At 46.1% G+C, this 102,776-nt stretch overlaps 3 protein-coding genes and 1 long non-coding RNA gene across 6 annotated transcripts; 1 reads left to right on the top strand and 3 right to left on the bottom strand.

The window, feature by feature from the left end:
• Positions 1–1,054: 1,054 nt before the first annotated feature.
• Positions 1,055–20,412, bottom strand: MTURN (maturin, neural progenitor differentiation regulator homolog). The gene is made up of 3 exons (XM_084896920.1): positions 20,020–20,412; positions 9,468–9,590; positions 1,055–2,016 (listed from the first exon to the last, which is right to left on the bottom strand). The coding sequence occupies exons 1-3, from the start codon at positions 20,179–20,181 to the stop codon at positions 1,906–1,908; spliced, it is 396 nt and encodes a 131-aa protein (XP_084753046.1). The 5' UTR covers positions 20,182–20,412; the 3' UTR covers positions 1,055–1,905.
• Positions 20,413–39,228: 18,816 nt separating this feature from the next.
• PLEKHA8 (pleckstrin homology domain containing A8) lies at positions 39,229–85,930 on the bottom strand. 3 transcript variants are annotated; one of them, XM_084896871.1, is made up of 15 exons: positions 84,135–84,400; positions 83,974–84,100; positions 67,430–67,546; positions 66,294–66,449; positions 64,224–64,348; positions 62,701–62,859; positions 61,695–61,735; positions 60,098–60,255; positions 57,898–58,054; positions 57,434–57,519; positions 53,749–53,807; positions 53,002–53,132; positions 52,239–52,309; positions 44,442–44,503; positions 39,229–39,700 (listed from the first exon to the last, which is right to left on the bottom strand). In XM_084896871.1, exons 1-15 carry the CDS (start codon positions 84,393–84,395, stop codon positions 39,503–39,505), a joined length of 1,908 nt encoding a protein of 635 aa, XP_084752997.1. In that variant the 5' UTR covers positions 84,396–84,400; the 3' UTR covers positions 39,229–39,502. The 3 variants fall into 3 exon arrangements, with proteins under 3 accessions (XP_084752997.1, XP_084752999.1, XP_084752998.1); XM_084896873.1 differs by lacking the exons at positions 83,974–84,100; positions 84,135–84,400 and adding an exon at positions 85,815–85,930; XM_084896872.1 differs by having other exon boundaries at positions 83,974–84,400.
• A 199-nt stretch (positions 85,931–86,129) lies between these two features.
• Positions 86,130–93,995, top strand: FKBP14 (FKBP prolyl isomerase 14). Its single transcript, XM_084896916.1, has 4 exons — positions 86,130–86,504; positions 88,837–88,988; positions 92,020–92,147; positions 92,613–93,995. Exons 1-4 carry the CDS (start codon positions 86,251–86,253, stop codon positions 92,769–92,771), a joined length of 693 nt encoding a protein of 230 aa, XP_084753042.1. The 5' UTR covers positions 86,130–86,250; the 3' UTR covers positions 92,772–93,995.
• Positions 88,995–101,958, bottom strand: LOC311629092. The gene is made up of 5 exons (XR_014796139.1): positions 101,212–101,958; positions 100,108–100,372; positions 96,762–96,879; positions 95,839–95,921; positions 88,995–91,327 (listed from the first exon to the last, which is right to left on the bottom strand). It is a non-coding gene; the product is annotated as an uncharacterized lncRNA (long non-coding RNA).
• Between the last annotated feature and the right edge of the window lie 818 nt (positions 101,959–102,776).

The following is a 102,776-nucleotide window of genomic DNA, read 5'->3' as shown; positions in this document are numbered from 1 at the left end:
TGACCAGGAGCAGCCGGGCTCCTCCCAGCACCCATGAAACAGAAAATGCCGAGACCTTCGGGTTTACACCCACGTGACTGGAAGACAGACAAGACTCCCAGGAGCTCTGAAGCCTCTGCGGCAGCAATTGCTGCTTTTTTATTTTTATTTTTTTATTTGTTTAAATAAAAACATTCACAACCTAATGGGCACGCATGTTAGAAACATCCCCACCCAGATGCCACGGTTAGCGAAATGCTGTACAAGGGCGTCGGCACCCACATGGTGAGGACCAGAGGGCCCAAGAAAGGGAGTATTTGAAGTAAGTCCATGTTAGCATGACAGAGAATTTCTCCCAGGACTATTTGTTGGCTAAAGGATGACAGTCTTTGTCCAGTCTTTTTAGCTGAGAATTGGGATCATTAAAACGTCCCCTCTGCACCAAGCAAAGCTGCATCACGTTACACATTCACTGCAGCCCTGGCCAGTGTGGCTCGGTTGGCTGAGCATCATCCATTGCACCAAAAGTTTCTGGTTCACTTCCCAGTCAGGGCACCTGCCAGGGGCTGCGGACTAGATCCCCTGTAGGGGGCGTGCAGGAGGCAGCCCACGGATGTTTCTCTCTCACATCGATGCTTTTCTCCATCTCCCTTCTCCTCCCTCTCAAATCAATGAAAACATTTAAAAAATTCACTGGGATTGAATTTTGAAGCACTTGATTACAATTTTTAAGTACATACAGTGGGATCCTTTTCTTGACATTTTTTATTTTTTTTTTAAGGATAAAAGAGCCCTGGCTAGTTTGGCTCAGTGGATAGAGTGTAGGCCTGCAGACTGAAGGGTTCCAGGTTTGATTCCAGTCAAGGGCATGTACCTTAGTTGCAGGCACATCCCCAGTGGGGGGGGGGGGTGCAGGAGGCAGCTGATCGATGATTCTCTCTCATTGATGTTTCTAACTCTCTATCCCTCTCTCACCCTCTCTGTGAAAAAGTCAATAAAATATTTTAAAAAATATATAATAAAAAAATTAAAAAAGCATAAAAGTCAGATTACGAAAAAAGGATTCCATCATATATTTTTTTAAAAAATGTTATCCTGGTTTATTGTCCCATTAGATTGATCTATGGCTTCAAAGTTGACGTGGCCCTTGGATTTTAGATAGTTTCATGATTTAACAAATTGCCATCTCATTATAAAGAGAGAAGGTAAATGTTTCATATGTGGGACGGTTTACAAACAGCCTAAAGAAGTTAGTAACTGATGTCACCCCATTTATATCCACGGTTAAGTCTTGGAATTAGCATGTCTTAGAGTAACTGACCAGGCAAGCATGTTTATACAACCAGGAACCAGTTGCCACGTCCCCAGGTCACTCAGGACTGGTTGCACACTGGGAGGGTCTTTTCACCCAAAGCTGAGTGGCGATCCTTGCCTGCCCCTGTACTTGCACTTGTGCAGTGTAATGACTAGGTATTAAAACTCATGCTTTATAAGCAACAACGTTCACTCACGACACGTAACCAGGTACATACAAAGTGCAGATTGCATTTCTTCTCTGCCATGCTTTTCCCTCCATCAAGTCACCTGTGAGGACTCAAAACACATCCTTCGTGCATTCATAGTTCCCCACACTCGAGCCAGTGCATGCCAATTCTCCAACAGAAACTCAAGAGAACCGTCAGCCACAGAATGGGCTCTACATTAGAAATGGCCAAGGCTACCGAGACGACGCCATAGCAACCCACTGACACAGGAGTCAAATGGAGGCCACTGCTGAGTGCAGCTCATCCCATATGTTCTGTGGTTTGTTAAGAAGGTATTTCGTTTGAATTCGGAAGCTGGGAGCCAGACGTCCTGTTGCTAAGAGCTAGCCCAGGAACAGCTCAGAGCCCGCCTCAGGGGCCACGGGGCTCACTCCTTCCAAGTTTACTGCTGACTGACCCCCATTTGGGGGTGGTCGGCCTCTGGCTCCTCCTCCTCCACGTCGGCGCTGTACTCTTCAAATGCGTCGTCATCGGCGTCCGGGAGGCCCAGTAACTGCAGGGAGAGAAGAGAAGCACCTGTGAGCCAATGGCTCCAGGCAGGACGGCCACCAAAGGCGTCTGCTCCACACCGAGCAGCCCTTACAGGACTCGGCACAGCAGCTATGATTTCCCCTGAGATCTCCCCAACAATTATGTTCATAAACTCATTAGAGGGAAATATCAGTCCTTCAATGGATGGGGGCCCCAAGGGCTCGTTTTTATTGGGGAGCCTGAAGATTCTCTACTTTTAAGCATTAAAACATGACCCCTCCGCCCACCTATGCACAGAGATATGCTACCCACGCACACCCACACATATCTGGGATGTTGGCAGTAGTACCATGCCGTGTGACTGTTCCATCAAGATGTCAAAAATCGGTTCTCCTCTTTTTCTCCCCTAAAAGCACAGCTGCTCTGAAAAGGTTCAACAAAGTGGTTAAAAAAATTATTGGGTGTCCAGAAGATAAAATCTTATGTAGCCACTTAAAATAGTATTCTATATAATAAAAGGCTAATATGCAAATTGACCAAACCACCGAATGACTGGTTGCTATGATGTGCACTGACCACTAGGGGGCAGACACTCAATGCAAGAGCTGTCCCCTGGTGGTCAGTGTGCTCCCACAGGGGGAGCACCACTCAGCCAGAAGCCGGGCTTATGACTGGTGAGCACAGCAGTGGTGGCAGGATCCTCTCCCACCTCTGCAGCAGTACTAAGGACCCCTTGGGGGGATATCTGCCTGCCGGCGAGAAGGCACAGGCTGGGCTGAGGGACCCCCCTCTCCCCAGTGCATAAATGTCATGCACCGGGCCTCTAGTCTATAATAATAAAAGGGTAATATGCTAATTAGACCAGACATCCTTCCGGATGTCATTCCAGACAAAGCCGGGACCTGAGGGAAGCCTGGGTCTTAGGTGCCTGCCGGTGGCCGAAGGGAAGCCAGCCAGAGGAAGGAAGGTCTACTCTTACACTAATTTTTTTTCTACATTTTTTTATTAAATTATTATCTGTGTACATATTTTAACATTGCCACCCCCCCCATACAAACCCTCCCTCCCCAGAGTTTTATGTCCATTGGTTGTACTTATATGCATGTATACAAGTCCTTCGGTTGATCTATTATCTCCCCCAGATCTCCCTGCTGAATCTTACACTAATTTTTTTAATAATCTAGTTTTTAATAATCTAAGGATATAAAAGAATATGCTCACAAATGTAAAAAGAATGTGTGTTTACATTATGATACATATTTCTTTAAGTTTATACACAAATGCATAGAAAAAAAGAGTTCAGTGAAATACATCCAAATCTTAAGAGCATCATTTTTAGACAATGTGATTATGGGTAAAATTCTCCCTTTGTAATCTTTTCATTTTCCCAAATGCTCTCTAATCACCATCAGGGAAAGTCAGAGCCATCCACAGTAAACATGTTCTCAGAGCACTGGCTGGTTTCGGTTGGAAGCTGAGTGCCATGAGCTGGGCTGGACCGATAGGAACAGGAAGCTCTGGGGTTGGCAGGCAGCCGTGACCTTGGGCGCTCCTGAGCCTTGTCCATGATCATGGGCATCCAGCCCTGGCTCTTCCCTGAGATCACAGCATGTACGTGGCCAAAGTACTTCCTCTCACAGTGACCTCATCCTGGGTCAGTCAGTTTGAGGCAACTTCACCAAACGGCCCTCTGATCTCAGCTCTAACTGCACTGAGGCACTAAGATAAGACAGGCCACTCTGTTTGCTGTGCTCTGCCTCCCCAGTGCCCGGCCACGCCACCCCCACCCAACTCCCTTCCTTCTTCCTGCTCCTCCCCAGCTCCCCACGTGAGACAAGGATAAGCAGAGGCCCAATCCTGATGATGCCTGGACCGAAGTCCTCAAGCCACAACCCTGGCTGGTCTCACGGAGCCCTAGGAGCACACTCAGGGCGAGATCGTCTGCCCGCACTCCTGGTCACATGGCGCCTGTGGCCTGCCAGGGCAGCCGCGGCCGACTGCAGACACGAGCTTTCTCCTTAGAGTACAGAGCTGACTCAAGGTGCCACTGCCCACTGGGAGCGGAGGGGCGCATCCAGCTCATCCCCACAGTTTGCGACAACCTCGTGAGCCCCCACCATGGCCTCCCTCCACATCTTAGCGGATGGAATAAAAGACCAACTTTGCCTCTAAAGAGAGAAGAGATGGATGGCACCATGAACGCAGGTGACTCACATTCCGGTGTTCGTTTTTTTTTTTTTTTTTTTTTTTTTTTTTAAACCAAAATAAGTCAAACAGGAAGAGTTAAGAACCATATGAACGAGAATGTGCCTGCGATTCCAAACGCTATCACACAGACACGTGACCGTCTAGCATTCCCACCCCTGCCTCCATCCCCGTGGATGGCGGGTAAGTCTAAATTTAACTTCTGGATCCGAATTGTGAACAGTCAAGATCTACCAGAGACAGGAGTGCAAACAGACTGGAGAGAACCCCGGAGCCCTGGCTCTCACAGCACCCGCACGTTCTCAGGAGGAAAACGAGACCGGCCAAGAAATCCTGTCTGGTGCACTGAAATGACTGCTGGTAGTTGTGACCATTCATTCCTTTTCAATCGCCTGGGAAACACCTGCATGTTCTCTCTGGACAAGTGTTGGCATTTCCAGGGTCTTGCTGTCACCCAAGCTTCCTCTGAACAGCCTATGATCACACAGAACTTCTGGGGCCCATCCACCCAAACAGGACTGTCCGGGCTGGTAGAGACGCCAACCCCTGAATTAAAGTTCCAAAGACCCAAGAGAGCATGGGTGAACTGAAGGACTGAATATAGGTCTTTTGGAAAGAGTGGGAGCCACATTCAATATGGAGATGCGAAAGCATCTGGGGCATTTGCCACCGTTTATTTACTGATCATAATGCTGGTGGTACCAACAGACCCATGACCCGGGCAGCCTGTCTTCTTGATATGAGGAAAAAAGAGGCAGGTGGCAAGATGACTAACAGGCAAGAGCCGTGGTCGGCAAACTGTGGCTTGCGAGCCACATGCGGCTCTTTGGCCCCTTGAGTGTAGCTCTTCCACAAGATACCTCGGCCTGGGCGAGTCTATTTTGAAAAAGTGGCATTAGAAGAAGTTGAAGTTTAAAAAAGTTGGCTCTAAGAAGAAATTTCAATCGTTGTGCTGTTGATATTTGGCTCTGTTGACTAATGAGTTTGCTGACCGCTGGGTAAGAGTAATAGCTCCTCTCTTACTTTTAGGGGCCATTGTACTTTCTGAAACACACGCAACAAGGGTTTGTTTATAATGTGACAAAAAACAAAAGCCATGATCAACTTAAAATGGCCCGTTTGGTTTGATTGCGGCCGGGCAGCAGCCCTCCTCCCCCGCTGAGCACATCCGGATCCTGCCCTTTCTCCAGTCCCACCTCCCCGCCCGGTGCTGCGTTCCTCAGCGAGCCCGCTCTCCCCTGGCGCTCCTAGCCCTTCTAGCTCAGTGTAGACCAAGCATGTCAAACTCGTGGCCCACAGGCCGCATGCCTCGTTTATTTGGCCCGTAATTAGCCTTTGAGCTTGACATGCTTGGTGTAGACCAAACAGTTTTTTTAAAAAACACACCACCATTTCTGATCTTAAATGTTGACATCACAGACAATTTAGAAAATACAGAAAAGAAGAGCATAAATATCACCTGTCACCCTGCGACCCAGAGGCTCTGAGGTCAGGCGCCCCCTGGGGGCCGGAGTGTCCACTCGTCCTCCTTACAGCACTAGGAGGACAAATGCATCTAACACAGAGAGCCGAACGCATTAGCTATCGAATGGTGGTTATTTTCCCCAAACCAATGGTGATAAACTTTGATTATAATACCCCATCAACACCTCTAGGTGCCTCTGTTAAGCATGTGCTGAAAGCACCTGGCAAATTGGTTTTCCTCCTGACCAAGAACCTACAAGTCCTATACATTTCACAAAGTCCTGCTCACTTCTCAACAGTATTTTAGTGCTGTAAATGCTGTCCTATGTACCCCATGAGAAATGCATCATGTAAGCATCACAGCAACCCTAAGATAACTACTGTCATTGTTTCCTAATCTTGCAAATGAAGAAACTGAGAAACAGAAAGGTTAAGTAACTTGGCTAAGGTCACACAGCCCTCAAGTGGCAGAGCTGGGATTTGAATCGCTGCCCCGGAGCCCAGGTTGCTCATCAGTGAAGAATCCTGATTTCACATCACCGGGGAGAGACCACAAACAGCACCCTGAATTCACATTAGTAATGTGCCCCCGGAAACAGCTCCCTAAGAACCCAGCACCGCGGAGAACGCAGAGCAGGGACTGGAACTCTTGGTGTGTTCTGCACAGGGAGCACCCAGCAGAGCGTCTGCACCAACCAAAATAAACGCTCTGTCCTGTGACGTGGCGTTTCTGTGTCTGTCTCTCCTACCACAGCCATCTCCTCGGGGGCAGGAGTGGGGCACTGCGCCGTGCCCTCACTCTCTAAAGCAGGGTGTGGGCAAATGCAGGTGACGGACACCTATGGTTGAAAATGTGATGAAGTAGAGGGAAAAGTAAAATGGCAAAAAAGGATCACTTTTTTTTTTTTTCCTTTCCCCCATCCAACAACGGATTTATTAGGGGGGGAAGATTTCAGTGGAGGGAGGGCAAACGAGAGAAAGGGGAGAAGCACAGCCTGCAGAGTTGGCTTGTGGAGACAGGCAGAGAGCGGCCGTGGCTGCTCAGCCTCCGGGCAGGACGGCTGGGGAAAGCCAGGCGGTGACCCCGCTCCGGGCTGTGCACGCAGGAGCTCACGGCTGCAGCAACTTAATTGACTCTGCCTGACTGATGCCCCAACGGCGGGCAGAAGGCTGTCAACAGATGGATCTTATCTCTCAGAGAGCCTGCACAGGCCGGGGCTGGCGAAGGGCGGGCCAAGGGAAACAAGGACTCGCAGGCAGGGAGGAGGCTGTTCTAAGGGGAACCTGTTCCTCACGGCGCTCCCCCGACTGCCAGCCAAAAGCACCGCATCTCAGGGCGACGATGCGCTGAGGCTCACCTGCCTGACCTCCCTGGAGCACCGGGGCCTGAGCCACCCCAGCAGAACCCTGCACCAGCGACAAGACCCTCCCTGGGTCTTATTTCTAAATGCGACCTCCCTTCGCCAAGACAAACAGCCAGCTCTGGCAGCCAAGGCTCAGTTAGTTGGGCATCGTCCTGTGCACTGAAAGGTTGCCAGTTCGATTCCTGCTCATGGCACATGTCTGGGCTGTGGGCCCGATCCCTGGTGTGGGGGACAAGCAGGAGATAGCTCATGGATGTTTCATTCTCACATTGATGTTTCTCTCTGTCCCTCTAAATAAATAAATAAATAGTTTTACAAATCTATTTGAACCAAATGGGCTTAGAAATTTTTAAAGATAAAAAATGAATTGATTAGAGGAACGATACAAATCAACAAGTGTGGACAAAAGCCACGGAACTTCCAATTCTTGTAGTAACAGTGGGTTAAACGGTTGGGACCAGCTCGCCCTCGGGGAACCAAAGCTGGGTTCACGATGAAAAATGCCTTCCTGGGTACACTGAGGAAGGAATTAGGCCCCAGAGAGGGGCACCTGCTTCTGTCCTGAGGGCGCTGCTGACCGAGAAGCAGCAGGTAGAGACCTGATGCCTGGCTGGCCTATGCTCAGAGCTGGGGGGACCCTCAAAGCCAGGCTCTCCCAAAGGAGCAAACTGGGATGAACCAACCCCACAGTACGCTGGGACCCCATAGGCCTACACCTTGGCTCTGGCCTGAAAGTCTGTCTGAAATTCACGTTGAAATTCTCCTCGCTGAGGTGGTGGTAGGAGGTGGGGCCTTTGGGAGGCGATTGGCTCAGGAAGGTAGATTCCTCATAAATGGGACCACGACCTTATAGAACAGGCCCCAGAGATAGCTCCCTCCCCCCACCAGGCGAGTGGCAGTGAGGACATCCTGTGACCAGGATGCGGGCTCTCACCAGACACCAAGTCTCCTGGCACCTGATGGTGGCCTTTCCAGCCTCCAGACTGAGAGAAGTAAATATCTGTTGTTTCTAAGCCACCCAGTCTGTGGTAGTTGCTTAGCAGCCTGAATGGGGGTGGGGGTGGGGTCTAAGATCGACTAGGAGGAGGCAGCTTGCAGCCTGCCTGGCATCACCTGCAAAGTTCCGAGAACCACAGGCCGGGCATTGCTCAAAGGCGTTCCCAGGCCGACAGGCCTAAGCCCTGGCAGAAGCAAACAACCCCCCTGCCCCCAACTCCCCTTAGGAAGGTACCCTCATTATGGGCCTCGATTTATTCCTATATATAAATTTTCAAATATGTAAATCCAACACACAAAGAAACACAATAGCAGGAGAACAGTCAAAACAAATGGTAACACACAGACTTACAAACCTTGAAATACTGGACTATCAAACACAGTCTCTCATGCAATCACGTCTAGTATGTTCAGAGAAACTACAGACAAGCTTGAAAATTTCAGCAGCAAAGTACTGTTTTTAAAAGTTTTGAAAAAAGAAATGAATGGAAGTTCTAGAGCAATGATCCTGACCATGTAGAGTCCAGTGGGCAAGGGATTGAACTTGGGAGAAGTGTGGGGACACTGGCTCCATCTTCCAATAATGATAAAGGGAAACAGGTCGTTTTCACAACAGGATGAGTATTCACTGTACAGGCTTTGCAACAAGAATGAAGATACTGTTAGCTAGACACAAGCATACAGGCTCCTAAGTCCTAACAGGTGGTGGTGGTTGGGTGGACAAGCTCTCTACAGTGAGTTTATAAAGAGAAAAGAACAGGACCCTTGCCCTGGCTGGTTTGGCTCCATGGATAGAGCGTTGGCCTGCAGACTGAAAGGTCCCTGGGTCATTTCCAGTCAAAGGCACATGCCCGGGTTGCGGGCTCAATCCCCAGTGTGGGGTGTGCAGGAAGCAGCCAATCAATGATTCTTTCATCACTGACATTTCTACTTCGCTCTCTATCTCCCTTCCTCTCTGAGTTCAATCAAAATATATTCAAAATAAATAAATTTTAAAAAGAATAGGACCCACACCCAATTTCATCCTTCTCCAGGCCCACAGGTATGGAGGCACCTCCTTTGGGTAGCCTTCTGGCCGCCCCTGAATATGAGCCTCACCATTATAAGGTGAGGGCACCTGCAGGGCACTTCCCAGCATGTTGGCTGTAAGACTCCTTGGTGAGGACAGGGATATTCAGTTGCCTCACGAAGGCTATTTGCTTCCCACCCTGTCAGCGGTTCTGAACTCCAGTGATGCTAGAAATAACCAGCGTCCCTGCACCGAGCAGCTGTGCCACATCCCACTCCCCCGGCTCCTGCCCTCAGCCCCCTCCACAGCTGCTATCTTTAAGCCACCAAGCAGACGAGAGACAAACAAAATTAGTCATCCCAGATCCTGCCCAATTTCCCCACGAAGGGCAAACCGGGTAGGAAACAAGGGCTTTAGAAGCCGGCGGGCACCTACGGGTCTGAAAGACTTGAAGACTTTTTCCAAGACTTCCGGGAGCGTCTTCTTGCCGCAGGAGGAGATGTAGTCCTGTGCTAGCTGCAGGAAGGGCAGGCAGTCCTCGCTCTCACTCCACACGTGCTGGCGCCCAGGGGCGAGGGAGAGGAGAAAACAGACACAGTCATTACACACAGTGCGAGTCCGGAGAGCCAGGGAGAGCTTCATCAGCACGGGGACGGGAAGCAGGCCTCCATTCCGGAGTAGGATGCATGTGGTCACTGACCTGTGTGCTCGGAAAGGGATCAGAACATGCAGACCCTGTTGCCCGGCCAGTGTGGCTGGGTGGCTGAGCATCGACCTATGAACCAGGAGGTCATGGTTCAATTCCCCGTCAGGGCACATGCTTGGGTTGTGGGCTCGATCCCCAGTGTGGGGCCTGCAAGAGGCAGCTGATCAATGATTCTGTCTCTTCACTGATGTTTCTATCTCTCCTATCTCTCCTTCTCCCTTCCTCTCTGAAATCAATATATATATATATATATATATATATATATATATATACACACACACACACACACACACACACACACACACACACACCCATATTTTCCGGCGTATAAGACGACCCCCTAATTTTACAGTTAAAACATAGGTTTAGGCCTATATTCGCTGTATAAGACTACCCCCCACTTCAAAGAAAAGACTTACTTTGCCATCAAGATCTGCAGGTAATTTTTGTGCAATTTTGTTCTTTTGCCCTTTTGCCCCCCGATTTTCAGTTGACTTTTTTCGTTTCAAAAGTCGTCTTATATGCCGGAAAATACGGTGTGTGTGTGTGTGTGTGTGTGTGTGTGTGTATATATATATACATACATATATATATATATATATATATATATATATATATATGCCAAGTGACTGCAATGCCAGAACAACTGGTTGCTTTGACACGCACTGCGGCCCCAATCGACTGCCTTCCCCGCAACTGGTAGCGGGGCTGCCGGCCAATCTCCCACATCCCCTCCCCCCAGCCAGGTTGGGGCAGGCTGGCCGGACCCCACCCGTTCACGAATTCGTGCACTGGGCCTCTAGTAAAATATATTTAAAGAAAAAGAAAATGCAGACCCTGAGCTCCTGGTCCATAATCTCAGCTGCTCAATTCACAACAGATCTGCTCACGCATTGTAAAAAGAGCAGTGGGGTCAGCAGCCCTCACCCACGATGTCCACTGCCCACCCTTCCAGTGCGGGCCGAGGGCGGCTTTCAGCCAGGAGGGAGCAGAAACTAAGGGCCTGTATGACCCCTGACTTTGCCTTTGGCCGTGGCTGAAGGACTAATTAGACAGAGTTTGTAACCACTACCTTGGAACAAGACATTCTTTACCCAGGTTAGCCTGTGAGCGGGGGTGATGGCAAATTTATTTCAAAATGAAATGAATTTATGAGAACACACAGAAAGGTCATCCCTTAGTCACTGCGGGTGGGGGTAAGGGGAGGGGGGGGGAAGACCTCTGAAAGTTCACCTTTCCTTAAAATGCTTTAAGAAAGCTCACACCCAAGCCTCACCCAGAGGAGACTGGCTCTAGGTTTTACATTTTTCTTAAGGCTAGACGAGTTTTCCTTTCTTCTTCTTCTTTTTTTTAAATCCACGTCAGGATATCCATTTTAGCACACCTTTAGGACTAGACAAGTCTCCCATAAATGTTCCAGGATTTGGAATAAGCCCAAGAAACGGGCGGGAGAGATCTAGATGAGGAAGCGACAGGCCATGGCTACCAGGGTAACGTCAGGCTATGTATCAGTTATCAAACATCGCTGTTTAGAGGGGACCAACTAACGACATCTCGACACTGGTTTTAAAAAGCATAGAAGGCCCAGCCGGCACGGCGCAGTGCTTGAGTGTTGACCTATGAACCAGGAGGTCATTGTTTGATTCCCGATCAGGGCACGTGCCTGGGTTGTGGGCTTGATCCCCAGCAGGGGCTGTGCAGGAGGCAGCTGGTCAATGATTCTCTCTCACCACTGATGTTTCCCCCTCTCCCTCTCCCTTTCTCTCTGAAATCAATAAGGATATATTCTAAGAAGTGCAGAGGTACAGGAAGAGGGAGTCATTGGCAGGTGGGAATAAGAAGCAGCAGCTAAGCAGCAGGAGGTGAGATTTATTTGGAGAAAGGGCCCATATCAAGCACATGCCTACTCCCTCCCATGAATACAAATGACTGGGGCATCACCCCAGACAGTTCACGCCCCTCACTCAACACACACACTTCACTGTCTTCCTCGCCATGGCGCCATTTCCAAGAACTGGATCGACAGGCTTCACACACTGGCAGGCCTGAGGGAGACTAACGAGGGGCGAGGGGCCATCCTCACAGACAATTACGTGTGTTTCACAGAAGCAAAGGCCCGTCTCCCACACACGCTGCCCGGTCCGGCAGGCTCCCAGGGTAGCTTTTGACTCGACATAATAACGCTGTAACTCCTACATCCTCTAACTCAGAGACTCCCCATCAGAGACCCTTAGAGTGGCGGAGCCGCGGAGAAGCCATTTACGGAGCAGCCTCTCCCCGGGGACGAAGGCGGGGCAGTGCTTGGCGCTCTCACGTCCATCATCCAACCGGATTCTTAACCGGCGGGGATCCAACACGAACAAGGAAGTCCACTCTCATGCGTGTCTGCTCAGCACCCAGAATTTGAAGTGTATTTCAAATTCTCATCCAAGTTAATGATGGGGTTACCGTCTAGCATCACCCAGGAAGGAGACCGGGAGCCTGACCTCCATAGACCTGAGGATTAGAGAAAAGGCAACAAGTCTCGGAGGTGCCTGGCACAGTGCCTGGCTGGCAGGCAGAGGACCCCTTGCCTCTGGAGGGCGCAGGAGAGCAGGGGTGGGAGGGTCCCACCTGCTGCATGGCTAAGGTCACATGCTGAGCAAACTGGACCCCCACGGTGACCTCCCAGAGGACACTGTCCAAGGCGACCGGGGCTGTCGCTGGTTCAGAAGTAGGTGGGCCGCGGAGGACATGTGTACCTGTTGCTCCCATTACAGAGTAAACTAAGGCCAGGGCGTCGCTCAGGGGCCAGCGCACCTCCTCTGCGTGGAAACCGGCCTGTTCTCCGGCGAGGTGGCCTCCGGGCATCTCCACGAGGAGCCGGTGCAGGCCGCAGCTGCCATGGCTCCGCTTCCGGAGTTGTTGGTTTGTGAACACATTTTGGAGTAGGAAGAATTAACACCCACTAAAGGGCCTTCCCTCCAGTCTGCCCCGACTTCTCTCACTTGGCTAACTCACCCTGGATCCCCTGTCGAGCTAGTTTAAAAAAACAAAACAAAACAAAAACAGGTTTTACTGAATCCGTGCCCATAGGATAAGGCGAGAGAGCACAGGGTTTGGAAAAAAACAGACTCAGGTGTACATGGCCCCTCAGAAGACACCACTAATTGTTTCAAATCCACTGTGTCTCACAACGAAAGTTTCCGTTTTAATTTTTTTTTTGTTTTAATTGTGTCCTTTCCAAACTAGCCGAGGCTATCAGCGAAGATCCACGGAGTACAAAACATGATGACCTAAAAAACAGCCTGCAGTGGGAAAACCAGGACAAAGGGGAAACAACGGGAGGAAAAGGAGATAGGATCTGGTGCGATCAGGACACACAGTGCACGGTGGACAGGCCTGGCCATGTGCCCGAACAGGACACAGCTTTGCCCTCAGTGCCCTGTGGGAAGGCAGGACATCAGTGCCCGGAGGCAGTGCCCAGGAGCAAACAGGGCTTTCAGAACGAGTGGGCAAGGGCTGGGGGCAGGATGACTCCCTCTTAGGAAAAAGAGAGGGACCCATTCCAACACCAGGGCAGGAAGGGCGTCAGGTGGATGGGCTGATGCTCTGGAATCAGGATGTGGGACTAGTCGTGTCCAGAGACAAATGGGTCACTGAAGGCTGGAGCCCTGAGCCAAGGGCTTGGGCGTTCCCCATAACTGCAGCTCAGGGAGTGTTTGAAGCCCGTGCAACCCAACACCCACTTTGGCCGTGAAAACAGGAGTCAGAGAGCGCGTGGCTCTGAACCACGTGCATGGTCCCAGGCACATGTAAAAGCCGGCACAGATGTACTGGCTCTCCAATGGGGCTGTGTCACAGCAGGAGGAATGCCACGTCAGGGCTCCGTGAAGGGGAGGGACGCGGGGGTCTCCAGTTTAGGGTGCATGTCACCTGGAGGGTTATTAAAACACAATGGAATCATCAGATCCCAGTGGGACTGTCTGGTGGGAGCAGGGCTGAGAATGTGCATGCCCAACTGGCCCCCAGCTGATGCTCAGGAGGCTGGATCTGGGGCCACACTTTTTTTTTTTTTTTTTAATATATTTTATTGATTTTTACAAAGAGGAAGGGAGAGAGACAGAGAGCTAGAAACGTCGATGAGAGAGAAACATCGACCAGCTGCCTCTTGCACAATCGAACCCGGGACCTTTCAGTCCGCAGGCTGACGCTCTACCACTGAGCCAAACCGGTTTCGGCTGGGGCCACACTTTGAGAGCCGGAAGCTGAGCAGAAATGTAATTAACTTTCAAGGTGGGCTGGGAGGAGGGGGTGGGGTGTGTGTGTGTGTGTGTGAGCTGAAGCTCCAGAGCAGCCTCTGCCTCCCCACAGATTCCAGCTGTTAGGAGCTGCAAGTCCCCGGAGTGGAGTTGGGAGGGGAGGAGGGGGACCTGGGCTTTGGGACAGGCCCTCTAGGCCCTTCCTTCTGTTATCAGATTGGGCCGGAGTCTATCATCCAAGCTGCCCAGCTTCAGACAATATACCGTGTCCTCTGGAACCAGAAAAAAGAGCTCCTTTCTGCTTTCCGCAGCGTAGACGGCAATATCCAGCGTCCCCAAAAATGGTAAGAGAAGATCAAGGTCATTCACTCCTACAGTGACCTTCTCCAGCACCAGGGCCTTGCCACCGGCCTCACTCTCACTGTGGTCCTGACTGGAGAACTTCCTGGTGTCAGCAGTACCAGGGGACCCATTTTGAGTTTTGGCAGCTTCATCCCAAATAAACGGCGGTCCCCAGAAGAGATGGCATAAGAGAAACGCCAGGAGCCATCTCAGGCATGTCTCTCCTTAACTGTGTAACCGAGTAACCACCGTTCGATTCTGGAGGAGACAGAACTTGTTGAAAGGGATGGCATTGTGTTTACATGGTGGGAGAGTGAGGAGAAAGCACTTCCTTGGCTAATTTAACCTCTACCCTCGGACATGCAGACTTCTGCACAGGGTGGGAAGAGGAGGGCTGGCCATACCCAGGACCTGCTCCTGACGTCAGCCAGGGAGGTTCCTGAGGTTCAGGGAGGTTACACAACTTGTCTGTGATCCCATAGGGAGCAGGGGCAGAGCCAGGACATCACCAGGTGTGCATGCCTTCAGCCTCAACTCCTTCCTTGGCAAGACATAGAAAACATGGAGACTCCCAGGAAGGTTAAAAAGGTCATGGGAGCCGAAACCGGTTTGGCTCAGTGGATAGAGCGTCGGTCTGCGGACTGAAAGGTCCCAGGTTCGATTCCGGTCAAGGGCATGTACCTTGGTTGTGGGCACATCCCCAGTCGGGGGTGTGCAAGAGGCAGCTAATAGATGATTCTCTCTCAACGATGTTTCTAACTCTCTAACCCTCTCTCTTCCTCTCTAAGAAATCAATAAAATATATATATATTTTTTTAAAAAAGTCACGGGAGAGACCCAGCAGACTGACTCTCATTAGCAGGCATCCAATCAGTGTCTATTCACATGGATCTGAACTCACATTAGCATAACCTTATCCTCCCCAGAATTAACCACGCTGTACATATAAGAAGGAAGGACATCTCTTTGTTCCTGAAACAGTCTCTCTATACAGATGCTCACCCACTGTGGACAGCTCTGCAGTCTACCACTATCCCCTTAATCCTCACCACAATAATGCAATGCAGATGTGATTACCCCCACCGGACAGATGAGGAAACGGAGGGTCGAGGTTAAGTTAGACAAGGGCTTTCTCTCCACTACCACCCCTCTTCCCCATGTAAACACAGGGCCTTCTCATTCCAACAAGTTCTATTTTCTCCAGGACCGAAAGGTTGTTACTTGGTCACATAGTTGAGGAGAAACATGCCTAGAAGGAAACGGAGAAAACAATACAGACATAGCCACACACACACACACACACACACACACACACACAAAGCGACGTTAGTTTTCTACAAATAAACTCCGTTAATACTATGACAACTGAGGCCTTTGTTTTTGTACCGAGGAGGGAGGGACTCAACTCTACAGCGTTTTAGATCCAGACATGTGTTGATGGGCTGGCAGAGAAAGTAGGGCAAGGGAGGAGCTGCTCGTTGGCCCCGTCATTAGTGCCCAGGCCCCGGGCAGGCGGGGGGCAGGGCAGGAGACAGCGGAGGGGCTGCCTACGGTGCCCACCTACTCAAGGGCCCCTCTGTCAGGCTGGTACATTCGTGGCCGCCAACACCCTGCTCCTCAAACCTGGCAGCGCCCTCGGGACTTTCTGAGTTGGCAGAGGGGGGCACGTGCCACCTGTCAGTGATCCCCCGGCCCCCTCCCATCTGTAGCCGGGCAGAGTCAGCCTGTCCTTGAACCTGCAGCTTCGTTTTATCCCAGGGCCTGACCTCACGGGCCATCGGCAGGGAGAGGCGGGAACCAGGGCAGCGGTTCGGAAAGGGACGGCGTGAACTGGGTGGCCTGTGAAGCGAGAAGGGGACAGAGTGCACAGGGGACGCGGGAGCTGCCAACGCGGAGGGGAATAAAAGGAAGCCCTTGTTCCCAGGCCGAGGGAGCGCCTGGCCTTGATCCTGCCCGTGGGACACTCTGCGGGGGGAAGGACGGCCTCTGGGCTTGGGCTCAAGTCCCGGCTCTGTCACTTCTTAGTGGCCCGGTCCCCACGAGCCCCCGCACTCACTGAGCCTGTTTCCTCGCCTGTGACGTGGGGAGAAGACGGCCTTCCTCACAGAATTTTTAAGAGGCTCCAGAAGCCGCCCTTGAACCCAGCCTGGACTGGGTCCCCAGCTGTCACTCCTGGGCTGCTGTTTTCTGGGTTTTAGGGCTATGCTTCAAGGTGTTCTGCCTCTTAACAGCTGTGGGGCGTTAGTTAGCCCCGCTGCGCTTGCGTTTCCTCATCTGTGCAGTGGAGACGATTAAAGAGCACCTTACAGATTACGAAGAGTCAACGGGTTCATCTATGGGAAGGATGAGAGCACTGCCCGGTACACAGAAAACTGCACATAAGGGGTAGCTGTTCCTGGTTTTTGATGCTGTCCTTCTTGAAATTTAACATCTGCCCTAGACGGACGTACGTTCATTCTTATAAACACAGACGGAGCACCTGCGCGTGTCTGACAGTGCTCCGAGCTCGGGGGGTGCAGGGGTAACCAAGAAGACAAGGTCATGGCTCTGAGGAAGCAGATAAGTCCAGGGGGGGAGGCAGAAGAGAAACGGTTTACTTGAAAGAGACTGTGAAGGACTAGCCAGTGCTGTGGTGAGACTAGAGAAGGTGAGCGGCTGTGCTGTCAGGTGTCTCCCAGGCCTGACGGGCGGGAAGGAGCTAGCCATGGAAAGTCGTGGGGGAAGAAAGTTCTAGCAGAGGGAACAGCGATACAGAGGCCGGGAAGGCCCGTGTGGCAGGAACATAGCAAGCAAAGCGGATGTATGGCCCCACATGAGACCGGAAAGGAGGCAAGAGACAGGCCACGCGTGGGCTTGAAGCCAGGCTAGGTCAGTGGTCGGCAAACTGCGGCTCACGAGCCACATTCGGATCTTTGGCCCCTTGAATGAGGCTCTTCCACAAAATACCACGTTTTTTTAGCAAAGGCCAGCTTAGGAGTACCCTAATTAAGTTAATAACAACGGACCTACCTATATAAAGTTTAAGTTTTAAAAAAAATTGGCTCTCAAAAGAAATTTCAATCGCTGTCCTGTTGGTATTTGGCTCTGTTGACTAATGAGTTTGCCGACCACTGGGCTAGGTGAGGTGGAGAGGGCTGGGGGCATGACCTGGGTTATATTTAAATAGATCTGGAGACCCTGCAGAGTCACCCAATTTTAGGCCCTTTTCCAAACAGCTGGCGAGTAAGCTACGAATATTGTCTTCCCTGTTTTACAGCTGTGGGAATCATGGCGTAGAGATTAAATAACATCCCCTAAGGCAGGGGTCTTCAAACTACGGCCCGCGGGCCACATGCGGCCCGCAGAGGAGTCTGATCCAGCCCGCCAGGTTTTTTGGGCAGTGCGCGCAGCCGAGGTGTTACAGTAGGAATTAGTAGTTCATATAGTCCGGCCCTCCAGCTCTCTGAGGGACCGTGATCTGGCCCCCACTTTAAAAAGTTTGAGGACCCCTGCCCTAAGGCATGAAGTTAGATGTGGGGGGGCTGGGACGCAAACCCAAGGAACCTGACCCCAGAGCCTGCACGCACCTAACCACTAACCAACCTTGTCTTAGGCGGGAATGAGGGCCGAGACCCTATTCGTACTCCAGGCAGCCCTGGCCTGGCGCAAAGTAAGCACCCCACACATGTTTGTTGAATGAACGATGTGAAGACACTCTGTACATTGAGTAAGAAATCCTTCAGGTTTTAGGAATTCCAACCATCTCAAGTTCCTTTCAATGCTGAGCAGACTTTCCTGGGAGGGAACCCAGTGCAGTTAGGACACGTACTTGGTGCCCGAGACCCTTTACCTAGAGGCACACAGCGGCTCCACAGAGCTGGCCTGGGCCGGCGGAGAGAGGCCTGCGCTAAGAGAACGCCATCCGTTGGCATCTGGTCCCCGAGGGCCTCTCGGAACTGAGAAAGGAAGTCCCTTTCCCTCTTCTTTCTTCCTCGTCTATTTCATTTCATCGACAGCGAATGAATACAGTCAAGCATCTTCCTTGCCCGGGTGGGAAAACATTTAACACACGGGCGGTCCTGAAAAGGCCTGATACGCACAGGGTGTCTGAATGGCTCGAGGTACACATTCAAGACAAGAGAACGGCCTTGCCCTGCCTCCACCCGCTTCATCTCCTCGGAGTAATCTATTTGGGCGCGCCTCCTTCAGTCCCAGCGGGAGGCCGTGCGGACTGCTCCCCATAAAACCCAGAACCTCCAGTAGCCCGCCCTAGGTCACAGTGAGGAAGGAGAGGCTGCTGGGGGCTAGGGAAGTGCAGGCTGGGAGGGACTCCTAGCATGGCAGTCAGTTGGACCCCTGTGCCTTTGCCACGGGATCCCTGGGGCCTCCTCTCACTCTGACAATGGAGCAACCCCCCTTTAATGACTGGCACTCTCCCAGTAACAAATAACACCCATTCTACCGTCCACAGTGAGTGTGCTTCCGTATACTTATAGCTTCCTTGCTCTTCACCCGTTCCTGTGAGGAGGCACCCTGACTTACTTCACGTGAGAAGTGAGAACACTGAGTCTCTTTAAAAAAGCAAGGCAAGCCCTAGCTGGCTTGGCTCAGTGGATAGAGCATCAGCCTGCGGGCTCCATCCCCAGTGTGGGGGAGGGGGCTGCAGGAGGCAGCCAATCAATGATTCTCCCTTACTGATGGTTCTATCTCTCTCTCCCTCTCCCTTCCTTCCTCTCTGAAATCAATAAAAATAAAAAATAAAAATAAAAATTTTTTTTAAAGAGAGATAAGCTTTAAACTCAGGGGACCCCAGATCCAACCTCTGATCCAAACCTGTGGGGCCCTGGCTGTGAGTGGGGACTGTCAGGTGCTTTATCTACCCAGCCGCCTGGGCCCTGGCTTTATACCCATTTTCTGGATGTGTAAACTGAGCTGGGTGACGGCAACTGACCCAGGTCACAGGGCCAGAACTCAAATCTGCTGTCACCCAAGGACATCCCTCTTCCAGAGTGTCCGGGGCCCAGAGGGGTTCTTCCCGGCTGCAGGGTGGGTGGAGGGGTGGGCGGGGCCTGCTTTATGGCCAGGGCCACCTCTGGGATGAGAAAGGGGATCACGCTATCACGGGAGGAGGGGGGGGGATAGGCGTGCCCTTGAGTGAGTGAGTGTGTGTGTGCGAGTGTGTGTGTGTGTGTGTGTGTGTGTGTGTATGTGTGTGTGCGAGAGAGAGAGAGAAACTATGTCTGTTCTTCAGGTCCGGGGTGTAATTCCGCCAAGAAGGTCCCGGCGATGCGCACAGAGGCTTTGTGTCCAAACCCGCGGCGCAGGGGCCACCGGGGAGCGGGGAGCGGGCGGTTCCCCAGGCGGGGCCGCTGGCAGCCTCGTGTCCGCGCCTCCGCAGGGACGGCGTTCCTCACCCGGAGGGACGGGGCGAGTGGGTGCGGGAGGCTCGGGCCTCTGGATCCCGCGGGAGGGCCGTGCGCTCGGGCCGGGCCGGTGCGACGCGGGACGCCCTGGAGCCGCTCCAAGCCAAGCACCGCGCACCGGCCTGGGGGTCGCGTCCCCAAAACAGCCGCCCGCAGCCCGGCCCCCCGGGTGCTCAGGGCGCCCTGCCCGCCGCCCGCCGCCCTGCCGGAGCCGGACCCCGGAGCCGGACCCGGAGCGGCGGGTGCGCCTCCCGCCCCGCAGCCTCCCCGGGGACGCGGCTCCCGCCCGCACTCACAAAAGTGTCCCCGCAGCCGCCGTCCGGGCACAGCACGTAGAAGGAGACGCCAGGGTCGGCGTAGAAGTCCATCCTGCGCTCCGTCTCCTCCGCGGCGATGAGCTCGAAGGGCGTGCGGGAGCACCACTGCGCCGCGGCGTCCGCCAGCTGCTGGAAAGCCATCCTGCCGCCCGCCGCCTCCCGCTTCTCCTCCGCCTCCCGCTTCTCCTCCGCCTCCGCCGCCCCGCGCTCCTGGGCTCCTCCGGCGGCGGCGCGGCTCCGGGGCTCCGGGCGCAGCGGGGCTGGGGGTGCGGGTCCCGGGGCGGGCTCCTCCCGGCGGCGGTGTTTACCCGCGGTGTGTAACGGGCGGCCCCGCCGCGCCCGGCTCCGCCCCGGCCCGCCCCCGCCCCTGCGGGCCGCCCGGGAGGCTGGGAGGCTGGCACGGGCCGGACGGCGCGCTCCGCGGTGGGGCGGGGCGGGGCGGCCGGGAGCTCCGCGGGCTCCCCAATACTACCCCCCCCCCCCCGCTTTTGAATAAAGGAACCCGGAGCCTCCCGGGGCCCGGGGCGAGGCCGGGGCCACCCCGGGCCGTGACGTCACGGGCGCCAGCCAATCCCGGAGCCGGAGGCCCGCGTCCGGGTGGCGAGTGGGGTGATGTCTCCGCGGGCCCCGCGCCCGAGGCTCCCCGGTTCCAGGGCCGCGGAGGAAGCGGGCGGTCCCCGTGGCCGCTTCTCTGGGGTGAAAAGGCCAGGGAAGCGCTTTCAGGAAAGCAGTTTGAATGCGGGGACGTCCACGGCATCGCAGATAACGGGCCCTTGTCTGAGGCTGCAGTGAAGGAGCCGGGGAAACCTAACGGGGCGCTTGTCTTTGTCAGAATCCACGCGCGGCCCTCCGATGGCGGTAAAGAAAGGTTTCCCCCAAATACACCGACTAGACACCGATCCGAGCGTCCGTTTGGAGAGGAAAAGGACCCCCCCCCCCCCCACACACACACACCCCAGCATAAAGCTGAGTATTTCTTAGAGACAAGCCTCACGAGACTGTCTGGACTGTTATTATTCAGCTTCACTTCGTAGTGCATAACCTAAAACGCTGCGCTGCTGGTTCGGAGAGCAGAAGTGCATTCTAAAACGGGAGTACGTGCCCCACGGCTGCACCTGTTGAATGCTCGCTGCTGCCCGGACTCCACAGGCATTGCTGGATTGCGGAAAATGCGCTGGAGAGAGCCCGCGCCCGCAGGCATTGAATGACTACGGCAATGACACTTAAATAGCCTTCATTCTACAAACATTCCACCAGCCTTTATTTTTAAAGTTTGTCCTCTGAACCAGGCGCCGTGCTAGCCCTAGGGATATAAATATGAATAATATGTGGCTCCTCCCTCAAAGGACTAGCAGATTCGGCAAGTAAAGCTCATGACATATGAACCCATTTGAATACACCATTTACTCAATAGTATAGATGTCATTGTGGGAAGTTTATCCTTGCACATTTCTGGAATAGGAATTATTTTTTAAAATATGTTCTTACTAATTTTAGAGAGGAAGGGAGAGAGATAGAGACAGAAACTTCGATGAGTGAGAAACATCGATTGGCTGCCTCCTGCATGCCTCCTAGTGGAGTTGGAGACCGAACCCCTGTCCTGACCCAGAATCGAACCAATATTCTCTTGGTTCAGGGGTGGATGCTCAATCATTGAGCCACACTGGCCAGGCTGGAATAGGAATTTTCTCCTTGACTTACCTTAATAAACCAAAGCTTCCTTCCTACACCGAACTGAGGTATGTACCCTTGACGGGAATAGAACCTGAGACCCTTAGTCATCGGGCTAATGCTGTGTCCACTGAGCCAAGATGGCCAGGGTGGGGCCTGGTTTTTTTGCCATCAAAGAATTTACAGACTGAAGGCTCTGCAGGACTCTAAGACCACCAAGGTCCCTGCCCTCCTGGTGTACACATTCTTCCCCATTGTTCAGTCAAACACTAACTTATAATGTCAACAATAAAAATAAATTAAAAGCACACTAACCTAGATATCGCTCTGAGGGATTTTCCCCATTTAATTAAGATCTCAAATCAACTGACCTTAAGAGAGGGAGACTGTCCTTGGTGGGCCTGGCCTAATCAGGCGAGCCCTTAAGAGGAATTGGGCTCTTCCGGGAGAGAGGTTCAAAGCACCAAGTGAATTCACTATAAAAAATAGATTCTCCACTAATGGCTTTGGAGATGGGAGGGACCATCTGGCAAGGACTAGAGAGCACAGTCTCGGATCTGAGAGCAACAGCCAGCAAGGAAAGGAGACTTCAGTCGTAACTACAAGGAAATGATTCTTTCAAAGACCTGAATGAGCTTCCCAGGGGCTTCTCCACGGAGTCTCCAGACCGGGGCTCAGGCTGACTGACACCATGATTTCAGCCTGGGGAGGCCCTGAGCAGAAAGCCCAGTTATGTTGTGGCTGAGCCAGAACTTCTGACTCACAGAGCAGGGAGCTAAGTGGGCGTTGTCTGAAATTGCTGCTTGTTTTCATTTGCCAGGCAGCAGAAAACTAATACATAGGACAAAGGAGGAGGCAGGCACATGACTTAAAAAGTTCAACATGCTACTGAAAGGTTTCCAAATGTTTCTTTCTCTTCCTTCCTTCCTATCTTTTAACAGGAGGACCTCAAGATAGAGCAAGCTTCCTGCAATCTTACCTTGTTGTGTCATAAAGCATACACAGTAGTCTGGAAGCTCCAAAAATGAAGAGATGCCTTACATTTGAGACTAAAATACAGAAACTATATAGCTTTTCTTTCTTTCTTTTTTTCTTTCTTTCTTTTCTCTTCTTTTTTTTTGTGAAAATGGGGAGTTTAAAAAAAATACCATGTTTTTAAACCCAATTTGCTTCAAGGGATAGGTGACCATAATTACAGTCATATTTATTCAACAAATGTTTCTTGTCAGAAGATGAAAAATCCTCATGATGAGAAATAGGATTCCGGGTATAATGCCATTGCTCCAAGAATTGAAGGAATGCTGCGGTTTCCTTAGAAAGGTATTACGTTCAAGAGCAGACATTATGGCTGCGGCCACATTGATCTGGCACCTCGACACCATGCTGTGCCACTCCCTTGCTCTTACTTTTGGCTGACATAGCATCTGAGCAGGCTCACCCCTCCTAACACTTTCATTGCCTTCTTTCCGTACAGCACACGGAACTCCCTCTTCAGCCGCAGCTCGGTGCTGCGGGAGAGACACGGACCCCAGATGGCAGGACAGCCGTTGGAGCCTCCTCCTCTGCTCGCCTGGCAATGAAGGTTACAGAGCCACCTCTCCCATCGGCCTCCGGAGGCCCCTCAGGACCCAGCAGTATCAGCTCGCCCCCTGGAGGGGGTCCCAGGGGCACGGGCGGCCCTGGAGCTCCAAGGAGGGTGTGAATTCCTTTGGGAACAGGTGTTTTCAGGTCATTTGCTAAACCAGAAGCTGCTGCTGTTCTATGAGCGGGCTGACTGCTTGTGACACATACGTCCCCTGGCTGGGCAAGCAGCTGATGGGAGGGTGCTGCTAAGACTTGAGACAGTGGACTGAGTGCTAGAAAGACTTTACATCATGGCTGTGCAGTTTATTAACTGCACGATCTTGGAAAGGTTGCTTGGCCCCTGTGATCCTTAATTTCCTCATCTGCAAAATGGGTTGAAGGTCTGTTATGTCGTGAACTTGTAAGACTCTGAGAAAATAAACGTGAGTGTGTGCATAGTAGACGATGCAAAGAACCAACAAGTTTTTAAAAATGTGAGAAATTTGAATATATATATATATCTCCAAGGTTCTTGTAATAGTGGTTGCCTCTAAGGTGGATAGAGATATTAATTTTAGGTATTGTTAAATCAAGGGTGCATGTTAACAGGCTGAAGGTGTATCAGTGAGAAGTTGCATTGAGCTAATAATAAAGTCTTGACTAAAATGACTGGACAAGGTAGACGTTTGCTAGGCTACAGAGAGCTAGAGAAACAGAAAAGGGTTTACTTATACAACCAGAGTACAGAACATTGAAACAACATCAGCAACTTTCCCCCAGAAAATGCAGTGGAAGTTCCTCGGGGGTTCGTATGTAACGAATTCCTGTTCCCTGGCCTTGGGGAGCTGACCTCTGGACTACAAACAGTCCTGGAGATACGACTGTCCCCCGGATGTCTGGAAGTCATCCGAGAGATGCCGCGCAGGAGCCCGTGCCCGAGGTGACGTCGAAGCGCGGAGGGTGTGAGTAACTGGGATCGCCCTTCTCTGCAGCGGGGACCCCGAGACCATCCTTCTTGGCTGAGGACAAAACCTGGCCTGCAGCTCACGGCAGAGCCTTCGCCTGCCCCACAAGAAACCAGCGCCACCTGTGGTTGGCAGGGTCTCCACGTGGCTGTGGTTAGTCTGCGGCTGGCAATCCTCACATGTACAAGGTCTGATGAGGGGTGCAAACAAGAATGATGCAACAAGGAAACGTGGTTGTATCTATGAAATGCAAAGAAGGATAACTAAGCCCTTCCAAAATAACAAACAAACAAACAAACAAACGGGAAACTGTCTGTAGGATAATGACTAAGTTTATATCGAAAGAAACCTGATTCATAGAAATAGAGGAACATAATTTTATAGAGGAGAAAATCTTGAAGCATAATCTACTAAGAATATACTAAGAATATCAGGTACGGAGATCAGGAATGGGCCCACGCATATGTCCATAAAATGCCAGAGGAACGTCTGATCTGCACCCCCATTGAAAACCACTGGCCTAGAAGATAGTGGACTCAAATTAAAGAAACACACCTGTGGCCAGGCCAAAGTAACATGTTATGTAACAATTGAAATGACGGAGAGCACTATACCGCTGTCACCATACTGCGGCTGTCCGACATCATCAGGCAAAGAGTTGCCAGGATTCTGATAAATACAGGAAAACGCAACACAACTAGTTCATAAGGGTTTTGATTGTAGTGTTTTCCTTGAGGGTCAAAAGAGTTCGTGGACAGACAGGACAAACATCCAGGGTCTTCCTAGTGAGTGTGCCACTTCAGAATTTCTATGGCGATGCTTTATCAATACCAATTCACCAGGGGAAGCTGCGCTTGCCTTCTGATCTGACGGCAGTTCTCCTGAGCTCCTCCAATAGCAGCAGACAAACCTCCCCCTCACGGTATTCGGTGGAAGAGCAGTCTCCGTGATTCCCAGGTCCCTCTAGGACAGTGTTTCCCAACCTTCTCTCATGATGAGAATCACCTGGTGGAGTTGTTAAAACACAGATTCCTGAATCCCAACTAAGAAGTGCTAAACTAGAATTTTTGGGAACATATAGGTAAAATTGTATACTTAACTAGTGCTCTAAGACAGATTTTATATACAGAGCACTAAGTTAATTGTATACTTAACTAGTGCTCTAAGACAGATTTTATATACAGAGCACTAAGTTAGGTATGCAATTTTACCTATATGTTCCCAAAAATTCTAGTTTAGCACTTCTTAGTTGGGATTCAGGAATCTGTGTTTTAACAACTCCACCAGGTGATTCTCATCATGAGAGAAGGTTGGGAAACACTGCTCTAGGAGACCACAAGATTGCTTTAGGTGTAAAAAGTACCTTGGTTTTCTGTACACTTAAAAATGGTTAAAACGGTCCATTTTATGTTATGTATGTTTTACCCCAACACAATCGTGTTTCAGTCCTTTTGGGCACACCCAGGAGTGGAACTGCTGAGACACTGCACAGGGAAAGGGGGAGGGGAAGGCCACGGCATGGCTTTCGAGAAGGCGTGTTTTATAAGATGCATAAGTTTGTGTGCGTGCTCGGTCACTGGGAGCTGCAAACCTGGTCTCTCAAGAACGCTTTCTTCCCTTCCGCCCTGACCACGTCTTGCAGTTTCCAGAATGATCTGTGACGTCCACTCTGCTTCCACCATCTTCAGGTCAGTCGGGACATGGATGCTGGAGGACAGACGGGCGGGCCGTGCCAGAGGTGGACCTATACTTAGAAGGTCAAGTGAGACACGGCGCCCACTCCCTGCAGCCCAGCTGCCGTCGGAGGGAGAGACCGATGGCATTCCATCCGCGTCCTTGGCATTCCCCGGCTCTGGGTCAGATGCTCTTTATGCTCTGGTCCACAGAAAAGTATTACATTCTGTTCTTTCTACTTAGCAACGTATCGGGGCCACGTTAAACACCCCAAGCTCTACTAGTATTAACAGCCGTTTCAGCAAGAAAGCTAGAATGGGGGAGCAGCTGAGTTCATTGCAGCAAAGGGGAGATTAGACGATACTTTCAGAACATACTAGTTATTCAGCACAGCCAACGAAAATCAGTTCCATGGGGGAGATACAATATCAAGACATTCATCAGTGGCACAAAGTTAGGATTCTGGCTCTCCTGAAGTAGCTATCCCCTTTTCTATGCCTAAGTCACAGGATACAGAAAAGTAAATTTAATAATTTTTTAATCACATAATAAAAATACAATAGGTGAAAAATTAGTAAACAGATGTACACGTGAACACGGTTATGAAATACAGCTGACCCTTGAACAACACGAGGGTTAGGAGTGCCAACTCTTGTTTGGTCAAACCTGCATGACCTTTGACTTCCCAAAACCTTTCTACCAATAGCCACCTACTGTTGTCTGGAAGCTTTACCAATAACATAGTTGATTAATACACATTTGATATGTTATATGTACTATATCATGCATTCTTATCATAAGGTAAGCTAGAGAGAAGATAATGTTATTAAGAAAATCATATGGAAGAGAAAATATATTTATAGTATTTATTGAAAAAAAAAATCCTGTTGTAAGTGGACCCATACAGTTCAAACCCATGTTGTCCAAGGGTCAACTGTATATACATACCTGCACACACAGTGTGTATATTTAGACACACAGGATAAAAGAAGGAAACACGTAAACAGTGGTCACTTTGAGGGAGTGATACCATGAACAGTTTACTTTTCCTCCTAACACTTAGACATGACCCAAATTTTATATTATTCTTATCAAGAGAAAATAATTAACATCATAGTCTTTTAAATGAGACTTCCAATTCTCATCATAAGCTGAGGGGAAAAGAACAGTCCTTTTCACAGATGGCACTGGGAGAATGAGATATTCTTCATGCTCTCGGTTAGCCAATGGCTTCTTAGATACAATAGAAGAACACACTGGCAATAAAATAAAAATAAAATTTTATTAACTGAACTTCATCAAGATACAGACTTCTGTGCTTCAAATTATACCATCAAAAAAGTGAAAAGACAGCCGAGAGGCTGAGAGAAAATATTTGAAAGTCTTATATCTGAAAAGAGACTTACTTGTATCCAGAATACATAAAGAACTCTTACAACTCAATAATGAGAAATAACTAAATGAAAACTTGAGCAAAGCATCTGGATATTTCTCTAGTGAAGATACACAAATGAACACCATTAGTCAGGGAAATTCAAATAAAAACCATACCCACCAAAATGGCTACAATTATCTTAAAAAACATCTAGATAAATATTGGTGAGGATGCGAAAAAGCTGGAACTGTCAAACATTGATGGAAGACTGTAAAAGACCAACATGTCATATGATTCGTGAAAGGTCCAGAATAGAAAAACCCACAGACACAGAAAGCAGATTAGTGGTTGGCTAGAGCTGGAGGAGAGAGGATGCGAAGTGATGGGTTAATATGGGTACAGAGTTCCTTTTGGGGTGATAAAAATATTCTAAAATCATGCCAAGACCGGTTTGGCTCAGTGGATAGAGCGTCGGTCTGCGGACTGAAGGGTCCCAGGTTCGATTCCAATCAAGGGCATGTACCTTGGTTGCGGGCACATCCCCAGTAGGGGGTGTGCAGGAGGCAGCTGATTGATGCTTCTCTCCCATTGATGTTTCTAACTCTCTATCCCTCTCCCTTCCTCTCTGTAAAAAAATCAATAAAAAAATATTCTAAAATCAGATTAAGGTGTGGACTGTTCAACTCTGAAAATATGATAAAAACCATTGAATTTTATACTTTAAATGGGTGAATTTTCATAAATTTTACTCAATACAATTGAACTTGTAAAAATTAAATATGATGACATCAAATGCAATATCGAAGCATGGCATGAATCCTGGATCAGAAAAGGACATTAATGAAAAAAACTGGTAAAACCTGAATAATATCTGTAGTGTGGCAATAGCATTTTCCTAAGATACTTATCCTGTTAATTTTTAAACAAATGTACATGCCCATGTAAGATTTAACGTTAGGGAAGAGGGGTGAAGGTTATACAGGAACTCTGCACTACCTTTGCAACTTTTCTATAATTCTGAAATTATTCCAAAATAAAAGTAAAAACAACCACAACAAACCTTTAGTGCACTTGGCAGAGGCAGACAGACAGACAGACAGACAGGCCCGAGCCAGTGTGGCTCAGTTGGTTGGAGCACTGTCTGATATATCGAAAGGTGTGGGGTTTGATGCCGAGCTGGGGCACATACACACGTTTGAATCAGGACACATGCCACAGGCAGCCCATTGATGTTTCCCTCCTATCGATGTTTCTTCCTCGCCCTCTCTTTCCCTCCCTTTTTCTAACATCAATTAAAAGAGACAGACGGACACACAGAAAGAAGGCACAAATAAGAAATTAGGAATGACACATGGAGATTTAAACTACAAAACAGTGGAGTTATGACCATCATTCTAAGCACAATTATGTACCAGGGCTGTGCAAGGCGGCTCCTTCACCGCCACCGCCTGTCAGGTGTCTGAGCTCAGGATGAATTCCACATGTGACCCAGTGTGAGATAAGAAATAGGCGCTGAGGGGAAACCTGCACCGCAAGGTCGGCAGGGAGAGACGCCGCGTGGCTCACTGTCCTCCACGGCTGCGTGAGGGCCATGCCCGGACCTGGGAGAGGAGCTTGTCATGTGCCGGCAGACTCGAGCCGATCTCCATTCAGGGGCTGCTGTTGAGAGCAGCTGCTGAGAAAGCCAGTTGCCCAGCACCGGGAAGACCCTATGGCCAAAGGAGGGGAGCTACTGGCCCATGGGAAGCTGGTTTGAGTGGTGGCCCGGCCTCTAAGAAGGAGGAGCCAGTGTGAGCTGCCTTCCTGTCCAGTCCACCCAGACTACGCTCTCAGGGTCGTATGCGGCAATTCAACTTGCAACCAGTAAATTGCAAACATACACAAAATGCACAATATCTTAGAAAAACATAACATCATAAAACTACTCAAGTAGGAACATAATTTTTGGTTAAATTTTTTACTTAAATTGTTAAATAAATTATTAACCGTTAAATAAGAAATTTACTTAAATTGTTAATTAAATTTCTTACTTAAATCATTAAGTAAATTAATCGTTAGTCAAGAAGTTTAAAAACTCCTCTCCTCCCTAAAAATAAATAAATAAATAAATAAATAAATAAATAAATAAAAAAAAAATTTTAAAAGGCTAAAATAAAACAACCCATTAAACCCAGAAGATTTTTTCCAGTAGGACCCAAACTTCAAAGAACAGATAACTGTTACCTTAAACAACATGTTCCAGTGAATATAAAATAAGGGAACACTGCCCACCTCATTCTATGAAGTAAAATAATTTTGATGGCAAAATCAGATAAGGACAGAACAAGAGAGTAACAATGAAGGGCTAATTTCACTTCTAAATGGAGATGCAAAAAATCCTAAATTAATCATTAGTCAATTAAATCCAGAAATGCCTATTGAAGCACATCACCACCCAGTTGGAGTCATCCTAGAAATGCAAGGATGGTTAAAATTAGGAAGCAAACTAGCGAGATTTACCATATTCACTGGTGAAAGGAGAAAACCATTTGATCATAACAAATGTAGAACAACTCTTGATAATAGTCAGCATTGTTTCATAATTAATACTAATAGCAAACTAAAAGCAGAAAGTACCTTTCTTAGTAAGTAGCAGCTACCGAAATTATAGCAATTAAAAAATTATATAGCAAAAATCATATGTAACTGTAAAATGTTGAAAACATTCATTTTCAGATCAGAAACACAATGATTTATTAATGATGCTTTTCACTAGTGCAATAAGACAAGAAATAAAAATTATAAGAATTATAAAAGAAAAATGTAAGAAATACAATCTAAGAACCTTATATGTATATATGCATGCCCCATGGCTACAGACAATGAGGCAGTGAGGGCCTGGGGTGGGGGGCGGGCTGGGAGGGTCAATGGGGGAGGAAAAGGGGACAAATGTAATACTTTTAACAATAAAGAATTATTTAAAAAAGAAAGGTTACTTTAATATGGTTTCCAACTCATACAAAAATAAAAGGAAATATAAACTACTAGAAATAAGGGTTTATCAGGGTTGTTGAATGCAAAAACAGATATGTAAAACCAATAACATTGCTATTCACCAGCAACATAAATTATAAAATGTAATTTTTAAAATAGGATATATTTTTCAATGGCAACAACAACATATAAGGTGCCTAGAAATAAATATAACAAAAGATGCACAAAATTTTTACCAATATTACATAGTAATAGACAAACATGTAAATTGACTGTACCTCTGCTACACCCACAGCCAATCAGGACTGAGTATGCAAATTAACCAGGCAAAGATGGTGGGTTAATTTGCATATACAGGTGCAGAGGTGCCAGGAGGGGCTGGACGCCTGCTATGAGGAGGAGGGGGAGGTGGTAGAGGGAGCTACAGGAGTGGTGCTCTGCCGGGAGGGAGGACTTGCAGGCTCCTGGGCGGCTGGGAGTGAAGCCAGGGGAAGGAAGGCCTATTCTTGAGTGAATATTGTGCAACAGGCCTCTAGTGAAATTATAAAACTTCATTGAAGAACATAGTAGAATGCCTAAATAGATGGAAATATAAACCATATTTATTGATGGGAAGATTCAAGTTTGTAGCAACAGCAGTTTCCCCTGAAATATCAGTCTAATAAGTTCAGTATCCTATATAATAAAAGCTCAGCAATCATAACAGCGTAATGACCAGAACGATTGCTCGATCAGTCGCTATGAGGTGTGTTGACCATCTTTTGGTCCCTCCCCTCTGGCCCACAGGCTCCGATTGCCAGATGGCAAATGGGGAACTGGGGTGAGTTGGATTGGGGCGGGACTGGGGACTGGTGAGCAGGCGGAAGATGACTCTGATAGCAGGCTAGGCCTGGGGGCACTACCCATGCATGATTTTGTATGCTGGGCCTCTAGTAATTATAATAAAAATTCCAGGAAGATACTTTTCAGAGTTTGACAAAATCATTCTTAAATTCATACAGAAGATTAAAGCATGAAGCATAGCTAAAACTCTTTAAAAGAGGAAACAAAAGATGTGTATGTAGTGGGGGAAACTGATTCCAACAGATAGCAGTACTTTCTTTAAAAAAATAGTGTGGTATTGGCCCAGAGTGACAATTAGGCAGATGGAATAGCTCAGGGTCTAAAACTGAACTCATTCATATCTTACGGTCATGGAATCTAAATGATGGGGAAAGACTAGCCTCAATGGTGATGAAGCTATGCTTTCCTTCCAACAGCAACCACTTACCACTGACCCCACCACCATTCTGGGAACTCCTACCTGTGCTGGACTCCATGCCACACACATCAGGCACAATTCCTAATGCTTTTGCCATACTGCTATCATCGCATGACAGACGGAGTCTTTCCGCTCTGTAACCGTGATCACTGTTCTATACCAATGAGGTTAAGGATTTCGGATTTTAGTAACTTCTCTGTGTGACGGAGAGAGGGTCCTGAGTTGCCCCAACAGAATGCAGGACTTCGGTGGATTTCAGCAGACACAATCCTGAGCGGTCCTTAGAGCAAACGCTTCCTGAATGAAGGCAGTGCTGCGTTCCCTCCTCTGCCATGGTTGACCGCTGGGTTTGATCCGCATAAGCCAATCCAGCTCTATTGCCAGCAATGCCACTTGGGCAGAGAAGGCGTTGACATTTCATTTCCAAACTCACAGAAGCACAGAGAGTCCTTTCAGCTCCTCCGAGGGAGTGCAGCCAATTCATGTGCAACATTCCCTTGTTTCTGAGTCTTTCTGGCTTCCTCTTGTGAGATGACTGTCAGCCATCGAAACTTCATCTTCTCCCACTTTTTCATCTGTTTCAGCTGTACTGGGCAAGTCCCTAGGTTTCATACTGGAGTCCGGTCTCTCCCATTAGCCACTTACGGGTTATATAAAATGGGATATGAGTAATATCTCCCTGTGTATAAAGGAACAAAAGCTAATGAGTGAAAAAGAACCAGTGGAGGGGGGAAAAGGAAGTGTGATGAGATTACGTTAAAAATTTAAAGTTATCTTGCTAGGAGTTTTAAAACAAATGCCATTACAAGTAGCAGTATATGCCAGCAGTCCACCAACACTCTAAGTGCTTCTTAACCTTGTTTTTGAATACCCTCCACCCTATTTTAAAACAAAAAGTTATCATGGTTATAAAGCAAAAGTCAAGTTATATAATAAATTATAAAGAGAAAAAATTGAAATAAAATCATTACCCACTTAAAAATAATCATCACTGGCTTAGGTGAATATCCTTCTGGACTTTTTTTTTTTTTAACTGATAAAGGATAGAAAATATTTTTATAAATAGACTTATTTCATTTATCACGTTTATTTCCAATCACATTGATTCGTAAAAAATAGCATTTTTTTGGCTTGTATTTAAGACAAAAAAAAATAAACTGAAGCAATTACTAAACTTTAAATATTTCTTTATCCCAATGGGAATTTATTTAAAAGTACATTCAAGTTTTTTTTTTTTAATTACCAAGAATTTTCCTGGCTGGTGTGACTCAGTTGTTTAGCATTTGACCTATAAACTAGAAGGTCACGGTTCAACTCCTGGTCAAGGCACATGCCTGGGTTTCAGGCTCAATTTCCAATAGGAGGTGTGTAGGAGGCAGCCCATCAATGATTCTCTCTCATCATTGATGTTTCTCTTTCTCTCTCTCCCTCTTCTCAATAAATGTATTTTTTTTAAAAATTACCAAAAAATTAAAGTTAGTCATTATGTTTGCTTTTTTTGTCTAGACAATATCAACTCTCTGCTATAAACATCAGATTGGCACTAGTATAACCTCCATTCCTCCACTTCCAACTTATGTCATATTATTAAGGTTTATAATATTTGCAATATGTATCTATAGTATGATTTTGGTCTTAGTTCTTTATATAAATTCAATGCCTCCGCCAGTTATTTTACTATGAGCTTCTCCATTATAGAGTTATTGATTTCATCTCTCCTATTAAATGGTTTCTTAAGAACTCATAGGTGTTTAAGAGTACCTGATGTTATTTTTGACAACCTGGCCACCAATAATATCCTTGTCACTTTTTTCCTACTCAGGAGTTTTAGATACATCTCCCCATTTTCTCCAGACATTGACTCTATGCAAGTTTCAGACCCTGAGTGGTGAAGAATTCTTCTAGTTCATTACCTTTTCAGGAAACATTTTAGTGGCAAATACTTACTGAGAGAGTTCCTAGAACATAGGGTACTTTTTCAATCTGCAGATTCATTTCAGGAAGCTTTATCTCAGAAGCTTTTCTGTATTATTTCTTTCAATACTTCTTTAGTTCCTTCCTTTTTCGGGGGTGTATGTTAAAATATCTTTGTCTTCTTACAATTATCCACTCAGAGGAAGGATTAGATAGAGCTACCCAACTCTCCAAACAACTTCTTCCCAAAACCTGTGGTTTTCTTAAAAAAATATTTTTATTGATTTTAGAGAGGAATGGAAAGGGAGAGACAGAAAAAGAGAGAATCATTGATCAGTTGCCTCCTGCAACCCCTCCCCCCCCCACTCCCCGCAACTGGGATCAAGGCTGCAACCCAGGCATGTGCCCTTGGCCAGAACCGAACCTGGGACTCTTCGGTCCACAGGCTGACGCTCTATCCACTGAGCCAAACTGGCTAGGACCAAAACTTATGATTTTCATGAGAATTCTGAATTTTGCATATTCCCCCAATGCAGGCAAGATTGGGAGCTCTTTGCATTCTTGCTGGAAAATCTGGTCTTTTTCTTTGGTGATCATCTTTTGAAGTTTAAAGAACAACAGCGGCTCCTTGCTTTGCTTCATTGCTGGTGAGTTTAAGTGTTTATTTTTAACTTGTAATTTATTTTGATAGTTATTTTAGGGGAAGGAGGTTTTGTGATCTGGCATTATTTACGCTAAGAAACCACACAAAAATCTTCAAGAGACACAATTGATAAAATACTTTGAAAATAACTTTATTATAACTAACGAATATAAAATCTGACAGATGTTTTTAAACATTTTTGCAAAAAAAGTAAAACCCTCTCTTGTTCTGCTCTCCGCCCCCAACCCCCAACAAGATACAGAATAAGAACTTGGACAGTTTTACATGAAACACTAAACATGACATCTTCATTCATTGGTTGGTCCTAAAAAGGCTCCAACATATTATATTCTAAGTAGAGGTCCATCAAAATTAAGAAATCAACAAACCACGTGACATTTGTTTTCTACTGTCATTATGATGCTCAGTCAAAACGTTGAAGGACAAGAACTGGAAACAAAGACTGCGTGGGACAGACATTCAAAGTGCATGGATCTATGAGACCACAAACATTTGAGATAGGAATACTGGAGGTGGAATTAAACACTGACTTAAAAGAATCAATCCAAGGAAACCTATGTACATGACAGCCTTTGGCATCTGGTCGAACGTGTTTCTTCTTTATAGAGATATCATTTTGTCTCATCTATTCACCAGATTAAAGTGACCTTAACACATGTCTCATCTGACACAGATTGTCACAGCCAATTTCACATGAGGTAGTTGGGCTGTTTACTGACATTCTAGTGAAATTGTCATGACACAGGAGACTCATACATCAAATGTGCCATGTGACTGGCTCATTAGCCTTCTGGGAAGCAACAGAATTACTTCTAGATCACCTTTCCTGTCACCACCGACTCCATGCATCTACCGGAGTCCGTGCGGATGAGACCAGCTTTGCAAAAGACCAACCATCCCGGGTGGTTCTGTTTATGAAGTGCGGGGAGGAAATGCCACGCTTTAAAATGTGTGTAAGAAAAAGGGAGTGCTTGCAACAAACAGCCCCCCTTTCTTGGGTTCTCACCTAGCTTAGCTGGAAACATTTGTTCCCTCTGAAGAAGTGATTCAAAAGGGTAACCAAAGAATGTTTGCATCACAGGTCATGGTACATGTTCTTTCAGTGAAAGGCTATGTAAGAACAGCAGAGGAGTGAGGTCAATGCCAGTGTCAACTGGACCGTCAGCAGCGCTCGGTCATGCCCGGGGGCCCTGGCGCAGAAGCGAGGAGAAGCCATGCGGGTGGCTCTGGCTGCACGGATGCAGGGGGAGCGGACGGGACGGTCTAGAGAGCAGGATGCACACGGAGCTCTGAAAGGACCCGAGCAGCCTTGTGACAGAGAAGCAGTCTCACACCATCAGAAGCTAGTGGCTATTCCATGTCATTACTGTGAGCCCCTGAGTAGGCAACTGCAGACCACAAAGGGACCCCGGAGCAGGACGCATGTCTACGGAAAGCCCTCTGTCCACAGCCTACAGGACACGGGTGTGCTGCACACACTGACGTCTGCGTACGGACCGCATCTGATCAAGGGCAACGGCACCCGGTCCCCAGACCAAACACATCAGCTCAGCTGAGAGAAGAATGGCTGAAAATATGCTTTACTTCTAAACCTAAACGTATAAAAAAGGTGATAGCTCACCTTAGAAAGAAATGAAACAGGAGGGGGGTGGGGAGCTGAGGATTGTAAAACCCGTGACTACAATCAGAAACAACTGGTTTTAATCAGTGATTCAGAAATGCACCATTGTGTAACCAACTTCTTGTAGGACATGGTAGTTGAGTAGGAAAAACAAAACAAAACAAGTTTTCCTTCAAAAGTTTCCTGCCCAGGACCCCTGGCGCCCTCTCTGGCCTCACGTGGTGCCTGAGATGCTCAGTCGGTTAAGTTTCCTTAGTAAGATGCCCTCTACCCCGCTCTTGTACTAGTTCCACACTGAATAAAGAAGCGGGCACTTTATCTACTGGTCCCCGCCACAAATTTTAAAAGTTAAAGCCACTTTTCTGGAAACACGAAGGTAAAAGCATTAACTCTGTGGATGGACACGCATGCACGGTTATGACTGGAAGGGGAAGGCGGACTTCCCGAGCTGCACTCCTCCAATTCCACATCCCCTTTCTGGGAGGCTCGCTGCTTGTTGCAAGCACTCCCTTTTTCTTACACGCATTTGAAAGCGTGGCATTTCCTCCCCTGCTTCGCGGGACCTGGGGAAGAGGGTCCTGAGGAAGCCCCTGCAGTCTGGGAGGGCGTGCAGTCCTGCTGACGCGGCACCTGAGCCCGGTGAGGTGGCTGCCAGGGAGGCTGCTGGGGAAGGGGCAGAGCAGCTACAGGGGTGGGGTGGGGCGGATGCTCCGATGGGGGCAGATGAGGGCGGTGCGGGCAAGTGTGAGAAAGGAGAGAGGCGGCCCGGCTGCACCTGGGGCTCAGTTGCCCCTCACCCTGGAACAGGCATTGGGGAGCTTTGTGTTCAGAATGGCCGTAAACAATGGCAAGCTGCCTCAAGCCACTACCTACAGCTCCTGATGGGCAGCACACAGCCTTTCCCAGTCCCCGGCAGCCCCACTTCTGACCGCCCTGCAGAGCTGACGAGAAAACTCTCCACCTCCCTCTCTCTCACCAGTGGGGTTCGCCCCCAAAGGGCACCCCTCCAACTTCATTTTCACAGGATTCGCTACAAAATGTCAAGTGTGCTTTCAAAGGACAAAGCAGCTGCTGTCACTGAGAGGATTCTGGTCAGTTAGATTAGGATTCTGAGCCCTCCCGAGCTGTGGGACAGGCGCGGACAGGATGCGATGGCGAATGGAACGCCCGGGAAGGGCCCAGCCTGGAGCACTCTGCCTTCCCCTGCAGGATCGCGCTACGGTTCCTCTGGAGAAGGGGCCTCAGTGTTTGAGCCACGAGAGCAAGGTGACTGCTGCGGGGCAAACACGGCGCTCTGCTCTCTCCTCTGGCCGGCAGGAGGAGGGAAGCTTCCGTGTCCCGGAGTCCGGCAGGATTATGGGGGAAAGCCTTCACTACCTTTTCTCTGCCCCCTCCTGAGACCGTAACTGCGAAGGAACGCACATTAGGACTTGGACCAAGATGGGGCGCAGAGCTGTGGGTCCGGGAGGAAGTGCCACGGTGCCCAGCTGCAGGGCAGGTGAGCTATGGCCTGGCACCGGGCTAACTCCTGGCTCTTTACTGAAGGACTCTCAGAGCCTCACACGTCTTAGGCAGCTTAGATGCTCCAGTCAAAACACATCACCCTCCTATGGAGCCGGGACAGGGTGAGCAGCAAACGGATCTTACGTACCCGTTACCCTACTGGATCCCCAGTGAGCCAGGTCATAGTAAACGCTCTTCCCCAGAAGACAGAGGCTGTCCACCACGTACCTCACCACAGAAACGGCCACGCCGAGCAGCGTTCTGTGAATTCACAGCTTCGTGGGGAAATCTGAGGTATGTTCGACTCCCCCACCTCGGGAGTCCGCCCAGGGGAGCGCGGCGGGCGGCTGGACGGACATGTCACCGCGCTCACAGCACCCTCTCCCGGGCACAAGGCCCACAGCGTCTCCATCCGAGGTGCGAGCAAAGCCTGGCTGCTGTCTCTTTCCCATTCAGGGGCGATGTCAAGGGCAGGACCCCTTGTCCTCGTCATTGTCACGCCCGCCCGACAGGGAGACCCAGTTCCTCGTGGGCGGGGGAACAACATACCCCCCCCCCCCCCCCCGTAAGTCCAACAGGAAGTCCTCGCAGCACCGTTTCCGCCCAGCCTGAAACACCTGACGGCGCTTTTCTGAGCGGGAGCCTTTCCCAGAGGTCCTCATGCACAGAGCACCTGCTCCACCACGGAGCGAAATCAATGCCCATCTGTCCCGAGACAGCGGAGGGCCAATCCACCCTCCCCACGCACCTCCCTGAGGAGGGTGCTCTGCCCTCGCAGTGCCACCTGGGCTGCCCAGGCAGCATCCACCTGTGCAGCCGGAGGAGCTCCCCTCTCCCCTGGGAGCCACCGAAGGAGGAAACCCCCTCCAGCTACTGGAGGAAGCCTGGAGGCCGGTCAGAAAGCACACCCCAGACTAAGCAGCCCGGAGAGCCTGGCCCTGGGGGCGGCTCAGACGCTCTCCGGGGAAGGCCCGGGTCCCCGCCCAGGCACTGGGCGGTGTGGCTGCTGCGAGCAGGGCAGTCCCAGGACCACTCTCTCCAGGGCAGCGCCCACACAAGGTTGTCTTAGGAAGGACGGAAACCCCGCTGCAAAGCCTTGCCAGTCCCCGAGCTGCGGAGACTGCCGAGCAGCTGCCTTTAGCCTGTGCGATGGGTGGATAAGCCAGGCCTGACCAGCGCGCACCGGGAGCCGCGGTGCTGCCCGCGTTAGGAAAGCTGTGAGCACACGCGGCCCAGGTCTCACTCCCCCTTTAAGTGTCATTTCCACAGAGGCGCCTCCTCTTTGGAAAACAGGACACATCATTCAGCTCACGCGGAAGACTGGAGACTCCGGAAACTAGGATTTAATCTGAGAATTCCTCAGTGCTGTGCGCAGAACCACCAGGGGAGCGCTCAGATGCCGGTTCCTGAGCCGCTGCCCCCAGGACCCGGCTCTCAGGCCGCTCAGCCTGGGCTGTGCTTTCTGACCGGCCTCCAGGTGACTGACGCAGAGGGGACCCAATCACGCCTGGCATCACCTGGTTCCTGTTAGAGGCTGTGCATGGTGAGCAGAACATCCCTCCACCTCTGACCCCTACTTCTGAAGCTGGGTAACAACCCGATGTCACCGGGCCACTGCGGGGTCCAATGGAGACAGCGTCTGGGGAAGCAGGGGAACGAGGGTGGGCACCAGGCAGGAGGACCCCCCCCCCCCCCAGCGTGGGGCACACTCAGCTCTGCAGAGCCTCCCGGGATGGCACTCCTCCGGATGCCACCCCCACGCTCTGCACCGTTGCCTACAGAGGCCCTCGCGCCCAGGCCCGCAGAGAAGATGCTCTGAAGAACGTCTGGGACAGCCAACCTCTACCTCAGCTCCCACCGGGGGCCCAGCTCCCCCAAAGCTCCAGTCTAATCCTAAACCGGCTGAAACACCACCCGTGAGTTACAGTCCTTGATGCAGACTTCGCTCATTTTCAGCTTGGGTTGGGTGGCCCATTAAAACTTAAAGCTAAAAACAAAACAAAACAAAATCCAACAAATTTACTTGTCAAATCTGCTCTTATAACTTGCTGTTCAAGTCTCCAGGAGGCCCTTGGAACTGAAATAGATAGCACCTTGATTTTTAAACACACAGAACACATACGCATTAAAAATGACATATAAAAGCACTGGGCTTTGCCTCCACCTCCCCAGGGCCTGGCGGAAGGGTGGAGAGGGTTGAAGCTGCTGCTGGAAATGAAGTGGGGAGGCCAGAGGCGGCAGCAAGCTCTTCCCTGCGGGGTGGCGCTGTCCCAGGGCGTCACACCACCTCGTCGCTCTCCAGCCCGTGGGCGTCGTACAGCGCGTCCAGGATGGCCAGCTGCCTCTCCATGGCGGGCAGGTAGAGGCTCAGGTCCCTCTGCATCCCGGCACTGAAAGCGGCTTTCTGGTGGTCGCCCTCCTTCACGGTTAACGCGGCCACAAAGTCTTCATAGGATGGAGCGGCCCGCAGAGCCAGCTGCAAAAGAACTGCTGTGAGAACGCGCATCACTCTCGCTCTCGCACGCTTTACCCTATGCACGAGCGCATGCGTGAACGTGAACACACACACACACACACACACACACACACACAGCTGAGGAGTGCAAAACTAACAATAGGAATATACCTTCAAATTCGTGGACTCTAAACTTTTTTTTCAAGAACAAATCAAATACTTTGCAGGCTAGAAGCAGCAGGTGTGTACCTGGGCCATCTTGAGGATGAATACAGCCAGCCAGCCAAGGAGTGCTGACAGGAAAGTTTAAGAAAAGCTCTGACCTCATGCCCAGTGTGATCCAGAGGGTCCCCTTGAGCCCTCAGAATCTACCTGTGTGCGCGTTGACCCCACCTGGCCAGCCTCCCAGAGCACCTCACAATCCTGCCTGGCTCTCATCGCCACACCTCCGTTTCCCTGCACCTCCCGTCTCCCCCCACGCGGACCATATTTCCTTCCCACTCTGGCCTGAGTATTCCCTTTGCTTGTGCACTGATGCTCTCGTGCATCCCACCCCCGCTCACCTCTCTAGGAACCTGTACAGTTCGCATCCCTATTTTGCAGGTGAACGTCACATGGCTAATGAGTGCCGGCCAGGACCTGAGCTTCCAGTCGTCTCTGTTTTCCCAACTGCACTCTCACACCACATCGCTCCCCGCAGAGAGCTCCCCTCCCTTCATCGACCACCTGCTCCCCAAGCTCCCTAAAACCTATCACCTGGCTCGCTGAGATCTCTGGAGACGTTTTAAAATCTTGAATGATCATTCTATAGCTTCTTTCTTGAGCGTCCTCACACTCTGAATTTGAAAGCGTTTGTGCAGTTGGAGAGTGACTGGCATTTCTCTCTCAATGACTGCAGCACAGGCCTGCCTGGGCGAAGAAGGCCCGGACTTGACCCCAATCTTTCAATTGTTTGAGGAATTTCAGCAAGGTGCTCGACCTTCCAGGACCTCAGTTCCCTGATTTGGAGTAGAGAACTGGTACCACTTTCCTTATTTGAAGGAAATGGAATATGTATGACATACTTAACCCACTGCCGGGCACATATCAAATACTCAAATGGTGGTAGCAGTACCTGGGAGAGAGCAGAGACTGTAGAGAGGGCAATTATCCAAAATTATAAAGTGAGAAAATCTCTCAGAACCGAAGGGTATGAGACTCCAGATTTAAAAACACACCCAAGTGCTGAGTGCAATGGATGATAAAGACCAAAAGAGGAACGTGATAAAATTTTAGAATGCGGGATAAAGAGGAAAAGTCCTCGGGCAATACAGCTCAACAGGCCTCAACAACTAACTCAGACTGGAATGAGTTTAGAAAGTTCTGACAGGGAAGTCTCCAAGAAAAACACATAATGACACATTTGTGGGTTCAGAGTGATGATGCTTTGAGAGGTCTGATGGTGCAGGGAAAAATAAAAACATATAAGAAAGAACAAAAAACAACAACAACAATAACAACAAAAAACCTATAGAATACTGGCTCATTATCATAATGTTAACTTGTGAGTAATTATTTTGGGATGGTGGAGGCAGTGGGGGGAGGTGAGGTAGAGACAGTAAGGTCTAAGAGCTAAATTCTAATCTATAACAGAAAGTTGACATTTCGTGACTATGACTGATCAGGCCACAAAGAACAATGGACATTCTTAGAATCCCAGAGGTATTAGGAGAAACAGCATCTCTGGAGTAAGTCTGGGAAGTAGGGAGCCAAAGCAGAGACTGCTATTTTTTGCTGTAACATTTTGTATAAACCTATGCACAAATGTTTTAGTATAAGAAGACATTTAAAAAGTTTTCCCGGAGTGGGGCCCAGGGAGTTCCTCAAAGGCTCCTAGAAGATTGTGATGCAGCCAGGTCTATTTGGGAACTAATAATAGAGCTCAACCGAAGAGGAAACCAAAAAGGCCGAGTGATGATGGTGAGAGACCTCGATGGAGGCAGAGCCTGGACTGGGCATCACTCAGTTCTGCAGACCATGTCTATATGAAAAGAAAAGCTAACTATTTGGCTGATGAATGAATCAAATTCCTTGACTGTAAAAGATGTTTCAGTCAAATGCTCTTGCCCCTGCTAATGAATCAGCACGTTAGGAAACTCAGTAAACTTTCCAAAGCAGGAATGACTTGGAGAGGCTGAAAGGGCCAATCTGGCTCCTCTATTGAGAAGGCTGTTGCCAAAGGCTCGACATAATCTATTTTCTTAAAAACCAGCAACTTTTAAAAGTATTGGCAATAATATCAAGGACCTTCAAAATGTCCTTGGGTATATTATCTACCTCTTTGTGTCTCAGGTTTCTTTGTCTACAAGTAAGGAAAATAAGAGAACCTGCTGAGTTATGAAATTAATAACTTCACACACATAGAGCTCTTAAAACAATGCCTAGTGTTTTAAGTGCTTTGTGGAATTGGAGGAGTGCAGCTCGGGAAGTCCGCCTTCCCCTTCCAGTCATAACCGTGCATGCGCGTCCATCCAGAGTTAATGCTTCCACCTTCATGTTTCCAGAAAAGTGGTTTTAACTTTTAAAATTTGTGGCGGGGACCAGTAGATAAAGTGCCCGCTTCTTTATTCAGTGTGGAACTAGTACAAGAGCGGGGTAGAGGGCATCTTACTAAGGAAACTTAACCCGACGGTCAATGCTCAAAATTCCAAGTTGTGGTTGTAGCTATTGGCAGTAGACAGAACAATTTTAATTTTAGGAACCTATTTGAGAAAATAAGAGGTGTTTTTTTAAAGGGAAAAATGCATATGAACAGACACTGTTTTATCTGTATTAAGAAACTTGGAAGCAGTTTAAATTTCTAACACAAAGGACTGGATGAAACCTCAATATTAGGGAAATATATTTTTAAAAAAATATATTTTATTGATTTTTTAAAGAGAGGAAGGGAGAGAGATAGTTAGAAACATCGATAAGAGAGAGTCATCGATCAGCTACCTCTTGCACACCCCCTACTGGGGATGTGCCCGCAACCAAGGTACATGCCCTTGACCAGAATCGAACCCGAGACCCTTCAGTCCGCAGGCCGAAGCTCTATCCACTGAGCCAAACCGGTTTCGGCGATATGAGGGAAATATTGTACAGTCACTAAAAATAATGGTTTTCAAAAACTTATGGCATTAAAAATGGTCATGATAGAATCTATTATGTGGGGAGAAAGAATACAAAATTACACTGCAAGCTAAAGTAAAAAAATTTACATGCATGTAAAAAGTACAAAATAAAGATAATTATAAACACCTAATATAAACATGTTGATATAAAATATAAACACTTATAAGTAGATATGTATTTAGAAATATATAAAATTAAATAGAATATTTAAAAGTATATAAAATATATAAAAATGAAAGTAAGAAAGGTAAATCACAAAAATATTAAAAATGGTTATTATGGAGTGATAAGAATATGGACAAGTTTAATTTTCCTCCCTTCCTATTCTTCCAAAACTTCTACAATGCATTGTGATGCGTCTAAATTACTATATATTCGGGAAAATGCCATAAATTAAAAAGTCCTTTTAAAGACTCATGCTTATGATAAATGTTCTGCTATAGCTGCATTCTTGTCGACAGTATCCCTTCGATCGTTAATATTTCAGGATTTAACCTGACCTCTACACTGAACCCTCCCCCTCCCCCACATTTACGCTTCTTGTACACAGGGCAACTCAATGCTCTAATGCTTTGTCATCTGACAGCATTTACTCAGAGACTGATGAATGTAGCAGCATCTGCTGCCTAATTATTCACCAGCAGCTTCTCGATTCTTCCGTGCTCACTGCGGAGACTGTGTGGGGAGTGAGCAGCAACCTTTGGAGACAGCAGGTAGCCGCACTTTGGGACTGGGATGAAGAGCTCTGAATGTATAAAACAGCGGGAGCCAATGCTGAGGATTACCGAAGGTAAGAGACAGGGACGGCCTGGCACAAGGCCCCGCACACAGTAGGTATCCAGCAGCTGCCCGGCAGCTCTTCTAACAGCACTGAAGGACGTGTGGGCAGTTTGTAGCTGCAACTGGTCAGGCTCCTATTATTGCCACGCTTTCAAAAATGATTTTATTTTCACCGAAATTTGATTTCTTCCACCTACATTCTTCCCACTTTCTTTCCTCCCTCCAAATAAATCATGACCTAAAGCAGTTCTTACCTTAGGGCTTAGGCGAATGATGTCTCCCATCCTTTCAATGAGCAAAAACATCACCTGCGAGTATATTTTTAACCACATCCCGCCATGGTTCCCAGTGTCCCCTACATGAGACAGCCTTTTCACCGCTGCCTCTGACTGAGACAGTGGTCCTAGGAACACATTACTGCAGACCCACAGAGGCCGCTACTCTCGCTATTTCACACACTAGCTCAGCGACTGAGTCCCAGGTGTGTGTTCTTCTTCTGGCAACATGCTGGGAGGGAAAGTGTGGGCGTAGTAGGAGCCAAAACATGTGCATACAAACACCTCCACAAGGAAAATAACTGGGAAAGAAGAGACTCCCCGAACAGCCAAGGAGAGTCCATTGGAGCCCTGGGCTGGGTGGCGCAAAGCACTCTCTACCAGTCTGTTCTTTGTCACCAACATTCCCACCAACAAAGACCCACGGCTTGTAGTTAAATGAGCAACACTTTGTTCTCATTCTGGAAGACAAAGCAAACAGGAACACATGCACCCAGAACCAAACCAAACCACCTCCGGACCCCAGAGCGTTAGGGGGCAGGAGGCTCACTTACCGCGAAAACCCCGCGAACAACCCAGCCGTGGTGCTGCCGCAACGTCTTCCCGTACGCGTTGTCTAGAAAAGAAAAGCCCCATGAGCACTGGGTCTCACCAGAATTTGATGTGCTTTTAGTTTCTCGTCCTTTCTCATGTATGGTCTTAGGAACTGATGAAAAGCCTTATTGTAAGACTATATATCCCAATGTTTTGGGTAGAAAAAAAGTCTATGCAGATTTTTGTTTTAAAGAAAAATATATATTCCCACTCTTACCCTGTGTTAATATATCTGAACTGTAGCTTATTATCATGGAGGCGGGGAGAGGAAGTTCAATATGTATAAGGAAATAAAGAGGGAGAAAAGGATACTAGAAAAATCGAGACTACTTACATCTACCTACTATACAATATTAAAATGCAGCTTTCTGAAAGGTGTGAGTTGAGCCAGGCCCTCAGCTGTCTCCCCTTTTGTAAGATGATCCTAAGGTTCTTTTTTAAAAATATGTTTTTATTACTTGCAGAAAGAGGAAGGGAGAGAGATAGAAACACTGATGATGAGAGAATCACTGATCGGCTGCCTCCTGCATGCCTCCTACTGGGGATCGAGCCCACATTCCAGGCATGGGCCCTGACCAGGAATTTAACCGTGACCTCCTGGGTCATGGGTTGATGGTCAATCACTGAGCCACACCAGCCAGGCTAAGGTTCCTTTCAATTCTAACATTCATTCTGGGATGTCAGATGTTTATCCCAGATGTCCTAGGACCCTGGATACACAGCGATAGACCCAGGAACCTTAGAACTATTTTGGAAAGAAGGGCTTAGAGTTAAAGTTATAAAGTAAATGGTGAGGCCCATTAATAAAAGTCATTCAGATTCTAGACTTTAAAGATAAAAACCTATTCCTTTTGTCCCATTGTGTTTTAAAATATGATTTAAAAACAAGTATATAATAATTTTTATTACAAAAAAATAACCTCAAGAACAAGGTGACTGCATTTTTTGCCAGGAATGCATTCCTAAATGCTTTAAATAATTCAATATGTGCAAGATTCAAAACTGATTTTTTCCACAGGAGTAAGTTCAGCCCCAGGAGACACGGAGCTTTATCGTCATAATGCATTTTTACTTCAACGCTCCATTTTATTTTCTAGGCACCATCTCCACTAGTTCACAGAGCGCTTATTCCTAAATTAACAGGGAGTATCAGGGGAGTTGTGTGACCTTCTTTAGCATGTGTAGCTCATCTAAATTCTATTCTAAACTTATGTATTTTCATGTGCTAGTTTCAGCACTAGTACAAGCACCGCCACCATTTAATGAATGCTTAGGTTTAGCATCGGATACAAAATATTTTAAGTTATAAAGAGTGTAGGGAGCGGCTCATGGGGCTAAGGACCCCTGGGGCTGGGGACCTTCACCTGCCATGAAAGGACTCTGAGCTTCCCCCCTGGGGCACAGGGGCACTTTATAAAAATATAGCTTACTGCTTCTTTCTGATCTCACAAGTAATGCATGCCCATTGTTAAAAGCACGGGAAACACAAAAACGGAGGGAACAAGGAATCCTGGATAATTGTGGCTCTCAGAGAAGCACGGTAGCATCGGGATGTACTCTCTCCGTCTTTTTCCTATACAGATAGTGCATTTCCTTCGGCTAACGGTCACGATCCATCTGGCTTGGAATTGTGGTAGAGGAGCAATGTGGTGAGACTTAGCAAATGTCGCTGCCAAGGTCCCCGAGCCTTCACCCAGAGCCCCTTTGGCTGGGCAAACTGCCTATTGGCAAGGACTCTGGGTCCAGTGTTATGCCAACCTCAGAGACATTATACTCTTTCTACATTTTACCATTTATTTATTTATTTATTTATTTAAATATGTTTTTATTGATTTGAGAGAGAGAAAGGGAGAGAGAGAGAGGGATACATCGATTGGCTGCCTTCTGCGCGCTCCCTACTGGGGATCGAGCCTGAAACCTAGGCACATGCCCTCTCTGGGAATCCAACCGGTGACCCCTCAGTTCATGGGACGACACTAAACCACCGTGAGCCACAGTGGCCCTTTAAGTCAACCATTCAAAAAAGCCCGTAACCTTTCTCCACGCCCCCTTCTCTAGGGCAACCAGAGAGCAAAGGTGCCGGGAGTCCACGCAGTGTGGGCGGGCAGCCTGGCTAAGGAAGAGGGAGTGTTTGTGGAGCAGCACGACCTGTGGCCCCTTCCTGGCCTTCCAGGAGGCAGCTCTTCCTTACTGCGCCTGCACCTTGCCAGAGAAGAGTCCCCCCCGCCCCCCCCCCCCCCCGCAGAATGTGGGCCAGGTGGTCTAACGGAAGGAAACGATGTTAGAGAACTGGGCTGGGTCCTGACTCAGGCCCAGCAAGACCACTGCAATAATTGAAAATCAACAAGTAAACTCATTAAAAAAAAAAAAAAAGAAAAGAAAAAGGTTTGCCCAAAGTCCTTAGCTGACTTCTAGGGCTGCATTACAGCACGAAGTCTAAGCCTGACCTATTTTGGTTATCCAGAGATTAGATAATGAAATACATTAATCTTCATTTTAATACTCATTCGTCATCCTCATGCGAGCTCTATAATCAGGAGGTATTTTTGGCTTCCAGAAGACATAAATGATGCCCTTCTCCCAGTTCTCTGAGACGTGTCACTTCCTCAGAGCCCGCATCAAGATTTTTGAGCGGGAAGCCTTGTTAATAATTTACCTTGCCCAATTCTCTTCCTTCACAAGTGAAGAGGCAGCAAACCCAGAGAGACAGTGACTTCCCCAAGGTCACAAAGCTCAAAGCAACGAGAACCTGGGGCATTCTGTCACATTAAGCCATTCTGCCAAAAACTAAAGTTATCCTCTGTGAAACAAAATGATGAGAATGAAAAATGTGCCTTTCCCACCCATTTCCTAAAAGAATTTGGACCTTAGTCTGTTTGTGGGAACCAAACAACTGTGATTCCTTTCCTGGTAACTCAGAAACTCACTGTGAGGTACTCAGAGACCATGGCTAGACCTACCCCGGTGTCTGAGCGCGAACCCTCCCACGACAGCTGGTGGACAACCAGAAATGGAATCTACTAGTCTCTCGAGCACAGACCTATAATCGGTAGGAATTTGTAAAGTCCCTTTGAAGACAAAGAAGAAATGCAAATTTACGTTTTGAGCGAGAGCTTAGGAAGTCGATAAGCAAGGACAGGAAAGGTAGAATCCGTCCTTCGCTGAGCCCAGGGCGTGACACCGATCGCCAGCCCTGCAGGCATGGCTCGCAGGAAAAGGTGCAGTGGACAAACATGAAGAGCAATACTGAGTGAGAAAGGAAGAATGTGCATAGCGTGACACCATGTATACATGCTTAAAACATACAATACAATACTGGATACTGTAATACACAGACACAAAAAATACATAGAAGTATAAAACACGCATTATGGAATGACAAACAGCACATTTTGGAAATGGAGATAGTCATGGGTCAAAGGGTGGCACATGGGTTCTGTACTGTTCTGAACTGTTCTATATATTTGGCCAAGTGACAGGTATTTGTCAAATGTTTGAAATACTTAAAATAAAAAGACTGAGCTATTAGGAAAATTCCCTCTGAGTTCTTTTTTCCTTTTTCTATTTTTTTTAAAAAGAATTTTAGTGAGTTTATTTGAGCCAAACTGTCTATGCCGGGAAGCAGAACCTCAATGAATTGAGATAATGCTCCGTCCTCTGAATTCTTTATAGGCACTAAGCTCAGGCAGAACGGACTGAGAAAAGCCAACTCAGTGAGCAGCGGACAGGTGCCGGGCTGCCCGGAGACGTCCTTTGTTAACTCCAGGCACCGTCTACTCTAGATGGACCTTGGGCGTGAGCCAATTCTGCCAGCAGAGCCACCTGCTGGGTGGCGCTTCGGAGCGAGCGCGACTTAATCCACGTTCCATGGTACTGTCAGAACGATTAGGTAGGTTATAATTTGACGCTGAGTATGTAATTATGACTTCGGGCTTTCTCACATAGCTCTCCTTGCCTGTATTAACTGTGACCGAGCATCCTGGAGATCCTGGGGGGGGGGGCGCGCGCTGCGTGCTCATATTTACCTGACATTTATGGAATCATTCCGAGTTGAGGGCTGTGCTGCGTGCTGTCCCCCAGAGGGAGCGGTGCTGACATAGAGCATGCAGCATTTAGTACGATGGGGCGTGAAATGCCAGAACAGCTTTTCTCCCCGCCACTTTCAGGGCTGGTCTACAAAAGCTCTGTGATATGGCGCCTGTGACAGGGGGCTTAGCTATAGGCTGGACCACTGAACATACCTGTTTTGTGACCCAAATCTTTTCTTAGAATGACTTCTAGAGAATGTCACAGGACATTAGGGTTCAAAGCTTCTTGGCACAGCACCACCCAGAATATTCTACATAATCATCATGATGGGGAACCCAGGTGATGGCTCAGATGCAAGGGCGGCAGCATGAAGCCCGAGGCTTCCTTGCAGGTGCAGGGGACTCGTTCTCGGCCGCAGGGCTGCAGCAATACAGCGCCTATCCAGGTATTTTCTAGGGAGTTAACAGGTGACAAGGTTTCCATTTGGCATTTAAGCCTTTTACGTGTCATCTCCCATTTTCCAAGGCCACAAGATGACACAAGTTCTGTGAACATTTACCTCAAACCCTTTCTTAAGCGTATTTTCAAGTTTGGGAGTGGCACCCAAGGTTTATCTTTAGTTTATCCCTAACACTGTCTTACTGTTCTTAGGTTGGAAAAATTCTGTTATTAGGAAACTACTAATTCCCATGAAAGGAAGGCAAAATCATCTGATGCTGAGGATAACTAGGTGTGCTTCCATGTCCTAGCTCTAGGTGACTGGATCTCACACTTTATTTTTATTTATTTTTATTTTTTAAATATATTTTTATTGATTTTTCAGAGAGAGGAAGAGAGAGGGATAGAAAGCTAGAAACATCGATGCGAGGGAATCATCTCTCAGCTGCCTCTTGCACACCCCCTACTGGGGATGTACCCGCAACCAAGGTACATGCCCTTGACCGGAATCGAACCCGGGACCTTTCAGTCCGCAGGCCGACGCTCTATCCACTGAGCCAAACAGGTCCCGCTGGGTCTCACACTTTAGATTAGAATCCTCTCAATGGCTGGTAATGCTCAGACTGCTGGGCTCTGATACTCTTCTGGGTTAGCAGGTGTCCAGTGGGGCCTGGTAGTCTGCATTTCTACTAAGTTTCGGTGCGTGTGGGGGGGGAGGGAGATCGGTTAGGGAAACACTTTTCCACACTGAACACAGCAACGGGAAACTAGTGATCCCTACAAGGAGGATATGATTTACAGTAAATCATGAAAACCTTTGAAATAGTCCTGAACACTGGATGCAAGTCTCACATTCACAGTCCCGTTTTCCTTTCCACTGAAAACAGTGCGGAGAGGGAAGAGGGGAAGCAAAGGCTGAGACTGCTGTGATTATATCCCTTTTGTAGCAGCATTGCCCTTAAGCCTACTCTCTCTTCAGGGTCAACATTTCCTGGTCCACTCTCCTAAAAGGTAGGGGAGTAAAAGGAGCAGGGTTAGGGGCTAGGGGTGGGGACAGGACGGAAAGGGTATATCCTCCATTTCCTCTTTGCCTCCAGGGGCAAAGCTTTTCCTTTCACTTGCTGGTTTGAAAGCAGCTGGGTGCTATTCCACCCTAGTCCAGCAGAGGGCGAGTGAGATTAGCATTCCTTTCTGGCCCCCTCCTCTCCCCTCCCCCCAGCCCTACAAAGCAATGGCATCACCTGACACACCCCCTGCTGAATTTCTTGCCAGTGGAGCAGTGGTTCCCAACAGGGGGCACATGCCCCATGGGGGGCAATCTGATTTTTAAGGGGGGGCAATTAGAGATTTCTTATGGTCCTAGGGCCTCATATATAGTATATAAACATATATTGTGACATATTTATACATTTCAGTTCTCTATTATGTTTTGAAACTACTATTTTTTCCTATCACTTCATATTATTATTTTTAAAACAATTTCTTAGTGATTTCCTCCTCAGTACTTCAACTGTCCTTTCTTATATTTTTCTCTTTCATGGATGTCATGTTCTTTGGAAGCTTGTTTAGACCAAGTTAATGGCCTTTTAGGGTTGCTCCATGTGAATAGGAGTTCACTTTTTGAATAATAAGAATTACATGTCTCGGGGCGTTTTACAGACGGTTAGGCGGGGCATGGCCAAAAACAGGTTGGGAACCACTGTCCTAGTGTGAAATCTCCCTACTAAGAAGTTACTCTGTGAAGAGAAATGTCTGGCTTGGCACCCAAGCACTGCAAACTTTCCATTCCTGATTTATATCAATGTTATATATCATGATGATAAGAATATAAATAATGAGAGAAGCTCATCTCTATTAAGTGCTTATCACATGCCACTTTTCTGATCTTTTTACATGCATGAAAAGATTTAATCTTTACAACAGCTGTGTTAGAAAAACTGGGCCATCGCTGCCATTTTATAGATGAGGAAAAGTGTTTCCTTTCACTTGCTGGTGTGAAGCAGAAAGTTAAGTATACGTCACCGTAGTTAGTATACAGCTAGGAAGCAGAAAGTTAAGAATACATCACCATAGTTAGCTAGTTATTAATAAAGAAAAGAGCAAAGGGACCGTTGTTGAGCTTCCCCAGATGCTACAGCTTCACACTCCCCGTAGGAAACCACCGTCCATTCCCCTAAAGTGGCCCTGATTCAAACTCTTCATGGTCTTAGCATGTATGTTAATCCTTCACAATCGTGGTTACTTAACCTATAAAAATAGACTGATTTGAGGATTAAGTTGTCTAAATTCTTCATAAAGTTACACAAATACTAGCTTTTACTGTTTCATGGCACATCAGCAAGTTTCTAGACAGAAAGGTCTGGGAAAACCATGTAGGAGTAGAATCCTTCTGGCCTTATGGCCCAGAGGCAGGACTAAGAGGCAAGCTCACCTGGAGACCGACAAAACCTGCAATGATCACTGGCTCCCCTGCCCAACAGAAGCATCAAACTCACTCATTTCACTGCTTACAACCATGGCTACTTAGAGCCTGACCATGTGCTTCTCCACATCATAGCAACACAGGGCTTCAAAGTCATAGGGAATTTCACCCCCCGCACCCCAGGCCTCGGGGCCCCTGCTGGAAGCATTTCCCATAGGACAAGAATGAGTGTTCAGCCACTGTTAGGAGCACTAAAAGGATGCTTCCAAGTCTTTAATGTTTTTCAAAACTGGTCTGATAGATACATGGAACGATCCACCCACCCACCCATCAGTGTTTACTAAGCATCCACCATGTTCTCGTCTTTTGACCTCAGCCTTGACCCCAGTCTCAGCTCTGCCACTACAATGGAGCATATGGGGCATGTGGGGACTACAAGATAATGGCCAATCCTTCATCTCACGCCAGAGCAAATTCCCAGGGTTCCCCAACTCCTTCCTTTCATAGGCTCCAAAATAAGCTTCTCTGGATACTGATTTTAGAAGACTGTACTGCATTTGAAGGTTAACTTAGGAAGAATGGATTTCTTGGGAATGTTAGGTTTTCCTATTAAGATTAAGAAATGGCTCTTAATGAACTTAACTCTTCCTTGAGATATACTGATTTTAATAATTGAGATCTAGATGATCAGGCCACTCTCTCATGGGTTCTTTTTAAACCAAGCATGTAAGAAACAAACAATTAGTAATGACGAACAAAAAGAAACAAAACCATAGCTGAAGAGCAGTTTCCCCTCCACCCTGTCTTCCTCCCGGGCCTCCTTCCCACACCCTGTTCAACTGATCCATCGAAATGGAAGAACACTTACTCAGGGCTGTCTGGATGTCCCTTTCTCCATTTTTCACTTCTGTTAAAAATCCTTTCAAGAATTTGAGACCTCTAAAACAAAAAAGAGGAAGAAATGTTAGTTTCAAAATCCACTCCTGCTAAATAGGTAGAAAGCAGCGGCAGAGCCCGGCTTGCAGCAGGTGGCCACAAATCTAACGGCTACCACGTTGGAGAGTACGGCTTGCACAAGTGCAGCACAGGCCTCTAAGTCAGGTTCCAGTAATCTCCTGGGCTTGGCAGGCAGCAGACTGAGCCACGGCAGTCCTTTCCGATGTCTCTGTGTCCCCTCCAGCTTGCTCTGGCCCTCCTCAGCTGGATGGCTAAACAGGGGTTTTCAAAATGTGCTCTCAGGGCCGGCAGCTTCAGCAACACTTGGGAACTTGCCAAAAAGGAAAATTCTGAGGCCCATTCCACACTTACTGAGTCAGAAACTGGGATTGGGGTGGAGCAACTATGTTTTTAACAAGCGCTCCAGGAGGCTCTGATGTCCCTAGAGTTTGTGATCCACTGACTTAATGCAAAACCAGCCAACTTTATCATGCTTTAATCTTATGTATACTATTAATATTAACAATGTTTATCAACATCAAGAGGAAGGCAAAACAACAAAACAGATATGGTGTTTTATTCATTAGAGCTTCTGGAAAAGGCTATGCAAGTAGGCAGGGCATCCACTCGGTAGCCTCCTTTCCATTACAACTGCTTCGCTGAGTGTTAAGTGCGGCCCCATCCAGCAGCCTCACCTCTTCAGCCACAAGAGGGCTTCCGTAGCCGAGTTCCTCACCCGGGCTACGTCAGCCTCCACTTCGTGCAGCACTATCTTCTGGAGGGTGGTAAACTCTTCCTTGTTGGTTATATACTTCTGATTCACTTTCTGCAGGAAAAGCAGGGAAGCACTTTAAGTTCAAAATGCTAGAGCCACCAAGAGAATCAGTATAGTACTGAGACTTTAAAAAAAATTTAAATATAATTTATTGATTTTTTACAGAGATGAAGGGAGAGGGCTACAGAGTTAGAAACACTGATGAGAGAGAAACATCGATCAGTTGCCTCCCCCACTGGGGATGTGCCAACAAGGTACATGCCCTTGACCAGAATTGAACCTGGGACCCTTCAGCCTGCAGGCTGACGCTCTATCCACCGAGCCAAACCTGTCAGGGAGTACTGAGACTTTTGAGTTTGTCAAGCAGGCCTCTTGAGAAATAAAAATAAATGCAACCTCTCTATTACTTTCTTCCTTATGTTTTCAGGATTTGCTTATTATTATTATTATTATTATTTTGAGAATTAAGCTGAATTACATAGTTAGTCTCAGCGTTTTAAAGTACTATTTTTATAGTATTTTTTTTTTCTCCCCAGAACCTTCCTAACAGCTGTCCTATACTTTCTATTCTGAGATCAAATGCAACAATCATCTATTTCTGAATGGAATTTCACGCACTATTTCCTCCTAGTATGGAGTCTCCCCAGAGACAAGTTGGTATATTCACCTTAATATTTCCAACAAGATCCATTTTAACAGGAGCAAACACTGTAGGGCCAAGTTTGTCTAAAAGGAAAAATTAAAAACATCTTTGAAAAAGCAATATTTTCAAGTGGAAACTTTTTATAGTAACAATCAATTTAGCAGGTTTTCTCCCCCCCCCCCCCCCCCCGCTAAAAATACCAAACCAAACCAAAACAAAACCCTTATAGTTTTTGCTTTTAAATCCTTTTCTAAACATAAACTTCAAAGACATATGGGATACTATCATCATCTTTTTCTATTGTGCTATCCTGAGGTGAGTAACTATAATAAGGTCCTAAATGGCAGGGGAGGATAATCCTATAAACTCTGAATACATATTGCAATCCTTAGGGCTATCCTACCCAATGTGGTGGCCATTATATTTGTGGCCACTTAGTGCTTGCAATTAGCTAGTCCAAACTAAAGTGTATTGTCAGTGTAAAATATTGTATATACCAGACTTCAAAGATTTAGTGCCAAAAAGGAATGCAAAATTTCTCATTAATGATTTTTAAAAATATTGATTACATGTTGAAATAATATTTTGAATATATGAGGTTAGGCAAAATAAATTATAAAAATTAATTTTATCTGTTTTATTTTACTAGTTAATGTACCTGCTAGAAAATTGAAAATCACATATGTGGTTGAAATATTTCAGTTGGACAAGAACAACTAAAAAAATAACACAATTGGGTAGAGCTAAAAAGCCAAATGAGAAAATATAATAAAATTCTAAAAAATACTTGATAGATCCAAAAGAAAGGCAGGAACAAAGATAGGTAGTTAAAAAGCCAAAGAGGAAGTAAAATTGAATACTAAAAAAATAATATTAATTGCTTAGAAGTCAAGAAAGTGTGAAAAAGGAACAAAGAACAGATAGGACAAATAGAAAATAAATAGCAAGATGGTAGAAACAAATAATAAGATAGTAGATTTATATTCATCCAAACAATGCAATTCACTACATTAACAAAGCACAGGGGGGAAAAAAACAACACCTGATAATTTCAATAAAACAGAAAATATAATTTAAAATTAACTCATTCATGATTATAAAAACTTAATGCACAAAAGTCAGTGGTATCTATGTGTTATCAACGAACAACAGGAAAATGGAATCGTTTTTACAAAAGCATGAAAACTGTTAAAATTTAAAATTTATTCCTAACAAAAGATGTATAAGACCTCTATACTAAAAAAGTGATTCAAACATTGTGAAAATAACAAATACTTGAGTAAATGGAGAGATACAGCATGCTCAAGCATTAGAAGACTCAATGTTTAAGATACATGTCAGTTCCCTCCTAATTGGCTTAGACTCAATGTAATCTTAATAAAAATATCAACAGGCTTTTTCATAGAACTGAAAAGCTAAAACTTATGTAGACATGCAAAAGACCTAAAATTGCCAAAACAATCATGAAAAAGAACAAAATGGGAAGAGTTACATTATTGAATTTCAAGCCTTACTGTAAATGCACAGCAATTAGGACATGGAGGTATTGGCATAAGAAAAACCAAATAGACCACTGGCAGAAGAGAGGGTCCAGAAAAAGACTCATGCTTACTAGGTCAATTGGTTTTCAGCAAAGCTGCCAAAGTAATGTAAAAGGGGGAAAAGTGGCTATTCAACAAATGGTTCTTGAACAACCAGATATAATAATAATAAAAAGAATCTCAACACTTACTTCACACTATACACAAAAACTAATTCCAAGATGACTTACAGAGGGAAACAAAGTCAAAATCAAAAGTAAGACTATAGAAGATGACATGGAGAATAGCTTCATAATCTTGGGGGTAGGTAAATATTTCTAGGACACTGAAAGCACTAACTATAAAATAGGGGTGTCGAACTCAATCAGAGAAGGGGCCAAAATCTAAAATCCAGCCTAAATCGTGGGCCGAATGGTTTACTGAACAGTCATAAACTGACAATGTCATAAACTGACAGCGGAGTGCAGTGATGACAGCGCGGTGCGGGCCACATTGCAAGGCCTGGCGGGCTGGATTTGGCCCGCGGGCCTTGTGTTTGACATATGTGCTATAAAAGGAAGAAAACAGATAAATTGGATTTCATGAAAATTAAAAACTCTGCTCTTCAAAAGACATCAGTAAGAAACGGGGCAGCTATAGTCTGGGGAAAAATACTCATAATGTGTATGTTTATACCGCAATGTTACTCAAAATATATAAAGAACTCTTATGTGTCAGTAATAAAAAGAAAATTAACCTTTTAAAAATGGATTACAGCCCTAGCCGGTTTGGCTCAGCGGACTGAAGGGTCCCAGGTTCGATTCCGGTCAAGGGCACATGCCTGGATTGCAGATTCGCTCCCCAGTAGGGGGTGTGGAATAGGCAGCTGATCAATGATTCTCTCTCATCGTTGATGTTTCTATCTCTCTCCCCCTCTCCCTTTCTCTCTGAAATCAATAAAAATATATTTAAAAATAAAAAAATAAAAATGGATTGAAGATTTAAATAGACGTCATAGTGTAAGAAATAGCAAAAACCAATAATTACATGAAAAAGTGCTTAACATCATTAGTCATCAGAGAAATGCAAATTAAAGCCACAACAGGATACCACTAGACACAGGAACGGCCAAAACCAAAAACGCTGACACCACCAAGTGTCTGTGAAGATGTGACACAAACAGAAGACTCACACGCTGCGGCTGGAAGTGTACAACTGAGCAAGCAGCCTTTATAGAGCTAAACATGCGAACACTCCTTGGCACTGGCTCGAGAGAAAGGAAAACATATGCCCACTGACACAAAAATGTTCAGGGCAATTTCACTTACAATAGCCTCAAACAAGAAACCACCCAAACGTCCATCAACAGGAAAATGAATAAACAAATGGTTAATTCACTTAATAAAATACTATTCAGCAATAAAAAGAAATGAACTGTTGACACATGTAACAAGGGTGAAAACATTGAGAGAGAAAGCCCGATGCAAAAGGGTTATAACATGACTTCATAGACATGGGATTTTAGACCAGGTGAAACTAATCCATGGTGATAGGAAGCAGGAAAATGGTGACAGACTGGGGACTGACTGGCAGAGGGAATATTCTGGGTGATGAAAACATCCTTTGTCTTGACAGGGATGCAGATTACATAAGTAGGTGCATTTGTCAAAACTCACTGGGATCATAACACTTAAGTTCTATGCAAGCTATACCCCAATTTAAAAAAAGATGTCTAGGTTATAGTCATATAACCAATTTCAACACATTAGCGATTTCTGATACTATTGACTCTATAAAAATAAAGTAAATAAAATTTGAACTTAACAAAAATTATAGCTATAATTTTTTTATCTTTGAAAAACCGTTTTAACTGGTAAGCATTTTTTTCATAATATCAATGGATTTGAAGGTCTATTACTCAATGACTTTCACTTTCATTTTAAATTACGATTTCTAGAAAACAGAATTCTCCTTTCTCATGACACTTCTTGGAGGTCACCATTTAGTCACGATTAGAAAAGAAATGGGAATATGCAATAATGCTTCAGGTCATGCAGTTTTAACTGTATGTGGCTGGTGCCATGAAGAGGGTCATCTCACTGTCCACACAGTTCAAATCTCGATGCAATATAACAGCTGTGAGACAGAGTCTAGAGACTAATAAATTTAAGGAAATGCAGCAACCTTACCCAACACTGGAACCACAGCATAACATGACTCCAGGAATGCTTCTGTGGGAATGCCACTGTCTTCCAGAAGTTCAATATCACTAAAGCTAAGCCATGTGGTGATAAGGAGGAGGAAAGAATGCAAAAGAGTTAGCACCCTCTGCAGTTCGGAGGCAGTCATGAAAACAGCTGCCCTCTACAGGGAAGTCATTTGGCCAGATTTTACACATATGCCAAGTGTTTGTGTTTCTATTACAACACAGTCTAAATACAACGTCATTTTCCAAAGCTAACCATCAAAGCAAATTACAATTAGTCTCTAGAGTATGCTCTCACAATCCAGTTCCTTCTCATCCACTGCTTCAGACACAGTTAACAGTAAATCAGACCAGTTCTCTATGCTAGAACACACCATCACCTGAAGGGAATCCCAGCATTGACCTCCCAGAAGGCATCCACCTCCAGTGATGTTAGAGAACAGATACCTGGTGTTCATGGTACTGAAGAAAGTCGGGATAACTTCTTGGCCTTCTTCCCAGGGGGATTCCGGAGAGCTACTTGAGGAGTTTGATTCGGGCTGGGCCAAGTTGTCATGATTTTCCAAGTTTTCCTCTCCATCTTCCTTCATTATTTCACCTTGTACTGCAGAGTAGAAGATACTTATTATTAATCCATTATTTATTATAAAAACTTATATATACTCATTGCAGAACATTTTTAAAGCACAAAAGCACACAGAAATGAAGATCAGTGACATTCTATATACAGACACACATACTATATATACATGTACACACACAAAATTAGGTTTAAATATATGTAGATTTGTATCTTGATTGTTTTCTTTAAAAAAAAAATACATTTTATTAATATTGTACAAAGAGGAAGGGAGAGGGAAGGAGAGTTAGAAACATTGATGAGAGAGAAACATCAATCAGCTGCCTCCTGCACACGCCCTACTGGGGTACATACCCTTGACTGGAATCGAACCTGGGATCCCTGAGTCCGCAGGCCGAAGCCAAACCAGTTAGGTGTTTTCATCAATGTATCAAAAAATACTTTCATTATCATTGAATACTCTTCAAAACATAATTCTAATGACCATGTAAAATTGCACCATGTGGGGGGCATTTAGGTAGTTTCTAAAATTTTATTAGAAATAGTCACTCCTCGTTATTCATATATTCTGGATTTGTAAGTTTGCCTACTTGCTAAAGTTTATTTGTAACCCTAAAACCAATGGTTACAGCACTTCTGCAGTCATTTGTGGACATGTGCTGAGTGGTGAAAAATTGAGTCACCTGACATATATGTTTCCAGCTAAGGTTAAACAAGTGACACTCTGCCTTCTTATTTCAGCTCCCATACTGTACGCACGTGTTTCTTTGGTGCCACATTTTGTGCATTTTTGTGTTCTTTGCTGCTGATTTCACTGTTTAAAAGGGCCCCCAAGTATAGTGCTGTCTGTGATGTGCCTTATGGAGAAAATGCCTATGTTAACTAAGCTTGACTCAAGTATGCGCTGTAGAGCTACTGGCCATGGGTTCAATGTTACTGAATCAACAATATATAGTACACAAGGTGTTTTGAAACAGAAACACAAACAAGTGTTGATCAGTGGATAAAAATGTTGTCAACTGAAGCTTGCAGGACCCTAACTCTGAATCTCCCCTTGGAGCATGGTTCAGTATTTGCTAATTCAGTGTCTGCAATGGTTTTACAGAACGTAACTACCATGAATAATGAGAATTAACTGTGATGTCATAAACAACATCCTTGTGAACAGAGATTTGTCCTTAAATCTGACTACTGCCCATAGACAAATTCCTAGAAATAAAATACTGGGGCAAACAACAATACTGTTTCCATAGAAATTTTCCTGTCTTTATTATTTACTTAAGGGACAAGACTTCAGTGATATGTGGGTCATCTGCCTTACATTAACTGTTATGAAAATATATCTTCTTTTCTAAACCCAGCTCATCTGGAAAAATGGAGTCTGATTTCAAGAGAAATGAGAAGGACAGTTTAAAAATTTTTTATTTTTATTTTTAAAATATTAAAACTTATAACACAATTAAAAGCTCTACTACTGTTGTCTCGGACTGATCCAAAGTTGGTTTAGGGTAGAGCCAATGGCATTAGTAAATTTGAAAGGGCAGCATTGGAACTGCAGGCTATGACCTGAAATGTGGGACTTCGGCTTGAACACAGAGAAGGCCGGGGAAAACCCGATGTGGTTGGTGAATTCTGACATACTCAGGGCTCCCCAGAAACCAGGAAGATGGAAACCTGAACTGCCATAACTTCTCACACTCCTCAGTCTGACGTCACGGTCTAAGTTCAAAGGACTTCGAGATTCAGGGTGGAAAGCCCATGAAATACTTGTGCTCTCTAAAAGGTTAGTGCAGGCAGCTGTGCTCACTGCAGCCCATGAACGTCACGGCCAAGATCGGTGAGTGGGACAATCCCTCTTTTCTCTGCCACTCTGCACCGGTGAGATGGACGGCAGAATGTTGGCTGACAAGGACCTGTTACCCGCTAATGCTAATTCACTGCCTCAGGAGCTACCGAGGACACTGTCTTGTGCTCAATTCCCACCACGTGTCCCATCAGGGCTAATGGACAAAACCCCCAACATCCTAAGGTTCAAGGGCTCACTTCAGACTTTAAGTTCGTCTTTACCTGTTATATTATCATCTATATTTTCTTCCCTTGACATGCTGCAATTGATCTCTGCAGATTTCAGATACAAGGAGCTCTTGTTTTTCATTGGGATTTCTTCATCGTCATTTATTTCGTTATTTAAAGATCCATTTTCACAATTGTTTAACTCCATTTGCCTGAGAATTTTTTTTTTTAAAAAGAAAAAGAGCAGAAGGTCTAATTATTTGGTCAGAAATAGATTGTCTAGGTAGATCTGATTCTGAGGGATGGGGGAAGGGTTTACATTGATTGAAAAACAGAATTGTTAAATCAGCCAAATCTCTCACCCCTTCCCTATGAGGGGAGCAGGCCAGTCTCCAGGCTGAAGGTGAGAACTCACAGCCAGCCATGGCTCTTCTCACACCTCCAGGGACTCAAACTCCCTGCTCCCCGCCTGCAACAGGAGACAGTCATTGACAGGGCTCTGGTTTCCAACTAGCTTTCTGCAGGGACCGAACTTAACACTTTTTTTCTCTCAGTTCCCAAAACCATTGGCCATTTCCCTGTGTTTGCCTAGCAGGTAACTGTCTAGAAGCCACATGCTGTGATCAGGGCAGAACAAACATCCCTGCCAAGTATGTGTGACAGATAAAACTTCGGAGGACAGGCAACATCCTGAGGTTCTGCTGCTCCTCAAGGAAACAGAAGGCAATTTAACATACAAAGTGGAACACCCTACTCTGTTAAAGGGACAATCATAACATCTTACTATAAGAGATAAGGATGAGCTAAATTTGAAGAAAAAAATTTTCTTCTAATAAAAATAAAGGGAAAGGGTCCAACCTACAGGATGACCCCAAGAAATTTTTATTTTCTAAAAAATATCATATTTCAACTTAGTAATGAAAAATATGCTATACTAAGGAAATACCTCAAAAGAAAAAAATGATAAAGATGTTTTTAGCAGAAATAAATATTTAGGTTAGAAGAAAATTTTTAACAATCAAATTGGGACTAATCCAGTATTAAAGAAGCAAACAATATATATAAAGAGGTAAAATATTAAATAATAATTTTAAAGGACACATATACTAAATAAAAATTTGGGAATGCTTATATCAAATAATATAAGTAAAGATCCCAACTAGTAGGAACGTAACTATCAATATGTAAATGTGTCCTTTTTTTAAACCAAAGCAGCCTTTGGAGGAAGAAATAGTTTAGTTTTTGACGTTACGTTCCTTTTTCAATCTGTAAAGCCACCTAGGATTTATATTTTTATGTTAAAAACAATAGCACTGTCCTTCCCAGTTTAAAGCGCACTTGAGTCTAAGCCCAGCTCCTCCACAAGAGGCGGTGCCCACCCACAGTGCACCGGGGAGATGGCAAGTTTCCTGCGGTGATGGTAATGAGCAGGCCAGGGGAGTCCCTGCGGAATGCAAGGTCTGCAACCAACTGCTTCAGGCTCACCCAAACGAGGGCAACTGGGTACTGTTTCCTTCAGTATCATCTCAAATCATGAGGAAAATCATGATCAAAATATCCTTATTTTTAAAAAACAAAGAATAACAATATATATATATATATATATAACTTTTAGAAAGAAGAAAACAAACAAACAAAGAAGTTACTGTACCTTTCCAATGAATTATGAATCGGTACAATTGGATGTTTCATCTTTAAAAGAAGCAAAGAGATGAACGTTTACATGTTAAACTTCCAACAGAGCATTTTTAGTTTTGTCACATATGAAAGTGATAAATATGACCTTCACATGCAGTGGCCCGATTTCAGAACAATTTTAGATCCTCCTAAAAGAAGGGAGTCATTCTTCCCAGCCAGCCCCTCATATTTATTCAAACAGGTACCCAAATGTCTAAGGAAAAGGAGGGTGGCCTTTTGAAGGACCTAATTATCAGAGCCAAACCCTTGGTGGTTGACTTCCTTACACTTGCAGTTACTCTCATTAAACATTAATAAATACCAAGCTCTGATGCGGTTCTGAATGAAACCTGCCCTTAAGGTAACTGCACTGTGGAGTGAGGTTAAAATACAGGTGGGCAGAGTTCTCAGCCCAACTGAGGGATTCAGGGAAGGAGATTAAATCTTGAGGGTTGGATGGGAGCTAACCAGGAAAGACAGGGGAGAGGCATTCTTGGCACTGGGGAGTAGCTCTGAGATGGGGGGAGCTACCAGCAGTTAACACGGTTGAGCCAGGTAATGACAGCCAGAGAGGCTGGGATGGGGAAGGGGCTGAGCAGTTCTGACTTCACCCTGTAGGCAGTGAGGGAGCCCTGCAAGGTCTGGTAGGGTGGCCAATTTACACGGCATGAAGAGAACTACTGGCCAGCTGCCTGGGACGGTCGCGCTGAAGGCGACTGTAGAAGGCTACCACCAATCTTAGGGATGTTCACTGGACATGAGGCTGGAGAGAGAGGCTGGCTTCAGAGACAAGTTCAGGTGGTGAAACTGCCAAGAATGGACATGGGGAATTGAGGGCAGACGTAAAAGTGGACATAAAGGAAAGTCCGCTAAGAAAGTCTTTATCTGCCAACAAAGAGTAATGGAGACCATAGCCCGGTACATCACTTTCTTAACATTTCAACTTTTCATTAATCCCGCTGAGCAGAGAAGGCTTTCACCTTGCTGGACTTGAGCGCGGCCAGCTGCGGCGACCCTGGGGGCGTGTGGCAGAGCAGCTCGGAGGTGAAGGCTGCGTTTGCAATCTGCATGCATTCTTCCAAAGTCTTCAGGAAAGTATTGCACGTTGATTTCAGCAGCGTTCCCACATCGATTCCCTCCTGCCAAACAACCAGAGTGGAGACTCCTTTACCGTGCACAACAGCAGCAGCCCCACTGAGGAATGTCCTTAGGCTTTATCCACAGCCATAATAATAATACTACCATTCCCGTCTATTCTGCAGGACGAACGTGTACATCAGTTATAAAATAAGAGGACTGAGTCCAATTTATCTATGGACCGTACACGAGCCGTACCCTCAATCTGACCCTTCCCAGCCACCCGCTGCTCCAGCTGAGAGCAACAACTTCATTCAACTCAGCAACTCGCTAAGCCAGCACCGTGCCAGGTGCTGGGCACAGAGCCCTGGTTCCAGGCCACAGGGGTGGCAGCCGTGACACAGGGAACCACAGAGATCGTAGACCGGTGGGGTCATTGGAAAAATGTCTCCTGTGGCCCGAGTGAAAATGAGGTTGTAAAACAGAAGCATTAGAAACCGCAAACAACACGCTGTTGGCTTTCAGAATGGGTTTTCTGGCTTTCCACTCAGATGAGTCTAAGGTTTCAGCAACTGGAATTCTTTTGAAAAGCTAATCATTTTCCCTCCAAGTTATTTTACAGTGTGTTTTTCCTCTGGACATTGGCACCAATGTGTTATTCAGAAATTGAGGTCACATCCTGACTAGAGAGTGCAGTGACCACATCCTCATAGTGTTAAAGCAACCAGACTGGCCCAGGATGGAGTCCCTCATGTGACACCTCATGTCAGAAAACCAAAAACGTAACCAAGTCCCTCTGCTGGGCTGGCCCAGAAGAGCATCGCAGACACTGCCAGATGTCTCCTGTGGGGCACCCTGCTCTGTTCTAGACCATAAACAGCCCAAGAACAGGGCTGAAATGTTTTTTTTTTTTTTTTTAATTTTATTAATATATTGTATTGAATTTTTACAGAGAGGAAGAGAGAGGGATAGTTAGAAACATCGATGAGAGAGAATCATCGACAAGCTGCCTCTTGCACACCCCGTACTGGGGATGTGCCCGCAACCAAGGTACATGCCCCTGACCGGAATCGAACCCGGGACCCTTCAGTCCGTAGAGCGACGCTCTATCCAGTGAGCCAAACCGGTTTCGGCTGAAATGGTTTTTATGGTGCCTCTCTCCTTCCCTTATCCAGCACAGTGTCATGTACAAAACAGGCAGTTCCAAATGTTTGCAATTACTTAATTAATCCTGAATTCATCCTAGGAAGGAAACCTATCTGCGTCCGTAGGCTGAAATGCACATATCTGTTCTCTCTGTTAAATTCTACTTTATTTTCTCTAGAAATAGTAAAATCCAAGACTCAGGGATGAAGTGAGAGTGAGCATCACCTAAAAACAACGCCTGGTGCGGCTTCGCATGCGGCGCAGAGCAATCAGGTTTTACCTCAGAACTGGACGCACCAGTTGTGGTCGCTTCTTTCGTTTTTCCCACTTGCTGAACAAGGAGGTCACAGTAGAGTCTTAGTTCTGACATTTTGGTTTTCAAGTTTTCAGTGTTTTCAGCAAACTCTACAAATAAAAAGATGACAATGTATGTCATTATCAGAATGAATACACGATGTACTAGTATACAGATCATGGAATATATAACCTACGTCTGAAGTCAGGTGTTTACAGTGTGGCTTGCAGACAGGAGAAGGCATGGGAGCAAAGAAAACAGAAGAGGAGATGGCCAGTCTTGGGAAATAACCCACGTTATTTCTGGAGCCAGCATATCGCCTGGTCAGCAGTACAGGGAGAAGGAGACTGCATACTCCTGACCCACCAGTGTCAGAACTGGGAGCAGGGTCCAGGTTCAGAGTTCCAGTCTCAGTTCTACCAGTTTTCCTGGGTGTAAAATGGGGCCACAGCCCTCTGCCTGCTACCACGGTGCACAGAACTGGGCAACGGTGTTCTGTAATGTGCAATTACCACTAATGAGGTGGCTCGTTAATCCCGAGGACCGGTCCAGCACGCCGCCCGTCACCGCTAATAGCACCCTCTGTGCACCTGCTGCTCCTTTATTAGCTCGGCACTCCAGCCACCCTGGTGCTGAGGGCTCAGCAACAGTCATTACCGCCTGTTTCCGCCTCCATAAAAATGCTGCACGTTCCCACCGGATCTGAGTCAGAGCTGACAGTGTCTAGAATTTACTCCCGATTTAGCATGCAAAAGCACCAACAAAGCGGCTGCTTCTCTGCGTCCACTGGAAGAGGGAAGCGCATCTGCCACATCTGTCGTGAGAAAGGTCTCCTGAGACACTTTTCCCAGAGGCTCTCCTCTCCCCGGCATACGCGAGACCCAGTCCAGAAAGAAAGTTGTGTCCTGCTTCTCAGACCTAATGATGGCGAGTTAATGAGCACTGAGCAGCAGCAACCTGACAATTAAGCATCCATCCGGCCCCCCTTCCCCCCAACCAGGGACAGGGAGGGGAACGGGTGCCCCTGCAGGAAGCACCCTGGTCCCAGGCTTCTCTGGCTCAGCTACTCTTTACCAAAGGTGAGCTCTGCCAGACGGGGTACCACGGGGCTTCAGTCTCACTAATGCTTGTGGTAATCCTACTGTAGGTCACTTCCTTTTTGTAAAACATTAGGAAGTTGAGGCTCCGAGGGACTAAGTGACCTGGGCCAAGGTCACAAAGCCAGGAACCTACCTGCAAAGCCATGATTTGCATTCAGTTGTATCTGGCTCCAAAGCCTGCACTCTTTCTGCTTTGACATGCTGAGTGTTGGATAGAGACCAGGGTTTGTTTGTTTTTGCATTTAGAGCCGATTTATTATATAGAAAAGCCTCTTTCATATTTTTCATACAGAGAAATATATGGTTCATTCCTTTAGTTTTCAGTTGTCCTTTCAAACCTGTTTCTTTAAAGCCTATTGACATCTGAATTGGGATCCCTTAGGTGTTGTAGCAATAAATGTATTAGAGTTCTGTGATTGCAGGAAGCCTAAGCTAGTTCACAGCTGACAGACAGGCAGCCCTGGAACAAGCGGATCTTGTGTTTCCTGCCATAGAGACTGAGCTCTCAGGTGTCCGGATATTGTATTTTCCCAGTTACCAGGTCCAAGAGACTGACTTTTTGGGGAAGTGGCAGCATTTGAAAATGTTGACAGGGTCCCCAGTTTTGAAGGTCATGGCATCCATGGCTTCTGTGAGGTTGCACTTAACCAATGGTTTTTAAATATATATATATTTTTATTGATCTCAGAGATAGAAACATCAATGATGAGAGAGAAACATTGATCGGCTGCCTCTTGCACACCTCTCACTGGGAATTGGGCCTGCACCCCAGGCATGTGCCCTGGCCGGGAATGAAACTGACCTCCTGGCTCTGTTTAATGCCACTGTATTGGGCATCATCTGCATGACACAAAAAACTGGCTAGGTGGTCAGAAGCAAGATAACAGATATGGGGCCCAGAGATGACAGTGGGTGATTCCCACGGCTCTCAGACCAGAGGACAATCAGTACTTGCCTTTCTCCTTCTGGGTCCTACTGTCGGTCAGGCAAGCCTTGGCTGAGCCCAGGGCCACCAGCCACCGCTGTCTCTCAGCCACACTTCTGGCTTTCAGGTAGAAATACTGTTCCCCAGGGATGATCAGGTCCATGCGTGTGTTATCTACGGAATGAACTTGGAGCAAAGCAGAGGGAGGTCAGAAACCCAGAAGAACCCTACCTGGGAACCTCCCCCCACCCACCTTTCTGAGCTCAACTGGTGCCGGTCACTGGAGTCTGCTTCTAAGAGGAAGCCAGCCCCACCACCTTGTCCAGCTCTTCATCTCATCTGACCTCCACTGATGGGGTGGGAAAACCCTGCAACTGGCTCCTAGGTAACACACTGAGATTCCGGTCTAAAAGACAGCCATCCAATTCTTCTTAGGATCTGTTATCAGAATAGAGAGGGCATCTCTCCTTTGGCTGGTGTGTGTGAAATATGCTGCTTGCATGCCAACAACTAAGAGGGCACTCTATCTTCTTGTGTTTACTGGAGAGTGACCAAGAACACAATGTTTCCTTTGCCTCTTCCCTTCCCAAGTCAGATCCAAAGTGTGAGAGTTCCCTCAGAGCCCTCACAAGGAGAAACAAGCAAACTGCACTCTCCTTTACCCACCACGCACCAGCCCCCAAACCAAAAATTCCCTTCTCATCTCTTTCTCCTCTAGCCTGCTCTGAGCCACATCTCACAGTTCCCAAAACCAAGAACTGAAGGCTATTTGTAGGTCTGTTGGCATTTGCTTGTTTTGAGTATGTGGTGGTGGTGAGAAGAGCTGTGACTTGCAGTGTTAGATGCTGCAGTAAACGGATTTAAATAAATACGCTTTGCAAACAGCCACGGGCGCCAGGTGGGCAGGTGACTAAGGAAGGAGCACTAGGTGTGTGGTCAGGCCCACTGCTCTCCTTTATCTTGATGAACTTTTAACTAACCGCCTGGTAAACACTGGCTGCAGTTTTAGGTCTTACTGCAGAGCTTTCTTTTGGGACATAACACTATGTATTTTCGTCTGTAATAGGAGAAGCAGAGAAAGGCACGGAGAGACCAGAGCTTTCTTATTTTGGGGGTTGGGGGGAACAGGAGGAAAAATAAAACCTCCAACGCCCTTGCCTCCTCACCTTGGATCTCACAGACCGCCATCTGGATGCTCCCTTTGCAGCCTTTCCAGGCGTCTTCAGGAGAGTCGTAATAGGACAATATCCCGCCACAGAGAAGGAACCACCGAGGCTGCCAACCTGGAAGCAGAAGAAGGGCTTGGTCTGAGGTGCCTCCCAGGGCACAGGAATAGGACCTGACAGGATGTGTCCCCGCACCAAGGAACTGACATTCCAGGGGAAACTGAGGGAAGAAGTAGGTTAGGAAAGACCAGTATGTTTGATCACATTGAATAAAATCAAATTAACCCACAGAAGCATATGTTTTTAGTCACATAACATATAGAAAAAGTCTGGAAGGATCAGCAACAAATATTGTGATGATTCTCCAGGTAATAGGATTAGCAATGTTTTTTTATTCCCCTCTCCCCCCAAATATACTACTAATAATCTGTGATTTTCAATTGCTTCCTATACATTATTATGATCACACACTTGTTTTTCTCCCTTCTGGTTAAGAAAATTATCCCAAACTTAGAAATGAGGCAAAAAATTATGCTGCCTTTTAACATCATACAGATGTTAAGAAGCCTGCCAGGGTCCTATGACCTCCAGGAGAAGTTAACTTTGGCTCACTAGTTGGTATTGAGCCACTGAAATGGAGTAATCTTAAAACATTCCAGGGCTTAACCACTACATTGGGGAATTTCGGGGGACAGACCATATTTGGTAGCAGTAGGTATCTTATCCATCCTTGTTACAACCTGCACACTAGTCAGAGCAAACTCCTGTGCTGTCCTGCTGCTGGGCTCCCCTCGGGCTGGGTCTCCAATGTCACCCTGCATCTCTGCATCGGACCGCAGCCTCCTCCGCCAGGTGTACTTTCCTCTCTGACATGCCATTGCCCTTTAGGGATGTATTTCTTTACCGGGACTCTTATGTGGCCGGGGCAGCCCCGGAGAAGGTGGCAGAAGCTCTGAGCTGAGCCCCAGGGGCTGCTCAGGTACAATCCCTTGGGGATTGATTCATACAAACCGGGTGCCTAAGACATTAACCGACGTCAAAATGGTGTCAATTTATCACATTATAACAGATGAATGAGGTGCCCCAGCCTAAGATCATGGTACAGGGACAACACATATGTAATCACGAGGCTAAAGGGTCAGCACCAAATCTAAGCTCAGCGCAGGAGTTAGGTGGCAGCTGAAATGTTCCACTCACTGTTTACTTCATCAGGTCTGCTTTTTACATATTTACTTTTTTATTAAATTTATTGGGATGTCATCGGTTAATAAAATCACATAGGTTTCAAGGATACAACTTGAAAATACATCTACGTACTGTATATTGTATTTGTGTTCACTACCCGAAGTCAAATCTCCTGTCTGCTTTTCTAGGATCAGAAAACTCAGGCCTGCCAAGTTACCATGTCTCTCACCTTCGTAAACAAAGCTGGTTAATACTAACTCTCAACATTCACCCTCCAGTAGTTCATAGCAGTCACTGAAACATCCTGCCGTACAAGCCTTTCTCAGCAAAGAGAAGTAATCCTTCCTAAAGCTATAGCTTACGCTGGTCTCATTATTTTCTTTATAATGAATGTACGCAGCCCTGTGGCCTTATCTCAATGTAAGTCAGTTACTGGCTGGCGAATCTCTTGGGATCAACTCATTAATTTTTATTTCAGAAGGTGATGATTCCCAACCTTGACTACAAATTCTATGGAAACTCTAATTTGAAAGCTACTGTTCTTTGCACAAAGAGTACAACCCAGGAAACTACAGGGATCATCAGACTCTGTCAGGATGCAGAGAATCGGCACTCCCGGCTCAGACACTAATGGTGATGTTTTGGCCCTGTGCAAGAGAACCCAGATATTTACATCTTAGGCCTCCTCCCCTCACTGAGACAGAAGAAACAACTCCTGAGATTTGGAAGAGAACTTTGAAATCACCTAGTCCAACCAGCACATTTATAGATAAGAAACCAATTCCAGGTAGATTAACTGACCTACCTGAGAAATAGAAAAGGACTTTGAAATGACCCCATCCAACCAGCTTCCTTTACAGATAAGGAAACCAATCCCTATACACACAGGAAGGTCACACAGGAAGTACACAGCAGATTTGGGAAGAAACCTGTGTCTTTCTAAACTGCTACAGAGATGGCATGATCATCCCCAAGCCCCAGTTCTAGAATACTGACCTTGTATAGAAGAGTCACATCTTCTCACCTACAGTTCAACCACCATGATTTTTGAGCAGGAATTGAGGATACACTCAATTTTATTAAATTTAGAACCCCATCTGTATTAGGGTTCTCCAGAGAAACAGAACCAATAGCACGTATGTATGTCTCTATTGCTGTCACTATATTTACATATTTGTTATAAAGAATTGGCTCCTGTAATGTTGGAGGCTGAGAAATCCCAAGATCTGCAATCAGCAAGCTAGAGACTCAGGAGGGCCGATGGGTAATTCCAGTCCAAGAGATAGCAGGCCTGGGGCCCCTGAAGGACCAGTGTTTCCATCCGATCAAAAAGCAGGGAGAGATGAATGTTTCAGCTCAGGCGAAGGCAGGAAAGGTTCCCCTTTAGCCTTTTTGTTCAATTTAGGTCTTTGATTGGATGAGACCCATTCACATTAGGGAAAGCAGTCTACTTTACTGGATCTCCCAATTCAAACGTCATTCTCATCCAGAGACACCCGCATAGATAACTCCCAGCGTGATGTCTGGCCAAATGTCTGGGCACCTTCTGGCTCAGGCAAGTCGACACATAATATTAACCACCACACACTAAGGATTTTAAGATATATCATTATTTCACGTGTCACAGGAAAGAAAAAAATAACCTGCATAAGCCATAGTGAAACATTGAGGCTAAGCTGCTTCCTGACTTCAGAGTATTAAAATGTGTGTGTGTGGGGGGGAGTCTAAAAATTTTCCAGCCGGTGTGCCTCAGTAGTTGAGCATTGTCCCATGAACCAGGAGGTTACAGTTCAATTCCGAGTCAGAGCACATGTCCCGGTTAATGTCTGTCTGCCTGTCTCTCTCCTTCCCTCAAATCAATAAAAACCTTTTTTTTCCCCCAAAAAAGTCTAAAAATTAAGAAAAATAATGTGGTACTAAACTAGGTTTACTTTACAGGAACCTGAAAAATGTTACCGCCCCTTTCCCCTCCGCACCACATACAGAACAGCTGTAGTAAGTTCTGAAAGTAGCTGGTAAACAATTACAGTGACCGAAACAGAAACTTTCCTGTAACAGCTGCAGTATTTATCTCGAAGTTATAATTATGCTAGGGAAGTTCAGTACATTGTGACTGCTGACTGTAGATCAAGCATGTCAAACTTGTTTATTGGCCAGCATTAGCCTTTGAGTTTGACATGCTTGCTGTAGATTGTAATTACAAAAACCATGACAAAGAAAAACTTTTATTTAAAGCACGAAGTTCTTCGAATTTCAGAAGGTATATACGGAGACCACAGAAGTCCCAAACTCATTACATATGTGAGTGTCACTTAAAGACAGAGCCGTGGAGAGTACAGAGTAGCCTGGCGACACAGTGTTCATGGTGTCTAGTCCTGGGAAGCTCACATAGCTCAGGAACGATGAATTAATTGCATGAGAAAAGAGATATGGATGATAAAGAGACCATTAATTCTTAAGTTCATCTGCAATTACCTTGATTATACAGGACGATTAATTTTATGGATCAACTTGACTGGGCTAACTGATGACTAAATAACTGGTAAAGCATTATTTCTAGGTGTATCTGTGCGGGTATCTCTGGGCGAGATTAGCATTAGAATCAGAAAACTGTATAAAAAAGATGGCCCCACAGAGCAGGTGTGCATCACCCACTCCAGATGGGCCTGAGGAGAACAAAAAGGCAGAGTCAGGCCAAACTTATGCTCTGCTAGGAACAGAAGGGAACTTCTTCAACCTGATAAAAGGCATCTACAAAAACCCCACAGGGGACATTACACTTAATGACAAAACACTGGGTGCTTTCCCCCTAGTATAAGGGCAGGTACTAGCCAACGCAGTGGGGTCCAAAATGAAATGAAAGGTATCTAAATTGAAAAGGAAGAAGCAAATCTACCTCTATTAGCAAACATGCTCTTAAATACTAAAACATAAACAAACCCTAAGTGATCCACTAAAAAGTTATTAAAATAATTTAATAAGCTTAACAAGGTTGCAAGATATAAGACCAATACACAAATACCATTATCGGTGGGGTCCCTTCTATGTCCCCATCTGTTACTGGAGGAAGTGGGCAGCTTGGGGTGCTGTGGGAACAAGAATTCCCGTAGGCCCCCATGGGCGGATGAGGTACTGTGAAAAGCTTTATCGATGATGTAAGATTAAGGGACTCTTCCTCCGAAGTCCACCTCCCTCTTCCCACCAAGGAAGAAGTCCCATTTTGTCTTCAGCAGAGTGATAATCAAAGCCACTGCCCAGAGCCTGCTCCATGTTGAAGTCCAGTCCAACATCTGGGTGGATAGCTTGTGTTCCCAGCTGCAGGCCATTGCGTGTGGGTCTGCATGGCCGTGGGCATGGGCCTTCTAGGGCCACATGGGAGGCCAGCATGAGTCACAGAGCAACGAATTCAAGGGCAAGCAAGCAAGAGGAACAAGACTGAGAAAGTGACTTTGGGATTTTAACTAGGAGCTCAAACAATGAATCCTTTAGGATTCCACACATTTGCAGTGGCTTCACCCCTCTAGCCAGCCCATGGTTCCCCAGCTCCACTGACAGACGAGCCTCTTCCCTACGCCACCTTGACTTCACTGCCCATATGCCCGTTCTCCCCTTTGCTGGACACCTTCCTCCAGTGATGTGCGGGAATGGACTGGTGGTGCCCTGGGGAGTGTGAAACTGCAGCTTCCTCGCAAAGCTGCCCGGATGACCAGGCTTATAATGTCTGGCCCTCCCTTTGCTCCTTCCTGTTATTAATATTAGATAGCTAATTGAGACAGTAACAATATCAATTGCATTCCCATACAGTTGGAATGAAAAATTAGAAAATGAAATTAAGCAAATAATTCCATTTATGGTAACATCAATAATTAAAATACTTAGGAATAAACTTAATAAAAGAAGTGTTAATCTTATACTCTGAAAACCAGAAACATTATTCAAAGAGATTAAAGATTTGGAGACTTTATTCCAAAGCTTATTCTTTTCTCACATGGTGCAAATGCCTTTTACTGAATTAACAGGAAATGTTTGCAAGATTTAGGTTTTTTTCCAATGAGTGTAATTTTTTTCAAAACAATGAACTTATATTTGAATCTGAAATGAGATAACTTATGCTAATTTTGCACTATATGTTCTTCCTTTTTCATTCCACATCAGTCATGATTTTAAAAAAATATATATTTTATTGATTTTTCACAGAGAGGAAGGGAGAGAGACAGAGAGCTAGAAACGTCGATGAGGGAGAAACATCGACCAGCTGCCTCTTGCACACCCTCTACTGGGGATGTGCCCACAACCAATGTACATGCCCCTGACCGGAATTGAATCTGGGACCTTTCAGTCCGTATACTGACACTCTACCACTGAGCCAAACCAGTTTTGGCCAGTCATGATTTTTAAATCAAAATTTCTATATAAAGATGTTCTTATTCCTTTAAAGATCCAAACCAAGAGTGCTTACTTGTGAGTCATACTGTCACATCCCTTTTTTTTACTCAATAGTTTTATGATAAGTAGCTCATCCAAATACACCACTAAAAAAAATAAATAAATAAAAATAAAAATAAAAAATTTTAAAATATTTATTTTTTAATTTACACACAATAATAACTTTCTTTTCTGGTGAATAGTCCTGAGTTGTTGTTTTGATAAGCACACAGTTCTCTAACCACCATAATGATCAAGATGCAGAACAATCCCATTATCTTCCCCTCAAAATTCCCTTGTGCTGCTCCTTGTAGTCAAGCTCTGTCTCCACACTTTACCCCAGGCCAACCACTGTTGGGTTTTCATTTTAAATAGAAAATATTTCCTAATTTTCTTACACACTTCCTCTTTGACCCATGGGTTACTTAGAAGTACACTGTTTATTTTTCTAATATTTGGGAATTTCCACATCTTTCTGTCATTGGTTTGTAATTTACTTCTATTAAAGACACAGAACACTCTTTTCAAGGTGGCAGAGTTAAGCTCGTCCAACCCTGATGTTTTAAGTTTCCCCTAGTATCCTTCCCTTCAGGTTAAAGAACTGCTTTAGACATTTCTTTATTACTGTTTTCTTTTACCTAAGGATGCTATTTTATCTTAACTCTTGAAGAGCATTTCATTGAATATAGAATTCTCTGTTGACAATTCTTTTCTTTTAGCACTTTATTAAATACGTTTTTTAAAAATATATTTTTATTAACTTCAGAGAGAGGAAGGGAGAGGAAAGAGAGAGAGAAACATCAATGATGAGAGAGAATCATTGATTGGCTGCCTCCTTCACACCCTGCACTGGGAATCGAGCCCAAAACTCTGGGCATGTGCCCTAAGAATCAAACCATGACCTCCTGGTTCATAGGTCGACACTCAACCACTGAGCCACAATGGCTGGGCTTAAATATGTTAAAAAAAAAAAAAAAATGACTTTAGAGAAGGAGGAAGGGAGAGGGAGAGAAACATCAATGTGAGAGAGAAACATCCATCAGTTGCCTCCCATATGCACCCGAACAAAGGCTCCAATCCACAAACTGGGTATGTGCCCCGACTGGAAATTGAACCAGAGACTTTTCAGTAAATGGGACAACTCAATCAACTGAGCTACACCAGCTAGGGTTTTTCAGAACTTCAAAGATGCTGTTTCACTGTCTCCTGGTCTCCATTTTCTCTGATAAGCAATTCCAGATATTTAAATTATTGTTTCCCTATATGCATTGTGTCTTTGTACTCTTGTTGCTTTTGAGATTTTTACAGTTTTCAGCCGTTTCATTATGATGTGTGTGGGTATTTCTTTCTTTGAGTTTATACTGGTTAGGATTTGCTGAGCAGCTTTAATCTGTAAATTTGTAGTTTTCACCTCATTTGGGAAGTTTTTCAGTACTAGTGTCTTTCTCCTTTCCCCTCCTCCTTTACCCAATGCCAGAATATTAGACCTTTCATTACTGTCCCCCAGATTCCTGTGATTTCATTCTCGTTTTTTATCCCCATTTTTTTTTTCCTCTCTGTTCTTCAGACTGGATAATTTCTATTGATTTATCTTTAAGTTCACTAATTCTTTCTTGTGTCATCTATATTCTACTGAGCCCACGTAGTGAGTTTTTAAAATTTCAAATACCATTCTTTTTAGTTCTAAACTGTCCAGTTCTTTTTAAGTAGTTTATATTTTTCTTCCAAGAATCTCTACCTTTTCATTTGTTTCAAGAGTATTCATCTTTATCATGTTGGTCATTCAAGTTTTGTCTTCCCTCCCAGTCTGCCTGCTATGGTTTACTTTTCAGAATGATCAAATTGTTGCTTTTAGTACTTTGTTCAAAATTTTTAGTTATAATCAGTGGAAAAAGAGGCTACAGTAGGCTTCCTACATCTTTTAAACAGAACACCTAGTAGGATGCCCACTCAGTGACATGTCAGCCAGCGTGCATCCCTCTGCCTGGAAACCCATCCAAGTTCCTCCAAGGCTTTTCCCAATGAGGTGTTAGGGGAAACCAGTTTACAATTGTACTGTAACAGAATAGGAGGACAACATTCACACACTGTAAATTTTTAAAAAATCCATAATGAAATGCTGCTGGAATGCAGAAAAACATGAAAAAGGGCCATTTAAACCCATTTGTAGAAAAGTAAGCCAAAAGTAAAGAAAAAGGTGAAGGCAAGGTGCTTTTTTGTCAACTGAAGGAGTAAAAAAATCATAACCATAATTAAGCAGGTATATTGCTGAAACCAGTTTAGCTCAGTGGATAGAGCGTCGGTCTGCGGACTGAAAGGTCCCAGGTTCGATTCCAATCAAGGGCATGTACATTGGTTGCGGGCACATCCCCTGTAGGGGCTGTGCAGGAGACAGCTGGCCGATGTTTCTCTCTCATCGATGTTTCTAGTTCTCTATCCCTTTCCCTTCCTCTCTGTAAAAAATCAATAAAATATTTTTAAAAAATTAAGCAGGTATAGAAAGGGAGAAGCAAAAGGCGTGAATATGTCCCTAACTTCTTCAGGCTTTAGTTTCTTTTTCTGTAGATTTACAGCATGAGCTTAATAATCTCTAGTGGTCTCTTTTGGCTTTCAAAACCTGAAAACCTATCTAATAAAAGTAACAGGAAACTCAATTCTTTTACAAAACCTATTTCAAAAGATTGTAACTAATGTCAAAAAAATAAAGTGAGATTAAATTTCTTGATAGGATTGATGATCTTTCTGAAGTGATGAGTCAAGACTTAGTTTGTTCACCATAAATTATAGTTACTGTGTTCATACATTATATGGTGGTTATAGTATTATCAATGTTATATACATATGTTAGTAAGTAAAAAAACAAAAGAAAAATTACCACTTTCTTTTCAAGTATTTTTAAAAAATATTTTTGTATTGATTTCAGAGAGAGGGAGGAGAGATAGAAACACCATTGATGAGAGAGACTCATGGACTGACTGCCTCCTGCATGCCTCCTGCTGGGAATGGAGCCTGAAACCATGCTCTTAACCGTGAACTCCTGGTTCATGGGTCAATGCTCAACTACTGAGTCACACTGGCTGGGCAAAACCTACTGTTTCTAATTGAAGCAAAGCATAATGATTGACCCCTGACCTCCACAGCCTTGGTGTTTCCCACTCTCTAGTCCTGGGTGCTCAGCCATACTCCACCTCCCAGGAGCTCTAGCCCAAAGCTCAGCTCCCCTGGGGGAGCTCCGGACAGGATCGTGGACAGCAAAGCCTTGGGTTCTTCCGCCAGGCCCGCGGTTACAGTCTGCCGCAGCTGGGGAGCAGGGAAGAAGAGACTCCTAACAGCAACAGAGAGTGACCAAGCACTCGTTAAGCGATACGTTTCTTCATTTACCATTAGTTAATTCACAAAACATTTTTTGAGCACTTTATAATTTGCCAGGCTTGGCGATTTGTAGAAAAGGTCCCAGCCCTCAAAGTGACAGCCCAGTGGGGAATCAGCGTACAGATGGTGAACAGACATCTAATTCTCAGAACCTACTGTTAGTGCCTCATTGAGTCGCCTCTCCTGTGTGCTCTAAGCTGCTGAACTGGATATTTACTTGTTATATTCATTTGTTCTAGGCCACACCTCTCATATGTCCCACTAACACCTTACTCAAGGGAACCCAGACAGGAAACTTGGGTTCAAGTTCAAACTCATAACATCCAGATGTATCATCCTGACCACATCACTTAGTCACTTAATTCCTCTGGGCATTATTTTCTAATTTATAAACTGAGAGATATGGACTAAACTGAGTATCTAAGGTTTAACATGTCATCTTTCTTCTGACTATACATTTCTTAACAAATCCAGCATCTTTCTACCATCCTAGCTCCAAACCGGAAGGTCAAGTCGCCCCTACCCCTCCAGGTGAATCACGCCATTCCCAGCATTCCACTGTGCTGCCCTGGGGCATAGAGCGGGAAGTCATGGAAAGGACAGGCCTGGCTCAATACTTATGTGCTGCATGAGTCTCAGTTACTTATTTATCTTGTGAGCTTAAATTTGTTCATCTGTGAAGTGGGAGATAATGCCTGCCTTCTCCCCTGCTCCCATAATTCAGCTTTGCCCCCTCCATTACCATGTTTCAGCCAGCTGAATCTTCCCCATGTGCTTTTCTACGTGCGCGTTCTTCCTACTTAGAAAGCCCGAGTGACTCCGGCCGTACTCTCAGACCTGGCCTGGCTCACTCATCTAATCCCATCCCAACAACAGGAGTACTTCCTCCTGCTCCCAGACAAGAACTCTCCTACTGGTCCCGCTGGCTTCTTTACTGAGGGCCCTTCTGTTCCCACTCCTTCCCCCTTTTGTCCAGGCCAATTCCACCCGCCCTCTGATCCCACATCTTCCATGAGATTTTCCCAGACACTCCTGGAAAAGATTTTCTACATTTTTCTTGACAAAGGCATGCCTGTCTCCTTGGACCAGTTTTACACCTTCCTCCTATTCTTACTTTCTTCTCTCCTAATTTCTGGCTGCTTATACCGGCCTTAGAAGTTAATGGCTGGTCTCCATCCTAACTGTATATATTGGACAGCAGAGGCAGAAATTAGGTGATGTGATGTCAAACTGGATGACCAATTTCTTTATAAACATTCCAATCTGTCAGGGGTGCCCGAAACTTGTCTTTTAATTCAAGTAAAGACACCAGAGAGTGACAGACGATACCTACCTGCAGCTAGAGACCAGGTATGTGCAATGTCATCCCTCTCAACCTTGTCAAGCCATAGCCTCGGGCAACCACAGAAAAGCTTAAAGGTTGAAATCACTAATTTAGCGGGAAGAGTATTTTCATCGTTGAGTAAAATTTCTATCGGTAATAGACTATGACCTCCCTTGAAACCAAGGATCATGACTTACTCAAGAAAGTGTCCCCAATACCCCATACACAGGGTCTGGTAAGATGTTGATGCTCAGGCTTATGTGAATGAATGAATGACTGATTGACTGACTGGGGACTATTAGAAGATGTTAAAGGTAAATTGTTGAAATGATTCCCCTGGTATTTAAAAATCAAGGTGGAAACATGCTTGTTTTGGATTACGTAGGAACAATTCTATTGGAAGGACATGAAGATCCTTCCTTTGATGTGATAGGGATACTGAGAAAGGTCAGGCCTCCCTCTGGCCAACCCTATAGATATTATCCACTTCCCCATCTCTCTTGGTACTGCCACATCCTCCAACTTGAAATGGATCCAGAGGGAGAAATGCCAGAGCATCATGGTGTTTTTCTGCACTCACCCTCCCTGCTGTCTCACTCATCTGTCTTGTGTCCAACCATAGCTCCATTGCCTGCTTCTTTTTTGTCTGTCTCAAATCTATTCCTAATGGAATTTAACCGACTTTGCTCAAATCTAAACAAGATGAAAGTAATGGTACAGATTAAACCCTGGGAGTACAGTGTGAGAGCAATGGTTCCCAGGCTTCTTCAGTCCACAGACCACTTCAATGGCATAAGACTCCATGGATGACTCCTAACATCTCCAGCGTCATCACACATCAGAATCAATGGGAAGACTGGTGCTGCTTGTGATGGAGTGCCAATGGGGCTCTAGTCTATCATCTCTCATGTTCCTTAACAAATATTAATTAGTTTTCGTTGGAAACAAATGTACAGACCAGTGCTTCACACAATTACATGATCTGTTATCACCATTCATCCAAAAAAATAAAAAATAAAAAAAAATAGACTGTCCTAAGACTACAGAGTCAATGACAAAATTCTAATGTTCATGTGCATCTGTTCCTTTATAAGTTACGCCCATCCACTTCCAAAAGGAGGGCTTAAGGAATTACAAATATATATATATACCCTCAGAAGCCACACAGAGCTACAGACAATGCATATAAACTGAATTTTCCTGGCATCATCATTTAATAACCATCCAACTGACCTACCCTTAAGTAAACTATGTACAAGGCAGGTACATATGTTTTCCATTTTATATTTATAACAAACCTAGTTATTATTCTTACTGTCTCCTTTAAACCCAGGCTCAGGGAGATTAAGTACTGGCTCAAGGTGTCAGCACTAGAAAGCAGCAGTGCAGAGGTTTGAACTCCGTGCTTTCTGACTCCAACCTTTAGCACTTAGGCATTCAAAAACACTGGCCCATGCTGCCAATGAAAGCATGAATGAGAGTTTACCGTTGGATATCTAAGTGCAAAGAATATACCCTTATATCACACACAAAAATTAATTTAAAATGGATCAGACTTACAGAGAAAAGATAAAACTATAAAAACTTTTAGAAAAAGCACAGGAGTAAATCCTCATGACCTTCTGTTATGCAATGGTTTCTTAAGATGTGACATTAAAAGTACAAGAAATAAAAAAAAATGATAAACTGGACATAAAAATTGAAACCATTTGTGCCTCAAATGATACTATCAAGAAAGTGAAATACACTCTATAGAATAAAAAAACAACAACTTGCAAATCACATCAGATAAGGAACTCGTATCCAAAATAACAAACTCTTACAATGCCACAGTGGAAAAATAAGCTCAATTAACCAACAGGCAAAAGATGTGCACAGACATTACTCCAAAAAAGATATACACATGCTAATAAGCACATGAAAAGATACCAATGTCCTCGTCACTAGGGAAACATAAATCCACTTCAATTCCCTAGGATGGACATAATGAAAAAGACAGACAATACCAAGTCTGGGTGAGGATGTAGAGAAATGGGCATCTGCTTTCATTACTGATAAGAATGTAAAATGGTGCGGCCACTTTGGAAAAGTTTGTAAGTTCTCCAAAAAACAAAAATCAAAAACGGAGCAACTCAAATGTCCTCAGTGGGTGAATGGATAACCAAATGGTATCTCCATACAACGGAACGGTTTGTTAATAAAAAGGAGTGAAGTACTGGGACATGCTACAACTGTGATGAACCCCAAAACCATTATCCTAGGTAAAAGCTAGCCACAAAAGACCACATAACGATGATTCCATTTCTATGAAATGTCTAGAATAAGCAAGCTTATACAGAGAAATTAGTGGGTGGAAGAGGGGGTGGGGAGACACTGATTCCTAACGGGTACTGAGTTCTTTTGGGGCTAAAGCAAGTTTAAAATTGACCATGGCAATGGCTGCACTCTTTAAATATAGCAAAGCCCACTATCTAGCCTATTTTAAATGCACAAAATTTATGATAGGTGAATCGTTAGCTCAATAACGATGTTAAAAAACCAACCAACCAAAAGGGTTGACCAGAGGTTGTGAGACCACGAGAATCTCGCTCTGGATCACTCCCAGCCCACACTCCTCTGGACATTGTTCCACCGCATGGACAAGTGCAGGCCGGTCACCTTCCTGCCCCTGGGGGCGGGGGTAGCAAAACTACAGCACCTCCTCCGGCAACCATCTGGTCAGCATGATGCGAGCTCTGTTATTTTTGGAATGCGGCTGGGATGTGCTTGTGCCCTAACCTGCCGGAGGGCTCAGCCGCCTACAGCTGGCGGGGAGGGGGGGGGGGCAGCGGCCCTCGCAGCTGCTGAGTGGGCAGGAAAGGGCCCTGAAACTGTAAGGGCGACTGCTCACGGCGGCGCAGACATTATCCTTGTGACAAAACGTATGCACGACATGGGCCATCTTCCTCCCTCCTGAACCCTCCCGCCTCTCACCCAAAGAGAGCCTGCTATTCTAGGTCAGCGTGCTTTAAATATCGGCGCAGTATGAATCAACGAGACTTACATAACGACCGAGCAGGAAGGACCTTTAAACGTATTATGCAATGGAGCACGAACTCGGGAGCCACTTACTGTGTGAGCTTGGCCACTTCCTCTACCTTTCCGAGTCTCAACTGTCTTCATCGGGAAAATGGGAACAAGACAGGCAGCTGCTTCCTAAGACTGTGGTGAAGATTAAACGAGCGGATCCAGGTAAAAGCTTTATGGTATTAACTAGTAAAGCTCTCCTTTAACGGGAGAAGACACTAACGCTCAGAAAGGGCAGCGGCAGTGATGGATCTGGTGAGACTTCAGGTCTCCGACTCCCTAACTCGGTGGTCGGCAAACCGCAGCTCACGAGCCCCATGTGGCTCTTTGGCCCCTTGAGTGTGGCTCTTCCACAAAATACCATGGCCTGGGCGAGTCTGTGTTGAAGAAGTGGCGTTAGAAGAAGTTTAAGTTTAAAAAATTTGGCTCTCGCCAAGACCGGTTTGGTTCAATAGATAGAGAGTTGGCTTGGGGACTGAAGGGTCCCGTGTTCGATTCCGGTCAAGGGCATGTACCTTGGTTGCGGGCATATCCCCTGTAAGGGGTGTGCAAGAGGCAGCTGATCGATGACTCTCTCTCATCGATGTTTCTAACTCTTTATCTCTCTCCCTTCCTCTCTGTACAAAATCAATAAAATATATTTTAAAAAAAATTTGGCTCTCAAAAGAAATGTCAGTCGTTGTCCTGTTGATATTTGGCTCTGTGGACGAATGAGTTTGCCGACCACTGCCCTAACTAATGTTCCACTGCAGAGCACTCCTCACCCCAGGGCATAGCCTAACCCTGGGCTAATCTTCAGGGCTTGTCAGACACAGCGCCTGGCTGCTAGGTCTCCCACAGGGAGGTGTTTGTGAAACACGTAACCCACTCCCTTTTCACTGCAGGTTTAATCTCCTACCTAAAGAGAGGATGTGACACTGAATCCCAGAACATCCAAGGTGCAGTGCTCCCGGGCAGGATGGCTCAGGGCTGCTGAGGAAAACACCCCTAGCATTTCCTCCCGCCCTCTCCTCTGAAGGAGCACAAGGTCCCCTCTTCCTTTTTAAAAAAATATTTTAGTGGCATATTCATGCAAGCAGTTTGGAAGTTATTCTCAAGGCATGATGTTTTCAACTTTTAGTAACTGATGCACATTAATTTAAGAGGCAAGAGAAGCTCACAAACAAACTACATTTGACAAAATACAAGAAATGGAGCCAAGGTAAGCTTTAAGCTTTTAAACAATCTCTCTCTCTCCACACACACTCCACAGTGTCTAAACCGGCGGATGGGGCCCTGCAGCACCAGGCCTCCCTCTTCCACCTTCCAGCATGCAGGCCTCCTTTCCTTTCCTCAAACTCACTGTCTATCCAGCTTAAGGCCTTCACGCTGACATTCCCTGCAAGGTCCTTCCTTACAGCCTCCATCCGCAACTCGGCCTTGGCCTTGTCACCTGCCAGCTTCCATGGGCCACTCAGGCTCGCTCACATCTTTTCCTCCAAGAAGCCTTCCCCAATGACCCGACTAGTCTCTCTTCTCCCCTCTCCCCAAAGGACACACACTTGGAACAAGAGTCTAAGCACTTACCAATGACTGTCCCCCCCTCCCCCACAAAGGCTGGTTACCAGTGTAAGCTCAAGGAAGGCGGGGCTGTGTCTGTCTTGTGCAAGGCGCTTACTGGGTGCCCAGCTCGGAGCAGGCAGTGAAGGAAATCAGCAACACTCTCCAAGGATTCAGGGGAGTAGCTGCTACAGTGACTTCCTAACGTCCCCCCTCAAATGTGACACAGGCACCCCACATCAGGGTGTGTCCGCGACAGAAACACACGAGCCCACACAGCGGTTACATACTGTGTTTTGGAGAAAAACTCATTTCTAGCCACACTATGCACGGAAAAGAGGTTCCGGGCACACCCACCAGGGCACTCAGCTGTGCAACCTCGTTAAAGTCACCTGCCACCGAGTCCTCCCGGCTACAGCGCCCTACAGCACCCAGAGCACCAGACACCACGGCCTCCAAAAGGCTGTCCCGTCGGCGAGGACGGAACACACCTGTCCTTGACTCTAACTCAGAGAGATGGGACTGTTTATATGGTTTCACATGCGTTGCTATTCGAATTAAACATGCCTCACTCACGTCCCATAAATAAAGAGTATAATTCAAAAAAAAAAAAAGTGCCTAGCACAGTTTCCAGCACACAGAAGGCATTTATTAAAAACTGGTTGCACAAATGAAAAGGAGGAGGAGGAGGAGGAGGAGGGAAGAAGGAAGAGGAGGAGGACGAGGAGGAGGAGGAGGAGGGAAGAAGAAGAAGAAGAAGAAGGAGGAGGAGGAGGAGGAGGAGGAGGAGGAGGAGGAGGAGGAGGAGGAGGAGGAGGAGGAGAAGAAGAATTAGAAGAATTAGAATTAGAAGCAGCAGCAGCAGCAGCTTGTTCTGAATACATTCCCAGCTGAAGAGCAGTCACGACCTTTCCAGGAGGCGAAGGAAGCCTTCCACAAATTGGAAAGGGGCGGGCTACGGTTTTTAAGCCGATCTGCTCCGCGGGGCAAGAAAACAGCTGCTCCTGTTGGCATTGATTCTGTGGGCATTTCCGAGTCTGTAGAACAGACAGGCATGCTCAGTGCGAAAACCCAAAGCCTGGCGCAGACCTGGGCGCCCGACACCGCTGAGAGGGAGCTCTGGCGCCAGCGAGGTGTGCACGCAGATGGCTCTGAAGGTGCAGGACGCAAGTGCCTGCCCCGGGGACTCTTCTTCTTAAAAACGAGTCCCCCCAAACCCCCACATATCCCGGCGCCTCCACCCCGTGCAGTACAAGTTACTCCCAGCACTGATCCGAACCCTCCCAGCCCATCTGGTGGCCATGAAAGAAAGACCAGCTCCTCCGCCAGAATTCAGCGCCCCCCTCCCGATGAACCCGAGGGCATCGCGCCCCTCAGGTCACCCAGATCTCCCCTCAGGTCACCCCAAGCCTCCGGACTGCCTCGGTTTCCTTGGAAGGGAAAGGGCAGCAGCGATGGCCCAAGCCCAGCCCCTCGGGGGAGCGTGTCCGTACAGCCCGGGGGACACTGTCCGGGGAGGGACGCGCTTTGGGGGACACCGCCCCGGTCCGCACCGGCCTCCGTGGTCCGACCCCGGGGACACCCGCCCACGTCGCCCTCCGGCGGCTCAGACAAAGGCGCGGCGCCCCCTCACCGCTCAGGTAGTTGGTCCACTTGTACAGCACCCCCTCCATGGCGCGGGCCGCGCTGCCCGGCCCGCGGCCCTCACTGCTCCCGGCCCCCCGCGGCGAGGAGCGCCGGCCGCAGGGCCATCGCCCGGCGCCGCCGCCGCGCCGCCCACTCCCGGCGCCCGGCCCGCCGCGCTGCGGGGACGCCCGGCCGGTCACATCGCCGCCCGGGGGCGGGGTCACTGCGGCGGCGGCCTCGGCACGTGAGGGCAGGACAGGGGCCGGCGCGCCTCCGCCTGCTCGGGGGCCGGGGCCCGGGGGGACCGGAGGAGCGGCGGAGCCTTCCTAGTGCCGCGAGCGAGGCAGCGGGAAGCCGGCGGCGGCGGCGGCGCGGGCACCGCGCGCTCCCGGAGTCCCCGACCAGCCGGGCCCGGGTCCTCTCGCGCATGCCCAGTGCACCGCTGGCGCGCCCGGAGCGAAAATCCACGCCGGGTTTTGGCGGCGACGAAAGGGGCGGGGCTTCGGGAGACAGTGAGGCCCGCTGGGAAATGGAGTCCCCGGAGGCGGGCAGGGGCGGAAGTGCTCGAGGCCAAAGGAGAAGGAAAGGAAGCCTCTGGGTGGGACAGGTGTTGGGAGCGCTCCCTGGGAACGGTGCAAAAGATAGGTCGGGTCCCACCTCGCGATGTTTGGGGGTTCGCGGGGTCCCTGATGAGGTGGCCCCTGGGTTCTGGTCCAGGCTGTCGATTGGTCCTGTACATTCGAGGGACCCAACAATAGGGCTTACGGAGATGACGGGGAGGTTCGCGACAGAATGCTGTGTGGCCAGCGTGAATGCAATGTCGAAATGCTAAGGCCTGGCCCCTAGAAATGTGGTCCGTGGACGGCAGCATTGGCATCACCTGGGAGCTCGTCGGAATTGCAGAATCTCGCCTCTCGCCCCAGCCTCCCAAATAGAAATCTGCATGGGGTTCCTATGAAAGTGTGAGAACGTTCTGGGCCAAGGATATCTGAGCAGGGAGAATGTTCACTACAGATGAGTGGAAAGAGCAGGTTACGAAACGAAGTGTACAATGAGATCCAAAGTATTTTAGGCACATGTCACAGAAGCACGGACCAACATGATAAAATTATTTGCGGCGTTATAGGCGATCTCCCCCCAACCCCCCCTTTTTCTTCTTCTCTTTTTCTTTAGTGTAAGGTTTATTTGCCGTATTGAGCAGATAAAAATACAGAACAATTGGTTGTTTATCTGAAATTCAAATGGAATCCAGCTCCTGCAGTCTAACTGGAAACCCTACTTTAGTGCTTTACAGTACTAAATGAACACGTACTACTTTTGAAATTAGGTGGAAAATGTAAAACTGAAACATTTTCAGCTGAGATGAACCTATGTTAACTCGTAGGATTACCATTTCTTCTCAAAGCGGAAGTGTGACGTGCTTATCCTCAACAGAAGCTGTTATCGATCCTCTGGAGTAAGAACATCTAAGTGATAAATTATTAGTAGCCATAAGGCTATACGGCGTTGTAGAATGCGCCAGACCTGATTTAAAGGCGGAGCTCAACTGCTTCGGCGCTGAATAATCTTAAACTGGACTCTTGATCTCTCCTAGCTTAACTATACGTATTTCATATGGGATAAAAGACCCTGCCTACAGGCTGTGTAGTAAAGATCACGCACGGGAACGCGCTTTGGGAACCCTACAGCACGATATAAGTCTTCATCGTTTATACCATCAGTTACATAGTAAGCAATCGCAGGAGTCTATGGATTGTGAAATTTTGGGGGCTTCTCACCCACGGCGAGAATAAATGACTATTTCCGGAAAGTTCTGCAGTTTTCACAAGACCCCAGGAATCTTCCCACCTCACTCAGTCGGGGTACTTGACACGTGCAAATCTGCCGGGGGAGTTTCCGGGGTAGCTCCGCGCCCCGCACTTCTCTTCCAAAATTCCCAGCTGCGGAATCCCTTCATCCGCCGGGCTCTAGGACCGCTCCTTGTGGTTCGCCCCCTCTCCGGGCGGCTCCGGCTCCAGAGGGCGGTAAATTACATTATTGCAACGTCATTGGCTGGGAGGCGCCTGAGCGACAGCACTTCCAGCCAATGGGAGGCCGCCATTCTCAGACGCCCACTCAGTCAGAGCCACTCCGGCTCGGCGTTCGGGATTAACCCTTTGGAGGCGAGCCCGCCGCGCGTGGGAAAGTTGCCGGCGGTGAACGTGCCACGTTGCTAGGGAGGGAGAGTCATGAACTTGCCTGAGGCCGCCCTCCTGAAGCCATCAGCTTTTTTATCCTTAACTCGATGAGGTCCGGGGCCCTTCCTCTGTGTCGGTGGGAGTTTCTTTCCCGCTCCGGCGACATGAGGCTCTTCTTGTGGAGCTCGGTCCTGACGCTGCTGGTCCCTGCGCTGAGCGGGGCGCTGATCCCCGAGCCAGAGGTGAAGATCGAGGTGCTGCAGAAGCCGTTCATCTGCCACCGCCAGACCAAAGGCGGGGACCTGATGCTGCTCCACTACGAGGGCTACTTAGAGAAGGATGGCTCCTTATTTCACTCCACGTAAGTAATCCTGCCCCGCAGGCGCAGCAACCAAGAGCCCGCCCACCCCTCCCAGCCCCTGGGCAGGACAGCTAGAGTGCACCGAGTTTTACCATGTAAAAAAACAAAACAAACAAACAAACAAAAACCCCTGAAATGTCTCATTTCCTCCTTTGGGGGAAAGGGAATGGTTTAAAGCCAATCTTAGGTAAGGAGATCTTTGCAGGTCTTATGGGAAACAGGTTGTCAAGAGAAAGAAGGACCCCTTATTATTAGAAAATAATTTTTATGATTATGAAAATTATAAAGTGATTATAAAAATTAGACCTAGGGTCCTCCATGTCTCAGAACCAAAACTCTAGGTGGACTCCAGGTGAGAGTCCTGGGCCGCTTTTGAGCAGTTTGCTCCTGAAGTCTGGTAACTGCTGAGGGCACTGTTGTCTGCAGCCTCCGTGTATGTCAATGGTCAGGAACTGCCTGCCTGGAGAATGGTGAAGAAGGACCATGAATGGGCCCGTGTACAAAGCATGTTTGCCCTTTCTAGAACCACAGCCTCTGTGGTAAATAAATAAAGGCTTAATCCCCTTTGCGGAGACAAGAAATGTGCACAAACTGTGGTCTGTCGGGTGATAGGTTCTTGTTTTCCTTCTCCCCCCCCCCCCCCCCCCCCCCGCCCTTCCCAGATTTCCTACAATTGGAACAAACGTTCCCTTGATCGTGGGAGAAATGGAGGAAAAGAGGAAGTGATAGGCTTTCTTTAAACTTAATGAAAACCCGTAGGGTGCCTTCCCTTCTCACCTCCTAGGTACACTTGCTAGAAGAACCCTTTCCCGTGGTGCCAAAAGGGAGCTCCCTGAGACTCAGACGCTGCTCAGCCCTCAAGCCCCCCAGTAGCTCCGCAGCTGGCTTTTCTCCGGCTGGCCTTCCTTTAGCTCATGAGCCAGTATATCCTGACCCTTCTCTTCCTCGGCCTCGAGGGGCCATTACTCCAGGCTTTCCTGCACAGCCCCACAGTAAGCCCCTCACGGGGAGAGGAAGGCAGGGTCTGAGTGGGGATAAAGGGTGGGGTAGGTGGAAGAGCAGCCTTTCCAGCTACAGAGCTGTCCGCAGGCTGTACAGAAGGAGAGTTTGTAGGCATGTGTGAAGATGCTGTGCTCCTGACTCTCCGTGTCTGTGTGAGGATGGACACGTGTGTGGGCCAAGAATCAATAATAGCTTCTGTTGAGGGTAAATTCTCCCTAGCCCCCATCCTCCTCCCCAAACTCACCCACTTTTAAAAAATATATATATTTTATTGATTTTTTTACAGAGTGGAAGGGAGAGGGAAAGAGAGTTAGAAACATCGATCAGCTGCCTCCTGCACCCCCCCCACTGGGGATGTGCCCACAACCAAGGTACATGACCTTGACCGGAATTGAACCCAGGACCTTTCAGTCTGCAGGCCGACGCTCTATCCACTGTCACCCACTTTTAACTATTCCTCTCCCTCTTCTCCTCGTAGTCTTCCTGGGACAACATCCCTCTGTGATTAAGACCTTGAACTTTGTAGTTAAGTCAAATACTAACCGCAGAGTCCTCACCTACAAGATACACTTGCAGGGGAAAATGGTACTTACCCCATAGGATCATTGTTAGAATTAAAAGAGGAAAAGTGTTTGGGGTAATACCTGGTATATGGTAAATGCTCAAGTAATTGTTGAATGGTTTAAGCCCTGGCCAGGTACTCAGTTGCTTAGAGCATCTTTCTGAAACACAGAGGCTGAGGGTTAGATCCCCAGTCAGGGCACATACAAGCAACCAATGAATTCATAAATAAGTGGAACAACAAATTTCTCTGTCTCTCTCAAAAAACAACAATAAAAAACAACAAAAAACAAAACAGTAACATTTTAAAAATAATATTTGTTTATTGTTTTTATTATTATGCCATCTGCACTTTTCTAACTAAGTCAACAGTGAAATGTGCATCAAGAAATTTGGGCAGTGAATTGAATTATATCATAAAATTGACATGTGTGTGTTGCTGTTTTCATTAGTTTCCAAATTTAATCGCTATGGGTGGGGAGAATGTACTACAACAATAAAAAAGTTACTACAGCCGAGACCGGTTTGGCTCAATGGATAGAGCGTCGGCTTGGGGACTGAAGGGACCCGGGTTCGATTCTGGTCAAGGGCATGTACCTTGGTTGCGGGCATATCCCCAGTAGGGGGTGTGCAAGAGGCAGCTGATCGATGACTCTCTCTCATCCATGTTTCTAGCTTTCTATCTCTCTTCATTCCTCTCTGTACAAAATCAATAAAATAAAATAAAAATGTTACTACAATGTTCTAATGTGTTTTCTTCCTATTGTAGCCACAAACATAACAATGGCCAGCCCATCTGGTTTACCCTGGGCATCCTGGAGGCTCTCAAAGGCTGGGACCAGGGCTTGAAGGGCATGTGTGTGGGAGAGAAGAGAAAGCTCGTCATTCCCCCTGCCCTGGGCTATGGGAAAGAAGGAAAAGGTAATAACCATTCCACATTTTCCTGTGGCACTAAAGCTCTTTCTAAAGGAGACAGAATCACTGTAGCTACTAGGTATGTTTCCCCTCTAGCAAGAAATAGAAAATTTGTATTTCTTTGGGAAATATCATTATATCTTGCTTATTATTTGAAATGGCCGATTTTAGCCATAAGCTAACAAATTTGAAATGGCCAACTAAGCTAGCAATGAAAAAAGCTCTAGTATTATCCACCTTGTTCACAATCTGATGGCTTCTTCTGTGTATGGGTGTATGGTACAGCATTCATAACAGAATATTTACCGTTTCAGCCATTTTTAAGTGTACCATTCAGTGCATTACGTACATTCACATTGCCGTGCACATATCACCGCTGTCGGTCTCCAGAACTTTTGCATCCTACCCCAGGGAAACTCACCAATGTATTTAACAGTGCGAAAGAAAGCTCACTCAACATACGTGTGCTGATGAGTCGGACCTTTAAAAGATAGGCTGTTAAAATCACATGCCATTTTAGATGTGGGCAGTATGTGATACTCCACTGAAGTTTCCCACAGCAAAACTTATACATTTTTTAATGATTTAACCTAGAAAACGGATGGGGTGACATGAAACGAGGTTAGGAGAGCCGAAGCAAGTGTGCTCGCTGGCCCAGGGCGGCCCCTGCACCTGTGGCTGCGGCGGGAGCCTGTGCAGCTCTCCAACGGGCCACTCACAGGAGGCCAGGAGGTGTTTCAAGCACAGGATGTGCCTGTGGCCGATATTTCCTTTGTTGTGATCAAATCTAAGGGAATAAACAGGTATCAGAAGAAAGATTTGTGAACAGCGATGTCCATTCCTGTGCTGTTTCTAATGGCAACAAAATTGGAACCAACTTAAGCGTATAATGAGAAGGGTTTAGTGCAATAAAATATGACCCAGTTACTTAAAAATGGCATTTTAAAGCTTTAAAAAATTAGATCCAAAATGTGTATGATATAATATTTATATAAAAGTAGAAAATAAAGCTATAGTATATATAATATTATACTATGACAGTAAGTATTAGAAAAAAGTTTATACACATACAATGTGAATCACAAAGAATAATAAGAATATTAATGATGGGGCTGGGAGTTATTTTTATTTCTGGTTCTACCTCTTCCAAATCTTCTGCAATGGGCATCTATTACCTACATAATGAAGGGGAAAAGAATTTTAAGTAGTCATTAGAATAAAATGAAGAACCACTAGGAGGTAATAGGAATATAGACTTCACAGTATCCTTAGGTCTAAAGTTTACTAAACCATTTACAAAGTGGGAACCCTAGTCCCAGTTTCCTGGGAAGAAAGTAGGGGTCCTACGTGAAGAAGTATATATTCTAAGATGGGACTTGAACTTGCTGTATAAATCTTACGCATGGAATGGAATGTACTAACAAATTAGTTCCTTATTTTAATAATAATCCTCTTAAGAGGAAAAAAAAATCAACTATCTAGAAAGTGTTTCTCTGATGGTCAAATGCATTCTTTCACCTTCCTGTATCTTTATCTTCTCACCTTCAATATTTCTACACCTAGCACTAGCCCATTACTCTGTAGCCACCCTGCATTTAACTCAATTTCACTTTATAACAAGTAAATAGGAGTCATTTCCTTCCAGCGTGAAACTAACTCTGCGAATATGTGTTAACGCTAGTTCTGTAGGCCTGTAGCATCGTTTGCATGCCGCCTGCGGAAAGGCACCGCTTCCCCGACGACCTAGTGCATGCCCTTCTCTGTCTAGATCTGCGACGGTAAGACTTCAGCACGCTGCGTGAGTTTTGTCCCTTCTGCACTTACAAATGCCCCTTCGTGGAAATAGGTGGGATGGGGAGGCTAAGAAGTATTGATAGTGTTTATCTAGATCTGTATGTTAATATAGTTATAAGCAAAAAGTTGAAAGAATTGTCTTTACTTCCCAGGAAAAAAAAAAAAAAAAAATTTAAGGTCCCTGGGCCTTTAACAATGCTCTTCTCACTTTCAAAGATTTTTTTAATTTCCCTTTTCAGCAATGTGTTTTAATTTATCCCCTCTCCTGAAATTTCTTCCATATATGTGCAACGGCCTAACTTTCTGAAATTTCTTTTTTTTTTTTTTACATTTTTATTTTGGAGAGAAAGAGAGAGGGAGAGGGATAGAGAGATAGAAACATTGATGAGAGAGAACACTGTCTCCTGCATGCTCCTCACTAGGGATTGGGGAGATTGAGCCCCCAACCCAGCCATGCGCCCTGACCGGGAATTGAACCTGTGATCTCTTGGTTCATGGGTTGACATTCAACCACTGAGCAACACTGGCCAGGCTTGAATTGTTTGTAAAGCCTGCAAGAGAATTATATCTTAGTAACGTATATTGAGAGCTTACTATTATCAAGCAAAATGGTAAGTATTTTACATGGAGTTACCTTCCTTTATCTTCCCAACAGACTCTGGAGGTGGGCATTATTGTCATTTGTGTTTTACAGATTGGGAAACTGAGGCTTAGAGAGAGGCAGGAGTAAGCTGCAAACCTAGATAGGATGACACCGGAGCTCAGCCAATTATAAACCACCTCCATTGGCAGAAACGGCAGGATGATATATATTTCTAGGTCAGGACTTTCTGACTCAAGTTAGTAAATCACTTGTACTATAATTAACTCCCAAATATCTCAAGCACTTTAAGTCACTTTTGACTTATAATATGTAATACCTTAATTGCATTTGAAATTTTAATACCCCAGGCCATTAGCTATGTGTGTGTATCTAGAACAATTTCTAATCTCAAAACCAAAATCAGACTGCTTTTCATCTATTAATTTGAATTATTTCTTCTTTATTCTATTTGTTTGAGTCAAATATGATTATAAGTAATTTCCATTATATGTGATAATCTTAGGAGGGCTCTTCATTTAATTCAATTAAAAGAATGTTTCATCCAGTACCATAAGTTTTCTGTCATCAAAATTTGGGATCTTTTAAATTCAACTGACCACCCCCCCCCCCCCCCCCCCCCCCCCCCCGCCTCCCATTTAGGTAAAATACCCCCAGAGAGCACACTGATATTTAACATCGACCTCCTGGAGATTCGAAATGGACCAAGATCCCATGAATCATTCCAAGAAATGGATCTTAATGACGACTGGAAACTCTCTAAAGATGAGGTGACTATTCCTTCCTCCTCTCTCTTTCTTCCCTTCACTCTTTTTTAGAAATATGTTTTTAAAGAAAATTTATTTTTAATTTGGGTAAAATGTTATTTATAAAACTTCTTTAAGTGCCTATGCTTTGAAAATGGACTTTTTCATAGGAAATCATTATTTTGGAGAGAGAGATTTTGAGACTTTAAAAACACCACTTATTCTTTTGACTTTTTCTCTCTCCCCCCAATGCATCAAATAAGGTTGACTATTTTGTCTTGCCCTAAGTTTTTGAAAGATCCATTTTGCCAAGACAATTCCCATTCCGGAGTTATTGCATAAGAAACATAGATATCCCGAAAAATAGTTGCCATAAAGCAGTTGTTGTATATCATTAAACGAGCTACCAGTCCAGTCTGTGATATTATTGACTGACTCAATGCAGGTGTCTTACAAGTAAGAAGTACTAACGAGACCATCATTTTGTAGGTTAAAGTGTATTTGAAGAAGGAGTTTGAAAAGCATGGTGCGGTGGTGAATGAAAGTCATCACGATGTTTTGGTGGAGGATATTTTTGATAAAGAAGATGAAGACAAGGATGGATTTATATCTGCCAGAGAATTTACATATAAACATGACGAGTTATAGAGATACATCTGCCTTTTTTATACAGCAGCCATCTTTAAAGAGCCGGCAACCGTCTTTTAAAGAAAGTCTTATTTTTTAACATTATTTTATTCTGTTCTTGCTTTGTTTTTTTTAAATATTTTTTTTCTGAATATTATTTAAAAACCTTTAGGGTTTCTAAGTGCCCATTTCTTTCTGGTGAATTACTGGGAAGAAAAAATGTTTTTATCTTTGAATAAGGAGAATTCTGGACCGTTTTCTACTTTCACCTATGAAGTCTTATTTGTAACTTTAAAATATTACAATGGGGACCTTGTCCAACATAAGTGCAAGTATATCACAAATCAGCACCCTCTGTTTCTGCTTCCCCCCATTTTTGCTAAGTTAGATCCTGACATTTGCAACGCTTTTTGCAATAACCCAAAGCTTACTATTTTCATGTTATAATGAAAGTGTTATCTGCCTTTAATTCTCTGCTTGAAGCAACAGGAAGATGGTTGTTGAACTTTATTTGTTAACAGTTACTGCTTTACTGAGGAGATGTGCAATGCTGAAGTGTTTGATAAAGTTAATGACTTATAAGTGTGTATACTTTGAACATTCTGCCCAGTACTGAAGTTATAGTATAAGGCTTGGTTCCTGATCGCTACTGACTTATCATGATAAACAGAACCAATTATTTGTTTGTTTTTTCCTAATAAAATGTGTCAAAATATTGTAGATGAGGTAGAAAGTTGTATTTAGTCCGTGTTTACTTTTTATGGCTAACCAATTATCCTTCCTGGTTTTTAAGTTAATAATCTATAACTAGTGTATTATACTATAGTAACATATCATGATTAGTTAACCAATCAAAATTTTCCCATTTCTGCCCCATCAGGAAATAAGGCAGACCCACAGTAGCTGCTATTGAATAAGGTAAAAATTTGATAATTTTATTATGTTTTCTTCAATTGGCTTTTATCCTCAATAGTTTAAAAAGTATCCAATTCCCCATTTACTAAGAATAGTCTTTAGCCCTGGCCCCTGTGGCTCAGTTGGTTGGGTGTCATCCTATGTACCAAGAGGTCACTGGTTTGATTCCCCATCAGGGTACATGCTTGAGTTGTGGGCTTGATCCCCAGTAGGGGGCATGAAGGAGGCAGCCCATTGATGTTTCTCATTGATCAATGTCTCACTCTTTTCCTTCCTATCTCTCCAAAAAAAAAAAAAGTATCATCATTTACAAAGTGATCTCAAATGTATCACTAACTTTGACTCTCATTGCTCTGAAGTCCATGATAAAAGCTGGTGGAGTTTACCTATTTTATAGGTGAGGAAATTGTCATTCAACAAGATTGTTGTGACTGCAGGCAACAGCTAACTTACTGAGCCAGACTTCAGTCCTCAAGTTCATTATCTTCTTACTGCCCTGTACCTATATTGAAAAGAAAAATTTTCTTTGCATTTACTGGGTCTAATTTTCTCTTCAGTTTGCTTTCCTAATTTTCTCTTCAATGTGGGTCCTTATCCTTTGAAGATACTTTACTGGCTATGCCTGGTGCCATAGAATTCTCCCCATGCTCCAGAAACGGCTCTGGTTTCTTTGAAAAATCTTGGGGTCAGCAATGAATTGCCTCAAAAACCATGTGTGGTGTGAGGTTCCCCATGTGTATCTTAGTCTTTTCATTCCTGTTGAGCTCTAGATTTTTTTTTTTTCTTTAAAGAATTATGAACAACTGTTACATCAGATATAGACGACTTTCACTGATTCTGTATTGACGTTTTCCTTACTAACACCTTTCTCTGGTGAAATCAGCTATGGCTAGAAAACTTTTTAAGTTCACTGCCCTTTTCCTCAACCTACAGGAGTTCAAAGTCACCTTACAGAAAGCCTTATGATGCTACTTTGTAGGAACATTACTGACACTGTCTACTGCAGAACAAGAGAAGTAAAAAGAATTCTGAGTGTTCAGGCAGTATATTCCTTCATCTCATGTGGATTTGTATCAATTCCCATCTAGACATCTAATAAACATCTAGACACAAGTATGAAATGAAAACATTTCACTAGGTTAGGTTGTCTTTAAGTTAACTGCCTTCTTTGGCTTATTTACCTCTTTGCACCTTTCCATTTGTGGGAATAATCAGACACCAACTGACTTCACATGTGTATCATTGCACTCATTAATCCTGCTAGCTGTGTCTTATTTAAATTTGTAGGACTGTGTTATGGTATTTTTTTTTTTTTTTTTGAAAATAAAGATTATTTGGAAAAGAATTGTTTTTCTGAAAAATTCTTCACCAATTTCTTCAGTAGTTTCATTGATTTTCTTAACTGTTCTTCCTAGGTTTTATATAAAAACCAAGTGAGGAAGATGGACAGGTAGTTTGGGGACATGTATAATGACGCTTGGAATGTATCTGATTCCTCTGTTTAGATATAGTTGTAAGGAAAGCTGTGGTTTTGGTTCGATTGTTTTGAAACAAATAGGCATTAAACCTTGAGCATTGAAAGCAGGAGTTAATAGTGAATGTTGGGTACTGGAGAATGTGTATGTGGGGTTTCTGTTTGTTTAATGGTGGTAGTTATCACTGTTGTTTTGTGGGTTATTGTTTTTGTTGTTAATCCTCACCTGAGGATATTTTTCCGTTGATCTTTTAGAGAGAGTAGAAGAGAGAGGAAAAGACAGAGAGAAACAGCGATGTGAGAGAAACACATTGATTGGTTGTCTCCTGCATGCGTCCTGACCAGGGCCCAGGCCAGGGAGGAGCCTGCAACCAAGGTACATGCCCTGGACGAGAATCGAACCCAGGGCCTTTTGGTCCACAGGCTGACGCTCTAGCCCCTGAGCCAAACCGGTAGGGCTATCACTGTTGTTTTGGTTTGGGATTTTATTGTGTGTCATGGGTGGGTGTTACGATGATTAATGCCTACTGAGTAAATTAGTGCTATAAGTTACGGTATGTAATTAAATGAAGTGTGGGGTGCTGTAAAAATAACAAGGAAACGACTTCTGAATCAGATGGGAGACGAGCTACTTGAAACTTTCTTTGTGGAAATGAATTTGTATTTCTCATCTGATGCATGATACAGGATATTGCTTACCTCTGTTCTGCTACTTCCATATCAGCATGCTCTCTCCTCCCTGCACTTGAGCGTATGGGTGACTCCTCAGAGTTGTTTATAAACTACAAAAGGAGAACAGAGATGTTATGTGCGATGTTATGGAAAAAAATATTTTTTTCCACCTTTTTCTTTAAAAAGTGAAGTATCGTTGTATTAATAACCCTACTAGATGAGAGAAAACAGCCTTGACTTCCTCCAAATTATTCTTCTGTATTATTTTTTTTCCTTTCAGAATTACCTATCACTCATTTCTTTAGAAGAATATACAGTCAAGAGATTTCGGAAAAAAATAAAACTTTTCTTTAAAATATAGAGGTGTCTATATGTGTATGCATGTGCATATTTGTATGTGTATACATAGTGTACTATATGCCACATACAAACCATATACGGCATGCACCTAAAGTTTCCTACTAAAGACAGTTATTGAAATGCTCTATCTAGTACAAGATTTCCCCTCTGAAATTTTGTCTTTCAGTTTAGCGTGAAGCTGTAATTTAGGTTGAATCGCCTAGTGGTTCTCTAGATAAAACCAACAGTAACCCTTTTCACCGCCTGAGCTGGAGGTGTATCGAAGGGACTCAGTGGCTGGCTATGACACTGTACGCAGGTGCAGTACTGTGTCACAATACGTAGAGGAAGCTGTATTTGTACTACTTTTCATGGTTATTCTGCACAGCTATAATTACCCCATTTAATTAAGTTTAGCTAGAAATTTAAGAATCGCTTTTTAAAAATCTAGAATGTCTCAAACAGAATACCCGGGGGTGTGATCACAATAGAAAGATGTGGCTGAATGTCACACACGAAACACAGTACGTGACAGTATTTAGAGGAAGTTGAGGAACAGGGAAGGGGCACTTGGAGGTTGCTGGAAGTCCCGAGCCCTCGTCTGTGTGTACCTGGGCTGCTAGTGACGCCGCTGGGATGCCATGCCTCCAGCGAGGACAGGTCAGCTACGGATCTTCAAAGCCAACCCGAGGGCCTGTGAGCTAGACGAACTCAGTCTTATTTTATGACCTAAAGACAAAAGACAAGAGATGTTTACTAAAATAGAATAAAAAATCTGGAGTAAAGCAAATGCTGTCCCCTGGTCTCTAGTAACAGCGGAAGTATATGCCATGTGGGGATTTCTGGGCGTTTACAAGTCATGTCATTAACTTACCGGTAAAATCCCGCCCTGCGGCAGCTCGAGATAATGCCCTTTTTGGTGAATGGTTGCAGGAAAAAACGATCCCACACGCAATGTAAATGGAGGTGGTGAGGGACAGTTTTCATTAATCTAAAGAATGAAGAAAGGATTGGGGGCCTATTGGGGCTTAATTCCAGCTTCTTACAGCATTTTCTCATTTATTTGTTGCAGACATGGTGGAGTGCATTTTATGTTAATATAACTCTAAATCTAGGTTTTTTGTTTTTTGTTTGCTTGTTTGTTTTTTACCTCTGGTTAGAAATTGGGAACATTATGACATTCATCCACATGTGACATTCAGCCACATCTTTCTATTCCAGATTCCATCCCCAGGGTGGGATGTGTAGGAGGCAGCCAATCAATGATTCCCTTATTATTGATATTTCTATCTCTCTCTTCCTCTCTAAAATCAATAAAGCTATATTAAAACAAAACAAAACACTGCACATAGCATAAAATGGACTGTTTACATTCAGGCAAACTAGGAAAACATCTGTAAGGAAGAATTGGTGGAAATTCCCAAAGGTCATCACAGAATCCTCAGGCCTGTTCTTTGATAGTCACAAAATGAACAATCGGCAGTTCCCCTTTAAATTTTCTGTACAGTTGACTGAAGCCACCAATGGCTCCTAAAGGCAGAGCAGTGAGGGTAATGCATACATAATAATTTAAAAAACAAAACAAAAACTAGGTTCAGAACACTGATTAACTGTTATTTGAAATGGAATGGGAACCATTGAAATGACACATTTGAATAATTGAATTTAGAAACCCACCACCTAAATATAATGAATAGGACTTTATACTTTTTGCCAAGATATAATTTATGGTTGTCTAAATTAGCAATCTCCAAAGGGCTTGATGGATCATTTGAATTCTAAAAGTAATTTTAAAATAGATTTTAATATTTATAATCTCTCTGTATTGTCTATATTCAATATGGGCAGCAATTCCTTAGATTGATTTGAGGGCATTCTAAAGGTTTGTTTCTATGGTAACCAATTCAGAAGACTACCCTCCTAAACACGGTTGTCATGGAACTAAGGCAGGTGGTTGACTAATCTTGACTAATACTCTTCTTTCCCATCTTTTAATGGCTTTTCTGTTAAACCCCCACCCCCACCCTTTTTTTTTTTTTTTTTTTTTTTGGTTCTCATAAGATTATATACAAGACAAGCCAATTACTAAGAGGAAAATACCTCTATAAGCAATGTGCTGAAGGTATTTCTCTATTACACATGTCCTTCAAACTCCTCAAAATCATTACATAGGGTTCTTTAGACAATAATACTGGTTAGAAGACAAGGCAACATTGTCATCAATATTTTTAATTGATCATTTTTTAAACTTGTTTACATTTTTTAATATGCTAGATCAATGTATTAATCTCTGCATAATTCTTATGTTAACTTAATGGCAACATATAATAGACACATGTATTATTTCTATACTTAATTTTCTTGCTTGCCTCCGACTTCTTGAGAGGAGAGACTATGATATGCCTTTTTCATCTTTGCAGTAATAGTGTAATTCCTAGCATAGGTGTTTGATCATGTTTCTTATTAAATTAGTATGTTGAAGACGTTCTATATATAAGTAAAGTATGCATTTGTAGTTCTTACAGTTGTGGGTCTGGTTGAGTCTAAATCAAGACATGTGGTTCCTGAGGGACATTAAGATGACAGTCCCTAGACTTCCCCATCTGCCCATGAAGGAGAAACTGCTGTAGGACCTGCTATCCTATTGTGACAAATAGAAAACTGGACAAAATACAGGTTTTTCCAAACTATGTTAAAGTAGAATATTATTATGAAATCCTATATAATAAAAGCATGACATGCTAAGTTGGTTGACCATTTAGTTGACGGCTTGACCAGCCACTATGACACACTGACCACCAGGGGGCAGACACTCCAACCGGTAGGTTAGTTTGCTGCTGGGGTCTGGCTGATCAGGATTCTGAGAGAGGGCAGAGAAGGCTGGACACAACCTGGAGCCTTCCCCTTTCCCTCCCTGCCGACCAGCCGCCATTGCCCTGATCCGGACTAAGGGAGACAGTCCCAATCAGCCCCAATTGCCGGCCATGCACCAGGTCTACAGCATATAATATTGATATTGGGCCACAGTTTTCTTGGTTGGACTAAATGCACAATAAGATCCCTTTGTGCTCCTAGAGTGTGCGTACCACTGCTCTGTTCTACAGCATCTGCCCCGATTCCCTCAGCCCTCTCCTACTATCCATTTGCTGATGTGGCAAACCACGACATAAGCATAACATTCAGAAGACATGCAAAGTAGTCTCCTTCCTTCCCTCCATCCAGTCACCCAGTGTTCCCTGGAGGCATCTACTATTATAGTTTCTAATGTATTCTTCCAAAGATATTCTATGCAAATGAGAGTACAGGCATATATATTTTTTTTCTTCCCACAAACGATAACACACAATGTCTTGCACATGGCTTCCCTCCCCTACTTAGTATGGGTTGGAGATCTCTCATATCAGTACATAGAGACCTTCCTCCTTTTTAAATATCTGGGTAGCGTTCCATCATACTGTGCTTTTTGAATAGTCCCCAGCTGGTGGACGTTTGTTTCTAATCGTTGCTAGCACAACTAACAGAGAAACGGATAACCTGTGCGCGTATCATTTCACACCTGTGCCATAGCCGTAGGATAAAGTCCAGACGCGGAATCCTCCAAAGACTATCTATGTATCTGCTATTTGGAAGTGGTTACCAGATTGTCCTCTGTGGAGGTTAGAAAACGTCTTGATTTTTGCTAATCTGACAGGTGGAAAGTGCGACCTTGTGTATTTGATTTGAAGGGAAGTGAGGGTGAGCATCTTTTCATGTGCCTGAGTGGTATCACCTTAAGTTTTCCTGTGAGCTTTCTCTTTACAGGACAGTCTTATTTGCTATTTCATAAAAGCAACAGATAAATGTTAACAGATAAATGGTTATGTCTGGATCAAATAACTAGATGCCAGTATTTACACACACACACACACACACACACACACACACACACTCCCTTGGTGACCTGTTGGTGATACTAACCCAGGGATGGAATCTGGCTTTGCTGCTTGCTGTGTGACCCTGGGAGAACTCTGGGCCTCATTGCCCACGTAACCCACACAGGGTCTGGCATATCAGCATGACGCAGGATGGCATCTTTAAAAGCAGGGGATTGGCTTGGACATGTGAGTCACGGAGGGGAAACCTCGCTTAGGCACTGAAGCCGGTGCACAACCACCGAACGGCGGCGGAGGCCTGGAGAGGCCCGGGAGGAGGCGGGCCTGGCTCCTGCAAGTCCGTGTTTTCCCTGGGGAGACAGATGTCACCCAGGTGGTGACTTAGAAACAACCATTCAGCCCAGAGCCACCTCCTGCTGGGAGATCCGCCCTGGCGGCAGCTCCTCCCGCTGCCCGCCACCCCCTCCCCAGCCCGGCTCGGTGCGCAGCGCCCAGACAGGCCCGGCCCCGCATGGGGGAGGGGGACGGGGGAAGGGGGAGAGCAAGGGGAGGCGGCTGCACCCGCATCACGTGAGCCGTGCAAACTGAGCGGGGGCGGCGGGCCGGAGCTCCGGGAACGGCCGCTCCGCCGCTGCAGCCGCAGCCCCGGATGTCGCCGCAGTAGCCGCGGCCGTGGCATCAGCACCCACAGCGGCAGCAGCACCCACAGCGGCATCAGCACCCGCGCCCTCGGCCGCAGCATCCGCGCCGCAGAGCCAGCCTGAGCCCGGCCCGCAGGTGAGCCCGGCGGGCGGGCGGGTCCAGAGCGCGGGCATCGGCACCCGGTCCCCCGCAGGTCCGCTCCCAGCCGCCATCGCCGGGCCCCGCCGGGCAGGGTGACCGGTTTGTGGGCTCCGGGGCGCAGGACAGGAAGCCCCACCCCGGGTGCGAGCACCGCAGCCAGGTCAGACGCGTCCCCGCTCTGCACACCCAGCCCCACCCTGGCCCCTTCCTTAGCTCTCACCCCCCTTCGCCCCCTCCCGCACACTCTCCCCGGGCTCTCCCTGCTTTCCTGGGCTCCCTGTGAAGTTGCTGCCCCGTGAGGACTGTGCACCCTGTTCCCCGCCCCCCCGCCCCACCCCTGGGCCGCTCCGGGGGTGCAGGGCTCTGGGGCGCGGGATTGGGCCTGCGCTCCCTGGAGGTCACGCACCTGCCCGGGTGGGTTCGCGGGGACCTGGTTGGCAGGTGCAGCCGCTGCCCGTGGCCCGCTCTGTCCCCGTGTCCATTGGTGCGGGGTCCCGATCCCTGTCCGGGACTGCCCTCCCCTACGGGCCAGCACCGCTGGCTGCTCCTCTCCTGCAGGGACTTAACAGGACTGCCTTCCAGCCACACCCGGGTCCCCGGCTCTTCGGGGAGAGGGTGTCGGGCAGGTTAACAGGTTAACGCGATGGTGCTGGGCGGGGTGGGGGGTGAGGTGGTGTGTGTGTGTGTGGGGGGGGGGGGTGCACTTATCCCTCCTGAGATGCTCATCCGCTTCAGTTAGCCTCTGCGTCCTGGTTCTCTTGTCTGTCGGGGCGCCGATCAGGGGTGACATCACTGGTGAGGTCTGAGACGAGTGTGGTCTGCAAAGCAGGAGCGTGAACTTTAGAGAACAGGCGAGAACTCGGGTTTAAGGGTCAAACACGCCCGTTAACAGCCAGCGCCTAAGGAGGCTGTATGTGCTGGGATGCAAAGCCGGGTGAGGGCTCTGCTCAGTAACGTGGGCTCCGGGATGTGCCGCTGAATCCTGGCTTGTTAGCGTCCCCGGTGAGGACGAGGCAGGCTTCCGGGAGGGTGTGAGGCTCCTGGGCTCCAGGCCTGACTTGCCCAGGCATCCCTTGCAGAGGAGACCCGTGTCCATTCAAAATGGCAGCAGGAAGAATCAGGCCGGAGGGAGCAGCAGGGCCCAGTCTCACCCGGCCCCAGGGAATCTGGGGAAGGCAGGCTTCTCTCCGGGGGTGGGGGATTGCTGCAGCAGCCATAGGGGCAGGGAGTCATGTTTGCAGCAGACTAAAGATTTTAGGCTCCTGGGGAGGATAAGCGGGAAATGTGGGATGCTGTATACTTTATTTCCTCTAACTTATCAAAAGCGGGCGCAAAGACCCAATTAAAACGCTCTGTGATTCTGATCTGACTTCCTCCAGGTTCCGCTGAAGTCCATGTATGTGGCTGCTGATGTCAGTCTGATGTATAACCTCAGTGTTGCTTTGTATTAACAACTGGCTCTTAAGAGACAGGGGTGTCTAGTGTCAACATCACTCAGGAATAGTAGACATAACTCCTGGCAGGCCCTTGGAGCCAGTCTCATTGCAGGACTTGATTTAACACCATGACCAAGCACGCAGAATTCATCAGAGGATGGTGAATTCTCAAAAGGTGACTCATTTCAGGATTCCTCCCTCTCTCCTAAGCAGCTTTCCTTTCTCTTCTCACTGCCAGGCATCTTCTCAGTGAGGAAGAGGAGAGGCATGAGGCAGCATTTGTTTGGGGGATAATGGATGGGGGAAGATTAGCACAGAGGTCAGGAATGGCGATGCTGGCTGGACGCAGCCTGAGAAAACACTGTTGGCAACTCCCCTGGTACAGCCTAGGAGGCTGAGGCCAGCAGGGGATGGGAGTGCGGGGTCGGGGGGAGAGGGGATGTGGGCCCAAGGTCATGTAGCTGGTTGGCCCTGGCAGTGAGGACTGAAATCCAGGTCTTGAAACTCTCCCAGTTCAGGATTCCACATACCACCC

The sequence above is a fragment of the Pipistrellus hanaki genome (genome assembly GCF_964339955.1).
Source record: "Pipistrellus hanaki genome assembly, chromosome: 10".
Classification (NCBI taxonomy): Eukaryota; Metazoa; Chordata; class Mammalia; order Chiroptera; family Vespertilionidae; genus Pipistrellus; species Pipistrellus hanaki.
Note: the sequence above shows the minus strand (reverse complement) of the source record. Positions and strands in the feature narration are given on the sequence as shown.

Coding starts and splice junctions, on each gene's coding strand:
- MTURN (XM_084896920.1), bottom strand. CDS start 20,181: ATGGCTTTCCAGCAGCTGGCGGACGCCGCGGCGCAGTGGTGCTCCCGC. Junction 9,591..20,019: donor GCGGCTGCGGGGACACTTTT/GTGAGTGCGGGC, acceptor CCTGGGCGCCAG/CACGTGTGGAGTGAGAGCGA. Junction 2,017..9,467: donor TCTTCAAGTCTTTCAGACCC/GTAGGTGCCCGC, acceptor CTCTCCCTGCAG/TTACTGGGCCTCCCGGACGC.
- PLEKHA8 (XM_084896871.1), bottom strand. CDS start 84,395: ATGCGCGAGAGGACCCGGGCCCGGCTGGTCGGGGACTCCGGGAGCGCG. Junction 53,808..57,433: donor TGCTGTGGTTCCAGTGTTGG/GTAAGGTTGCTG, acceptor TTTTCCTTTTAG/ACAAACTTGGCCCTACAGTG. Junction 53,133..53,748: donor ATCTTGTTGGAAATATTAAG/GTGAATATACCA, acceptor CTTTTCCTGCAG/AAAGTGAATCAGAAGTATAT.
- FKBP14 (XM_084896916.1), top strand. CDS start 86,251: ATGAGGTCCGGGGCCCTTCCTCTGTGTCGGTGGGAGTTTCTTTCCCGC. Junction 86,505..88,836: donor GGCTCCTTATTTCACTCCAC/GTAAGTAATCCT, acceptor TTCCTATTGTAG/CCACAAACATAACAATGGCC. Junction 88,989..92,019: donor CTATGGGAAAGAAGGAAAAG/GTAATAACCATT, acceptor CCTCCCATTTAG/GTAAAATACCCCCAGAGAGC.